Source organism: Triticum urartu, chromosome 6A (assembly GCF_056163025.1).
Source record: "Triticum urartu cultivar PI428250 chromosome 6A, HENAU_Tu73, whole genome shotgun sequence".
In the NCBI taxonomy this organism is placed as follows: domain Eukaryota; kingdom Viridiplantae; phylum Streptophyta; class Magnoliopsida; order Poales; family Poaceae; genus Triticum; species Triticum urartu.
The window spans coordinates 595,227,966-595,362,971 of record NC_141878.1 but is presented as its reverse complement, the minus strand read 5'-3'; the positions used below and the strand labels follow the sequence as shown (position 1 = coordinate 595,362,971).

The following is a 135,006-nucleotide window of genomic DNA, read 5'->3' as shown; positions in this document are numbered from 1 at the left end:
TTGAGTTTGGTTCACTTTTATTTTGAAGTTCCTAAAAATTTCAGATTATTTCAGAAAATGATGAGGAGATTATTGAGGGGCTCATCGAGCCAAAGCTCGAAGGAAAAGGCACTTAAGCCTAAGTACAATTTGCCACGCACCGCGGAGATTCGGGCATGTGAATGGCCTTCTGAAGATTTCTTGAGAGCAGCCGGTATCTATGAAGATTTTCATGAATTGGCTCACAATGCAGGCCTCACCGCTTTCCTCCATGACTAATGCGATCAGTATCTCTTGCTCACAAATACCTTTGTGCAAAACTTCTATTTTTATCCTAGGAACTCACCACCTATGGTGGAATTTCATTTATATGATGAGCCTAAGGAGATGTCACTTTTTGATTTCTGTTGGATTTGTTTAGTCCCTTTTGAGGGCAAGACAGAAGAACCACATCATGATGATGTGGCTGGGTTTATTGATAACATCACTGTATGAGAAACTAGGAAGGTTTCCGATGCACGAATCACTAGCATACATTTTCCTGTGTTGCGTTACTTTGCATTATTTGCTAGTCGTTGTTTAATTGGATGCGGAAATTCTGGAAACCTTAGTATCCCTGATTTAATTATTCTGCTCCAAGGTTTATATAGTGATAACACTTTTAGTTTGGGCGGTATTATTGCTAGACGGTTAAATATGACCCATACTAAGGGCCCCATCTTTGGAGGCATTTATGCTACACGCCTAGCCGCACATTTTAACATACCTATTAGGCATGCTGAGAAGGAAGAAAAAGTGCTACCCCGTGTTTACCTAGATCATAAAAGTATGGTGGCACATGATTTTATTGTTAAGAATAGGGCAGGGGAGCTTAAATATCAATTGTTCTTTAATAAACATCATCCAGAGACTATCACCTTGCCTGCTCCTTCTTTGTTTGATTTGACTGCAGGCACGTACCTTGTTTCGTTGGCGGCTATTCACGCCTACCGGAACCCTGCACCTACCGAGGAGCCAGAACAGGAACCACACGATGAGCCTCCACGACAATCTGTTTATTCTTGGGATCCAGAAATGAATGTCAGCCAGTGGCAGTCAGAGTCTTCTTCTTCATCACAATATGATCCCAACTATTCCTCCTCGTCACAGTACGACCCCAAAAACTATTATTATGGATATCCGCCAGGCCAGCCGTGGCCATAGACCAACTTAGGCCAAAAGCCTAAGCTTGGGGGAGTACGTGTTTCTCACCGACATTACATTTATGCTCACACACACTCATTGTTAGATGTCGGTGCTCATACTTTTTCATTGTAATATCCATGCTAGTTTATTTTCTTTTTCCTGCTTTCTTCTTGTGTGTTTGTTAAACCTTAAGAAAAACCAAAAAAAATTAGTAGTAGTTTATTTTTCTGCTGTAGTAGTAATAATTGAAAAGAAAACCCAAAAATATTTCCCGTTCTTCTTTTGCTTGTTGGGAGCTTTCCCGTGTAAATAGTTTTATTTCTTTTCTTTTCTTTGGGGGTCAGTAGGAGAAGACCATAATTAAATTGTTGAAGTGGCTCTTATATGCATTATTAATTGATTTAACCAAGAGCCCATATTGCCTTGTCTTCTCCTGTTTATTGAATGCTCGCAGATTCCAGCTTAGTACAATGCACGTGCACTCTTATTATTATTCACACCGTTCGGTCGTGCAAGTGAAAGGCAATTATGATGATATATGATGGACTGACTGAGATGAGAAAAGCTAGTATGAACTCGACCTCTTTTGTTTTTGTAAATATGATGAGTCCGTCGTTCTTGATTCAGCTTATTATGAATAAACATGTTTGCAATGACAATTAGAGATCAGAGTTGCTTGTGCCATGCTTGATTAGCTATGAGTTATAATGATTTACCTTGCGTGCCAACATGCTATTAAGATGGTTATGATGTGGTATGATGGGGTGGTATCCTCCTTTGAATGATTTAAGTGACTTGACTTGGCACATGTTCACGCATGTAGTTGAAACAAAATCAACATAGCCTTCACGATATTTATGTTCATGGTGGATTATATCCTACTCATGCTTGCATCCAATGTTTATTAATTTTAATGCATGTACATGGCTGTTGTCGCTCTCTAGTTGGTCGCTTCCCAGTCTTTTGCTAGCCTTCACCTGTACTAAGCGGGAATACTGCTTGTGCATCCAATCCCTTAAACCCCAAAGTTATTCCAGATGAGTCCACCATACCTTCCTATATGCGGTATCTACCTGCCGTTCCAAGTAAATTTGTATGTGCCAAACTCTAAACCTTCAAATAAACATTATGTTTTGTATGCTCGAATAGCTCATGTATCAACAAAGGTTGTCCTTATCTTCCGTGTTAGGCGGGTTATTCTCAAGAGGAGTGGACTCCGCTCCTCACTCACGAGAAAATGGCTGGTCACCGGGATACCCAGTCCCATGCTTTATTCAAACTAAATCAAAATTAATTGCAAACAAAACTCCCCCTAGGACCTGATGTATGTTGGAGGCGCTCGTTGTTTCGAGCAAGCCATGGATTGATGCTTGTTGGTGGAGGGGGAGTATAAACTTTACCATTCTGTTTGGGAACCGCCTATAATGTGTTTAGCATGGAAGATATCGCCATCTCTTAGTTGTTACGTTGACAATGAAAGTATACCGCTCAAAATACAATTTATCTCTATTGCAAAACCGAGCTCTGGCACCTCTACAAATCCCTGCTTCCCTCTGTGAAGGGCCTATCCATTTAGTGCTGAGTCATCACCCTCTTATTAAAAAGCACTAGCTGGAGAGCACAACTGTCATTTGCATTCATCACTATTAATTTATGTTGGGTATGACTATGATTGGATCTCTTTTACCATGAATTACAATGTCTAGTCAGTCCTTGATCTTTAAAGGTGCTCTGCATTTATGTTTTGCGGTCTCAGAAAGGGCTAGCGAGATACCATCTTGTTATATCATATTATGATTGTTTTGAGAAAGTGTTGTCATCCGAGATTTATTATTATCCCTTGCTAGTTGATTATGCTATTGATATGAGTAATGATGAGACATGAGAATTATTGCAAGTGTGGTTAGTTATGATCTATGCTAAAAACTTGAATGCTGCCTTGACATAGTTACAACAACAAGAGCAAACAGAGTTTGTAAAAGTTTTTTCTTTCTTTCTTTCAGTTTGTCAACTAAATTGCTTGAGGACAAGCAAGGGTTTAAGCTTGGGGGAGTTGATACGTCTTCGTCGTATCTACTTTTCCAAACACTTTTGCCCTTGTTTTGGACTCTAATTTGTATGATTTGAATGGAACTAACCCGGACTGACGTTGTTTTTAGCAGAATTACCATGATGTTGGTTTATGTGCAGAAAACAAATATTCTCGGAATGACCCGAAACTCCACGGGAGGTCTTAGAAAAAACAATAAAAAAATCCTCGCCAAATATGAAGACCATGGGGCCCACACCCTTTCCACGAGGGTGGGGGGCGCCCCCCCCTAGGGCATGCCCCCCTACCTCGTGGGCCCCCTGTTGACCCTCCGACGCAAACTCCAACTCTATATATTTGCTTTCGGAGAGAAAAAATCAGAGAGAAGAAATCATCGCGTTTTACGATACGGAGCCGCCGCCAAGCCCTAAAACCTCTCGGGAGGGCTGATCTGGAGTCCGTTCGGGGCTCCGGAGAGGGGGATTCGTCGCCGTCGTCATCATCAACCATCCTCCATCACCAATTTCATGATGCTCACCACCGTGCGTGAGTAATTCCATCGTAGGCTTGCTGGACAGTGATGAGTTGGATGAGATTTATCATGTAATCGAGTTAGTTTTGTTAGGGTTTGATCCCTAGTATCCACTATGTTCTGAGATTGATGTTGCTATGACTTTGCTATGCTTAATGCTTGTCACTAGGGCCCAAGTGCCATGATTTCAGATCTGAACCTATTATGTTTTCATGAATATATGTGAGTTCTTGATCCTATCTTGCAAGTCTATCGTCACCTACTATGTGTTATGATCCGGCAACCCCGAAGTGACAATAATCGAGACCACTCCCGGTGATGACCCTAGTTTGAGGAGTTCATGTATTCACTATGTGCTAATGCTTTGTTCCGGTTCTCTATTAAAAGGAGGCCTTAATATCCCTTAGTTTCCAATAGGACCCCGCTGCCACGGGAGGGTAGGACAAAATATGTCATGCAAGTTCTTTTCCATAAGCACGTATGACTATATACGGAATACATGCCTACATTACATTGACGAATTGGAGCTAGTTCTGTGTCACCCTATGTTATGACTGTTACATGATGAACCGCATCCGGCATAATTATCCATCGCTGATCCGGTGCCTACGAGTTTTCCATATACTGGTTTACGCTTATTTACTTTCCCGTTGCTACTGTTACAACCACTACGAAGTACCAAAAACATTACTTTTGCTGTCTTTACTTTTGTTGTCGCTATCACCACTATCATATTACTTTGCTACTAAACACTTTGCTGCAGATACTAAGTTTCCAGGTGTGGTTGAATTGACAACTCAGCTGCTAATACTTGAGAATATTCTTTGGCTCCCCTTGTGTCGAATCAATAAATTTGGGTTGAATACTCTACCCTCGAAAGCTGTTGCGATCCCCTATACTTGTGGCTTATCAGCATCCAGGTTTCGCTATTGGTTATTGACCAGAGAAATGTCTCGGTCATGTCTACATAGTTCTCGAACCCATAGGGTCCGCACGCTTAACGTTCGTTGACGATATAGTATTTATGAGTTATGTATGTTGGTAACCGAATGTTGTTCAGAGTTCTGGATAAGATCACGGACATGATGAGGAACTCTGGAATGGTCCGGAGATAAAGTTTGATATATGGGATAATAGTGTTTGGTCTTCGGAAGGGTTCCGGAATTCACCGGAAGGGGTTCCGGATGTTTCCCGAAATGTTTGGGTACAAGAACACTTTATTTGGGCCAAAGGGGAAAGCCCACAAGGTTTTTGGAAAGCGCAAAAGGAAGTTTTGCTGAGTCCAGGGGCTAGACACCAGGGTGCCTGGCGTCTGGGTCCAGACGCCGGGAACCCTGGCGTCTGGCCCTGGAGTCCGAGAAGGACTCTTGCCTTTCGGGTGAAACCGACTTTGTGGAGGCTTTTACTCCAAGTTTCGACCCCAAGTCTCAACATATAAATAGGGGGGTAGGGCTAGCACCCAAGACACACTACTAGGAAAAGGCCTACTAATGGCGCACCAGTTTTGCCTACTAATGGCGCACTACTGGTGCGCCATTAGTATCACACCACTAGTATTTCTTACTAATGGCGCATCACTAGTGCGCCATTAGTATCTGGTATACTAATGGTGCACCACGCAGTGCGCCATTAGTATAGAACACCATGCGCCATTAGTATGCCTCCCAGGGGGCCATATTTAACCATGTGCTTTGGCATACTAATGGCGCACTGTTGTGTGATGCGCCATTAGTATACTTTGGCATACTAATGGCGCACTCTGTAGTGATGCGCCATTAGTATTAATATTAGGTTTTATACTTTTTTACTTTTCTGATTTTTGCACAGGTTACAAAATATATTATTTGACAGAATATAGACAGCAGCACACAGCAACAGCAGATTCATCGAATACAATAGAAGATTAGTCTCCGAATACAATTCATCATATTAGTCTCCGAATTCAAAAGACCGAACAAAGATAAAACATTACAAGTCTCGAGACCGCGAGTATCGAGTTTGTCTTCACACTACAAGTCGATATCGATCATCTAAACTACCATCACATAGAAGAGAGCTGCGGTCATCACGATGAGCATCATCGCAATGAAACTGGTCTTCATCTGGTTCCTCCAACGCTCCCTCCTCTCTCCCGCTAGATAGCGGGCGTATCTAGATTCCGCCTCCGCCCTAGTGGTGTACCCTTTGTAACTGTTACCGCTGAAACGGTGAACCTGTCTCCGACACTCCTCCCAATCGTCGTAGACTCTGGGAACCTTACCCTTGTACATGACATACGACGGCATCTCTATGCACAAGCCAAACAACAGATAATACATACATAAGCAATATATAAGTATGCAACAAAAGGATCGGAAGAGAAAAGCAAGACATGACATTAATAGCACGATTCATGATCCTACTAATAAATAGCATCGATTACATCTAAGTTGAACGACTGTCCAAACCAAAGAGACATACAAGTTCATTAAAGTTTAATTACAACATGAGCCAATCAATGTTTCAAAACTACACATAGCATCACTACTGTCGACTCGACTCATGGGACCGGAGCGTGGATGAAGCCGCCGTCTGTCGTGATGGTCATGAAATCGCGGGCGTTGTCAGCCTACATTTGTAGCGTTCCGTCTATCTCCCTGTTGGACGGTTGATATCTGAGGTAGAACTGCCCCGAGGTATGAAGGACATCTTGATGGATGATGTCCACAAACTCCGACTGGATGCGAAAGAGTTCTTGTCTGATGTCCGCGTCTTGGATTGCCGACAAGCTCGCGGCCCAATCTTTGAGATTATCTGGTAGCAGAAGGTGATGATGATCCCTTACGATCGCCCGCATGTGATGGAGGGCATAGTAGGCATCCTTCTGACCGCCAGGCGGCTGCTTGACGCAGCAGAACTTAGTATTGTGGGCAAACATGTGGTTGTCGTACCTACGAACTGGCCTGGTGAAGGTGCCTCCAGATTTGGCGTAGCCGGGGAGAACATCATCAAGAACTTTCTTGATATTTGTGTAGTCCATCTTGGAGTCACGGTTCAGGTCAAAATACGTGGCCATGGAATATTTCGGGCTTAAGAGGATGAGTGTGCAATGTGTGTCACTGCACAGAACACGGAATTTTAGAAAAAAAGAACGATCGAAATCTAAGAAATCATATGTTACGGGGCGGTTAAGGGATGCCTTACTCGGGAAAGTAAGCCACGAGGAAGTTATCCTTATCTGGGTTTGCCAGAATGACGCCTTCGAGGTGTGAACTCGTGACTTGGCGGTCCCCAGCGCTGCCCAAGAGCTTGGCATGCATGTAGAAGGGGTCGACTATCACGATGTTCGGGGTCTTGTATCTAATGATCCGCATCTCCATACTCAGCGAAAACAGCCGAACGAAGGTGTAGTGCAGCAGATGAAGGTTAAACATAGCAAAGATGTCACCAAACCGCAGGACGATCGTACCCACGATGGCGCCATCCACAAAGCCCTTGCCCTCTGGCACCTTGGCCACGAAAACCGGGTATGCCACATCATTCTCTCTGAGACGCCGCTTCTCCAAAGAAAGAACACTATCATGCAGACTCCGCATAGCACCGGTTGCAGCATTGAGCATATTTGTCGGTAGCATCGCCCTACCCGCCACATGCACCCTCCTCGAGATATCCTTAGGTGAAGGTGGCCCGTCCTGAGCACGGATCGTACTCGGTGCCGGGTGGCTCGCACCCTTGTTACTCTTTCTTTTCCGTCCCTTCTTCTTCTGTTGTAATGGGACCGAGTTCTGCTCACAGACCGCCTTCTTGAGTGTGTTGGGGCTGATAATATTTGGCACCTTGGCTATCTGAGGCTCGATGAAGTCGGCAGCTGGAGGCGTCTCCTAAGAACTGAACGCCAGACGATGCCTGTTGCAACTGGGTTTCTCCGCCGTACCAGCTAGACCGCGGTCGTCTTGGTTGGGTTCTTGAGAAAGAGGCCCGCAGAATTCGTCATCGTACCCATGTTCGGCAAAGTACTTATCGACGTTGCTAAATGTACAGCCATCGTCATTGTCGTCGTCGTCCAGATCCTGTGCCATATGCATGTTCGGATCCTGTGCCATAGGGATGTCCGGCATGTCCGGTAGCGTTGCGGCGGTCTTGCCATGGCTTGGCATCGGCATGACTGGCGGTGTTGTCTTTGGGGTGGTGTCCCCCGCCCCAAACGAATCTGGCTCTTCGGCCAAAGCAGCGGCCAGCTTAGGCAGGTGCTGAGGGTCATCAGATCATCTTCGTCGGCCCCGGCGGGTTGAATCGGAGGTAACAACTCGTCGCAGCCTGGCAACACCCGAACCAGTTGAACCCTATACACGGTGGGTGGCATCGGTTTACCGTGGAACACGGGGTTGCCCGGTTGAACGATTTTGCCCTTGGCGACATTGACCAACTCGTCGTTGACGAAGTGCAGGAGAGTGCACGGAACATCGGCGGCGCCCTGCGAAAACATGTAGGGCGTCAGGGATGCCCAGTCAAAGGCAAGGAGATGAATTCCTCGGCCGAGAGACTTAATTAGTTACCATGATGATGGCGTCAAGCTCGGCTAATGTCGAGGCACCGCCAACGGCGGGCGTGCAACTGACGAAGGGGCCGCTTGATGGCGAGGTGCCGGCCGGCGTACACCCGGGTGCATTAAGCTCCAATGCCGGTGTCGGAGACACGAATACTGCCGCCGCCGGAGACACCAATGGCGCCACCGCCGGAGACACCAATACCGCCGACGCCAGAGACACCAATGGCGCCGCCTGCACGTTGTGCGAGTTGCTGGCCGTTAAGCCGGGAATTGGGGGGCGGCCCCTGTTGGCCACCCGCAATCCACGTCGTTATCCCATGAATCAAGGTAGGCATAATGCCGGTGAGCGTCGATCCCAGTTGTTGTTGCACTTGCTCTTGGACCATCTCCGGAATCCGCGCCACTTGCGCCTTGAGTGCTTCAACCTCACGCGACTGGCTTTCCGAGCTGGTCTTTTTCTCCTTTCGCCCACCAGCGGTATAGTATGACGACCATTTTGTGGACAAGCCTTTGCCGGCCACACAACCAGCTGACGTCGGCTTACTGAGCTTATCCTTGTTTTTCATTACGTTCAACGCCCTACTCAAAGGGGTGTCGAAAGGGGAGCTCTGAGACGACCCCGCGCTACTGCTTTCTTTGTCCTACAGAAGGAACGTGAACCATTTAGAAATATTGGTGATTAATTAGAATGCAACCATATGGAGCTAATGATGGGTTTCGTAGTAATTTCAAAAAAATTCCTACGCACACGCAAGATTATGTGATGCATAGCAACGAGAGGGGAGAGTGTTGTCTACGTACCCAACGCAGACCAACTGCGGAAGCGCTGACACGACGTAGAGGAAGTAGTCGTACGTCTTCACAATCCAACCGATCAAGCACCGAAACTACGGGACCTCCGAGTTCGAGCACACGTTCAGCTCGATGACGATCCTCGGACTCCGATCCAGCAAAGTGTCGGGGAAGAGTTCCGTCAGCACGACGGCGTGGTGACGATCTTGATGCACTACAGCAGCAGGGCTTCGCCTAAACTCCGCTACAGTATTATCGAGGAATATGGTGGCTGGGGGCACCGCACACGGCTAAGGAATAGATCATGTGGATCAACTTGTGTGTTTCTGGGGTGCCTCTGCCTCAGTATATAAAGGACCAAAGGGGGGAGGCTGGTCGGCCACCTTGGGCGCGCCAGGAGAGTCCTACTCCCTCTGGGAGTAGGATTCCCCCCCCCCCAATCCTAGTTGGAATAGGATTCCTTGAGGGGGGAAAGAGAGAGAGGGGGCCGGCCACCTCTCCTAGTCCTAATAGGACTAGGGGAAGGGGGGAGGCGCACAGCCACCTTGGGCTGCCCCTTTCTCCTTTCCACTAAAGCCCACTAAGGCCCATATAGCTCCCGGGGGGGTTCCGGTAACCTCCCGGTACTCCGGTAAAATCCCGATTTCATCCGGAACACTTCCGATATCCAAACATAGGCTTCCAATATATCAATCTTTACGTCTCGACCATTTCGAGACTCCTCGTCATGTCCGTGATCACATCCGGGACTCCGAACAACCTTCGGTACATCAAAATGCATAAACTCATAATATTACTGTCATCATAACCTTAAGCGTACGGACCCTACGGGTTCGAGAACAGTGTAGACATGACCGAGACACGTCTCCGGTCAATAACCAATAGCGGGACCTGGATGCCCATATTGGCTCCTACATATTCTACGAAGATCTTTATCGGTCAGACCGCATAACAACATACGTTGTTCCCTTTGTCATCGGTATGTTACTTGCCCGAGATTCGATCGTCGGTATCCAATACCTAGTTCAATCTCGTTACCGGCAAGTCTCTTTACTCGTTCCGTAATACATCATCTCACAACTAACATATTAGTTGTAATGCTTGCAAGGCTTATGTGATGTACATTACCGAGAGGGCCCAGAGATACCTCTCCGACAATCGGAGTGACAAATCCTAATCTCGAAATACGCCAACCCAACATCTACCATTGGAGACACCTGTAGAGCTCCTTTATAATCACCCATTTACGTTGTGACGTTTGGTAGCACACAAAGTGTTCCTCCGGTAAACGGGAGTTGCATAATCTCATAGTCATAGGAACATGTATAAGTCATGAAGAAAAGCAATAGCAACATACTAAACGATCGAGTGCTAAGCTAATGGAATGGGACATGTCAATCAGATCATTCAACTAATGATGTGACCTCATTAATCAAATAACAACTCTTTGTTCATGGTTTGGAAACGTAACCATCTTTGATTAACGAGCTAGTCAAGTAGAGGCATACTAGTGACACTCTGTTTGTCTACGTATTCACACATGTATTATGTTTCCGGTTAATACAATTCCAGCATGAATAATAAACATTTATCATGATTATAAGGAAATAAATAATAACATTATTATTGCCTCTAGGGCATATTTCCTTCAGTCTCCCACTTGCACTAGAGTCAATAATCTAGTTCACATCGCCATGTGCTTTAACAGCAATAGTTCACATCACCATGTGATTAACACCCATAGTCCACATCGATATGTGATCAACACCCAAAGGGTTTTACTAGAGTCAGTAATCTAGATCACATCGCTATGTGATTAAAACCCAAAGAGTACTAAGGTGTGATCATGTTTTGCTTGTGAGATAATTTTAGTCAACGGGTCTGTCACATTCAGATCCGTAAGTATTTTGCAAAATTTTATGTCAACAATGCTCTTCACGGAGCTACTCTAGCTGATTTCTCCCACTTTCAATATGTATCTAGATCGAGACTTAGAGTCATCCAGATCTGTGTCAAAACTTGCATCGACGTAACCTTTTACGACGAACCTTTTTGTTCACCTCCATAATTGAGAAATATCTCCTTATTCCACTAAGGATAATTTTGACCGCTGTCCAGTGATCTACTCTTAGATCACTATTGTACTCCCTTGCTTAAAACAGTGTAGGGTATACAATAGATCTGGTACACACCATGGCATACTTTATAGAACCTATGGTTGAGGCATAGGGAATGACTTTCATTCTATTTCTATCTTCTGCCGTGGTCGGGCTTTGAGTCTTACTCAACTTCACACCTTGTAATACAGGCAAGAACTCTTTCTCTGACTGCTCCATTTTTGAACTACTTCAAAATCTTGTCAAGTTATGTACTTATTGAAAAAACTTATCAAGCGTCTTGATCTATCTCTATAGATCTTGATGCTCAATATGTAAGCAGCTTCACCGAAGTCTTTCTTTGAAAAACTCTTTTCAAACACTCCTTTATGCTTTACAGAATAATTCTACTTTATTTCCGATCAACAATATGTCATACACATATACTTATCAGAAATGCTGTAGTGCTCCCACTCACTTTCTTGTAAATACAGGCTTCTCCGGAAGTCTGTATAAAACCAAATGCTTTGATCACACTATCAAAGCACCGTTACTCCGGCACCTCCGAGTTCTTAGCACACGTTCAGCTCGATGACGATCCCCAGGCTCCGATCCAGCAAAGCGTCGGGGAAGAGTTCCGTCAGCACGACGGCGTGGTGACGATCTTGATGTTCTACCGTCGCAGGGCTTCGCCTAAGCACCGCTACAATATGACCGAGGTGGAATATGGTGGAGGGGGGCACCGCACACGGCTAAGGAACGATCACGAAGATCAACTTGTGTGTCTATGGGGTGCCCCCTGCCTCAGTATATAAAGGATGGAGGAGGAGGAGGCCGGCCAAGGCTATTGGTGCGGCCAGGATGGGAGTCCTACTAGGACTCCAAGTCCTAGTAGGAGTCCATCAAGAGGGGAGGAAGGGAGAATGAAGTGGAGGAGAAGGAGAGGTGGTCGGCCCCCTTTTCCCTAGTCCAATTCGGACCAAAGGGGAGGGGGGCGCAGCAGCCCCTTGGCCTTTTTTCTTTTCCCACTAAAGCCCATCAAGGCCCATTGCTTCTCCCATAACTACCCGGTACTCCGAAAAATACCCGAATCACTCGGAACCTTTCCGATGTCCGAATATAGTCGTCCAATATATCGATTTTTACGTCTCGACCATTTCGAGACTCCTTGTCATGTCCCCGATCTCATCCGGGACTCCGAACTCCTTCGGTACATCAAAACTCATAAACTCATAATATAACTGTCATCGAAACCTTAAGCGTGCGGACCCTACGGTTCGAGAACAATGTAGACATGACCGAGACACGTCTCCGGTCAATAACCAATAGCGGGACCTGGATGTCCATATTGGCTCCTACATATTCTACGAAGATCTTTTATCGGTCAGACCGCATAACAACATACGTTGTTCCCTTTGTCATCGGTATGTTACTTACCCGAGATTTGATCGTCGGTATTCAATACCTAGTTCAATCTCGTTACCGGCAAGTCTCTTTACTCGTTCCATAATACATCATCTCACAACTAACATATTAGTTGTAATGCTTGCAAGGCTTATGTGATGTGCATTACCGAGAGGGCCCAGAGATACCTCTCCGACAATCGGAGTGACAAATCCTAATCTCGAAATACGCCAACCCAACATCTACCTTTGGAGACACCTGTAGTGCTCCTTTATAATCACCCAGTTATGTTGTGACGTTTGGTAGCACCCAAAGTGTTCCTCCGGCAAACGGGAGTTGCATAATCTCATAGTCATAGGAACATGTATAAGTCATGAAGAAAGAAATAGCAACATACTAAACGATCGGGTGCTAAGCTAATGGAATGGGTCATGTCAATCAGATCATTCAACTAATGATGTGATCTCGTTAATCAAATAACAACTCTTTTGTCCATGGTTAGAAAACATAACCATCTTTGATTAACGAGCTAGTCAAGTAGAGGCATACTAGTGACACTCTATTTGTCTATGTATTCACACATGTATTATGTTTCCGGTTAATACAATTCTAGCATGAATAATAAACATTTATCATGATATAAGGAAATAAATAATAACTTTATTATTGCCTCTAGGGCATATTTCCTTCAGTCTCCCACTTGCACTAGAGTCAATAATCTAGATCACATCACCATGTGATTAACATCGATAGTTCACATCATCATGTGATTAACACCCATAGTTCACATTGTCATGTGACCAACACCCAAAGGGTTTACTAGATTCGGTAATCTAGTTCACATTGCTATGTGATTAACACCCAAAGAGTACTAAGGTGTGATCATGTTTTGTTTGTGAGAGAATCTTAGTCAACGGTCTTTCACATTCAGATCCGTTATGTATTTTGCATTTTTCTATGTCTACAATGCTCTGCACGGAGCTACTCTAGCTAATTGCTCCCACTTTCAATATGTATCTAGATCAAGACTTAGAGTCATCCAGATCCGTGTCAAAACTTGCATCGGCGTAACTTTTTACGACGAACCTTTTGTCACCTCCATAATCGAGAAATATTTCCTTATTCTACTAAGGATAATTTTGACCGTTGTCCAGTGATCTACTCCTAGATCACTATTGTACTCCCTTGCCAAATCAGTGCAGGGTATACAATAGATCTGGTACACAGCATGACATACTTTATAGAACCTATGGCTGAGGCATAGGGAATGACTTTCATTCTCTTTCTATCTTCTGCCGTGGTCGGGCTTTGAGTCTTACTCAAGTTCACACCTTGTAATACAGGCAAGAACTCTTTCTTTGACTGCTCCATTTTGAACTATTTCAAAATCTTGTCAAGGTATGTACTCATTGAAAAAACTTATCAAGCGTCTTGATCTATCTCTATAGATCTTGAAGCTCAATATGTAAGCAGCTTCACCGAAGTCTTTCTTTGAAAAACTCCTTTCAAACACTCCTTTATGCTTTATAGAATAATTCTACATTATTTCCGATCAACAATATGTCATTCACATATACCTATCAGAAATGCTGTAGTGCTCCCACTCACTTTCTCGTAAATACAGGCTTCACCGCAAGTCTGTATAAAACTATATGCTTTGATCAACTCATCAAAGCGCATATTCCAACTCCGAGATGCTTGCACCAGTCCACAGATGGATCACTGGAGTTTGCACATTTTGTTAGCACCTTTCGGATTGACAAAACCTTCTGGTTGTATCATATACAACTCTTCTTTAATAAATCCATTAAGGAATGCAGTTTTGTTTATCCATTTGCCAGATTTCATAAAATGCGGCAATTACTAACATGATTCGGACAGACTCAGGCATATATACGAGTGAGAAACTCTCATCGTAGTCAACACCTTTGAACTTGTCGAAAACCTTTTGCGACAATTCTAGCTTTGTAGATAGTGACACTACTATCAGCGTCCGTCTTCCTCTTGAAGATCCATTTATTTTCTATGGCTTGCCGATCATCGGGCAAATCCATCAAAGTCCATACTTTGTTCTCATACATGGATCATATCTCAGATTTCATGGCCTCAAACCATTTCGCGGAATCTGGGCTCATCATCGCTTTCTCATAGTTCGCAAGTTCGTCATGGTCTAGTAACATGACTTCCAGAACAGGATTACCGTACCACTCTGGTGCGGATCTCACTCTGGTTTACCTACGAGATTCAGTAGTAACTTGATCTGAAGTTACATGATCATCATCATTAGCTTCCTCACTAATTGGTGTAGTAGTCACAAGAACAGATTTCTGTGATGAACTACTTTCCAATAAGGGAGAAGGTACAATTACCTAATCAAGTTTTCTACTTTCCTCCTACTCACTTCTTTCGAGAGAAACTACTTCTCCAGAAAGTTTCCTAATTTAGCAACAAAAGTCTTGCCTTCGGATCTGTGATAGAAGGTGTATCCAATAGTTTCCTTTGGATATCCTATGAAGACACATTTCTCCGATTTGGGTTCGAGCTTATCAGGTTGAAGCTTTTTCACATAAGCATCGCAGCCCCAAACTTTCAGAAATGACAACTTTGGTTTCTTGCCAAACCACAGTTCATAAGGCGTTGTCTCAACAGATTTTGATGGTGCCCTTTTAACGTGAATGTAGCTGTCTTTAATGCATAACCCCAAAACGATAGTGGTAGATCGGTAAGAGACATCATAGATCGCACCATATCTAATAAAGTACGGTTATGACGTTCGGACACACCATTACATTGTGGTGTTCCAGGTGGCATGAGTAGGAAACTATTTCACATTGTTTTTAACTGAAGGCCAAACTCGTAACTCAAATACTCTTCTCTACGATCAGATCGTAGAAACTTTATTTTCTTGTTACGATGATTTTTCACTTCACTCTGAAATTCTTTGAACTTTTCAAATGTTTCAGACTTATGTTTCATCAAGTAGATATACTCATATCTGCTCAAATCATCTGTGAAGATCAGAAAATAATGATACCTGTCGCGAGCCTCAATATTCATCGGACCACATACATCAGTATGTATGATTTCCAACAAATCTGTTGCTCGTTCCATTGTTCCGAAGAACAAAGTCTTAGTCATCTTGCCCATGAGGCATGGTTCGCAAGCATCAACTGATTCATAATCAAGTGATTCCAAAAGCCCATCAGCATGGAGTTTCTTCATGCGATTTACACCAATATGACCTAAACGGCAGTGCTACAAATAAGTTGCACTATCATTATTAACTTTGCATCTTTTGGTTTCAATATTATGATTATGTGTATCACTACGATCGAGATCCAACGAACTATTTTCACTGGGTGTGTAACCATATAAGGTTTTATTCATGTAAACAGAACAACAATTTATTCTCTTAATTAAATGAATAACCGTATTACAATAAACATGATCAAATCATATTCAAGCTCAACGCAAACACCAAATAACACTTATTTAGGTTCAACACTAATCCCGAAATTATAGGGAGTGTGTGATGATTATCATATCAATCTTGGAACCACTTCCAACACACATCGTCACTTCACCCTTAACTAGTCTCTGTTTATTCTGCAACTCCCGTTTCGAGTTACTAATCTTAGCAACTGAACTAGTATCAAATACTGAGGGTTTGCTATAAACACTAGTAAAGTACACATCAATAACATGTATATCAAATATACTTATGTTCACTTTGCCATCCTTCTTATCCGCCAATCACTTGGGGTAGTTCCGCTTCCAGTGACCAGTCCCTTTGCAGTAGAAGTACTTAGTCTCAGGCTTAGGACCAGACTTGGGCTTCTTCACTTGAGCAGCAACTTGCTTGCTGTTCTTCTTGAAGTTCCCCTTCTTCCCTCTGCCCTTTTCTTGAAACTAGTGATCTTGTCAACCATCAACACTTGATGTTTTTCTTGATTTCTACCTTCGTTGATTTCAGCATCATGAAGAGCTTGGGAGTTGTTTCCGCTATCCCTTGCATATTATAGTTCATCACGAAGTTCTACTAACTTGGTGATGGTGACTAGAGAATTCTGTTAATCACTATCTTATCTGGAAGATTAACTCCCACTTGATTCAAGCGATTGTAGTACCCAGACAATCTGAGCACATGCTTACTAGTTGAGCGATTCTCCTCCATCTTTTAGCTATAGAACTTGTTGGAGACTTCATATCTCTCAACTCGGGTATTTGCTTGAAATATTAACTTCAACTCCTGGAACATCTCATATGGTCCATGACGTTCAAAACGTCTTTGAAGTCCCGATTCTAAGCCGTTAAGCATGGTGCACTTAAACTATCAAGTAGTCATCATATTGAGCTAGCCAAACGTTCATAACGTCTGCATCTGCTCCTGCAATAGGTCTGTCACCTAGCGGTGCATCAAGGACATAATTCTTCTGTGTAGCAATGAGGATAAACCTCAGATCACGGATCCAATCCGCATCATTGCTACTAACATCTTTCAACACAATTTTCTCTAGGAACATATCAAAATAACCATATGAAAGCAACAACGCGAGCTATTGATCTACAACATAGATATGCTAATACTACCAGGACTAAGTTCATGATAAATTAAAGTTCAACTAATCATATTACTTAAGAACTCCCACTTAGATAGACATCCCTCTAATCTTCTAAGTGATCACGTGATCCAAATCAACTAAACCATGTCCGATCATCACGTGAGATGGAGTAGTTTCATCGGTGAACATTACTATGTTGATCATATCTACTATATGATTCACGCTCGACCTTCCGGTCTCCGTGTTCCGAGGCCATATCTGCATATGCTAGGCTCATCAAGTATAACCTGAGTATTCCGCTTGTGCAACTGTTTTGCACCCGTTGTATTTGAACGTAGAACCTATCACACCCGATCATCACGTGGTGTCTCAGCACGAAGAACTTTCGCAACGGTGCATACTCAGGGAGAACACTTCTTGATAATTTAGTGAGAGATCATCTTATAATGCTACCGTCAATCAAAGCAAGATAAGATGCATAAAAGGATAAACATCACATGCAATCAATATAAGTGATATGATATGGCCATCATCATCTTGTGCTTGTGATCTTCATCTCCGAAGCACCGTCGTGATCACCATCGTCACCGGCGTGACACCTTGATATCCATCGTAGCATCGTTGTCGACTCGCCAAGCTTATGCTTCTACGACTATCACTACCGCTTAGTAATAAAGTAAAGCATTACATCGCGATTGCATTGCATACAATAAAACGACAACCATAAGGCTCCTGCCAGTTGCCGATAACTCGGTTACAAAACATGATCATCTCATACAATAAAATTCAGCATCATGTCTTGACCATATCACATCACAACATGCCCTGCAAAAACAAGTTAGATGTCCTCTACTTTGTTGTTGCAAGTTTTACGTGGCTGCTACGGGCTTAAGCAAGAACCAATCTCACCTACGCATCAAAACCACAATGATATTTTGTCAATTTGACTCCGTTTTAACCTTCGCAAGGACCGGGCATAGCCACACTCGGTTCAACTAAAGTTGGAGAGACAGTCGCCCGCAAGCCACCTATGTGCAAAGCACGTCGGGGAAACCGGTCTCGCGTAAGCGTACGCGTAATGTTGGTCCAAGTCGTCTCGTCCAACAATACCGCCGAACCAAAGTATGACATGCTGGTAGGCAGTATGACTTATATCGCCCACAACTCACTTGTGTTCTACTCGTGCATATAACATCAAACCATAAAACCTAGGCTCGGATGCCACTGTTGGGTTTCGTAGTAATTTCAAAATTTTCCTACGCACACGCAAGATCATGGTGATGCATAGCAACGAGAGGGGAGAGTATGATCTACGTACCCTTGTAGATCGACAACGGAAGCGTTGACACAACGTAGAGGAAGTAGTCATACGTCTTCCCGATCCGACCAATCCAAGCACCGTTACTCCGGCACCTCCGAGTTCTTGGCACACGTTCAGCTCGATGACGATCCCCGGGCTCCGATCCAGCAAAGCGTCGGGGAAGAGTTCCGTCAGCACGACGGCGTGGTGACGATCTTGATGTTCTACCGTCGCAGGGCTTCGCCTAAGCACCGCTACAATATGATCGAGGTGGAATATGGTGGAGGGGGGCATCGCACACGGCTAAGGAACGATCACGAAGATCAACTTGTGTGTCTATGGGGTGCCCCCTGCCTCAGTATATAAAGGATGGAGGAGGAGGAGGCCGGCCAAGGCTATTGGTGCGGCCAGGATGGGAGTCCTACTAGGACTCCAAGTCCTAGTAGGAGTCCATCAAGAGGGGAGGAAGGGAGAAGGAAGTGGAGGAGAAGGAGAGGTGGCCGGCCCCCTTTTCCCTAGTCCAATTCGGACCAAAGGGGAGGGGGGCGTAGCAGCCCCTTGGCCTTTTTTCTCTTCCCACTAAAGCCCATCAAGGCCCATTGCTTCTCCCGTAACTACCCGGTACTCCGAAAAATACCCGAATCACTCGGAACCTTTCCGATGTCCGAATATAGTCGTCCAATATATCGATTTTTACGTCTCGACCATTTCGAGACTCCTCGTCATGTCCCCGATCTCATCCGGGACTCCGAACTCCTTCGGTACATCAAAACTCATAAACTCATAATATAACTGTCATCGAAACCTTAAGCGTGCGGACCCTACGGTTCGAGAACAATGTAGACATGACCGAGACACGTCTCCGGTCAATAACCAATAGCTGGACCTGGATGTCCATATTGGCTCCTACATATTCTACGAAGATCTTTTATCGATCAGACCGCATAACAACATACGTTGTTCCCTTTGTCATCGGTATGTTACTTACCGAGATTTGATCATCGGTATTCAATACCTAGTTCAATCTCGTTACCGGCAAGTCTCTTTACTCGTTCCGTAATACATCATCTCACAACTAACATATTAGTTGTAATGCTTGCAAGGCTTATGTGATGTGCATTACCGAGAGGGCCCAGAGATACCTCTCCGACAATCGGAGTGACAAATCCTAATCTCGAAATACGCCAACCCAACATCTACCTTTGGTGACACCTGTAGTGCTCCTTTATAATCACCCAGTTACGTTGTGACGTTTGGTAGCACCCAAAGTGTTCCTCCGGCAAACGGGAGTTGCATAATCTCATAGTCATAGGAACATGTATAAGTCATGAAGAAAGCAATAGCAACATACTAAACGATCGGGTGCTAAGCTAATGGAATGGGTCATGTCAATCAGATCATTCAACTAATGATGTGATCTCGTTAATCAAATAACAACTCTTTTGTCCATGGTTAGAAAACATAACCATCTTTGATTAACGAGCTAGTCAAGTAGAGGCATACTAGTGACACTCTGTTTGTCTATGTATTCACACATGTATTATGTTTCCGGTTAATACAATTCTAGCATGAATAATAAACATTTATCATGATATAAGGAAATAAATAATAACTTTATTATTGCCTCTAGGGAATATTTCCTTCAACTCTCGCACACGTTCTTCATGATATGCATGGCATCAAGGCTGTGAGGCACACGGTGAATCTTCCAGTACGGCAAGTCCCAGAAAACAAACCTCGTTTTCCATACCTTCAGCAGCGGCTCTGGCGCCTTTCGCTTCTTTCCCGGCTTTGGCGCCTTTTGCTTCTTTCCCGGCAGTGGGCAATCTTTCCAATTTTTCAACAGCCCGTCTATCTCCTTGCCGCTCCTCGTACGCGGGCGTCTTAGGGGTTCGGTTTCACCATCGAACAGATCTTTGCGTTTCCTCCACGGGTCATCGTCGCAAAGCCACCTTCGATGTCCCATGAACACGGTTTTCGAAGACCCGGGATCTCTATCTAGTTGGCGATACGTTGTGTCATCCATGCACCTGACGCATCCAGAAAATCCGTGGACCACCTGCCCCGCGAGATATCCGTAACCGAGATAGTCGTGCACCCTCATGAGCAGTGCGGCTCTCATAGGGAAATATTCTTTCTCTGCGGCGTCCCACGTATTGGCTGGCATTTTCCACAGCGTGTCTAGCTCCTCTTTCAGCAGCCCCAGATACAAATTGATGTCGTCCCCTGGTTGTTTCGGCCCTTCAATTAGCATACTCATGTGAATGTACTTCCTCTTCATGCACAACCAGGGGGAAGGTTGTACATCCACACAAACACAGGCCAGGTGCTATGTGTGCTTCTCTGGCTGCCAAACAGATTGACTCCATCGGTGCTCGTGCCCAGCACGATGTTCCTTGGATCCTTCCCAAATTCTGGGTGTTCGAGGTTCAACGCTTGCCACTGGCTCCCATCCTTAGGGTGACTCAACATCTTGTCTTTTTTATTTATCTCCGGGTCATTTGCGTCATCTTCTTGCTTCTTCTCCTCCCTATCCGCGTGCAAACGCAGGAGCTTTGCTACCTTAGGGTCCGTGAAATACCGCTGCAGACGAGGAGTGATCGGAAAGTACCACACCACTTTTTGAGGAGCTTTCTTCCTCTTCTTGTATCGAGTGACGCCACACACGGGACATATGGTAGACTCCGCGTGCTCGTCCCGATAAATGATGCAATTGTTCATGCACACATGGTATTTCACATGCGGTAAATCCAGAGGACACATGAATTTCTTCGCCTCCTCGAAACTGGTCGGGCACTTGTTCCCCTTGGGAAGACGTTCGTGCCAGAATGACATGTTCTCGTCGAAGCATGCGTCGGTCATTTTGTGTTTTACCTTCATCTCCAGAGCCATGAGCGTTACTTTCAGGCGGGTATCCTCGGGTCTGCATCCTTCATACAATGGAGTAACCGCATCTATCTCCAGTTGATCCAGCTTGGCTTTCTCTCGGGTGGCAGCTCTTGCGTTATCCGTCTGCTTGAGAAGCAGCTCTTGAATATGAGGGTCCTGCACCCAGCCCATCGATGGTCCATCGTCGTCTGCTCCGCCGGCATCTTCATCTTCATGATCATGCCCTTCGTCTGCTCCGGCATCTTCCTCATCATCATGTCCGGCATCTTCTACATGATGACTGTGTACAGCATCACCGTCGTGATCATGTCCTGGAGATTCTTCGTCTTCTCGCCCGCCCGAGCCGCGGTGGTTGTCTTGCTGCCCTTCCTCATTTCTTGCCTGACCCCCATGGATGACTTCATAGTCATCTTCATCACCTTGCCACCGATAGCCATCCATGAAACCACGCAAGAGCAGGTGGTCCCGCACCTGCCCGGAATCCGGGTCCGCAATAAGGCTCTTCAGCTTGCATCTTCGACACGGACATCTTATCTCCGTCTCGTTCTTTTGAAGCATCTCGGCCTTTGCGGAGCTCAAAAACCTATTCACGATTCCTTCGGTCATCGTGTGGACCATGGTCGCCTGCGGGGTAGAGCAAAACGATATTTTAGAACCAAGAAAAAATTTGGCATGACTTTCCCTAAAAATAGGACCAAAAAGAATGCATAGTGCCAAAATTCTCGCCGAAACGGAAATGAATCAACATTCCGGCAAAATATTGGCAACTATCGCATTTCAAATACCGGTACCTGCAAACACAAACATATATGCAACACCACAAACATACATAGATCTAGCTAGGCCACAAAAAGTGCATGTGCACGTTGTTGGAGCAAGCTAGGGAGAAAAAAAGTAGATCTACAACATGAAGATAGCTTTCCCTTTACTTACCTATCAAAAAAAGGTAATTTCACCACTTAATTTTGATGAATCTATGGTGCAAATGAGGTGAGGAGGAGGAGGCAGCCGACAAGCTTGGAGAAGGAGGTGGAGGGAATGAAGTGGGGAAAGTGAGTGTGTAGGTGTGGCTGTCCAAAATATCTAGCTGGTCCCAGGTTACTAATGGCGCACCACACAGCCATGCGCCATTAGTAACCCAACATACTAATGACGCACCTCCTGGCCGTGCGCCATTAGTAGTTTTGCAAAAAAAAGTAATATATATGTTGGGTAACGTAGTAATTTCAAAAAAATTCCTACGCACACGCAAGATCATGGTGATGCATAGCAACGAGAGGGGAGAGTATGATCTACGTACCCTTGTAGATCGACAACGGAAGCGTTGACACAACGTAGAGGAACTAGTTGTATGTCTTCCCGATCCGACCGATCCAAGCACCGTTACTCCGGCACCTCTGAGTTCTTAGCACACGTACAGCTCGATGACGTTCCCCGGGCTCCAATCCAGCAAAGCGTCAGGGAAGAGTTCCGTCAGCACGACGGCGTGGTGACGATGATGATGTTCTACCGGCGCAGGGCTTCACCTAAGCACTGCAACGATATGACCGAGGTGGAATATGGTGGAGGGGGGCACCACACACGGCTAAGGAACGATCTCGAAGATCAACTTGTGTGTCTATGGGGTGCCCCCTGCCTCAGTATATAAAAGATGGAGGAGGAGGAGGCCGGCCAAGGCTTGGTGCGGCCAGGATGTGGAGTCCTACTAGGACTCCAAGTCCTAGTAGGAGTCCACCAAGAGGGGAGGAAGGGAGAAGGAAAGGTGGCCGGCCCCCTTTTCCCTAGTCCAATTCGGACCAGAGGGGAGGGGGGCGCAGCAGCCCCTTGGCCCTTTCTCCTCTTCCAACTAAAGCCCATCAAGGCCCATTGCTTCTCCCGTAACTACCCGGTACTCCAAAAAATACCCGAATCACTCAGAACCTTTCCGATGTCCGAATATAGTCGTCTAATATATCGATTTTTACGTCTCGACCATTTCGAGACTCCTCGTCATGTCCCCGATCTCATCCGAGACTCCGAACTCCTTCGGTACATCAAAACTCATAAACTCATAATATAACTATCATCGAAACCTTAAGCGTGCGGACCCTACGGGTTCGAGAACAATGTAGACATGACCGAGACACGTCTCCGGTCAATAACCAATAGCGGGACCTGGATGCCCATATTGGCTCCTACATATTCTACGAAGATATTTATCGGTCAGACCGCATAACAACATACGTTGTTCCCTTTGTCATCGGTATGTTACTTGCCCGAGATTCGATCGTCGGTATCCAATACCTAGTTCAATCTCGTTACCGGCAAGTCTCTTTACTCGTTCCGTAATACATCATCTCACAACTAACATATTAGTTGTAATGCTTGCAAGGCTTATGTGATGTGCATTACCGAGAGGGCCCAGAGATACCTCTCCGACGATCGGAGTGACAAATCCTAATCTCGAAATACGCCAACCCAACATGTACCTTTGGAGACACCTGTAGAGCTCCTTTATAATCACCCAGTTACGTTGTGACGTTTGGTAGCACACAAAGTGTTCCTCCGGCAAACGGGAGCTGCATAATCTCATAGTCATAGGAACATGTATAAGTCATGAAGAAAGCAATAGCAACATACTAAACGATCGGGTGCTAAGCTAATGGAATGGGTCATGTCAATCAGATCATTCAACTAATGATGTGATCCCGTTAATCAAATAACAACTCTTTGTCCATGGTTAGAAAACATAACCATCTTTGATTAACGAGCTAGTCAAGTAGAGGCATACTAGTGACACTCTGTTTGTCTATGTATTCACACATGTATTATGTTTCCGGTTAATACAATTCTATCATGAATAATAAACATTTATCATGATATAAGGAAATAAATAATAACTTTATTATTGCCTCTAGGGCATATTTCCTTCAATATATATATATATACTAATGGCACACCGTGGCACAGTGCGCCATTACTAGTTTAAACTAGTAATGGCGCACTGTGCCATGGTGCGCCATTAGTAGTTTTGCAAAAAAAAGAGTAAAAAAATACAGTAGTGGCGCACTCTATGGCTGGTGCGCCATTACTAGTTAGAACTAGTAATGGCGCACTTTGCCCGGATGCGCCATTAGTATGTTTGGAAAAATGAAAAAAAATTGTTACTTGTGGCGCACCTTGTGCCTGGTGCGCCATTAGTGTCTTCCACACTAATGGCGCATCACCACATGGTGCGCCATTAGTATATAGTACTGGCGCACCACTTCTCTGGTGCGTCATTAGTGTCAATTTCATCTATAGCCCTTTTCCTAGTAGTGACACATCAAGAAACACCAAGCTGTGTGCCGACTACCCCGTCCCCTCTAGTTTATCCTCCGTCATAGTTTTCGTAGTGCTTAGGCGAAGCCCTGCGGAGATTGTTCTTCACCAACACTGACACCATGCCGTCATGTTGCCGGAACTCATCTACTACTTCGCCCCTCTTGCTGGATCGAGAAGGCGAGGACGTCATCGAGCTGAACGTGTGCTGAACACAAAGGTGCCGTATGTTCGGTACTTGATCGGGACGGATCGTGAAGGTGTACGACAACATCAACCGCGTTGATAAACGCTTCCGCTTACGGTCTACGAGGGTACGTAGACAACACTCTCCCCTCTCGTTGCTATGCATCACCATGATCCTGCGTGTGCATAGGAATTTTTTTGAAATTACTACATTCCCCAACAATGGTATCCGAGTCTAGTTTATGCGTAGATATTATATGCACGAGTAGAACACAAGTGAGTTGTGGGCGATACAAGTCATATTGCTTACCAACATGTCATACTTTGGTTCAGCGATATTGTTGGGTGAAGCAGCATGGACCGACATTACGCGTACGCTTACGCGAGACTGGTTCTACCGACGTGCTTTGCACATAGGTGGCTGGTGGGTGTCAGTTTCTCCAACTTTAATTGAACCGAGTGTGGCTACGCCCGGTCCTTGAGAAGGTTAAAACAGCACTAAGTTGATGAACTATTGTTGTGGTTTTGATGCGTAGGTAAGAACGGTTCTTGCTCAGCCCGTGGCAGCCATATAAAACTTGCAACAACAAAGTAGAGGATGTCTAACTTGTTTTTGTAGGGCATGTTGTGATGTGATATGGTCAAGACATGATGCTATATTTATTGTATGAGATGATCATGTTTTGTAACGGAGTTATCGGCAACTGGCAGGAGCCATATGGTTGTCGCTTTATTGTATGCAATGCAATCGCCCTGTAATTGCTTTACTTTATCACTAAGCGGTAGCGATATTCGTAAGCAATAGTTGCCGAGACGACAACGATGCTACGATGGAGATCAAGGTGTCGCGCCGGTGACGATGGTGATCATGACGGTGCTTCGGAGATGGAGACCACAAGCACGAGATGATGATGGCCATATCATATCACTTATATTGATTGCATGTGATGTTTATCCTTTATGTATCTTATTTTGCTTTGTTTGACGGTACCATTATAAGATGATATCTCACTAAATTTCAAGATAAAAGTGTTCTCCCTGAGTATGCACCGTTGCCAAAGTTCGACATGCCGAGACACCACGTGATGATCGGGTGTGATAAGCTCTACGTCAATCTACAACGGGTGCAAGCTAGTTTTGCACACGCAGAATACTCGGGTTAAACTTGACGAGCCTAGCATATGTAGATATGGCCTCGGAACACTGAGACCGAAAGGTCGAGCGTGAACCATATAGTAGATATGATCAACATAATGATGTTCACCATTGAAAACTACTCCATTTCACGTGATGATCGGTTATGGTTTAGTTGATATGGATCACGTGATCACTTAGATGATTAGAGGGATGTCTATCTAAGTGGGACTTCTTAAGTAATATGATTAATTTAACTTAAAGTTATCATGAACTTAGTACTTGATAGTATTTTGCTTATCTATGTTGTTGTAGATAGATGGCCCATGCTGTTGTTCCATTGAATTTTAATGCATTCCGTGAGAAAGCAAAGTTGAAAGATGATGGTAGCAATTACATGGATTGGGTCCGTAACTTGAGGATTATCCTTATTGTTGCACAGAAGAATTACGTCCTGGAAGCACCGCTAAGTGCCAAACCTGCTGCAGGAGCAACACCATATGTTATGAACGTCTGGCAGAGCAAAGATGGTGACTACTCGATAGTTTAGTGTGCCATGCTTTACGGCTTAGAATCGGGACTTCAACAACGTTTTGAACGTCATGGAGCATATGAGATGTTCCAGGAGTTGAAGTTAATATTTCAAGCAAATGCCCGGATTGAGAGATATGAAGTCTCCAATAAGTTCTATAGCTGCAAGATGGAGGAGAATAGTTATGTCAGTGAGCATATACTCAAATGTCTGGGTATCATAATCACTTGACTCAACTGGGAGTTAATCTTCCTGTTGATAGTGTCATTGACAGAGTTCTTCAATCACTACCACCAAGCTACAAAAGCTTCGTGATGAACTATAATATCCAAGGGATGAATAAGACAATTCCCGAGCTCTTCCCGATGCTAAAGGCTGCAGAGGTAGAAATCAAAAAGGAGCATCAAGTGTTGATGGTTAACAAAACCACTAGTTTTAAGAAAAAGGGTAAAGGGAAGAAGAAGGGGAACTTCAAGAAGAACGGCAAACAAGTTGCTGCTCAGGAGAAGAAACCCAAGTCTGGACCTAAGCCTGAGACTGAGTGCTTCTACTGCAAACAGACTGGTCACCGGAAGCGGAACTGCCCCAAGTATTTGGCGGATAAGAAGGATGGCAAGGTGAACAAAGGTATATGTGATATACATGTTATTGATGTGTACCTTACCAGAGCTCGCAGTAGCACCTGGGTATTTGATACTAGTTCTGTTGCTAATATTTCAACACGAAACAGGGACTACGGATTAAGCGAAGACTGGCTAAGGACGAGGTGACGATGCGCGCGGGAAATGGTTCCAAAGTCGATGTGATCGCCGTCGGCACGCTACCTCTACATCTACCTTCGGGATTAGTTTTAGACCTAAATAATTGTTATTGGGTGCCAGCGTTAAGCATGAACATTATATCTGGATCTTGTTTGATGCGAGACGGTTATTCATTTAAATCTGAGAATAATGCTTGTTCTATTTATATGAGTAATATCTTTTATGGTCATGCACCCTTGAAGAGTGGTCTATTTTTATTAAATCTCGATATTAGTGATACACATATTCATAATGTTGAAGCCAAAAGATGCAGAGTTGATAATGAAAGTGCAACTTATTTGTGGCACTGTCGTTTGGGTCATATTGGTATAAAGCACATGAAGAAACTCCATACTGATGGACTTTTGGAACCACTTGATTATGAATCACTTGGTACTTGCGAACCGTGCCTCATGGGCAAGATGACTAAAACACCGTTCTCTGGTACTATGGAGAGAGCAACAGATTTGTTGGAAATCATACATACTGATGTATGTGGTCCGATGAATATTGAGGCTCGCGACAGGTATCTTTATTTTCTGATCTTCACAGATGATTTGAGCAGATATGGGTATATCTACTTAATGAAACATAAGTCTGAAACATTTGAAAAGTTCAAAGAATTTCAGAGTGAAGTGGAAAATCATCGTAACAAGAAAATAAAGTTTCTACGATCTGATCGAGGAGGAGAATATTTGAGTTACGAGTTTGGTCTACATTTGAAACAATGTGGAATAGTTTTGCAACTCATGCCTCACAGAACACCACAGCGTAATGGTGTGTCCGAACGTTGTAATCGTACTTTACTAGATATGGTGCGATCTATGATGTCTCTTACTGATTTACCGCTATCGTTTTGGGGTTATGCTTTAGAGACGGTTGCATTCACGTTAAATAGGGCACCATCAAAATCCGTTGAGACGATGCCTTATGAACTATGGTTTGGCAAGAAACCAAAGTTGTCGTTTCTTAAAGTTTGGGGTTGTGATGCTTATGTGAAAAAGCTTCAACCTGATAAGCTCGAACCCAAATCGGAGAAATGTGTCTTCATAGGATACCCGAAGGAAACTGTTGGGTGCACCTTCTATCACAGATCCGAAGGCAAGACATTCGTTGCTAAGAATGGATCCTTTCTAGAGAAGGAGTTTCTCTCGAAAGAAGTGAGTGGGAGGAAAGTAGAACTTGATGAGGTAACTGTACCTGCTCCCTTATTGAAAAGTAGTTCATCACAGAAACCGGTTCCTCTGACATCTACACCAATTAGTGAGGAAGCTAATGATGATGATCATAAAGCTTCAGATCAAGTTACTACCGAACCTCGTAGGTCAACTAGAGTAAGATCCACACCAGAGTGGTACGGTAATCCTGTTCTGGAGGTCATGTTACTTGACCATGACGAACCTACGAACTATGAGGAAGCGATGATGAGCCCAGATTCCACAAAATGGCTTGAGGCCATGAAATATGAGATGGGATCCATGTATGAGAACAAAGTGTGGACTTTGGTTAACCTGCCCGATGATAGGCAAGCCATTGAGAATAAATGGATCTTCAAGAAGAAGACTGACGCTGACGGTAATGTTACTGTCTATAAAGCTCGACTTGTTGCGAAAGTTTTTCGACAAGTTCAAGGAGTGGACTACGATGAGACCTTCTCACCTGTAGCAATGCTTAAGTCCTTCTGAATCATGTTAGCTATTGCCGCATTTTATGATTATGAAATTTGGCAAATGGATGTAAAGACTGCATTCCTGAATGGATTTCTGGAAGAAGAGTTGTATATGATGCAACCTGAAGGTTTTATCGATCCAAAGGGTACTAACAAAGTGTGCAATCTCCAGCGATCCATTTATGGACTGGTGCAAGCATCTCGGAGTTGGAATAAAAGTTTTGATAGTGTGATCAAAGCATATGGTTTTATACGGACTTTTGGAGAAGTCTGTATTTACAAGAAAGTGAGTGGGAGCTCTGTAGCATTTCTAATATTATATGTGGACGACATATTATTGATTGGAAATGATATAGAATTTCTGCATAGCATAAAAGGATACTTGAATAAGAGTTTTTCAATGAAAGACCTCGGTAAAGCTACTTACATATTAGGCATCAAGATCTATAGAGATAGATCAAGACGCTTAATTGGACTTTCACAAAGCACATACCTTGACGAAGTTTTGAAGAAGTTCAAAATGGATCAGGCGAAGAAAGGGTTCTTGCCTGTGTTAATAGGTGTGCAGTTGAGTAAGACTCAATGCCCAGCCACTGCACAAGATAGAGAGAAAATGAAAGATGTTCCCTATGCTTCAGCCATAGGCTCTATCATGTATGCAATACTGTGTACCAGACCTGATGTGTGCCTTGCTATTAATTTAGCAGGGAGGTACCAAAGTAATCCAGGAGTGGATCACTGGACAGCGGTTAAGAACATCCTGAAATACGTGAAAAGTGAAGGAAATATGCCCTAGAGGCAATAATAAAGTTATTATTTATTTCCTCATATCATGATAAAAGTTTATTATTCATGCTAGAATTGTATTAACCGGAAACATAATACATGTGTGAATACATAGACAAACAGAGTGTCACTAGTATGCCTCTACTTGACTAGCTCGTTAATCAAAGATGGTTATGTTTCCTAACCATTGACAAAGAGTTGTCATTTGATTAACGGGATCACATCATTAGTTGAATGATCTGATTGACATGACCCATTCCATTAGCTTAGCACCTGATCGTTTAGTATGTTGCTATTGCTTTCTTCATGACTTATACATGTTCCTATGACTATGAGATTATGTAACTCCCATGTGCCGGAGGAACACTTTGTGTGCAACCAAACGTCACAACGTAACTGGGTGATTATAAAGGTGCTCTACAGGTGTCTCCAAAGGTACATGTTGGGTTGACGTATTTCGAGATTAGGATTTGTCACTCCGATCATCAGAGAGGTATCTCAGGGCCCTCTCGGTAATGCACATCACTAAAGCCTTGCAAGCATTGCAACTAATGATTTAGTTGCGGGATGATGTATTACGGAACGAGTAAAGAGACTTGCTGGTAACGAGATTGAACTAGGTATTGGATACCGACGATCGAATCTCGGGCAAGTAACATACCGATGACAAAGGGAACAACGTATGTTGTTGTGCGGTCTGACCGATAAAGATCTTTGTAGAATATGTAGGAGCCAATATGGGCATCCAGGTCCCGCTATTGGTTATTGACCGGAGACGTGTCTCGGTCATGTCTTCATTGTTCTCGAACCCGTAGGGTCCGCACGCTTAAGGTTTCGATGACAGTTATATTATGAGTTTATACGTTTTGATGTACCGAAGGTTGTTCGGAGTCCCGAATGAGATCACGGACATGACGAGGAGTCTCGAAATGGTCGAGACATAAAGATTGATATATTGGAAGCCTATGTTTGGATATCGGAAGTGTTCCGGGTGAAATCGGGATTTTACCGGAGTACCGGGAGGTTACCGGAACCCCCCGGGAGCTATATGGGCCTTAGTGGGCCTTAGTGGAAGAAGAGGAGAGGCGGCCAGGGCTGGGCCGCGCGCCCCTCCCCCCTAGTACGAATAGGACAAGGAGAGAGGGGGCCGGCGCCCCCCTCCTTCTCTCTCTCTCTTTTCCACCTCACGAATCCTATTCCAACTAGGATTGGGGGAGAAGTCCTACTCCCGGAGGGAGTAGGACTCCTCCTGGCGCGCCCTATGATGGACGGCCGGCCTCCCCCACTTGAACCTTTATATACGGAGGCAGGGGCACCCCAGAGACACACAAGTTGATCCACGAGATCATATTCTTAGCCGTGTGCGGCGCCCCCTTCCACCATAGTCCTCGATAATATTGTAGCGGTGCTTAGGCGAAGCCCTGCGACGGTAGTACATCAAGATCATCACCACGCCGTCGTGCTGACGGAACTCTTCCCCGACACTTTGCTGGATCGGAGTCCGGGGATCGTCATCGAGCTGAATGTGTGCTAGAACTCGGAGGTGCCGTAGTTTTGGTGCTTGATCGGTCGGGCCATGGAGACGTACGACTACATCAACCAAACGCTTTCGTTGTCGATCTACAAGGGTACGTAGATCACACTCTCCCCTCTCGTTGCTATGCATCACCATGATCTTGCATGTGCGTAGGAAATTTTTTGAAATTACTACGTTCCCCAACAAAAAGGACTAAGGATATGTTTCTCGTTTATGGAGGTGACAAAGAGATCATCGTAAATGGTTATGTTGATGCAAGCTTTGACACTGATCCGGACGATTCTAAATCGCAAACCAGATACATGTTTTTATTGAATGGTGGAGCTATCAGTTGGAGCAGTTCTAAACAGAGCGTCGTGGCGGGATCTACATGTGAAGCGGAGTACATTGTTGCTTCGGAAGCAGCCAATGAAGGAGTCTGGATCAAGGAGTTCATATCTGATTGATACATCTCCAACGTATCTATAATTTTTTATTGTTCCATGCTATTATATTATCAACCTTGGATGTTTTATATGCATTTATATGTTATTTTATATGATTTTTGGGACTAACCTATTAACCTAGAGCCCAGTGCCAGTTTTTGTTTTTTCCTTGTTTTAGAGTATCGCAGAAAAGGAAAATCAAGCGGAGTCCAATTGACCTGAAACTTCACGGAACTCATTTTTGGAAGGAAAGCAACCCGGGAGACTTGGAGTCCACGTCAAGGAAGCTTCGTGGAAGCCACGAGGTAGGGGGGCGCGCCCACCCCCTGGGCGCGCCCTCCACCCTCGTGGGCCCCTCGTGGCTCCCCTAACGTACTTCTTCCTCCTATATATCTCCATATACCCTAAAACGATCGGGGAGCAGAATAGATCGTGAGTCCCGCCGTCAGAAGCCTTCGTAGCCGCCCGAAAACCAATCTAGACCCGTTCCGGCACCCTGCTGGAGGGGGCAATCCTTCTCCGGTGGCCATCTTCATCATCCCGGTGCTCTCCATGACGAGGAGGGAGTAGTTCTCCTCGGGGCTGAGGGTATGTACCAGTAGATATGTGTTTGATCTCTCTCTCTCTCTCGTGTTCTTGATTTGGCACGATTTTGATGTATCGCAAGCTTTGCTATTATAGTTTGATCTTATGTATCTTCTCCCCCTGTACTCTCTTGTAATGGATTGAGTTTTCCCCTTGAATTTATCTTATCAGATTGAGTCTTTAATGATTTGAGAACACTTGATGTATGTCTTGTCGTGCGTATCTATGGTGACAATGGGATATCACGTGATTCACTTGATGTATGTTTTGGTGATCAACTTGCGGGTTCCGCCCATGAACCTATGCATAGGGGTTGGCACTCGTTTTCGTCGTGATTCTCCGGTAGAAACTTTGGGGCACTCTTTGAGGTTCTATGTGTTGGTTGAATAGATGAATCTGAGATTGTGTGATGCATATCGTATAATCATACCCACGGATACTTGAGGTGACATTGGAGTATCTAGGTGACATTAGGGTTTTGGTCGATTTGTGTCTTAAGGTGTTATTCTAGTACGAACTCTAGGGTTGTTTGTGACACTTATAGGAATAGCCCAACGAATTGATTGGAAAGAATAACTTTGAGGTGGTTTCGTACCCTACCATAATCTCTTCGGTTGTTCTCCGCTATTAGTGACTTTGGAGTGACTCTTTGTTGCATGTTGAGGGATATTTATATGATTCAATTATGTTATTATTGTTGAGAGAACTTGCACTAGTGAAAGTACGAACCCTAGGCCTTGTTTCCTAGCATTGCAATACCATTTTAGCTCACTTTTATCATTAGTTACCTTGCTGTTTTTATATTTTCAGATTACAAAAACCTTTATCTACCATCCATATACCACTTGTATCACCATCTCTTCGCCGAACTAGTGCACCTATACAATTTACCATTGTATTGGGTGTGTTGGGGACACAAGAGACTCTTTGTTATTTGGTTGTAGGGTTGCTGAGAGAGACCATCTTCATCCTACGTCTCCTACGGATTGATAAACCTTAGGTCATCCACTTGAGGGAAATTTCCTACTGTCTTACAAACCTTTGCACTTGGAGGCCCAACAACGTATACAAGAAGAAGGTTGTGTAGTAGACATCACTGATCTAGGTGTCATACCTAGTGCATCGGGTCCAATGAAAATCTTTTGTGACAATACTGGTGCAATTGCCTTGGCAAAGGATCCAGATTTCACAAGAGAACCAAGCACATCAAGAGACGCTTCAACTCCATCTGGGATCAAGTCCAGGTGGGAGACGTAGAAATTTGCAAGATACATATAGATCTAAATGTTGCAGACCCGTTGACTAAGCCTCTTCCACGAGCAAAACATGATCAGCACAAGGCTCCATGGGTGTTAGAATCATTACTGTGTAATCTAGATTATTGACTCTAGTGCAAGTGGGAGACTGAAGTAAATATGCCCTAGAGGCAATAATAAAGTTATTATTTATTTCCTTATTTCATGATAAATTTTTATTATTCATGCTAGAATTGTATTAACCTAAAACATGATACATGTGTGAATACATAGACAAACATGGTGTCACTAGTATGCCTCTACTTGACTAGCTCGTTGATCAAAGATGGTTATGTTTCCTAACCATAGACATGAGTTGTCATTTGATTAAACAGGGTCACATCATTAGGAGAATGATGTGATTGACTTGACCCATTCCGTTAGCTTAGCACTTGATCGTTTAGTTTGTTGCTATTGCTTTCTTCATGACTTATACATGTTCCTATGACTATGAGATTATGCAACTCCGGTTTACCGGAGGAACACTTTGTGTGCTACCAAACGTCACAACGTAAGTGGGTGATTATAAAGGTTCTCTATGGGTGTCTCCGAAGGTACTTGTTGAGTTGGCGTATTTCGAGATTAGGATTTGTCACTCCGATTGTCGGAGAGGTATCTCTGGGCCCACTCGGTAATGCACATCACTATAAGCCTTGCAAGCATTGTAACTAATGAGTTAGTTGCGGGATGATGTATTGCGGAACGAGTAAAGAGACTTGCCGGTAATGAGATTGAACTAGGTATTGAGATACCGATCGACGATCGAATCTCGGGCAAGTGACATACCGATGACAAAGGGAACAACGTATGTTGTTATGCGGTTCGACCGATAAAGATCTTCGTAGAATATGTAGGAGCCAATATGGGCATCCAGGTTTCGCTATTGGTTATTGACTAGAGAAATGTCTCGGTCATGTCTACATAGTTCTTGAACTCGTAGGGTCCACATGCTTAACGTTCTTTGACGATATAATATTTATGAGTTATGTATGTTGGCAACCGAATGTTGTTCGGAGTTCCGGATAAGATCACGGACATGAATAGGAACTCCGGAATGGTCCGAAGATAAAGTTTGATATATGGGATAATAGTGTTTGGTCTTCGGAAGGGTTCCGGATGTTTCCCGAGATGTTTGGGTACGAGAACACTTTATTTGGGCAAAAGGGGAAAGCCACGAGGTTTTTGGAAAGCGCAAAAGGAAGTTTTGCTGAGTCCAGGGGCCAGACGCCAGGGTCCCTGGCGTCTGGGTCCAGACGCCGGGAACCCTGGCGTCTGGCCCTGGAATCCGAGAAGGACTCTTGCCTTTCGGGTGAAACCGACTTTGTGGAGGCTTTTACTCCAAGTTTCGACCCCAAGGCTCAACATATGTATGCCAATATAAAAAGGCCCAAAGGGGCAGATCCAATTAATCTCGGCCATCAAATCATGTCAATCCAATGACCTAGACTGCTTCAATGTCGAGCTCTCAACATGTTTAGTGTGCAATTAATTTCATACCAAGAATAGTGCTAATCACATAATAACACGCAAATAATATCCTATTTAATATCTGTATGCACTTAATATACTTCCAAATTAACGTGCATTGCACGTACACATTGACTAGTAAATAGAGGGGTAGGGCTAGCACCCAAGACACATCAAGAAACACCAAGCCGTGTGCCGGCTACCCCGTCCCCTCTAGTTTATCCTCCGTCATAGTTTTCGTAGTGCTTAGGCGAAGCCCTACGGAGATTGTTCTTCACCAACACCATCACCACGCCGTCGTGTTGCCGGAACTCATCTACTACTTCGCCCCTCTTGCTGGATCGAGAAGGCGAGGACGTCATCGAGGTGAACGTGTGCTGAACGCGGAGGTGTCGTACGTTCGGTACTTGATCGGGACGAATCGTGAAGGTGTACGACTACATCAACCACGTTGATAAAGGCTTCCGCTTATGGTCTACGAGGGTACGTAGACAACACTCTCCCCTCTCGTTGCTATGCATCACCATGATCCTGCGTGTGCGTAGGAATTTTTTTGAAATTACTACGTTCCCCAACAGAGACCCCCTACTCGAGATCCGCTGGTTTTGACACCAACATTGGCGCTTTCATTGAGAGTTCCACTGTGCCGTCCTCAAAAGGTTTGATGGCTCCTTCAATCATCTACAACAATGCTGTCCAAGGAGAAGTCTTCCTCCCCGAACAGATCTTCGTGTTCGGCGGCTTCGCACTGCGGGCCAACTCGCTTGGCCATCTGGAGCAGATCGATAGCTACGCCCCTGGCCGTCAGGTCAGATTCAGGAGCTTGAACTACGTCGCGGATATCTGTGGAGACTTGATCTTTGACGGATTCGAGACCACGGCAGTCGCTCCTCGTCACCACGATGAACATGACTTAAATCTGTCATAGGACCATACTAAAGGAAATATGCCCTAGAGGCAATAATAAAGTTATTATTTATTTCCTTATAATCATGATAAATGTTTATTATTCATGCTAGAATTGTATTAACCGGAAACATAATACATGTGTGAATACATAGACAAACAAAGTGTCACTAGTATGCCTCTACTTGACTAGCTCGTTAATCAAAGATGGTTATGTTTCCTGACCATGAACAATGAGTTGTTATTTGATTAACGAGGTCACATCATTAGTTGAATGATCTGATTGACATGACCCATTTCATTAGCTTAGCACCCGATCGTTTAGTATGTTGCTATTGCTTTCTTCATGACTTATACATGTTCCTATGACTATGAGATTATGCAACTCCCGTTTACCGGAGGAACACTTTGGGTGCTACCAAACGTCACAACGTAACTGGGTGATTATAAAGGAGCATTACAGGTGTCTCCAAAGGTAGATGTTGGGTTGGCATATTTCGAGATTAGGATTTGTCACTCCGATTGTCGCAGAGGTAACTCTGGGCCCTCTCGGTAATACACATCACATAAGCCTTGCAAGCATTACAACTAATATGTTAGTTGTGAGATGATGTATTACGGAACGAGTAAAAAGACTTGCCGGTAACGAGATTGAACTAGGTATTGAATACCGACGATCGAATCTCGGGCAAGTAACATACCGATGACAAAGGGAACAACGTATGTTGTTATGCGGTCTGACCGATAAAGATCTTCGTAGAATATGTAAGAGCCAATATGGGCATCCAGGTCCCGCTATTGGTTATTGACCGGAGACGTGTCTCGGCCATGTCTACATTGTTCTCGAACCCGTAGGGTCCGCACGCTTAAGGTTACGATGACAGTTACATTATGAGTTTATGCATTTTGATGTACCGAAGGTTGTTCGGAGTCCCGGATGTGATCACAGACATGACGAGGAGTCTCGAAATGGTCGAGACGTAAAGATTGATATATTGGAAGCCTATGTTTGGACATCGGAAGTGTTCCGGGTGAAATCGGGATTTTACCGGAGTACCGGGAGGGTTACCGGAACCCCCCGGGAGCTATATGGGCCATAGTGGGCCTTAGTGGAAAAGAGAAGGGGCTGCCCTAGATGGGCTGCGCGCCTCCCCCCTTCCCCTAGTCCTATTAGGACTAGGAGAGGTGGCCGGCCCCCTCCTCCTCTTTTCCCCCTCCGCGAATCCTATTCCAACTAGGATTGGGGCGGGGGAATCCTACTCCCAGAGGGAGTAGGACTCTCCTGGCGCACCAAGCTTGGCCGGCCAGCCTCCCCCCTCTACTCCTTTATATACGGAGGCAGGGGGCACCTCTAGACACACAAGTTGATCCACGTGATCTATTCCTTAGCCGTGTGCGGTGCCCCCTGCCACCATATACCTCGATAATATTGTAGCGGAGTTTAGGCGAAGCCCTGCTGCTGTAGTACATCAAGATCGTCACCACGCCGTCGTGCTGACGGAACTCTTCCCCGACACTTTGCTGGATCGGAGTCCGGGGATCGTCATCGAGCTGAACGTGTGCTCGAACTCGGAGGTGCCGTAGTTTCGGTGCTTGATCGGTTGGATCGTGAAGACGTACGACTACTTCCTCTACGTCGTGTCATCGCTTCCGCAGTCGGTCTGCGTTGGGTACGTAGACAACACTCTCCCCCTCGTTGCTATGCATCACATGATCTTGCGTGTGCGTAGGAAATTTTTTGAAATTACTACAAAACCCAACAGTGGCATCCGAGCCTAGGTTATTTATGTTGATGTTATATGCACGAGTAGAACACAAATGAGTTGTGGACGATACAAGTCATACTGCCTACCAGCATGTCATACTTTGGTTCAGCGGTATTGTTGGACGAGACGACCCGGACCAACCTTACGCGTACGCTTACGCGAGACCGGTTCCCTCGACGTGCTTTGCACATAGATGGCTTGCGGGCGACTGTCTCTCCAGCTTCAGTTGAACCAAGTATGGCTACGCCCGGTCCTTGCGAAGGTTAAAACGGAGTCTATTTGACAAACTATCGTTGTGGTTTTGATGCGTAGGTGAGATTGGTTCTTGCTTAAGCCCGTAGCAGCCATGTAAAACATGCAACAACAAAGTAGAGGATGTCTAACTTGTTTTTGCAGGGCATGTTGTGATGTGATATGGTCAAGGCATGATGCTGAATTTTATTGTATGAGATGATCATGTTTTGTAACCGAGTTATCGGCAACTGGCAGGAGCCATATGGTTGTCGCTTTATTGTATGCAATGCAATCGCGATGTAATGCTTTACTTTATTACTAAACGGTAGTGATAGTCGTGGAAGCATAAGATTGGCGAGACGACAACGATGCTACGATGGAGATCAAGGTGTCGCGCCGGTGACGATGGTGATCATGACGGTGCTTCAGAGATGGAGATCACAAGCACAAGATGATGATGGCCATATCATATCACTTATATTGATTGCATGTGATGTTTATCTTTTTATGCATCTTATCTTGCTTTGATTGACGGTAGCTTTATAAGATGATCTCTCACTAAATTATCAAGAAGTGTTCTCCCTGAGTATGCACCGTTGCCAAAGTTCGTCGTGCCCAGACACCACGTGATGATCGGGTGTGATAAGCTCTACGTCCATCTACAACGGGTGCAAGCCAGTTTTGCACACGCAGAATACTCAGGTTAAACTTGACGAGCCTAGCATATGCAGATATGGCCTCGGAACACGGAGACCGAAAGGTCGAGCGTGAATCATATAGTAGATATGATCAACATAAACGATGTTCACCATTGAAAACTACTCCATCTCACGTGATGATCGGTTATGGTTTAGTTGATTTGGATCACGTAATCACTTAGAAGATTAGAGGGATGTCTATCTAAGTGGGAGTTCTTAAGTAATATGATTAATTGAACTTAAATTTATCATGAACTTAGTACCTGATAGTATCTTGCTTGTTTATGTTGATTGTAGATAGATGGCTCGTGCTGTTGTTCCGTTGAATTTTAATGCGTTCCTTGAGAAAGCAAAGTTGAAAGATGATGGTAGCAATTACACGGACTGGGTCCGTAACTTGAGGATTATCCTCATTGCTGCACAGAAGAATTACGTCCTGGAAGCACCGCTGGGTGCCAGGCCTGCTGCTGGAGCAACACCGGATGTTATGAACGTCTGGCAGAGCAAAGCTGATGACTACTCAATAGTTCAGTGTGCCATGCTTTACGGCTTAGAATCGGGACTTCAACGACGTTTTGAACGTCATGGAGCATATGAGATGTTCCAGGAGTTGAAGTTAATATTTCAAGCAAATGCCCGGATTGAGAGATACAAAGTCTCCAATAAGTTCTATAGCTGCAAAATGGAGGAGAACAGTTCTGTCAGTGAGCATATACTCAAAATGTCTGTGTATAATAATCACTTGATTCAGTTGGGAGTTAATCTTCCAGATGACTGCGTCATTGACAGAATTCTCCAATCACTGCCACCAAGCTACAAGAGCTTCGTGATGAACTATAATATGCAAGGGATGAATAAGACTATTCCCGAGCTCTTCGCGATGCTGAAAGCTGCGGAGGTAGAAATCAAGAAGGAGCATCAAGTGTTGATGGTCAAAAAGACCACTAGTTTCAAGAAAAAGGGCAAAGGGAAGAAGAAGGGGAACTTCAAGAAGAACGGCAAGCAAGTTGCTGCTCAGGAGAAGAAACCCAAGTATGGACCTAAGCCTGAAACTGAGTGCTTCTACTGCAAGCAGACTGGTCACTGGAAGCGGAACTGCCCCAAGTATTTGGCGGATAAGAAGGATGGCAAGGTGAACAAAGGTATATGTGATATACATGTTATTGATGTGTACCTTACTAGAGCTCGCAGTAGCACCTGGGTATTTGATACTGGTTCTGTTGCTAATATTTGCAACTCGAAACAGGGACTACGGAATAAGCGGGCACTGGCAAAGGACGAGGTGACGATGCGCGTGGGAAACGGTTCCAAAGTTGATGTGATCGCGGTCGGCACGCTACCTCTACATCTACCTTCGGGATTAATATTAGACCTAAATAATTGTTATTTGGTGCCAGCGTTGAGCATGAACATTATATCTGGATCTTGTTTAATGCGAGACGGTTATTCATTTAAATCAGAGAATAATGGTTGTTCTATTTATATGAGTAATATCTTTTATGGTCATGCACCCTTGAAGAGTGGTCTATTCTTACTGAATCTCGATAGTAGTAATACACATATTCATAATGTTGAAGCCAAAAGATGCAGAGTTGATAATGAAAGTGCAACTTATTTGTGGCACTGTCGTTTAGGTCATATCGGTATAAAGCGCATGAAGAAACTCCATACTGATGGACTTTTGGAACCACTTGATTATGAATCACTTGGTACTTGCGAACCGTGCCTCATGGGCAAGATGACTAAAACACCGTTCTCCGGTACTATGGAGAGAGCAACAGATTTGTTGGAAATCATACATACCGATGTATGTGGTCCGATGAATATTGAGGCTCGTGGCGGATATCGTTATTTTCTCACCTTCACGGATGATTTAAGCAGATATGGGTATATCTACTTAATGAAACATAAGTCTGAAACATTTGAAAAGTTCAAAGAATTTCAGAGTGAAGTTGAAAATCATCGTAACAAGAAAATAAAGTTTCTACGATCTGATCGTGGAGGAGAATATTTGAGTTACGAGTTTGGTGTACATTTGAAAAACTGTGGAATAGTTTCGCAACTCACGCCACCCGGAACACCACAGCGTAATGGTGTGTCCGATCGTCGTAATCGTACTTTACTGGATATGGTGCGATCTATGATGTCTCTTACTGATTTACCGCTATCGTTTTGGGGTTATGCTTTAGAGACGGCCGCATTCACGTTAAATAGGGCACCATCAAAATCCGTTGAGACGACGCCTTATGAACTGTGGTTTGGCAAGAAACCAAAGTTGTCGTTTCTTAAAGTTTGGGGCTGCGATGCTTATGTGAAAAAGCTTCAACCTGATAAGCTCAAACCCAAATCGGAGAAATGTGTCTTCATAGGATACCCAAAGGAGACTGTTGGGTACACCTTCTATCACAGATCTGAAGGCAAGACATTCGTTGCTAAGAATGGATCCTTTCTAGAGAAGGAGTTTCTCTCGGAAGAAGTGAGTGGGAGGAAAGTAGAACTTGATGAGGTAACTGTACCTGCTCCCTTACTGGAAAGTAGTACATCACAGAAAACTGTTTCAGTGACACCTACACCAGTTAGTGAGGAAGCCAATGATAATGATCATGAAACTTCAGATCAAGATACTACTGAACCTCGTAGATCAACCAGAGTAAGATCCGCACCAGAGTGGTACGGTAATCCTGTTCTGCAAGTCATGCTACTAGATCATGATGAACCTACGAACTATGAAGAAGCGATGGTGAGCCCAGATTCCGCAAAGTGGCTTGAACCATGAAATCTGAGATGGGATCCATGTATGAAAACAAAGTATGGACTTTGGTTGACTTGCCCGATGATCGGCAAGCAATTGAAAATAAATGGATCTTTAAGAAGAAGACAGACGCTGATGGTAATGTTACTGTCTACAAAGCTCGACTTGTCGCAAAAGGTTTTCGGCAAGTTCAAGGGATTGACTACGATGAGACCTTCTCACCCGTAGCGATGCTTAAGTCCGTCCGAATCATGTTAGCGATTGCCGCATTTTATGATTATGAAATTTGGCAGATGGATGTCAAAACTGCATTCCTGAATGGATTTCTGGAAGAAGAGTTGTATATGATGCAACCGGAAGGTTTTGTCGATCCAAAGGGAACTAAAAAAGTGTGCAAGCTCCAGCGATCCATTTATGGACTGGTGCAAGCCTCTCGGAGTTGGAATAAACGTTTTGATAATGTGATCAAAGCATTTGGTTTTATACAGACTTTCAGAGAAGCCTGTATTTACAAGAAAGTGAGTGGGAGCTCTATAGCATTTCTGATATTATATGTGGATGACATATTGCTAATTGGAAATGATATAGAATTTCTGGATAGCATAAAGGGATACTTGAATAAAAGTTTTTCAATGAAAGACCTCGGTGAAGCTGCTTACATATTAGGCATTAAGATCTATAGAGATAGATCAAGACGCTTAATTGGACTTTCACAAAGCACATACCTTGACAAAATTTTGAAGAATTTCAAAATGGATCAAGCAAAGAAAGGGTTCTTGCCTGTGTTGCAAGGTGTGAAGTTGAGTAAGACTCAATGCCCGACCACTGCAGAAGGTAGAGAGAATATGAAAGATGTTCCCTATGCATCAGCCATAGGATCTATCATGTATGCAATGCTGTGTACCAGACCTGATGTGTGCCTTGCTATAAGTTTAGCAGGGAGGTACCAAAGTAATCCAGGAGTGGATCACTGGACAGCGGTCAAGAACATCCTGAAATACCTGAAAAGGACTAAGGATATGTTTCTCGTATATGGAGGTGACAAAGAGCTCACCGTAAAAGGTTACGTTGATGCAAGCTTTGACACTGATCCGGACGATTCTAAATCGCAAACCAGATACGTGTTTACATTAAACGGTGGAGCTGTCAGTTGGTGCAGTTCTAAACAAAGCGTCGTAGCGGGATCTACATGTGAAGCGGAGTACATAGCTGCTTCGGAAGCAGCGAACGAAGGAGTCTGGATGAAGGAGTTCATATCTGATCTAGGTGTCATACCTAATGCATCGGGTCCAATGAAAATCTTTTGTGACAATACTGGTGCAATTGCCTTGGCAAAGGAATCCAGATTTCACAAAAGGACCAAACACATCAAGAGACGCTTCAACTCCATCCGGGATCTAGTCCAGGTGGGAGACATAGAGATTTGCAAGATACATACGGATCTGAATGTTGCAGACCCGTTGACTAAGCCTCTTCCACGAGCAAAACATGATCAGCACCAAGGCTCAATGGGTGTTAGAATCATTACAATGTAATCTAGATTATTGACTCTAGTGCAAGTGGGAGACTGAAGGAAATATGCCCTAGAGGCAATAATAAAGTTATTATTTATTTCCTTATAATCATGATAAATGTTTATTATTCATGCCAGAATTGTATTAACCGGAAACATAATACATGTGTGAATACATAGACAAACAAAGTGTCACTAGTATGCCCCTACTTGACTAGCTCGTTAATCAAAGATGGTTATGTTTCCTGACCATGAACAATGAGTTGTTATTTGATTAACGAGGTCACATCATTAGTTGAATGATCTGATTGACATGACCCATTTCATTAGCTTAGCACCCGATCGTTTAGTATGTTGCTATTGCTTTCTTCATGACTTATACATGTTCCTATGACTATGAGATTATGCAACTCCCGTTTACCGGAGGAACACTTTGGGTGCTACCAAACGTCACAACGTAACTGGGTGATTATAAAGGAGCATTACAGGTGTCTCCAAAGGTAGATGTTGGGTTGGCGTATTTCGAGATTAGGATTTGTCACTCCGATTGTCGGAGAGGTATCTCTGGGCCCTCTCGGTAATACACATCACATAAGCCTTGCAAGCATTACAACTAATATGTTAGTTGTGAGATGATGTATTACGGAACGATTAAAGAGACTTGCCGGTAACGAGATTGAACTAGGTATTGAATACCGACGATCGAATCTCGGGCAAGTAACATACCGATGACAAAGGGAACAACGTATGTTGTTATGCGGTCTGACCGATAAAGATCTTCGTAGAATATGTAAGAGCCAATATGGGCATCCAGGTCCCGCTATTGGTTATTGACCGGAGACGTGTCTCGGCCATGTCTACATTGTTCTCGAACCCGTAGGGTCCGCACGCTTAAGGTTACGATGACAGTTACATTATGAGTTTATGCATTTTGATGTACCGAAGGTTGTTCGGAGTCCCGGATGTGATCACGGACATGATGAGGAGTCTCGAAATGGTCGAGACGTAAAGATTGATATATTGGAAGCCTATGTTTGGACATCGGAAGTGTTCCGGGTGAAATCGGGATTTTACCGGAGTACCGGGAGGGTTACCGGAACCCCCCGGGAGCTATATGGGCCATAGTGGGCCTTAGTGGAAAAGAGAAGGGGCTGCCCTAGATGGGCTGCGCGCCTCCCCCCTTCCCCTAGTCCTATTAGGACTAGGAGAGGTGGCCGGCCCCCTCCTCCTCTTTTCCCCCTCCGCGAATCCTATTCCAACTAGGATTGGGGGGGGGGGGGGAATCCTACTCCCAGAGGGAGTAGGACTCTCCTGGCGCACCAAGCTTGGCCGGCCAGCCTCCCCCCTCTACTCCTTTATATACGGAGGCAGGGGCCACCTCTAGACACACAAGTTGATCCACGTGATCTATTCCTTAGCCGTGTGCGGTGCCCCCTGCCACCATATACCTCGATAATACTATAGCGGAGTTTAGGCGAAGCCCTGCTGCTGTAGTACATCAAGATCGTCACCACGCCGTCGTGCTGACGGAACTCTTCCCCGACACTTTGCTGGATCGGAGTCCGGGGATCGTCATCGAGCTGAACGTGTGCTCGAACTCGGAGGTGTCGTAGTTTCGGTGCTTGATCGGTTGGATCGTGAAGACGTACGACTACTTCCTCTACGCCGTGTCATCGCTTCCACAGTCGGTCTGCGTTGGGTACGTAGACAACACTCTCCCCCTCGTTGCTATGCATCACATGATCTTGCGTGTGCGTAGGAAAATTTTTGAAATTACTACGAAACCCAACACATACCCAGGAGATAGCACGTGTAACTGCTCTGGCCTTAGATCTGGAGCAGATCACGCCATCCGAAGATGGGAAGCTCAACCCCGCCATGGATGCCACAGTCTCAGCAGCGTCAGAGCCGCACACAGACCCAACCTCGAGTGGAATCTGTGTCACCGGAGCCTCGAACTTGGTTCCGGCTTCAGGTTCCAAACCATGTACGCCCACGTGCGTCAAGCTCGATCAGTCATCGATCGTTGAATTCAGCTCCGCGGACATTTTTCGGCACTCACCTCTGGGCGACGTGTTAAACTCGTTAAAAGCACTATCCTTAGCAGGGGGCTCATAGCCGAATTATATCCGGTTCGAACTGGAGGCTGATGACGGAGAACTTCGCTTCCCACCCACCGCCCACTGCATGTCCACTGTCGAAGATTTAACCGACATGCTCGATTACGGCTCCGAAGACATCGATGATATGGACGACGATGCCGATGAGGAGCAGGGCCAAAACCCGCCGTTTACCGGACGTTGGACGGTCACCTCTTCTTACGATGTGTACATGGTGGATACACCTAAAAGAACTAACAACGATGACAAAGAAGATCCAGTCGAGGACGAACCTCCTGTGATACGGCCAAAACGCTGGCCTCAACGGCGCCGCTCTAAGTCACGTCGTGGAAAAGATAGCGATACCGGCACGGAAGAAAACAATACCCCGGATGATGCCGAAGATAATGAAGACCCCGTTGAGATAACTTCCGATCAGGAGGAACGAGAAAACGGGCAAGTTAGCCCTCACGAACAGGCCATAAACTACGACTCGGAGGACATCAATTATCTTTCGCTCTCCGAGGATGAGGTGAGCCTCGGCAACGAGGATTTTATCGTGCCTGAGGAACCTCTCGAGCAGGAGCGCTTTAAGCGCCGGCTAATAGCCACTGCACGGAGCTTGAAAAAGAAGCAGCAGCAGCTTCAAGCTGATCAAGACATGCTCAACGATTGATGGACTAATGTACTAGCAGCCGAAGAATACGGCCTCAAGCGCCCAGCCAATAGCTACCTAAAGCGCAAATTGCTAACAAATGCCGACACCGACAGATCAACTAAGCGACGAAGACCGGCAACCGTTGCACCCTTCGAAGAAGTACCATCGCGTTCCTAGCATTCCGGAGCATCGCGTACCAAGCAACACCTTCAAGAAGAAATACGACGGCGCCGCTGCTGTTGCCTGAACGGGTCCTAGGGTTTCCCTCGGTATGCAGAGGGCAGTGGGGAAGGGGTATACCTGACACCCTTGAAGAAGGTCCGGCGGCGCCCGCAGGCGTCACCGCGTCGGAGCCGGACAAACCACCAGGGATTTCTCCTGACCCAAACAACCACCACCACCCGGACACTCCGTAATGCACCACCCAATCTGCCGCCCACCAGCTTGTGCCACCACGGTCACCGGACCAACATCGCCATCTCACTGGGGCCGCCAACATGAGACCTAGGGGGAGGGCAAGGAGACAACGGCCATGAGGGCAACCGTAACTCGAGCGGCGGGAGGGGACAACCTCCATCACTCTTGCGGAGCCGACCAGACGCGGCGACAAGGACTTGCCAGGCCACGACGGCCCGGCCGGACCCACATGGGTTCGGACAGTCCCTATCCCCACACTGCAGCACGCCGGCCAATGAAGCTAGCACCGCTTGTAGACCACTGACACATCACCACCACCAGGGAGCAACGCCGCCGCGCCGAGCCGCCGGCCCACGCCAGCCCAGATCGGGTCCTAAAGGGCTTAGATCTGGCCCGAGCGGGCAACACCAGCTGCCAGCACCACCGCGCCGCCCGTGACCAACGGCCGCGTCGCCGCGCCAAGGGCACCCGTGGCCCATGGGACGCCGGCCGAGCAGCACCGCCGCGGTCATGGGGCCCCCATGCCCCCAATGCGTGTGCGGGGAACGAATAGCCCGCCTCCGCCAGCGCCACGCGGCCAGGGCCCGGCGGACCAAGCCGGCGGGGAGGAGGACGGGGGGAGGGGCGGAGGAGAGGGGAGAAGTGGGGGGTCCGCCCGCCGCCCGCGGGGGGGAGAGAGCGAGCGAACGGGGCTGGTGGAGGGGGGCGGGACAGGCTGGGGCGAGCGCGCCGGTGACCGGCGGCGGCGGCGGCGGGGGGAACCCTAGCGGGAGCGGGAGCCACAAGAGCTACTTATAGCAGACGCAGGTACTAGTACTCCCTCCGTTCCTACATTATAAGTGTCCTTTTAGAGTTTTCAATATTGACTACTATGGAGCAAAATAAATGAATCTACGATCTAATCTAAATCTATATACATCTGTATGTAGTTTGTATTGAAATCTCTAAAAGACTTATGTTTAAGAACGGAGAGAGTATGAATGGGCTCTTTCCCCTACGCCAAGGCTAGGGTTTGTCTCCTCTCGGGCGATCCCATCGCCTGAGAGTCCTCCTACCGATCGACGATCTCCCCACGTTGGCTTGAGTGTTCTCGCTCGTCGCCCTTCTCCCTGGTGGGTCGGGTGTGACGTCCCCCAAGAGACGATGGATCCGGTGGACGATGCGTTGCCCGGGACCAGTAGTGGCGGCGGCGTCGCCGCCAAGGCCTCAGATCTTGGTGATTTCATGGAACAACTCCACCTGGAGGATGCAGACTTCGATGATTTGGTGATTGAAGAGGACGATCCGGCGGTTAACGAAGGCGTACGCTGGCTAGCCCTTGCTAGGGTTCATACGGCAAAAACCTTCAGCCCGACGGCGTTCTACAAGGATATGCGTGCTGCTTGGAACACGGTGAAGCCCGTAAGGTTCAGACCCGTCGGTCCAAACGTCTTTGTTGTGCAGGCAGAGTGCCTTGGCGATTGGGAACGCATGGTGGATCAAGGGCCATGGCTATTCAGGAACATGGTGGTGCTCATGGCACCGTATGATGGGTTCACGAAGATGGAAGAGGTGCCAGTGCTGTTTATGCCAATTTGGCTACAAATTCACAAGCTACCCGAGGGTTTTTGTAAGAAGAACATAGTGGAATCTTTGTTAAGGAACTCCGGTGAAATCCTGGAGATGAGGCTGAACGGGGACACACGTGGTGATTATGTGAGGGTTAGGGTTCGGCATGATATCCAAAAACCCCTCACAAAGTTTGTTAGCATTCTCAGAGGAAAGGAGAGGCAAGTGTTCTTAGTTCGTTATGAAAAATTAGCTCGGTTCTGCAGCGTATGTGGTCTTATTGGGCACGATTTTAAGGAGTGTGGCTCCGGGGTTCATGAGGAGAAAGATAAGAAATTTGGACCATGGCTTTATGCCGATGGGCCGAACAAAATCAGGCAGGATGAGGCCGGTCATAGTACTGATCAGAAGCAGTATCAGCGTTCGTCAGGAAAGGAAAAGGAAGTGGCCAAGATGGTGGATCCCGATTTAGCTGACACGATGTCTAGTCCGTCGAAGCATGGCACCAGTAGAATGCAGGTGGATCCAGCAGCTCGGAAAAGGTTGGCCTTGGAGCTGGAAGGTGGGGAGGAACGAAACAAGACCAACCCAGGTTCCTTGGCGCTGACGCAGGGCCTGGGGAAGATGGAGGAGAGCAGTCTTCTCCATCGAGCAGTTCAAACAGTAAGAGAGCTAAGGTTACTTCACCGGTTGTGTCTGACGAGAAATCGGCGGCCTCCTGCGAGGAGGACCGCCGGGTCCAATGAGTACCCTAGTGTGGAACTGCCGGGGGGGACCGCCGGACAGTTCGTGAGGTTTTGGCCCTCTCAAAAGCCAATTCCCCGGGGCTGATTTTTCTATCAGAAACTCGTCAAGCCTCAAGTAAGATGGAGAAATTGAAGTGGAGGTTGCAGATGAAAGGTTTTGCTGGTGTGTCAAGTGATGGTCTCAGTGGGGGGCTAGCATTGTACTGGGATGAAAATCTGCAAGTAACGGTGTTGGACTCTTGTGCACGTTATATAGATGTGAGGATTGTGGATGTAGCTAATGATAAGACATGGAGAACTACCTTTGTGTATGGAGAACCACGGGTGGACCACCGTCATCGCATGTGGAGTGCCCTCTCAAATCTTCGGGCGGTGTCGTCAGATCCGTGGCTGGTATGTGGGGACTTCAACGAGGCGATGTGGCAACATGAACATTTTTCTCGGTCACAACGTTCTGAAAATCAAATGCTTCTATTCCGTGATTGTTTGGAGTTATGCGAGCTCATGGACTTGGGTTTCTCAGGAACCCCGTTCACATATGATAATGGGCAGATGGGGGATCGGAATGTGCGGGTAAGGTTGGACAGGGCATGCGCAGACGAGGCGTTGCGGGACTTGTTTCCGTTTGCGCAAGTCACACACCTGGCTACCTCCTGCTCAGACCATGTTCCGCTGATGATACGGCTCGCACATGAGGAGCCATTGCATGCAAAAATCAGCCCGAGATATGAGATAATGTGGGAACGACATCCTGGGCTAGGAGAAGTGATTGCTGATACTTGGCGGAAGAGTAAACCGCACGGTCATCTCGGTGCGGTGCGGGATGCAATGAAAGAGATGATGCTTAAGCTCCGGGCTTGGAGCAAGGAGAAGTTTGGCCATGTGATTACAGAGATTGAAAAACTTTGGTATGAGTTAGCGGACATGCAACTTCATGCCGTGGCTAGAGACGCCATTCGTCAGAAAATGTACAAACTGGATGAGCTTTTGTATAGGGAGGAAATTCTCTGGCTGCAGCGTTCACGAATCACGTGGCTTAAGGAGGGGGAGAGAAATACCTCTTACCTTCATCGGCGGGCAGTATGGAGGGCACGCCGGAACCACATCCAGCGACTACGGCGAACCGACGGGACGTGGTGCTCGGCCCCCTCCGATATGGAGTTGATGGCTACGTCGTACTTCAAGGAAGTGTTTACTAAGGACCCGACCCTGTCTCCGGAGTCAGTCCTTGAGAATATATTGCCCAAAGTTTCCCAACAGATGAATGATATGTTATGTGCACCTTTTTCTGAGGAGGAGGTGGCCAATGCGCTTTTCCAGATTGGTCCACTGAAGGCGGCAGGTACAGATGGCTTCCCGGCTCGTTTCTATCAGCACAACTGGGCGGTATTGAAAGGTGAAATCACGGCGGCGGTGTTGGAGTTTTTCAAAACAGGAATCATGCCAGAGGGTGTGAATGATACTGCTATTGTGCTGATTCCAAAAGTGCCTTTTCCTAAAGAACTAAAGGATTTTTGGCCAATAAGCTTGTGCAATGTGATTTACAAAATGGTGTCCAAATGTTTGGCGAATCGCCTTCGACCTCTCTTGGCAGACCCCATCTCTGAAAACCAGAGTGCCTTCATTCCAGGGAGGCTGATTTCAGATACTTCTATCATAGCTTTTGAATGCATTCATCATATCCAGTCCATTAAGCACAATAGTCCTGCGGCATGTGCCTATAAGCTGGACCTGTCAAAGGATTATGATCGTGTGGATTGGGATTTTCTCGAGAAGGCCCTAGTTAAGTGGGGGTTTTTCTAGCATCTGGATAAGCTGGATTATGGCATGCGTTAAATCAGTAAAGTATTCGGTGAAGCTCAACGGAAAATTACTGGAGGTGTTCTCCCCTTCGCGGGGCCTGCGACAAGGTGATCCATTATCTCCGTTTCTCTTCCTTTTTGTCGCTGATGCTCTGTCTGCTCTTATCTCCAAGTCTGTCTCGGATGGTGACTTGCGGGGTGTGAGTATATGTCGGGGTGCACCAATCATATCCCACTTGCTTTTTGCGGATGACACAATGTTGCTCTTTGAGGCGTCTGGCCAGCAAGCTAGCATTGTCAAAGGTTTGTTGAACACTTATACGGCAGCAACGGGTCAACTTATCAACCCAGAGAAGTGTTCCATCCTGTTTTCGGACAATTGTGATGCGGCGGTGGTAGATGAAGTGAAGGGCCTTTTGGATATATCTCAGCAGGTGTTTGAACCAAAATACTTGGGGCTACCGGTTCCTGAGGGGAGAATGCATAAAGGAAGGTTTGAAACTTTACAGGAGCGCTTGCGGAAGCGACTAATAGATTGGAGCGAACAGTATATGTATGTGGGCAATAAGGAGATCCTCATCAAAGCGGTGGCGCAAGCCATCCCGACATATGTTATGAGCGTCTTCAAGTTGCCTGCTTCTGTTTGTGATGAGTTAACACGGATGATGCGCCAATATTGGTGGGGTGGAGAATGGAAAAAGGAAGATGGCATGGCTAAGCTGGGAAAAAATGATGCTTCCTAAGCTATGGGAGGCATGGGTTTTCGCGATATGAGAGCTTTTAACCAAGCCCTGCTCGCAAAACAGGCTTGGCGTTTGTTGGACTGCCCACAAAGCTTATGTGCGAGACTACTCAGAGCTAAGTATTTCCCCCACGGAAATCTTCTAGACACGGTGTTCCCGGCTACTTCTTCTGCGGTCTGGAAGGGAATTGTCCATGGTCTTGAGCTTCTGAAGAAAGGTATTATTTGGCGTGTGGGGGATGGCTCGTTAATCAAAACATGGCTAGATGCTTGGATTCCATGAGGTCACAATTTGCGTCCGGTTACGCCGAAAGGTAATTGCCGGCTCCATTGGGTTGCAGATTTTATTGATGAGCATGGTGCTTGGAAGGAGCAACTCTTGAGGGAACACTTTTGGGATCTGGATGTTCGTGAGATTTTGAAAATACGTACTTCGCCGAGGAACGGGCAAGACTTCCTAGCTTGGTTCCCAGAAAGGAACGGACAGTTCACGGTCCGGAGTGCTTACCGTTTGGCCACGCTAGGCAAGGCCCAGGAGATGGTGGGATCATCGAGTGCTCACCCATCGGGACAGCGGCCTGTTTGGAGATGTATTTGGAATGCCAGAGTGCCACTTAAAATGAAAATCTTAGCCTGGAAGGTAATCTCTGGGGCTCTGGCTACTAATGCATGCAAGAAATATCGTCATGTATCAAAGAGAGATTCTTGCCCCTTATGTGCGAAGGAAGAAGATACTAGTTTCCATGCGCTCGTTGCATGCGATTATGCGTGCGAGGTGTGGGCGCAGATGAGGGAGGTATGGAAGCTACCCGTCAGGAAGAGTTGCTAGACACGGGGAAAGATTGGTTGCTAAATGTCCTTGCAAATTGTGATGCTTTCATGAGGGACTGTGTGATCATGTTGCTTTGGCGTCTATGGTCGCTCCGGAATGACTTAACGCACGGGACAGATGTGCCACCGGTTCCGTCTACGGTGTTGTATCTACAGAGCTACATGCAATCGCTGGACCTTGCCAGGAGGTTCCCGACGGACGAGATCATAAAGGGCAAAATGCCAATGGTGCAGGAGGAACGGGTGGTCGCGAAGGCGGTGCCGCCGGCCCTTCCTTGGCCGCCGCCTCCGCCGGGCCAAGTTTCTTTGTCAGTCGACGGGTCTTTCTCTCAGGCGAATGGGTCAGCTGCAGCGGGTATGATACTACGGAGGCATGATGGGAGTGTTGTCTTTGCTGCTTATCGATACATCTTCAATTGCAACGAGGCACTCGAGGCGGAACTACACGCGCTAATGCAAGGCATGGCGCTCGCGATCCAGCATTGTGAGCAACCGATCATCATACAGTCGGACTCCTCGACGGCCCTGTCCGCCTTGTCTGGTACTAGTTTAACGAGATCAGCCTATGGGCATCTTGTTAATGAAATTCGTCATCTTATGGTAGATAGAGAGTTTATTCCTATGAAAATTAGTCGTATGCAAAATAAGGTAGCAGATCGTCTGGCTACGTATAGTCGTACAGAACGTGCCATTGCTGTATGGCTGGATCGAGGACCACCGTGCGTGGAGGAACTCTTGCCTCTCGATTGTAACCCTATGATTGTGGAATAAAACTCTATCACCTTCGCAAAAAAAAAAAGAACGGAGAGAGTATATCATTTCTATAGACATGATTTTTTTTTTCTTAGAGAGGAGGTTTACAACCATAGCTCACCCGAGCCTGCCTCAGCGCCGTTTGATGTAGCAGCGATTCCACGAGGTCCACGAGGTGACGAGGATATGGGCCATGTTAGCATTCAAATTCCATCTGGTCCTGACCACTTGCTTTTGGTTCCGCAGTTTACTGCTCGTGTTGCCCCAATTGGTCCTAATCTACCAATCGGTTGGTTTTAAAAAATAAATCTTCAAGTCATTTTTTATGGGACAAAATCTCCTACGGGCGGCGGTAATTATTAGTCTACAGTCAATAGGGTTGTCGTTTTATTTTTATGTTTCTTTGATCTTCGGATCCATCCCATGTTATTCTTCGTGAGTAAAATACGCTCGAGGTCCTAAAAGTATTCTAAGTGTGTCAAATAGGTCCTAAAAGTTTGAAATTGTTCACCGTTTGTTCTATATGTGTATTTTAACCGCGACTTTTAGGACCTACTTGACACACATGGAATAATTTTAGAACCTGTGGCGAATAACTTACACACATTTAGGACCTGTGGTGAACGATCTCAAACTTTTAGGACTTGCTTGACACATTTGAAATACTTTTAGGACCCTCCAGTGTATTTTACTCTTCTTCTGTTGCTTCCTGCCAAATCTGAATCAGGCCAGCAATTTGCTGGAGCTTTTAAAAGAAAACTCTTAGAAAAAACATTTATTTATTTACATGCAAAAGGAAAACATTTGGTACTGCAGCGTATTTTTATTTTCCAAGACTTGGTCTGGGCCACTCTTGGCATTCGGTTCGTGCGTTTTGGGCTTCACTGGGACCGATGCCGCCATTTTGGCCCACTCGTGTGACACGGGCCTCCGTCAGTTGCTCCCCGTCCCCAGGCTCACAGTCACCGGTAAGATGAGGCCAGATCTCAACGCTTTATGTAAGTATATGGTGATGAGAAAAACTTGACAAAATATGATTCCGAGGCCTACTGCTTTAGTTATCTTCATGAGACTAACCAGTCCTGTTGCGTTGAAGAGTGAACGGTGCCCAGATCACTCTTATAAAAACTATAATATTTCATTTCATTTCACGAGAATGACTGAACTGCCCATATAACTTGATGAGGGGATTCATATAGTCATAGTCTCTGTTGTCGGTAGCAACGACTTTTTTGTGGTGATTGGTCAAGAATGCTCAGTCCTAATCCTTGTGATGCTTGTGATTTGCCTTAATTTTGACGGTTAGCCAATTCAGTGTGCAAACTTTAGCTTGAAAGAACTTCTTCGACTTGCATGTCCTGATCTTGAACACAGGAAATCCAGTTTAGTTGAGATGTCTAGATCATTTTCATATGAGGCGTGTTGATGTGTCAAGGTGATGGTGAAAACTTCAAGTATCCCTGTTCTGTAAATTAAGATTTGACAGCTGAACTGCAGTAGGTAGAGGATTTTAGGTGGACACCAGAACAATAGTAAGACACTCCTTCCGCTGCGATTCACTAGCAGGTTGTGTTTCGTTGCAAGCTCTTTTCTTCAGAGGTTTAGGTCTTAGCAATAACCTTGCTTAAGAAATGGCAAGTCAGTTTTGGGTCTCGAAAGTACTGTGCTCGGTATTTTCAGGGCATTGGAACTAGATAGACACTTCCCAGCCACCGTTTTGTAAGTTTGGAGTGATTTGTATAGTTTGACAAACAGATATACTGATTGTTTGCTTTCTTCAGGTATTCTGATCATACTAGTTTTGGGGAATTTCTTTTACCAATGAGAAAATATCGATGTTGAAACAAGAGATACTTGTGATATTTTGTAACTAGATGATCACAGCTGAACGTTTTACAACCAAGGAAGGGGACACATGACGTAATGAAAATATGTCATTGATGAAATCTTAAATTTTGTTTTTGGTTTCTGTATGTATCCTTTGCTTTAAGACGTGGGAGCACCAAGTTCGAGTAAGCTATCCTTTGTCAACATTCGTGTTAACCTACCAGAATGATCTTTTCCTGCACTGAAAAATTGTTGGTCTACTCTACCTATAACTGAATTACATGAACAATCTATGCTTACTCTCGATCCGGTTTCCTGAGGCTGCTGAAAACTGTGGAATATTATGTGCGCTTCAACTTGTGTGCAAAAACAAGTAGAGCATGCCAGAGGGATATATAGAAGGATCAAATCATCAAATTTAGTGCCTTGTTGGAGGAGTCAGCTTATACCGCTGGTTTGAACAGGTAACTGCTGCTTGCTGCCCACAGTTTCATCCTATCGATCTTACCTTGGAGTAGCAGTTCTGGAGCCTTTACAAAAGCAGCACGAGTGAATCCTGGCATGGCGAACAGCCAGCCGTCTGAACCTCCGCTTGTGTTTATCTGCTGCAGGCGACTTGACGTGCATGCATGGATGCGCTCGCTCGCTCGGCGAGAAACCTCTGCACAAGGGGACAGACAAACCTCCGGGTCCAAGAGTCTGCTCGATATGCCCCTGAACCACTCCGGTTCCCGCTGTAGGCTCCCTGTCGCGAGAAGAGCTCCACGGATGTTGCTGCTGTATTTGAGTGGATCAGCTGCGCAGCGTACTCCAGCGTGATGTGTGCCTGGACCTGGAGGCAGAGGCGTGGCGAGCTGATCTTTGACATAAGTATCGTATGCTCCAGTTCCCCTAGTTGCACTATGATATACTCCACCATTCCGTTGGAGCTCTGTCCGTGTTTGCATCAACAACCACCATTCCGTTGATCAGGAATCCAATCCACTTTGTGCCTCTACTGTACACTATATAGTATACTTATTCGTCCATACATATGAGCTGACCTGAATATCATGATGGCAGAAAGACACAACTACTAGACTACTTATCTCTGGGACTGGTCGACACGTGGCAGACGAGCACTGGTTTTGCCGGTGCAGATGATGGGCACACCGCACACACTCCGTTGAACTTTTTTTTTCGAAAAGGGGGAATTGAAGCGTTGTTTTTTAGACCAGGGAAGAACTCTATCGCTCCCTTATGCCCCTGGATTTCTTTGGAATATACTGAAACCGACTCTTTTGTTCCTCTTCCACCTGACGCTGGCCATGCACGCTTGGAGCGCTGCACCTTTCTACTAGACGAAATATTGTTCTTTTTGTGCATGTGAGATTGGAGTTGGAGCGGAGGTCGGGGGTGGCGCTGGGGGCGGCTGTCCGTGTGGCCAGCGATGAAGCTGCGGCCGCCGTCCCCCGACGCGCCCGTCGCCGTCGCTCTCGCTCTCTTTTTCTTCTTCTTCTTCTATTTTCGTCGTGAGCTCGTGTTCTTGTGTTTGCCCCCGCGCGCGCATTTCCCGCATCGCCTCTCGCTGTCAATGCCACTCGTGAAGGGTATGTGTGTGTTTGGTCGTACCTGCCTGCTAGTGCCCCTGGATTCCATCATCATTCACAATCAACCGGTTCTCCCATTAGCATGCCACTTCTATCCATACTTTTTTCTAGACAAAATCAGAACCCGATTCATCACACACAAATCCTCTTTACATGATGTTACTAGTATAAAAGGAAGAGGGAGGTCGAATTCTTTGGACCAAATTATCTGGCTTGCGAGGGACTGACTCATCACTGTATAAAAGGAAGAGGGAGGACTCTTACTATTATAGAGCTGGGCTCATCGGTGCTTAACTAACAATCAGTAGTAGTTCAGTTCATGGCCGTGCTAAGCTGTGGAGGCGGCTGGCTCATGCCTATGATTGATTGGTCGATGAAGGAAGGGATGATCTGAAGATGCTGGAGACAGCCAGCAGGACGAGCTCCGAAACTGACCACTCTGTCTGTCTCTACCAACTAACAACAACAAGAACAGAAAGGGCACTACATTATTTCTGCCCTCATACTGCAATAGTTTTATGCACATAAATTAAGCCTACACATTATTAGCCCTATCTTATCATGTATCTAAACTACTAGTACCTGCTAATTAACAATCGCCGACTAAGCCATTCAATACCACAAGGTCCGCCACTCCATGACAGGTGAGGTCAATTAAGAGAAATAACACTAAGCACTGTCACCAGGCCACTAATCAAGAAACCAAACCTCTCTCAATCATCATCATCATCCACTAATCAACAATGGGCAGCAAAAAATAAACCAACGAAAAAAAAAACATTATCATCACACACACACACAACACACCATGCAGAGGAGAAAGCGGCCATGATTGGCCCTCTCTATAAGAGGCACTCCAAACCCACTCACATTCCTCATCTCTCTATCTCTCTCACGCACCCATCTTCTCCTCCGCCTAGCAACCAAGCCAAGCTCGAGCGGCAGCAATGGAGGGCAAGGAGGAGGACGTGCGCCTGGGCGCGAACCGCTACTCGGAGCGCCAGCCCATCGGCACGGCAGCGCAGGGCGGCGGCGCGGACGAGAAGGACTACAAGGAGCCTCCCCCAGCGCCGCTCTTCGAGGCGGAGGAGCTCACCTCCTGGTCCTTCTACCGGGCCGGCATCGCCGAGTTCCTGGCCACCTTCCTCTTCCTCTACATCTCGGTGCTCACCGTGATGGGCGTGGTGGGCAACCCGTCCGGGTCCAAGTGCGGCACCGTCGGCATCCAGGGCATCGCCTGGAGCTTCGGCGGCATGATCTTCGTGCTCGTCTACTGCACCGCCGGCATCTCCGGCGGACACATCAACCCCGCGGTCACCTTCGGGCTGTTCCTGGCAAGGAAGCTGTCGCTCACCAGGGCCGTCTTCTACATCGTGATGCAGTGCCTGGGGGCCATATGCGGCGCCGGCGTGGTGAAGGGGTTCCAGACCACGCTGTACCAGGGCAACGGCGGCGGCGCCAACTCCGTCGCGCCCGGGTACACCAAGGGGGACGGGCTTGGCGCGGAGATCGTCGGCACGTTCGTGCTGGTGTACACCGTCTTCTCCGCCACCGACGCCAAGCGCAGCGCCAGAGACTCCCACGTCCCCGTAAGTACATACGTGATACGTGCATACAGGTGCACCGGCCGCCGGCCGCCGGCCACCGTGTTTGGTTTTGTCAACGACTGACGAATTGAAATTGCAGATTTTGGCGCCGCTTCCGATCGGGTTCGCGGTGTTCCTGGTGCACCTGGCGACGATCCCCATCACGGGGACCGGCATCAACCCGGCGAGGTCCCTGGGCGCCGCCATCATCTACAACAAGAAGCAGGCGTGGGACGACCACGTAAGATTAGAATCAATTTGATATGAATCATTCATGAGTTAATTAAGCTTGAAGATGATCATGCATGGTTTGGAGCTGGCTAGAGACTAATCAGTGATCTGCTTGAAATTTGGCAGTGGATCTTCTGGGTTGGCCCGTTCATCGGCGCGGCGCTGGCGGCCATCTACCACGTGGTGGTGATCAGGGCCATCCCCTTCAAGAGCCGCGACTAGTGGACCAATCAGTCTGCCGACTGTGGATGGAGTCTTCTTGTTTCTGCTGCAATCTTCTCCTTGCTCTTGAAATGTATTTTTCATCATACACCTTATTTTCTAGTTTTGAAAGCTTTTCGGTCACGCTTTCCGGTGCAAATTTGCAAAGCACGGTAAAATAGATGTAAAATGTGTGTGGATTGCAGATGGCTCTATGCCCATACAAGGAATAATTCCTGAAAATCTTAAAGGTCTATGTGGGGTTTATAACATGGTGAGAAATTTAGTACCGACCTGATTTTGAAGGAGAGTTGAGATCATAATATAAGAGCAACTCTACCAGAGTCTCTAGCAGAGTCGTCACATTCGCAGTTGCTATATTGCATATGGAGAGTTGAGACCAAAATTGCTAATATATATACCCAACAATCCAAAAACATTATGTTTATAGGAAATTTCAGATTCAAGGCTTTGCTACTACAGTAAACCCGAACCCGTTTACCGATGTTCACTTTAAGTGTTGGCGAACTAAAACTGTCTTGTGGCTCACCACGATGAATATGTCTCGGTCGTTGGTGGCAGTCCCGACAGAACGATTACTCCTCGCCAGAAGACGGTGTTCAGGGAGACCACGACCATCTTTGTGGGAGCCGTTCTAAGTATGATTGGAGACAAGCCAGTTGACACATGCGTACATGTGCGGCTTGACAAGGACTTGTGGGATGCGCTCTAGGCTAAATTTTGCTCAACCGATGTTGGAAGCGAGTTGTATTCCATGGATCAGTTTTATGACTACAAAATGATTGATAACCATTTTGTTCTAGATTAGACTCGTGAAATAAAATGCATTGCTAAGGAGCTTGAAGTTCTTAAGTGTGAGTTACTGAAAAAGTTTGTCGCATGATGCATAATTGTGAAACTCTCTTTCTTGGAGGAGCTTTGCTACTTCTCTAAAGCACCAGAGACGTGAATACCCGATTGGGGTTGTCATCAATCATCTGAGTGTTGAAGAGAATTCAAGAGCAAAGTACTCACACTGCAAAGGTGCCGAGGGAACTTCTAGTACCAATGTGGTGCAGAAGAACTTACAACAGTTCAAGAAAAGAACGCGGTCAAGAATACCATCTTCAAAAAGAAGGGTAAGAAGAACAAGAGTCAAGACAACAACAAATATGGTTGTCTCACTTGCGCTGATATTGGACATTGGGTATCCAAGTGTCCATGACGCAAGGTGGAGGTGTAATACACCGGGGGTGGCTTATCGAATGGAGCTTGGCAGCAAGACTGCCAACAAGGGCCCAAAAGGCCCAGCAAGGAGCTGGTGACGGGAATGACCCCGGAGGATCGGATAAACATCTAGAGGCCATCTTTGTCCCCAAGTCTACATGACGGTGATCGGATCGGACCTACCACCATGTAAAACCCTAGCTCTAATTCTCATCTACTTTAGTATAACTAGACTCTCGGTAGCCAACACATCATCCCTATTGTACTCTCTTGCACGAGGTATCCCACCATGAATACAATCACAAAACAGGACGTAGGATATTACTCAATCCCGAAGACCCGAACCTGGGTAAACTCTCTGTGCGACCTCAGATTTGGCACTTTTAGACACGTTCGCTACCCTACCGAGGGTACTGACGAATTTATGCACCGTCACAAGGGCATGAAGCAAGGACAAAACTCCAAATCTTTCAGCGTGACTATGAGAAACAAGAATGATAATAGGGCATCTGGGTATGATAATTTACTCACTATAAAAAAATTGTCCGTCTATCGATTGGTAGATTGATACATGTGCAAATATTCATGTGTGCATTGATTTTCCTTGTTTTGTACTTCACATGCCAGAAAAGATTGTTCCACTTGATGGGAAACGGCGTGTATGCTTTTGTTCCTGATATTGGCATGGTAGATCTTTTGTTCTAGGAAAAAAGGGAATACTCCTAACCCGGGGGGAAAAGGGAATACTCCTAACCTGGGGATGCAGGAGTGACCTTTCCAAAGAATGATACTTAATTAATGATTTCGGGATTCCGTTGATTCCTATTTGAGAGCTCCTATATGGCGTGGTACATTCTGGGCCGGCCAATGTCCGCAGCGCACACCCCTCACTCCTCCCAGCGTGCCTGTTTGGGCCGGCCAATGTCTGTGCTCTGTTCTTAATTTTGTTTTTTTTTTGCTTTTTTCTTTTTTCTTTTCTATTTTCTGTTTTTTCCTTTTCTATTTAAATAATTCAGGATAACAAAAAGTTATAAAAATTCAAAAAATGTTCATTTAGTACAAAAAATCAAGAAATCATAAAAATTTTGCGGATTCAACAAAAATCTTGATTTCAAGAAATGTTCACGATTTCAAATAAAATCAGAAATTCAAAAAATGTTCACGGTTTAAGAGAATGTTCATGATTTTGTAAGAAAATTTCACGAATTTAGAAAATGTTCATGAAATTTGAAAAAAATCATGATTTCAAAAAAAATGTTCACGAATTCCAAAAATATTCAGGAGTTTTAGAAATATTCCCTATTTCAAAAAATGGTCATGAAGTTCAAAAATTGTTCACGACTTCAAAAAAAACTTCATGATTTAAAAGAATTTTCACCAATTTGTAAAAACAAATGTTCATGATTTCACAATATGTCCACAGTTTCAAAATAAAATCACGAATTTTAAGTATTTTCGCAAATTAAAAAAACAAATAGTAAAAATGAAAATGCAAAAACAGAAAAGAAAAGAAAAAGATAAAAGAAAAGGGAAGAAAAAACCGGAAGGAAAAATAAAGAAAAACAATAAAATGGTTGAAGGAAGGTTCTAGAACCTTCCCAAAACCGGTTTGCATGAAACCAGGAAGAATGGGCCGGCCCATGCAAAAAACCAGTGCCTGGGGGTACGCACGCTGTCGCTCCTATTTTGCGCTTAGGACGTCGGGTATAGGCATATCGGTACATGACGCACACCATGTAGGTTGCGTTTTCAGTTTAGGTAAACATCCACCATCAGTTTAGTGAAGCTTTTTGTCGGTTTTCTGGACCTTCAAGAAGCTTCCGGCCGGGTTTTTTCCTGGATTTTTCTATTATTTTTTGCTTTTCCTTTTTTTGCTTCTGATGACCTTTTTTCACATGCATGAAACGTTTTTCAATAGATAAAGATGTACATTATGAATTCATGAAAAAATTGTTTTTCATTTTCGAGAACTTATTAAAATCTACCAGCTTTTCTAAATTTCATGAAGTTTTTTTACAATTCACATGTTTTTTTCCAAATTCGTGAACTTTTTCCAAATTCATGAACATGTTTTAATCTTCACAAAAATAGTTAATTCATGCGCATTTTTTTTTCAAATTCGTGATATCTTTTTTTGTGTTCACAGACATTTTTTTCATATTTGTGGACTTTTTAAAACATACGCACATTTTTTGATTATACGATTATTTTATGTATAGAAAACCGGAAGTCCTTTTTTTCTGAACCAATAGCGGTTGGTCTTTATGACTGCCGTGTGCAACTTAACGAATAGAGCTGTTGTAAAGAAAAATGGTGATCAAACCAACCATCCACCCAGCTACCAAGTAGTAGAGCGTTATTTACGTCGTGGTCCGTGCGCCAGCTCGTTCGATGGCGCCTCACGGCATCTCGAGCCGTTCGCCCCCCCCCCCCCTCCCGGCGCCTAAATAGAGCGGCCTGGGAGCGTGCCGGCGCTAGTTCGGTCCCTGGGGGCGACCTAGCTCCCAGTCACGCTTCCAAGCACCGGCCCCGGGATGCGGGAAATTTAAATTTGGTCGTTCCCGCTCTTAAAAGACGCCACAAATTCGGCGATCGGACGTAGTCTGGCGTTATAAAAAACAGAGCGCCGCACGCCGCAAGTTCGCGTGCGTAATGATTCACTCAGCGGGGTCGGCTCCAGGCGTTGGCGGAGTCGGCGTGCGCGGGCTCGGCGGTGTCGGAGCTGCTTCGGTGTTGGGCTGTGTCGGCGCGGCTTCGGCACTGCTGGGCGGCGATGTAGAGGCGTCGTTCGGGCTTGGCGTCCGTGTGGTCGTGGGCGCGGGAGCTTGCGTCGTCGGCGTCGTCGGCGTTGCCGTCTGTATCTGGTTCAGGATGAGGCCGCGCTCCGTCATGTACCACGCCCTGAGCTGCTCGTCGTTGCTCTGGAGCATGTCCGCCCCGCCCATCAGAAAAGCCATGTCGGTGTTCCTCTTCTTCGCGGCGACGTTCGTCCGGAGCAGGTCGAGCTTGATGGCGCTGTTCTTCATCAGCGACGACCACAGCGCCTCGGTCTTCTCTTCACGTAGGACGGCCCGGGCCTGGGCGTCGGCGAGGCAATGCTCGATGGACTCCTGCACTCGCGCGGTTGCTGCGTCGGCGTTTTTCCCCTTCTTTGCCAATTTGTGGCCGTCCGGCCACCCCTCTGACGTGCCCGGAGTCGTCGCGTCCGGCTTGTATGTCTCCTTGGCCTTGTCGAGGGTACGTCGGACTTCCGCCCACTTCTCGCACTTGTCAATGCGTTTGTAGACGTGGAGGTGCTTGAAGTCGACGTCTTGGTTGTCGCGCCGATACATGGTGAACATACGCAGCAGCTGCGCGCAGGAACAAACAGTTGGCGGGCGGCGGGCGTTGACGACGAAGAGATGCGGGCGAACGGCGTGCGTACCTGATCCTCAACGTTGGCGTCGCTCTCCGGGCGAGCCGCGACCTCCTCGACGATTCTATGACATTTGTTGCACGCCAACTGGATACGCCCCCAATGGTTCGTCATCGCCTTGGAGCCGCGCTGCATGTAGACGCCTTTGAAGTACGGGTCGACGAGCTTCCGCTCGTCGAACTTGGCCTTGATGCGGTCCCAGTACGTCTCGAAGCTCTGGTTCGTGCCGGTGGTCGGGTCGAGGCAGACGACTTTTCATGCTTCGGCGAGGCATTCCTCCTTCTTGGATGTCCACTTGATGCGCGCTTCGCCTGTCCTAGCCGACCGCTTCTTCTTCTGGCGCCCCTTCGTCGGATCAGGAGCTGGCTCCTCCTCCTCGTCGTCCTCGTCCTCCTCTTCGGGTTCCTGCGCTTTGTGCGCGTCCTCGCCGTAGACGTAGCCGAGCTCGGCCTCCATGTCGCCGCTGAGATCCACTACCTCGTCCTGGGTGGCGAACCCGGGAGACGCGGCGGCCGCGGTCGATCCTGTCGCGATGATGTCGTCCATGTCGGCTCCTGTGTCGTCCGTGTTGCCGAGGTGCGAGAAGGGCAGCGGCCCACGACGGAGGTGGGGCGTCGGTGTGGACGCGTAGGCGGCGGGCGGCGAGTAGTTGTATGGAGGGTACTGCACGCCGACGAAGGCGGGAGAGGGTGTGCGTGTCGCGGGGTGGCCATGGGGGATTTCTCCTGACCCAAACAACCACCACCACCCGGACACTCCGTAATGCACCACCCAATCTGCCGCCCACCAGCTTGTGCCACCACGGTCACCGGACCAACATCGCCATCTCACTGGGGCCGCCAACATGAGACCTAGGGGGAGGGCAAGGAGACAACGGCCATGAGGGCAACCGTAACTCGAGCGGCGGGAGGGGACAACCTCCATCACTCTTGCGGAGCCGACCAGACGCGGCGACAAGGACTTGCCAGGCCACGACGGCCCGGCCGGACCCACATGGGTTCGGACAGTCCCTATCCCCACACTGCAGCACGCCGGCCAATGAAGCCAGCACCGCTTGTAGACCACTGACACATCACCACCACCAGGGAGCAACGCCGCCGCGCCGAGCCGCCGGCCCACGCCAGCCCAGATCGGGTCCTAAAGGGCTTAGATCTGGCCCGAGCGGGCAACACCAGCTGCCAGCACCACCGCGCCGCCCGTGACCAACGGCCGCGTCGCCGCGCCAAGGGCACCCGTGGCCCATGGGACGCCGGCCGAGCAGCACCGCCGCGGTCATGGGGCCCCCATGCCCCCAATGCGTGTGCGGGGAACGAATAGCCCGCCTCCGCCAGCGCCACGCGGCCAGGGCCCGGCGGACCAAGCCGGCGGGGAGGAGGACGGGGGGAGGGGCGGAGGAGAGGGGAGAAGTGGGGGGTCCGCCCGCCGCCCGCGGGGGGGAGAGAGCGAGCGAACGGGGCTGGTGGAGGGGGCGGGACAGGCTGGGGCGAGCGCGCCGGTGACCGGCGGCGGCGGCGGCGGGGGGAACCCTAGCGGGAGCGGGAGCCACAAGAGCTACTTATAGCAGACGCAGGTACTAGTACTCCCTCCGTTCCTACATTATAAGTGTCCTTTTAGAGTTTTCAATATTGACTACTATGGAGCAAAATAAATGAATCTACGATCTAATCTAAATCTATATACATCTGTATGTAGTTTGTATTGAAATCTCTAAAAGACTTATGTTTAAGAACGGAGAGAGTATGAATTGGCTCTTTCCCCTACGCCAAGGCTAGGGTTTGTCTCCTCTCGGGCGATCCCATCGCCTGAGAGTCCTCCTACCGATCGACGATCTTCCCACGTTGGCTTGAGTGTTCTCGCTCGTCGCCCTTCTCCCTGGTGGGTCGGGTGTGACGTCCCCCAAGAGACGATGGATCCGGTGGCCGATGCGTTGTCCGGGACCAGTAGTGGCGGCGGCGTCGCCGCCAAGGCCTCAGATCTTGGTGATTTCATGGAACAACTCCACCTGAAGGATGCAGACTTCGATGATTTGGTGATTGAAGAGGACGATCCGGCGGTGTTGCGTTGGCACTAAACCTAATCCGCATTAGCGAGACATCAAAGCGTTGTTGCGTTGTTTTGTTGTTGGTTGTAAGGGCGTCACTAATTTAAAGCCGGACGACGGTCTTTTTTTTAAAAAGACATCAAAGCGTTAAAATCAAAGTTTGATCTCCGGCGGCTTGAAGAACCACCACCCTCCAAACCATCCGATTTTTGATACTCATATAAAATCCAGATTTCGGTGGCCATAGCACCGGTGGATCACATGGCGCCGCTGCATAGCTTGGCTACAAACGGCTAAACACGCCATGATTGGCGCCGTTGGGTTGGCAGGTACACGTGTTGCATATTCTCCTTGTCGACCCGGCCATGCATATCACCCAAGACCAAACCCTGTCACTACTGCTCAATCGTTGTCACGCGGCCGCCTAACCCTACCTAGCCATACATTTATACATATTTCGTCGATGATCTAGAATATACTAGTACCATATGCAGCTGTCGAACCCGTGACACCTCTAGAGTAGCTTGCGTTGCATTCCGCGCCGTTAGGTACCTGTGCTACCACAGCAAAAGTCTATGCTGATTTGTTGAAACTAGACTTATAATATAGCTGAAACTGTTGATTGCTTGCGGCATTACGTAGGCACCCGGCGGAGTATTGTATTGTACCGTATGTGGTGGAGATATACCGTGGAATATGTGGCTGGATAACGTATTTCTCGGCCGTCAGTTAGCTAGTGACTGATGTCATGAGGGGTTTTATACTCCACACAACATACCCTATGTTATCCTCAGTGGTCAGCTCACTGGCCATGATGTACACGTCGCACTGGCTAGCAAGCTTGCTAGCTTTGGCAAAACAAAATCGCCGTACATATGTATGCACATTTGTCCCATTTTTGGGTACTTTGGAATTGCTAGAGTTGTGGAGTTAATTCGTACGTCATCATCACCAGTGGCAAATCTAAGGGGTGCATCGACAGGCTCGAGCCCCCCATCAACAATTGGGAGAAAAAAAACACTACTGTTTAGCCCAGTCTTCTGCCAAAATTTTGACCTTATTTGAACTATAAAGAACCAAGAGTTTGTGGCTTTTTCTTTACACTGTTAACATTGAGCCTCCTTCATTTTCTTTCAAGATTCGTCACTGATCATCACTGCAAGATGCAAACACGCAGGGGCTTATGGCCTTCCGATGCCGGCTGAAAATGGTTGCATTGCTCAATCAACTTCGTTGGCGTGTTCTCTTTTTTTTTTTGAACCGGGTATTATCCCTTTTCATTACTGCGACATATAACGGAAATACATCATTGTCTAAAGAATGAGACGGGAAAGAGGGAAGCGGGTTCAAGCTTGGTTGGCGTGTTAGTAACAGATTATGTGGATGAGCTGCGTAATCTTGATACCAACCGGTGTGGTTGCCCTTTTGGTACTCGGTGACTTTGAAATGACTGTGTATATCACATGATGGAGAGGCCAGGGTTTTCCTCTTTTGGAAAAAAAAAAGTGCACATGGTGTCGGTTAACTCATCACCAAAACCACCAAAGAGATGAACACCTAGCACGAAAAGTTAACTCCACCTAAACCACCAAGGAGATGGAACACCTAGGGTTCGTGAGTGCGTCTGCGAAGATAAGCACGACACACGTCCGATCGAAGAGGAAAATAGGACGATGGTCACATAATCATTATATTATTCTCATCTCCAGGCGAGAAGATCGTTAATTAACTCGATCGGCGTTCCTTCTTAATAGTAGTAATTTACATAGATATGCACGCTCCATTAAATCGCGTGCGTAGTACAATACAAAAGGGAGGGAAAGTACAACAGGTACTGAAGCTCGCAGACTTGAACAGGTGACGCTGCCGACAGGCACACACACCGAGGAGAGGAACAGCACGGCGGATGGAGGATTATTACAGCGTGCGCGGCCGAGAGATGATCCACGTACGCGCGCACCAGCAACCACCACCACCACCACCACATGATCGATCGACCGACGATGAACAGCGATAAGATTCCATTCGCAGCTGCTGGATTGACTAGTCGCGGCTCTTGAAGGGGATGGCCCTGATCACCACCACGTGGTAGATGGCCGCCAGCGCCGCGCCGATGAACGGGCCAACCCAGAAGATCCACTGCCAAATTTCAAGCAGATCACTGATTAGTCTCTAGCCAGCTCCAAACCATGCATGATCATCTTCAAGCTTAATTAACTCATGAATGATTCATATCAAATTGATTCTAATCTTACGTGGTCGTCCCACGCCTGCTTCTTGTTGTAGATGATGGCGGCGCCCAGGGACCTCGCCGGGTTGATGCCGGTCCCCGTGATGGGGATCGTCGCCAGGTGCACCAGGAACACCGCGAACCCGATCGGAAGCGGCGCCAAAATCTGCAATTTCAATTCGTCAGTCGTTGACAAAACCAAACACGGTGGCCGGCGGCCGGCGGCCGGTGCACCTGTATGCACGTATCACGTATGTACTTACGGGGACGTGGGAGTCTCTGGCGCTGCGCTTGGCGTCGGTGGCGGAGAAGACGGTGTACACCAGCACGAACGTGCCGACGATCTCCGCGCCAAGCCCGTCCCCCTTGGTGTACCCGGGCGCGACGGAGTTGGCGCCGCCGCCGTTGCCCTGGTACAGCGTGGTCTGGAACCCCTTCACCACGCCGGCGCCGCATATGGCCCCCAGGCACTGCATCACGATGTAGAAGACGGCCCTGGTGAGCGACAGCTTCCTTGCCAGGAACAGCCCGAAGGTGACCGCGGGGTTGATGTGTCCGCCGGAGATGCCGGCGGTGCAGTAGACGAGCACGAAGATCATGCCGCCGAAGCTCCAGGCGATGCCCTGGATGCCGACGGTGCCGCACTTGGACCCGGACGGGTTGCCCACCACGCCCATCACGGTGAGCACCGAGATGTAGAGGAAGAGGAAGGTGGCCAGGAACTCGGCGATGCCGGCCCGGTAGAAGGACCAGGAGGTGAGCTCCCCGGCCTCGAAGAAGGGGGCCGGGGGCGGCTCCTTGTAGTCCTTCTCGTCCGCGCCGCCGCCCTGCGCCGCCGTGCCGATGGGCTGGTGCTCCGAGTAGCGGTTCGCGCCCAGCCGCACGTCCTCCTCCTTGCCCTCCATGGCCGCTGCTTCACTGAGCTCTTGGCTTTGGGAGAGAGGTGGGGGAGATGATGTGTGTGTGAGAGAGAGAGATGAGGAGAGGGAGTGTCTTTGGAGAGCTTCTTATAGAGGGCCAACCAATTATGGCTGCTCTACTATGCATGGTGTGTGTGTGTGTGTGATGATAATGTTTTGTTTTCTTGGTTTATTTTTTGCTGCCACTTCTTGATTAGTGGGTGATGGTGATTAGTGCTAATTATTTGTGTTAATCAATTTATGTATGAAAAATGTTTGAGGCTTGTTTACTCTTGTGGTGTCACCTCACCTGTCATGTCATGTTATGGTATTGAATGGTTTAGTCGGCGGTTGTTAATTAGCGGATAGCAGAGTTTAGATACATGATAAGATTGGATTAATCAGTAGGCTTAATTTATCCGAATAGAGTTTTTGTATTATGAGGGCAGAAAGCAGTGCCCTTTTTGTTCGAATTGTTGTTAGTTGGTAGACACGAACAGAGTGGTCAGTTTCGGAGCTCGTCCTGCTAGCTGTCTCGAGCATCTTCTAATCTATCCCTTGATCATCCACTCAATCATAGCCACGCTCAAACCGGCCACAACTCTTTTCGGCAAGACGAAAATCAGAATAATGGAGGTTAACATGTATGGCCAGGAAATGAGGTACTCCCTTCATCCCATAATATAATTTTTTTGGCATTATATTAGTGTCAGAAAAACGTCTTACATTAGAGATAGTTTTCGTTTCGTTTGTTAATCTCTAGTTTAAATCAAGTACTCTCTCCATTCACAAAGATAGGATGTTCTAAACATGTTTTAATTGGTTTGTTCATTCACTCATTTCAGTTTGTCTGTGGTTCGTATTAAAATATCTATAACATTTTGTATTTGTCAACACAGGGAGTACTATAATCCCTTGTTCCAAGCTTAATTTCCAACTCCACATATATATACATCAAATTCATCAAAAGCAAGGTTTTTTTGGTCCAAAGAATTATATTTGCCAAAGCTAGATTTCCTCTCTATTTATATATGCATCGTAGTCATTGATAGAGCTAATCTAAAGAAGTAATTTGCGATGGATGTGTTAGTGATCGTCTTTGCCAAAGCAGATACAGAATTGACGATCTAGGCGACATGCGCGCTAATGGGGTAACAGCACGGCACATCGACGATCACAGGATGTGGATGAATGATGAGGGAATCCGGGGGCACTAGCTGGGCGACAAGGACGACCGAACGCACCCCCGAGAGCTACCACAAAGCCACAACCACAACCACTCACTACGACAAGAGGCGGCAATGCGTGGGAGTGAGCAGAAGAAACACGCGAATGGCAGAGGAAAAGAGAGGGACAGCGACGGCGACGGCGACGGGCGCCCGGGGACGGCGGCCGCACCGCAGCTTCATCGCTGGCCACACACACCCCACCGCCACCGTGACCTCCGCTCCAACTCCGGCCTCACCTGCTCAGAAAAGAACAGTATTTCATCTACTGTTGGAAATTAAGTTGCATCGCTCCAAGCATGCATGGCGTGGCTTCATGCAGAAAAGGCGGGAAAATGAAATAAAATGAAAAAACGTCGGCTTCGGTATCTTCCAGAGACGGGACCAGTAAAGTTCTTCGTCTGTTGCCTGCAAAAATGGTTCGGCAAATGCACAAGTGGGCTTCGAAATGAGGCTCGTGGAAGACACATTTCTTCTTCTTCTTTCTTGTTGTTGCCGTTGCTGTCCACGTATGAATGACGATGGAAAATCTCCATTGATGATCAATCATGCACGACGATGCATCACACTGAATGAATGAATGGATGAATGTTTGGCTGTGGTTCACGGAACGAACCCTTTTTCCTTGCTGTTTTCTCCATTGGGCCTGAAGTGGGACTACTGGCTAGCTTGGGAACGAACGATGGCTCGGCCGGCGACCACGATGCGTTCCCATCACCCCGTTGCGTCACATGCACCGGCAAAACCAGTAGTTGCTCGCCACGTGTCCACCGATAAATAATTGTGTGCATCTGCCATCGTGATGGTCGGAGGGCCATACACGTGGACAAATATAGTGTCGGAATGTCATGTCTTTTTTTGCTGCGAAACATCTATGAATACCATGTTGCAGGATCAGGTCTGAATGCGAACCAACGGTGGTTGGATGGTTAGAAGGACAGTGATATCCGCCAGCCTGTTAGGGTTCAGATGCTAGACTTGACACTGGTATTCATATTTTCATGCATTTATTTCAGGCTTCTGACTATGTATGTTCAGTGAGAGAAGACATTCACGTCGTCTACGAAAGGGGTCAACACTTTCGAAAATAATGGTACTCTGACGAGCATCGATATGCAACTGAGTAATCAGGACGCACAATTTAATATACGAGAATGCTATTTTCCTGCCGACTGGCAGTTAGCGACAGGCACGTACGACTCGCGAGGTGCTCGATCCGCTTCTCGCGCTCGATAAACCGCTCGTTCAGTTCTAGCGCGTGAAAAAAGCTACCGAAAAATAAAATAAAGCACCAACAAGAGTCGAACCCACGACCGATTGGATGAATACCACTACGCGCAACCAACTGGTATATTCTGTTTTCCTACCAGTTTAACAAGGTTTTATACCTTATTCAATGAGAATGAGAAAGAAAAACAACATTGCCTTTGACCTGGAGACAAAACCATCTAGTCCAGGTTGTAAGGACTGATGCATCATGCTGTACTTATCTCTCTTTTTTGTAGTGATGAACATTTTTCTAGTGAAATAAACATTCCGCTTACATTGAATAAAGTTTTTTTCTCATGTGTCATCAAGAAAAAAAAATGTTTGTTTTGAAATATCCCCTGATAAATTCTTTGTAATGAGTTTGATAATTTATGCACCACAAACCTGATAGATTACATACAAACATCGTTAACTTTTTGACCTAGAAAAAACCATTGAAAACATATTCTCGATAACTTCTGTGTAAATAGCATGGTAATACACGTGTCGCATACCCGATAACTGACATCTAAATATCATGGTAACTTTTAAGCCAATGAAAATTTTCTTTAAACATACCCCTGATAAAATTTGTGTAAGTAGCGTGGTAACTTACGTACTACATACCTGCTAAATTAGGTACAAACACCATGGTATTTTTGCACCATGAGAGGGGGGAGGGGGGGGGGGGCTAACATCGATCTATGTAAAAATAGCATGGTAAAATACACAGCGTAGAGTTGATAACTAATATATGAACACCGTGATAACTTTTTGACTGAGGAAAATTGTTCAAAACATAACCCCACTAAGTTATGTGTAAAGAGCACTGTAATACGCAACACATACCTGATAAGTTATGGACAAACACCGTGGTAACTTTCGACCTAGTGGATAAAAGTTGTTGAAACATACATATGTTAAGTTCTTTGTAAGTAGCGTGGTAAGTTACATATTGTAGACCTGCTAAATTAGGTACAAACACCATGATAACTTTGAACCGGAAGAAAAAAGTCGTTGAAAAGATACCCTTGGTAACATAAGTGTAAATAGCATGGTAAATTACACAGCGCGGAGCTGATAACTCATGTATGAATACCATGGTAACCTTTTTGACCCTCAGAAAAAAGTTGTTGAAACTATATCCCGGTAAGTTTTGCGTAAATAGCATAGTTTTTGCGTAAACAGACCTGATAACTTATGCGCAAGCCCCCTGATAATTCTGACTCGGAGATTTTTCTTATTAAAAATATACCCCTATAACATGATAATTTACACGCCACACACATGATAACTTACGTATGAACACCCCGGTAATTTTTGTTTCCGTTAAAATAAGTGTGGAAACACCCCCCCCCCCCCTCCCCCCTCATAAATTCTAGGTAACTAGTATAACATGAGGGGCATGGAGACACCATATATCCATCCGTGAAAATTGTGCAGTACATAAATCCAAGGAAAAAACTGAAAAAGCATGTTTCCTGTACTATATGTAGAAAACAAATGTCTCAATCTAATCACTAGCTCAATCTAGACCGAGTGCTTGTAATCTATCACGGGCTATCAAGAGTTAGCAGGTTCGAATCCTGCTTCTGCCAATTTTTTTTATTGCACTAGAAAAAAAGACACGGATGTAGCGCCAGGAGCTTCGAGGGAAGTGGATGATCTGTCTGGTCGTTAGTACAGTCCTTTAATATATGCAACATCCAAGTAGTTCTGGATTTATAAACATTAACTAGCCCATTACATCAAATGGCGCAAAAGCCCAATTCAACCAAAAAGTAAATGCAAATATTTTGCTTCACTTAGGAATGCGTGTGGATAGTTTTGATATAGTGGCCTTGTTATTTGAACCGATATGAATCTATCTACTATATATTAAAAGTGTTTGGTGGGATAACCATAAAAAGGAAAATGTTGAAACAAGAAGATCAAAACTGCTTAAGTTTATACTGACTTTTTGTCTCTCCTCTAAAAAAACGCGGCTAGGGTTTCTGCCTCCCGACGGCGGTGCCGCTGATCTACCACGTCTCATGTGGCCTTAGGGCCATGGGTGCATAATGGATCCCGACCCTTGCCGGTGGAGGGCTTTGTTTTCATGCTTCTTCAAATTCTGTTAGGATTTGTGTCCTGCTCAAGAAGACGAGACAGTGGCGGCTTCTTGAAAATGAAATAAGGTTCTTGACGAGATGGCGGCGGCTTCTTGAAGATGGAGTGAGGTTCTCCCTGCCTAGCCCCCGTCCCGATGGTGTGTCTAGTATCGTCAGAAGGCGTGTGGAGGTGTGTCTTCGACGGATCTCACGAGATTCGGTCGGTGGCTGTCTTTGGTGGATCCGCTCGGATCCGGTCTTTGTTTGTCCTTATTCATGTGTCTTCGGGTTGGATCCTTCCGATCTGAACTTCTCTTCATCGACGGTGATTGTTGTTCTGGCGCGTTGGTCTTATGGGGTCTTAGCACGACGACTTTCCGACTGTCTACTACAACAAGTTGTGCCTGGCTTTGGCAAGGGCGGGGCGATGACGGTGGCGCGCCATCGGCTCGCTTCGGTGCTTGTAGTCGTCGCTCTGGGTGGTCGATGAATCTGGATGTAATTTTTATTATTTCAGGTGTTCGTTGTACTACCATGATCGAAGATGAATAAATCTACAACTTCCCACAAAAAAAAGGAAAATTAGTCTAGAAATTCCCATGAAAAAACTGAAATATTTGATGGTTGATTTGATGGGCATGTAACACAAAACACATAATTAACGGGTTAGACCTAACTCATAGAACACCCTTTTTTTTTCTAGGGGAACTCATAGAACACGTTAATTGTACCTCACATGTTCCCTAGGTTTTCTACCCCTGGTACCTGGATAGAGTCACCTCCGGTTGAGGTGGTCTCATTAATTGTAGTATCAAATACATTGGTTCTCACAGATGAATAAATAAAGTATTGTTTGTCAAGAAAATGTTAGACCATACGTATGGCAAAGAGGGAAAGTATCTGGTGCTCCCAGCCTTGTGGTACTCCCGGTGCTCCAATATTTAAAAAAAACATTTTTAAATATTTCAAAAAAAATCCGAAAAAATATGTGAATGTTCAGGTCCTAAAATATGTAACTGCAACCCCTAAAATATTCAGATCCAAAATTGAAATGCACATTCAGAAACAAAAAAGACAAATCCACGTGTGAATAGTGTCAATGTTGCTTTTGTTTTTTTACATTATTAATGCTAGATTTCACATGTGAATAAATCGATTCATTCTAGGACTGAGCCGATCAGGGGGATCTTCATGCAGTTGGCATGGTAAGTGAATTCAGACTAAAATTGAGTCTATCAGGCGGATCTTTGTGCAGTCGGCATGGTAAATGAATTCGAACTGGAACTAAGTCGATGAGGTGGATGTCCGTGCAGGCAGCACGGTCAATGAATTTGGCCTGGAACTGAGTCGATCAGGCAGATCTTCGTGCAGGCGGCAAGGCAAATGAATAGTTTCTGCAAAAGAGTCGATCATGTTGATCAGGCAAATCTACGGCAATCGACACGGTAAATTTATTCGACCTAGAACTAAGTCGATCAAGCGAATCTTCGTGCAATCGACACTGTAAATCGGTCGGGTGAATCCTCGTCCAGCCGGCACGGTAAATGGATTCGGCCCAGAATTAAGTCGATTGGGTGAATCTTCGTGTAGTCGGGCACGTCAAATGAATTCGACATGGAACTGAGTCGATCAAGCTATTCTTCGTCGCAAAGTAGGGCTCCAAATATTGCACTTACCGTGCGCAAAGTACAATTTGATAGAAATGATAAAAGTTTAAGAACTCAAGGCAAGGTACACTTTAGGTGGATTTCTTTGTCTGGGTGGAATCGTACCCACGTACGTCTCGATGGATGACCGCTTGATTGTTGTTTCAACCCTGTTGATAAGCAGCACAGGACAAGTTTGGTGGGAGGTCTCTGTCCGATGTAGCTTAAGCATGCGCCTGCTCCACTCGAGCTACCTAAGTCCAGGTATTCTAAACTCACTGTAAAGCCAATGAAGAACATGCTCCTACTGCCGCACGTCAGATCCAGCCGACTAGCTCTTGAAAAACACAAAGGTACAACTTTTGAAAAGGAAATTCTGAAAGCCGCAGAAAAGATAACGATTTAGCTTCCTTTTTCCAAATGGATGGCGATGAAAATTTTGAATGAAAGAGGAGCACTTTTTTTTTGAAATAATGGGCAGCCTCATTCATACATTTCAGAACTGTTAGTACAAACAATAGTCCTGATAACTTCAGGAGATACATTAAACCAGCATGACCCTTCATCATGTTCAGCAGCCTTTGCTAGAACATGAGCTGCCTCATTACAACATTGACTAACACGAGTAAAACAACAGGATAAGAACCTTGGAGCCCTACTCTTAATGTCAAAAACTACAGCACCTGCTCTTAATTTTGCTCATCAAACTGGCACAATCGGCCTCCACAAAGATTTTCTAGAAACCGGAATCTCCAGAAAAAATCAGTGTGTGGCGCATTGCAATAGCTTCACCCAGCTCCGGATTATCAACATGATCAATAAACCCTCTGCTTGCTGCCAGCACCAGACCTAGATGATTTGGGATGACAACACCAATGCCCATGCGTTTAGTCTGGGCAAAAATCACAGCATCAACATTAACCTTGACCGACTCGGGATTGACACCTGGTGCTCGCGCCTATTGGAGCCAGTCGACCTGAAATTGTGCAATAAGATGAAATCAACATAAGCTTTGATCTTGCCCGCCACACATGAAGGATGAGACATTTTTTCACCATTTCTTATGTTGTCCCGGTTCTCCCATATATGCCAAATCGCCACAGCAAGGATCAGTGCATGTAAATTTGAGGCACTAGAAATCCAAACCAGTAGCCATTGGTGTATATGGACAAAGCTTTTCAATTTTAAAAACAAATTAAAAGACTTTTTAAGCTCTGCTCAGATTTCTTTAACATAGTGGCACAAAAGGAAGCAGTGTTCCACCGTCTCAAACTTGTTACAGTATATGCAATCATACCTTGTTGAAATTGACCGTTTGTGGAGTTGATCACCCGTAGGAAGGCAATTGTGAGCTATTCTCCATAGTACTATCTTCATTTTATCTGGACAATGAATTCTCCACAGATTCTTCCACAACTTCTGCATAACATCTTGATTCGAGGAAGATCCACTACCGACAAAACTTTGATTGATCTAGAACAAATTTGTTCTTGCAAGATTGTAGACTGACCTCACTGTATAAATTCCATTTTTGGTATATGTGGCCAGGAGGCGAAGTTATGATCAAAGAGTTCTCGAACAGTATCTTCTTTCCAAGTGGGGCCGTTACTAGAGATTAGAGAGCTCACCGTTTGGTTATCTTCCACTTGAATTAATGTTTGCATTGTCCCATGTATGGTGTCTAGTATCCAATTATCCCGGATGATAGAAATTTGTTTTCCGTTTCCAACTCTCCATAGCAATCCTCTCCGCAGGAGCTCCTTCCCATACATAATGCTTCGCCATGTGTAGGATGCTGCTCTTGGGCATTTTGAGCTCTAAAAGTCTCCATTAGGAAAATATCTCCCTTTCATTACACGCTGACACAGAGAGAGGGGCTCCAATAACAGTCGCCAACATTGCTTAGCAAGCATGGCTTGATTAAATAATTGCATGTCTCGGAAGCCCATCCCCCCAATATATTTCAGAGAGGACAACCACTCCCAAGATCTCCAGTATAATTTCTTCCTGCCATCCTCCATGCCCGGCCACAAGTTTGAGATTGGCCTTCTCAGTTTGTCACAAATATTAATGGGGATCTGAAAACAATTCATCACATAAGTCGGAATTGCCTGTGCAACTGATTTCAGAAATACTTCCTTTCCAGCCCTTGACAAAGGCCTATCGCTAGCTCCGTTTAGCCTTTTCCATAACCTGCCCGTGAGAAAACTGAAACTACTCGATGGAGAACGTCCCACACAGGTTGGCATGCCCAAGTAGGTGTCCTGAAGTGTTTGGTTTTGCACTCCTAATTTGGCCTCCACCCTTTCTTTAATTTGAATGTCACATCGAGGGCCAAAATAGATGGAAGATTTATGTAAATTGATTTTCTAACATGTACCCTCACAGTAAGTCTTCAAAACAGCTTTGAGGGTATTTGTGCTTTCGTCATCTCCCTTCACAAAGAAAACACTACCGTCAGCAAATAAGAGATGCGAGATAGGTGGTCCACTTCTGCCATTACGAACTCCTTTGAGATCCCCAGAGGATTCCTTCAGTTGCATTAAACATGATAAACCTTCAACACATAACAAAAACAAATATGGACTAATAGGATCGCCCTGGGGAATGCCTCTAGTTGGGATGAAGGATTCAGTTAATTCACCGTTAACTTTAACCGCATATTTCCCATAGGTGACACATCTCATAACAGTGTCAACCCAAGAGGACTCGAACCCCAATTTCAGAAGAACAAAACGAAAACAGTAAACAGGATAGCGTGAGCGAGCAGTTGTTTTTTTAGACAGTGTGAGCCAGCAGTTGATTGATGAATGGTCCCATTCTGCGTGTGAGCATTTTTCCCTAAAAAATGGCTGTTTTTTTAGGAGCTACATATTTAAAACCCTATTAAAATGTAAATAATACGGTTTAGAAAAAAAATCTACACATGTTTTAAAGAACATCAGTGAATATTAAAAAATCACCATATTTTAAAAATGTTCAGTCCATATTAAAAAATTGTTCATCGTATAAATTTAAAATGTTCAACATATATTGAAAATTATTCACTGTATATAAGAAAATGTTCAATGTGTGTTTAAAAAAACGCCACATATTAAAAGAGTTTCATGTGTATTTGAAAAATGTTCACTACTTATTGCAAAAACTATATAAAAATAAAGTATGCAAAAAAGGAAAAAGGGAAAAAACAAATCTGATAAGTGAAAAGGGAAAGAGAAAGGATATAAAAATGAAAAAGAAAACTGAATCAAAAACAACCAAAAAAGAGAAAACCAACTTCGAGTGAACCAACAAAAAGAAAGAAAGAAACAGAAAAAAAAACGAATGAAGCCCCACGTCCGCTGCTGCAAAATAGGCCGGCCCACCTGAGGAGGAGGCTGCGGGCATAGTCACCCCTATTTGCCGCGCGTGGGCCGCATATATGATACACGGTCATCGCGCGTGCGTCAAACAGAAGACGTGTTGTAGCTATCAATATGCGGGAGTCACTAGTTAACGAGCGCTCCTTCACAATGCTTAAAAAAACGAGCACTTCTTCGGAAGCCTCGCAACGATCAACGTCATTTGGTGTGTTCTTAGCCATTCGTCACGTGTCGCGCTCTGGACGCTCCTTTCGGATTTTTTTTTCGCATGCGTTTTCGGCTATTTAAACGGTTTTTTCTCAGTTTTTTTTTACGTTCTGGTTTTCCACCGGTCTTCCTTAGCTTTTCGACAAAAAAAACAAAAAAAAATTACGCGAAAAAACACATTTTTTTTCTTTCGCGAGAGTCAGATTTTGCTTTCACGAGAGTCACGGCCGTGCCTCTCGGAAACGGAAAAAACACGTTTTTTGGAAACACGAACATATTTTGAAAAAGAGAACATTTTTTTAAAACAAAGTTTTTTTGAAACACAAATTTTTTTTGTAATATGCAAACATTTTTATAAATTTGTGGACAAGTTTCAAAAAACACAAACATTTTTTGAAAATAAAACAGAAAAAAGAAAAGAAAAAAGACAGAAAAGAAACAGGGAAAAAGGAAAGAAATAATAAGAAGAAATTGAAAGGGAAAATATCCGGTTCAGGAACCTCCTAGAAGGTGTAGGTTCCCAAACCGAAAAAATCCAGCTAGGAAGATCCTGGAAGGTTCCAAAACCGGGATGACTGAAGCGCTGGCGAATCCCTTGTGCGAAAGCTCGACAAATGGACGCAACATGCGGCGTATAGGAATTTCCGCTGTAGCCAGTCGGTTCAGTGCAACGCCGCACAGCGTGTTTGGTTGGGGGTAATTAGAGTTAGGGAATAGGAATTGAAGAGGCACGAGACTTCAAATTTATTGTTTGGTTGGAGGTATTGGGAATTCACAAGGGAATAGGCATGAGACTTGAGACCCCAACTCTCACCGTTTTATTAACAGGGGAGGGGTGGGAGTTGGATGGGAATTGTTTTAGTGAGTCAATCTTAATCCTTCATCCTAACTTTCCTTGTCTAGTCCCATGTCAATTCCCATGAACCAAACAAGGGAGTACAATTTCTCCTCATATTCACACACATAATTCCTATCACGCACCAAACAGAGGATTGGAAATAAAACGGCTCATCCCATGTCTAATCTCAACACAACTCCCTCCTCTAAACTTCCATTCCCCTTACCAAATATTGCCAAACACGTTGTCAGGTGTAGCGCCAGCGGACCAGCACATTAAAGTAGGACTCGTTGTAGGTTCGCTCTGCTATGATTTTCTTCCCTTTTTAAGTTTTTTGTTTCTTTCATTGTTTATTAATCTTTGGTTCTTTTGATTATTCGTTGGTTTTCCTGGTGTCTTTTCTTTATAACTTTAGTTTTCTATGTGTTTACTAGATTTCTTTGTTGAAAGAACATGCGGTGTCCCATGTTTGGTTTTGGTAATTGATGACAATCTCTATGGACTAATGGTTGCCTTGAGTTATATTTGAAGGTTTTGTCCATAGGCTTTTCTTGGAATACATGTGTTGGTTTCAAGGAGAGTTTGTGTCGACCAAGGTGCTATTTAAGGAATTATCCAAAGATTGGTCATGTGAGTGTTGAGCTTATTGCAAGCATGTCTTGAAGAAGAAGATTGTTGAATCATTCATGTCTACCTTCAAGACATCATCCAAATGAAGAGAATTGGAAAGATTCAAGGTTGATCAAGATTAAGTCAAGAATGAATCAAGTTGATCAACACACAAAGCATACAAGATGTACTGAGGGATCAAGTGATCCCATGGTATGGTAAGCATTGTCCATTACGCTTTGTTTGCTAACCTATAGTTTTCGTGAGAGTTCTTTGTGGGGTTAGATTGCGATGTGCAAATTCAAGTGGAGCATCATGAAGAGATCAAATGCTTGAAGCTTGCCGTCCATTATGGTAACAATGGATTTATGAAGATGTGCTGAAGAGTGGCTCACCCATAGTGGAGTATGGGGGAGCAATCAACTAGTCTTCATCGAGCCAACACAATCAAGAAAGGTTGTCCAACTTGAGGAAGTCAAGATCGTCATCATATAGCTCAAGTGGACTATGTGCAAGACAAAGGTTTGCCCTTGATAGGTTTTCTATTTTACCGGTCTCATAGTGGTAGTTGGGAGACCAGGTTATAGGATCGATTGTCGTACTATCAAGGGGGGCTCTCGATGAGTAGCTTGATCGTATCGTTCGTAGAGAGCTCAAACCATTGCATCCTTACATCATCTCTATTGGTTCTTGTTTGGTTCTTCTCTTTGTGAGATTTGGAGCTTATGGTCATCTTGATGACAAACTCGAGTTCATCGAAAACGGAGTTCACTCGCATCTTCTATGATGTTTTCGACGTTGGAGGTTATGTTGGTTCTTCGCTGTTTTGATGCTACTCGTCGTCTTGTTTCCAACAAGCTTGAGCTTGCTCGATTCAGAGCTCATTTGCAGAAGTTATGGCAGTTCTGGTTTTCCTTGGAGTATACTTGTTTTCTTGGAAGTGGCATACGTTTGGTGCTAGCGATAGTACCGCGGGGCCAGAGTGGCAGTACCGCGTATCGCCACGAGCGGTAGTACCGCTGTCTCACAACGGTAGTACCGCCCATGGCCATAAGCGGTAGTACGGCTCTGGTTCCGCGCTGGTACCACCTCGACTCAAGACGTGGTTTTCTCGTGTCGGGTTCAGCGGCAGTAGGAGCGGTAGTGCCGCTCGTGTGCGGTAGTACCGCGGCTACCGCCACCCCTAGTGCCGCTCAATGGCCCTCCTCTCTGTGCGCGGTCCCAATGGTAGTACCGTTGGGCCAAGCGGCAGTACCGCCGCCGCCAACGGTAGTACCCCTGGCCCCAGCGGTAGTGCCGCTCATACGGCTCTGCCTCGCCCTCTGTTTTGCTCCGCTCTTTGTGTTCTACCACTCGGGTGGTAGTACCGCTCGTGCGCAGGCTGAGCACATAACGGTTGGATTCGGGAGCTCCTATAAAAGGGGGTCTTCTTCCCCATTGAGCCTTATCCTTTGAGCTCGTGTTCTTTCCCCATTGTTGTGTTGGGGATCGTAGCAGAAATTTAAAATTTTCTACGCATCACCAAGATCAATCTATGGAGTAATCTAGCAACGAGGGGAAGGAGAGTGCATCTACATACCCTTGTAGATCACTAAGCGGAAGCGTTCAAGTGAACGGGGTTGATGGAGTCGTACTCGTCGTGATCCAAATCACCGATGATCCTAGTGCCGAACGGACGGCACCTCCGCGTTCAACACACGTACAGCCCGGTGACGTCTCCTACGCCTTGATCCAGCAAGGGGAGAAGGAGAGGTTGGGGAAGACTCCATCCAGCAGCAGCATGACGGCGTGGTGGTGGTGGAGGAGCGCGAGACTCCAGCAGGGCTTCGCCAAGCACTACGAGAGACGAGGAGGAAGAGGGGTAGGGCTGCGCCAACATGGGAAGGACTTCATGTGTTGGGCTGCCCCTTTGCCTCCACTATATATAGGGGGAGAGGGAGGGCTGCGCCCCCACCTAGGGTTTCCACCCTAGGGGTGGCGGCAGCCCCAATCCCCATCTGGGGTGGCGGCCAAGTGGGGGGGGAGAGGGAGGCGCACCAGGCATGGGCCTTAGGGCCCATCTGCCCTTAGGGTTTGCCCCCTCTTCTTTCTAGGCGCACGGGCCTTGGTGGGGAGGCGCCCTAGCCCACCTAGGGGCTGGTCCCTTCTCACACTTGGCCCATGTATGCCTTCGGGGCCCGTGGCCCCTCCAGGTGGACCCCCGGACCCCTCCGGTGGTCCGGTACACTACCGGTGATGCCCGGAACACTTCCGGTGGCCAAAACCATACTTCCTATATATCAATCTTTACCTCCGGACCATTCCGGAACTCCTCGTGACGTCCGGGATCTCATCCGGGACTCCGAACAACATTCGGTAACCGTGTACATATTTTCCCTATAACCCTAGCGTCATCGAACCTTAAGTGTGTAGACCCTACGGGCTCGGGAGTCATGCAGACATGGCCGAGACAACTCTCCGGTCAATAACCAACAGCGGGATCTGGATACCCATGTTGGCTCCCACATGCTCCACGATGATCTCATCGGATGAACCACGATGTCGAGGATTCAATCAATCCCGTAGTCAATTCCCTTTGTCCAGCGGTACGATACTTGCCCGAGATTCGATCGTCGGTATCCCGATACCTTGTTCAATCTCGTTACCGGCAAGTCTCTTTACTCATTCCGTAACACATCATCCCGTGATCAACTCCTTGATCACATTGTGCACATTATGATGATGTCCTACCGAGTGGGCCCAGAGATACCTCTATGTTTACACGGAGTGACAAATCCCAGTCTCGATTCGTGCCAACCCAACAGACACTTTCGGAGATACCTGTAGTGAACCTTTATAGCCACCCAGTTACGTTGTGACGTTTGGTACACCCAAAGCATTCCTACGGTATCCGGGAGTTGCACAATCTCATGGTCTAAGGAAATGATACTTGACATTAGAAAAGTTTTAGCATACGAACTACACGATCTTTGTGCTAGGCTTAGGATTGGGTCTTGTCCATCACATCATTCTCCTAATGATGTGATCTCGTTATCAACGACATCCAATGTCCATGGTCAGGAAACCGTAACCATCTATTGATCAACGAGCTAGTCAACTAGAGGCTTACTAGGGACATGGTGTTGTCTATGTATCCACACATGTATCTGAGTTTCCTATCAATACAATTCTAGCATGGATAATAAACGATTATCATGAACAAGGAAATATAATAATAACCAATTTATTATTGCCTCTAGGGCATATTTCCAACATGTTGACCTTCTTCGAGCTTGCTAACTCTCAATCCCTTCATGGATCCTTACTAGTTTTTGAGGGAAAAGAGAGAGGATCTAGATCCACATTTCCACCAATCACTTTCTCCTCTACGTGAGGGGAACCCCTTGGATCTAGATCTTGGAGTTCTTGGTGCTCTCCTTCTTGTTCTTCCTCTCATTTTCCTCCCTAGCATTAGTTGCTTCAGTGGGATTTGAGAGAGAAGGACTTGGGCACTCCGTGTGCCCTTGCCATTGCATTTGGTGCATCGGTTTGAGTTCTCTACGGTGATACGTGGAAGTTACAAGTTGAGAAGCTTATTACTCTTGGGTGCTTGGTACCCTTGAGCTTGTTCCTCTTGGGTGCTTGGGCGCCCTAGACGGTTGGTGGTGTTCGGAGCTCAATCATTGTGCTGTAAAGCTCCTGGCAAGCGTCGGGGTCTCCAATTAGGTTGTGGAGATCCCCCCGAGCAATTTGACGGGTTCCGGTGACCGCCCCCAAGGGTTGCCAAAGTGTACGGGTTCGGTGACCGCCCCCAAGGGTTGCCATTTGTACGGGTTCGGTGACCGCCCTCAAGGGTCCATTAGTGGAATCACGACATCTTGCATTGTGCGAGGGCGTGAGGAGATTACGGTGGCCCTAGTGGCTTCTTGGGAAGCATTGTGCCTTCACACCGCTCCAAACGGAGATTAGCATCCGCAAGGGTGTGAACTTCGGGATACATCGTCGTCTCCGCGTGCCTCGGTTATCTCTTACCCGAGCCCTTTACTTATGCACTTTACTTTGTGTTAGCCATTTTGTTCTTGGTCATATATCTTGCTATCTCATAGTTGCTTATCTTGCTTAGCATAAGTTGTTGGTGCACATAGGTGAGCCTAGTAGTTTTAGGTTTTGTGCTTGACAAATTAACCGCTAAGTTTATTCCGCATTTGTTCAAGCCTAAACCGTAATTATTTTGAAACACCTATTCACCCCCCCCCCCTTCTAGGCGACATCCACGATCTTTCATTTGTCATTACGTGTTTTACTTTTAGTTTCATTCTTTTTTCCCGTTCTTAATGATTTTTTCTTTTCCTTCTTTTTCTGAACATTTTATTTGTTTCTTTCTTAAGTTTTTATTCTTTTTCATCGATATTCTTAATTTCTCTTTGTTTTTCACCATTTTTCTCTTTTTCTTTGGGTTTTCCTTACTTTCTTTTTATGTATTTTTATTTATGATTTTTGCCAGGTTTTCTTTGCTTTTAAAACCTTTTTGATAGACCTTTTTTATGTATTGTTTGTACCATTTTTCCTCGGTTTCCTATGTACTTTTTTCATGTACATGTGAACATTATTTCTGTTGGTGTTGCACATTTTAATAATATAAAACTAGTTTTTTGTAAGTTAATGGTTCTGATCTCTACATTTTTAATATACATCAAGAAACTGTTTTTATACATGTTTAATAGTTTGAAAGTACACAATTAACATTTTCTAGATATATGTTATTGATTCAAAAATGTATAGGCATTGTATTTACTTTTGTACACATCAGAAACATTTTTCATGTACATGTTTAACATTTTTTTTGCCATGAAAACGTTTGACATTTTCTAAGTGTATGGTTAGCATTTTTTGTTTTATGTTTAATGAAAATAAAACTCATGCACATCGTACATTTTCCATATATATTACAAACATTTTTGTTCAAGTTTAGTATTATTGGAATATATGATTTGCATTTTCTGATACATGATGACCCTTTTATTAAATTTATGTTTTGATGTCCAATTTTCTAATACACGTTCTACATTATCCATATACATCAGGAACTTTTTTATACATGATTAATATGTTTGAAATAGATGACTAACATATTTTTAAAACATTTTCTGCTTGATGCTAAAAATGCTAAAAAATTATCAAAAGATGTTTTCACGTACACTATAGTTTTTTTGTATATATTAGGAATATTTTTGAAACATTTTTAGCATTTCTAAAATGTAGTATTCACATTTCTTGATGCATGATCAATATTTTTTGTAAAACTACTCCATCGGATCTGAACTAATTAACGCAAAGTGAGTACTAAATTTTACGTTTTAATGTTAATTTTTTTATACATGATCTTTATTTTCCGTATACATCATGAACAATTTTTTATACCGGTCTAACATTTTGTAAATAGATGGTTGACATTTTTCCTCATACATTTTGTGTTTGATGACTACTTTTTTTCATACACATTGTACATTTTTGTATATATCAGGAATATTTTTAATACATTTTAACATTTTATAAATATATGATTTATAACTTATTTTACTTGATTAATATTTTTATAGAAGTACCAAAACAATAATAGATTTAACTAAATATATGTATTAAAAATTAAAACCATAAAAACCAAGAAAGAAAAGGGGCTTGTACCAGCAGGTTTCAATCATTCACCTTTGCGGTGAAGAGCATCAAATCTAGCCACTGAGACGAGTGTGCTTTTGTTGAAAAAATTGAGTTGTGCAACTTTTATAAACTCATTGTGGCACGTCTGGCCCATGGACACGCGTGCTGCACGGGTGAGATTTCATTCCGCCTCTCGTGAATTGATATATAGTCGCGCCCTATTTGCCACCCATGGGCAGCATATAAGAACCACGGTGATGTGTGTGTGTGTGTCAAACAAATGATACGTCACACAAGCACACTTCCTACTGGGCCAGCCCATTGTAGCCAGTGGTATGCTGTATCGAGCAGAATACTGTAGCAACACTGCATTGTCGCAAGTCATTTCTGAAAAACAATAACAATTATGAAAACAAAAATACATTTTTATAAATAAGCTAATACATTTTTGAAACAACTAGCAAGGTGGCCCTCGCAAAATCAAGGGCATGGTCTTATTAGTGTTTTTAAAATGCATAAGAGGTTAAATCATGGTTCTTCTCTAGATGCTCTCATCAATTTTTTGAAATCATATGGGTTTGTGACTTAATGGTAACAGCAAGAAATGTTCGTTCTCACACTTTCATTTTGGGTCCCTAGTAGGAATAATATGAGGGATGTATTATTGTAGAGTAAGAACATGTAAAGCAAACCAAAATTATCCTTGAGAACATGTAGACTGAGAAATTGGTGAGGAATTCGTTTTAACATTTCCAGGTGTTTAGTCCTCAACCTAATTTTAATCCGCTTGTTTTGAAATGCATGGCATTCTTTGTCAAATTTGAAACACATGACATTTAAGACAATAGATAGGATATCTAAGATGAAACTCTAACCATTAGTTGGTATATGGATATGCTAAAAATGTTGAAGTATTTCTTGACCAGATCAAATTATATTATTTTCTTTACAAGAATTTCACAGATTTTTTATTTCTTGTTGAATTGCAGGCCATAAATTTTAAATCTATTTTCACTCACTCAGTCCTTGTTGTTCACTCCTTTTAAAATCCAGTCCTCTCAACTCACGCTAGGATGAATTTTTTAGTGTAACGTGGCTATATTGGCTTTGGATGGTATAGTTCTCAAATCTTATAAATTGTTGCCAGGTTTACTGTGTATTACCGCTTGCATAATCTTATCGAATCTAATGGCACCACAAATATATGCTCTGTAGTGGGTTGTCAACACTGCTCTAGCTTCATCGTGTGCAAAGTTGGAGAAAAGGGAAAACAACTTATGATTGCAATGGCATGCCTTTTAAATTTTCTGCAATCTGAAACAGTTCACCTTGGCAAAGAAATTATGCAGTTCATTATATTATAGAAGGTATGGCTCATTCACCGTTGCGGTGAAGAGCATCAAATCTAGCCACTAAGACAAGTGTGCTTTTGTTGAAAAAACTGAGTTGTGCAACTTTTATAAACTCATTGTGGCTCGTCTGGCCCATGGACACCGCGCTGCACGGGTGAGATTTCATTCCACCTCTCGTGAATTGATATATTGTCGCGCTCTATTTGCCACCCATGGGCAGTATATAGTATGCGTGGGTGGATGAGACCACTTGACTGTTGTTTCTATGCTGTTGATAAGTAGTGGATCGCAGCGCAAATTTGGTGGGAGGTCTCTCTCAGATGGAGCTAGAGTGCTTATCAACACGTACTGTAAAGCCAATCAGGCACATGCTCCTGCTCCTGCACATCAAATCCAGACTTCAGCCTTTTTTCCCGCAAAAAAAAAAGACTTCAGTTTTTTTTGCGGGTAAATCCAGACTTCAGTTCAGCCCTTGAAAAGACAAATATACAGTCTAAAAAGGAAATTCTGAAAGCAGAAAAAGGACGGTTTTATTTTATTTTTCTAGATGGATGGCGATCAAAATTAAAATATGTGGAGTGGACGTTTAGGTAACAATAAATAATAAACATGAGAGTCTGAGCATAATTTTGTTTTCGAAGGAGATTGCGAGCGAGTAGTTTTTTTAGAGAGAAGTGTGAGTTTTTCCTTTTCTTTTTGGATGGAAGAGTGTGTGTGAGTGAGCAGCTGATTGATGATAATTTCGGTGATTTTTTTTAGACATGATAATATCGTTGATACAGTAGAATAGACCAATAGCCTGCTGAGATTTCAGCCCGGTTCAAAAACAGGCCGAGCCAAGCCAGTGTCATCGCACGATGAGGCCAACTCCTATTTGACGCCCTCGCCCGTCACGCTGGGCCGGTTCATTTACCTTTTTTCTTTTTTCTTCTGTTCGCAGATCACTGGTTGGTTTTCTGGGCAGTTCTTATTCTGTTTTTTTCTTTTCTTTTTCTTTTTCTTCTTTATTTTGCTTTTTTAAAATGCATGAACTTTTTGCAAATTCAAATCTTTCTTCAAATTCTTGAACTTTTTCTTTAAAATCTGCAAATTTTATTCAAATGGATGTTTTTTCAAAATAAATGATTTTTAAAAAAAATTGTGAACCTTTTTTTTTCAAAATTGGCGATTTTTTAAAAATTGATGACCATTTTTAAAGTAATTGAATTTTTTCAAAATCAATTAACTTTTTTACAAACTGGTGAACTTACTTCAAAATCAATATTTTTTATCAAAATCCATGAAATTCTTCTCAAATTCATAAACTTTTATTCGTGAAAATTGGAAAAAGTTCATAGATTTTAAGAACTGTTGGCCATGTAGTACGGTAGGTTTTTTTTCTTTGAGGCAGGTAGTACGCTAGGTCAGCCTCACGTACCTAGAGTCAGGGCTCCACCTCCTCCTTCAAGAAAGAAAGTTAGGGTTCGTGCCTCTCGCCGGCGCCGGCGCAGGTCCGCCTCGTCTCCGGTGGCCCTAGGGCCATGGAGGCGCGGTGGATCCTGGCAAGGGCCGGCGGGGGGGGGGGCTCCGTTTTTAGTCATTTTTTCAATTTTGTTAGGGTCTGTGTCCTACTCAGGAAGGCGAGACGGCGGTGGCTCCCTGAAGATGGAATAAAGGTCTCCCCGCCTAGCCCCTGTTCCGGCGGTGCGTCTAGCATCGTTGGTGGGCGTGGAGGTGTGTCTCCGGCAGATCTATCTTCGGTGGATTTGCTCGGATCTCGTCGTTGTTTGTTTACGTTCGTGTGTCTTCGATTTGGATCCTTCCGATCTATGTTATTTTTCATCAGCGGCGGTTGATGTTCTGGGGTGCTGGTCCTATGGGGCCTTAGCTCTCCATGATGAGCCCATGAGTTGCCACCAGTCGCACGCAACTAGGCTATTCGTGAGCCCGTTCTTACTAGTCATATCGAATAAATCGGTCGGCCCGGAAAGCGAGCTATAAATTAATATTTCGGTTTCAATTTCCCACCGAGTTATAAATTTTCTCCTAAAAAGTCTTAATAACATTTATGAATTGCTAAAGAAATAAATCGGATATTTTCTCAAAAAGAAGAAGAAAAATGGACTCAAACATAAAAGCACAAATATGTTCCGCTAAACCGTCTAATTCATCGTACACATATAATTCAACGCCTTATGTTATTAGTCGGGCTCTTATGAATTCAAATTTAATCAGTCATTTACCTGTTTGATCAATGTCCCCTCGTGCTTTCCGCTCTTTTTTGTTATGCCTGTTAGAAAAAACTAGCCTAGCGATCTTTGTTTATCTATACAGTACATATGTGGGTTCTACACAATTTGAAATCAACGTGGTAGAGTAGTTTTGTCTTCGTCTCTTTGGATCGTGGTAGTTAGGTTTTGCAAATGCAATGTACTTTCAATAGTTGCACCTTTTTTACTGCAATCTTGTGTTCTGACGGGATAGGCCGAAGGTAAGCAAAGCTTTGACAAGCCACACATCATGGGCACTTCTCAATTCAGAAACTTTAAAGGCCATGATGTTTATTTTCTTGACTTTATTTCATCACAGTGAATATAGTGGTGTGGTTTGGAAAGTTTCGGTAAGTCACACCATTATCACTTCTCAATCTGGAGCATTCAAACGCCATGATATTCTTTGGTTGGCATTTATCGCGTTGCAATGAATATGGTGTTGCGGGTCACAAAGCTTTGATAAGCCGTAGATCATGAACATCTCTCAATCTAGAGCATTCAAAGGCTATGCTGTTTCTTTTGTTGGCTCATCACATTGAAGTGAATGTGGTAGTGTTGCAAATATTCAATGAGCCGCACATTATGGCCACTTCTCAACCAATAACCCTCAAGCCATGACCCTCCTTTATTGGCTTTATTTTCATCGAAATGAATATGGTGTTGTTGTTGACTCATGAGGAAAACTTCCCAAAATACACGATGAAGACAAAAACATCCGTTTGTGTGTGTACCGATACATCACTTGGCCAACCATTGTGGGTAGAATGCTAGATGCCCGGGACCACGTTACTATTGTTTCTTTCTCCTCCTTCATATTGACCTTTTCTATCTTTGCCAATAAATGATGATCACTTGTTTACTGATGCATAATTCCAACACCAAAGTGTTAAAAAAAGTAAAGCCCCATGACAAGAGTCTCCTCCGTGCTTTGCCTTGCGCGGCTGGTAGCCAAGAAAATCACAGGACGGATCACAAGTCACTAAATCTCTTGAAATGAGTGTGAATCTCAAATCTTTATATTGAAGAACAATAAAGGGTATGACGGAACACAAATGAGACATGGAGACTTCTAGATTTCTCTGTGGTAGTAGTGCGAATTGTTCATACATGTATGCAGAAAGCTTTGACATCCGCCCGCGCCATGAAGAAAGCAAGCATGCCGATGTAGCGCTGGGCCCATATGAAATCTTGGCGTGTTTCTAGGGTCTGTCAGGTAGGGCCCATATGAGAACTTGGGTGTTAATAGGATTTGTCGGGTACCGTCTTAAATCGAGGATGTCCGCTCGTGGTTGTAACCTTCGGCCTACCTTTTCGTTACCGCCTAGTCACATATAATCCCTATTTATTAATGGGCTTTTACGGTATCTTTACGACACAACAAACCGACTAGTTTGTAGTTTTGGCGCGAAACACCCTACGCAGACCCTAGTCGTCCGACGGTTACCCAGCAAATCGTCTCTCCCGCCTCTGACGCGAGAGAGGAGGCACTACGGCAGCGAAACACGTCCCTCTCCGCCACGAGAGGCCGGACCGGGCATCAACCACACGTCTAATCCGGGCCGTCGGCGGGGGTCTCGACGGCCCGGATTCGCAGATCAGGGAAGGGTTCCACCCTGCGCCGTTGGTATTTCAGCAAACCCATTTTCTAGACCCCTAAAATATTCCCCCCCTTTACTGCTGCCAACATAGTACTGCGGCGACCGACCAAACGTGCCACAAAACCCACACCGCCAGCCAGCCCATCTCCGCCGGCGGCCTCCGGCGCGGCGACCGGCCTCCGCTCCGCTCCGCTCCCACCCCACCCCACCGCCGCCCGCCGCCCCTTCCCCGGTCGCCGTGCCCCGTCGGCACAGGCGCGCCTCGCGAGCCCGTCCCCTGCCCCGTGCCCTGGAGGCCCAAACCCTAGCCGGCGCGGCGGGCGGGCGTGGCGTCAGGGCCGATGGACGACACCCTGGCCAATATACGGAAGAAGCTGAAACGGCTGAAGAAGGGCAAGGACGAGGATGACGCCGTCGACGCCCCTGCGGATCCCGACGGCGGCGAGGCCGTCGCCGTCGCCGCCGGGCCGGAAGATCTGCCGGGCGGCGGCGATGTCGAGGACATGGGCGAGGGCGTCGCCGACGAGGGCGGCGACCTGGAGGCCGTCGCGAATGTGGTTCCTGGGGAGGACGGCTTGAAAGCCCCCGGTGGTGATCTAGGGTTGGGGGATGGCTTGAAAGGTCCCGGCGGTGATTTAGGGTTGGGGGACTCCCTGTCGGTGCTCTTCAGGAAGCCTGGCCGCAAGACTCGGCAGCAGGCCTCGAAGGATGAGGAGGCAGAGGGCGTGGAGGCTGCCGATTCGCAGGCAGAGGAGGCTCTCAATGGCGGATCTGGTGGCCTGGCTTCGGATGAGACTGCCAAGGGCACCAAGAAGAGGCGGAGGCGGCGCACCAAGGCGGAGATGGAGGAGATGAGAGCTGCCCTCGCCGCTGAGAATTACGACAACGCAATGGCAGGCGATGGGTCTCCCAGGAGGAGGTCAAGGGCGAAGCCAAAGGCTGCTTATTCTGATAGGCGTTCTAGGGCTGCCGCCCGTCGAGCCGTTGAAGAAGTGCCCGTTGGAGAATTGGCGGCCCCTGAGCCTCCCCCTGATTTGGAAAGGAAGCCCAATGAGAAAGAAGAGGCTGTGGATAAAGAAGAGGCTGCAGATGATGGTTTATCACTGGGAGAGACGCTTCTGCAAGACGTGGAAACCAGCAGAGTTGTGGAGGGTGGATCTAGAAACTCTTCTGATGGGGCAAGTCATTGTGTCGAAGTTCCAGCAAGGGCTGATAACTGCATTGCCTTAAATCCTTGTTCAGGAGGAGAACCTGCTGAAAAAGCATCTCACAGTGCAGCAAATGCATCCGCTGATGGTGTTTCTGATGCACAGACATGCTCCGAAACCTTGGCAGAGGATATAAATGCCGATGCAGGTTTTTCTCAAGATAAGCCACCTGCACCAACCATCAAAAGGAAACCTGGTCGAAAACCAAAAGAAGCGCCCAAGAAACCTGTTAGAAGGAAGGAGTTGCCTTCGGTTAGTGCTGATGCTAAACCAGTTGAGATAGCAGAAAGTGATGCGTCGTCGAAGCAGCGGCGGCGCAAAAATAAATTTCTCTTGGCAAGGTCTACCGCTGTGCAGTCTAATTCCTCGCTGGACAATAAAGCAGGTAGTACAGGCGACGTTAAATATGGCAATATCAAACCAAATGCAGCTGTGCCAACAGAAGAAAGCTTAGATCAGCCAGCTGCTTATGGGGTTCATGGGTCCCGTGCCGCCAAGGATTCACGTGCCTCTCATAACATGGCAGCATCTGCAAAAGAAATCAATATCATTGACGTGGCAGCGCCATCCAATTTTGAGGACATGGAGAATGCATCAAAGGTGAAACGCCTAACACGGAATACTAGGAAACGTAAACATGGTGACATGGCATACGAGGGAGATGATGATTGGGAAACTCTGATGCATGAGCAGGGGCTGTTCTCAAACCCCTCAGCAGGTTTTGCAGATCAATCTGTCAAACCAAAAGATAAAATTAAAGCGCTGGAAGTTCTTGAGAATCAAGGTGTTGCTGCTGTAAGTGCTGGCCTAATGGCGGAGGCTGTTTCTCCAATGGAAAAGATAAAATTCAAGGATGTCCTGAAGCGGAAGGGTGGCCTTAAGGACTACCTGGAGTGCAGGTACTTTTGATTTTTTTTGTCCTCTAATGTTTGCTACATGCCCTAGTTTCTTTTCGTGACAATAAATTGACTTCACCATGCTTTATGCGATTTACCCTGCATCATGTTACTGACGATTTCTGTATTCACTTCAGGAACATGATCCTAAGTTGCTGGAACAAGGATGTTAAACATCTATTGGATCTTGCCGATTGTGGTCTTTCTAATGCTCCCATGGAAGATGATTCACCACGTCAAACACTTATACGTGACGTGTACTGTTTCTTAGATCAGAATGTAAGTTGCATTGCCTGCTTCGTGACATCTGTGTTATTACTTACATAGATATGCTTAATTTTGATTCACTACAGTAGTGAGCTATTGCTGGGCATTAGCTGCATTTATGATACCTTCTTGAAGACTTGCTGGATAAGCTGTCGAAATATGTGAACCTTTTATTCTTTCCTTTTACCAGTTTCTAGATCTCGGTTTACTACTAATCTTTTTTCCTTGTTCCAGATTGTTGTTTTTAGCTATTATATGTGGTATATGGTAGATTCCAAAATCATCTAAATGCTAACACTTGATTTCATTAATTCATAGGGTTACATAAATGCTGGAATCGCATCAGCCAAGGCGACAAAGGGTCATGGAATTCCTTGTTCCGAGGTTGTGGAAGTAGCCAAGTTAAATGAATTACCTAAAATGGAGCAAGTCAGGGTTGAAGGTGACGTTGTTGCTGTATCTCTCCAGAATAAAGATGATGATTATGGTGCTTTGGGACCTTTGACAGAAGAATCGAAGGAAAATAATGTCCCTGACGCTCATTGCGATGCCCAAGAGTTGATACCTCACTTACAGTCCAAAGAACAGGCATCTGAAGAAAAGAATCTAGATGTATCAACTGAAGGTGGAGATGCATTTCTACCACCGATCAATATTACTTCAGTTGGAAACACTGAAGGCCCCAGTCTCGATAAACCAGAAGCAGCTGTTATCGAACATCCTGGAAACAACTGTGAGGTAAATCATAAAGTTGAATCTGGAGGGCGCTGCAAAAAGATAATCATTGTGGGAGCTGGTCCAGCCGGTTTAACTGCAGCACGCCATTTGCAGCGTCAAGGTTTTGCTGTCACTGTTCTTGAAGCACGTGATAGGATTGGTGGTCGTGTTTATACAGACCGTACATCGCTTTCAGTTCCTGTGGATTTGGGTGCTAGCATTATTACAGGTGTGGAGGCTGATATAGCAACTGAACGAAGGGCTGATCCATCCTCTTTGATTTGTTCTCAGCTTGGTCTTGAACTGACTGTACTGAAAAGTGCTTGCCCTCTCTATGATGTAGTAACTGGCAACAAGGTTCCCGATGAATTGGATGATGAGTTGGAATCTGAATACAACGGCCTTCTTGATGAAATGGAACAACTTTTTGAACAAAATGGTGAAAGTGCACTGGGTTTATCCCTTGAGGATGGGTTGGAATATACTCTTAGGAAGAAACGTGCATCCCATGTTGTTTCTTCTGTGGGACATGATGGTCAGTTAATAAGTATGTCCAATAGAGGAGGTGTAGACATTTCCAAAAGTGCTTCAACAGAAAAGGAGATAGCTCATTGTGGGGAGGATGGTGAGATAGATGTTCTCAGCCCTCTTGAAAGAAGAGTTATGAACTGGCACTTTGCACATTTAGAGTACGGTTGTGCTGCAATGCTCAAATCTGTCTCTCTTCCGTACTGGAACCAAGATGATGTGTATGGAGGGTTCGGAGGACCTCATTGCATGATTAAAGGTGGTTATGGTGCTGTTCTTGAGAGCCTTGCAGAAGGACTTGATGTTCAGTTAAATCATGTTGTAACCGAAGTAATGTACAGGCCTGAGGAGTCAGATGCTAGTGGCATCAATGGGAAAACTGTTAAAGTTTCCACTTCGAATGGAGCTGAATTTGTGGGAGATGCTGTGTTGATCACTGTTCCTCTTGGGTGCTTGAAAGCACATGCAATCAAATTTTCTCCTTCCTTGCCGGACTGGAAAACATCTTCCATTGACAGGCTTGGATTTGGTGTTCTAAATAAAATAGTATTGGAGTTTCCTGAGGTCTTTTGGGATGAAAATGTGGATTATTTTGGTGCAACTGCGGAACAAACAGATTTAAGGGGACAATGCTTTATGTTTTGGAATCTCAAAAAGACAGTCGGCGCACCAGTTATAATAGCTCTACTTGTTGGGAAGGCTGCTATAGATGGACAGAGTATCAGTTCTGATGCTCATGTTAGCCATGCTATGGTGGTTCTCCGTAAGCTCTTTACGGATGCTGCTGTACCAGATCCAGTGGCATCAGTTGTCACAAATTGGGGCCTTGATCCTTTTAGTAGAGGTGCTTACTCTTATGTTGCAGTAGGAGCATCAGGTCAAGATTATGACATCATAGGACGGCCAGTTGCAAACTGTTTATTTTTTGCTGGGGAAGCAACATGCAAAGAGCATCCAGATACTGTTGGTGGTGCAATTTTAAGTGGTCTTCGAGAAGCAGTTCGGATTATTGACTTGGTACACAGTGGTAAGGATTATGTGGCTGAGGTGGAAGCTCTACAAACATACCAAGTGCAGTCAGATAGTGAAAGAAATGAAGTCAGAGACATGTCAAATAGACTTGAAGCACGTGAACTGTCAACTGCTCTATGCAAAAACTCATCTGATGCATCATATGCAGTAGCTAGCAAGGAATCTGTACTGCAAGAAATGTTTTTCAGTGCGAACACTACACCAGGGCGCCTACATTTGGCCAAGGAGCTACTGAAACTCCCTCCAGATGCTCTTAAATCATTCGCTGGGTCTAAAGAAGGGCTAACTAAACTGAACTCTTGGATACTTGTAAGTTGATTCTCTAGTAAACTTATTATTTACAGCAGGATAAACATAGCTTCTCTTACATTCAACTCTTTGGCTCGTGCATTTAATTTCTGGCAGGATTCACTGGGAAAAAATGCAACTCAACTGTTGCGGCATTGTGTACGCTTGCTTTTGCTTGTTTCGACCGATCTGGTAGCTGTTCGCTTGTCTGGTATGCATCACTCCAATCCCTTTACTATTTGTTAGATAATTCCTGTTCCTCTGTGTGGTCCCTTTCTCGTTGCTCCGATGCTAGGCTGTTTTGATGAGGGGGATTTGTTACTTTACTCAATAGCTTCTGTTTAGGCAATGAGAATAGAGCTTATTAAAAAGAAAAATAGGAAGCAAATGTTGGCACCAATGAGAATAGAGCTTATTTATGCAATGTCAGTATAGAGCACATGCCTCATTCTCTTCAATCTGAACTTTGTACAGGAATTGGGAGGACTGTAAAGGAAAAGGTCTGTGTGCATACTAGTCGAGATATTCGTGCCATAGCTCGCCAGTTGGTCAGTATGTGGATAGAAGTTTTCCGTAAAGAAAAGGCTAGCAACGGTGCTCTCAAAATGCTGCGCCGATTGCCATCAGTTGAATCGAGCAAGACTAGGAGTAAGGATCTACATTCAGGAATGCGCACTTCGCATGTGCCAAATGAAGCAGGTGCACAGCGTGTAAGATCTGCTGGGAGCCATTCACCTCACAGAACTGGCAAGAAGCCTGACAAGATTGTGAAATTATCTAGTATAATGGCTACAAAATCTGATGGCTGCTCACTTCGTTCCCAGAAGCAACACCATGATCCGGAACCCAAGGCTGATCAAGGCATGGTTATGTCTGAGGAAGAAGCTGCTGTATTTGCTGCTGCGGAGGCTGCTCGAGTTGCTGCCATAGCAGCTGCACAGGTTCGTCAGTAACACTTTCTTATTCAGTTTCTGAATGTTGAACTTATAAATAAAATCAGACAAGTGTAATTGATGGAGATACGTATGTTGGTCATTATAAAAATATGAGGTATTCAGCAGTTGTAGTTTGAAACAGAATTCAGAGTGCCATATACAGAACTTCTACTTTCTGATGGTGGATCCAGGATAAGGAAACCTTTTTCTGTCCAATATAATGAAATGTACATTTAAAACTGCATGAATACAAATATAAATGGAATACCGTCGTATATCTTATTGGCTTGTTGGTTGCTGCTGTACATATTTTTTAGACTTTTCATTTCTTTGCAGGCATATGCATCCGCAGAGGCAGTGATAAGTAAGCCTCGGGAGCTCCCAAAGATACCATCATTTGGAGATTTTGCAAGGCGTGATCATCATTTGGACGAATCTGATACAAGAAAGAAAATGACAAGTGACAAGCATGGGAGACTTGAATGCATATCGGAGATTGATTCCAGGAATGGCAAAACTAAGAACTCATCAGCTGAGCACGCCAATTGTCCTGATGTTGACAGCTCGAAAATGACTGTTGATAACTGTACCCAGAGGAGCTATTCAAACGAGAAAGCCTGCCTAATTAATATTAAGGACAATTCTGCAGAGAGTGGAGCTGTAGACAGTCGTTTTACTAGGGCATGGGTTGATACTGATGCAGTCTCCATTGATGGTGTCAAACATCCCATAGCCATTGAGAGGTGGCAAGCACAAGCAATGGAAGCAGATAAAGAATTCTACAGTCGGATACGCATACCCATGGAGGAAGGTTCAGGTAGCCAAAAGCAGACATGCAAAAGTTCTGCCTCGCAGGTTGCGGAAAGCAAACCTGCATCAGAAGGACAATCCCGAGGTGTAGAACATATAAAACAGGGGCTGATAGCTTTCATTAGCACACTACTGATGCCACTGTACAAAAGTAAAAAGATCGACAGGGAGGCATACAAGACAATGATGCGGAAAGCTGTCACAAAGGTATCTTACACACCCTTTCTGAACTGGTATAGTATTAGAAATATCAACTTGAATAATTACCTCATGTTTTTGGTTATAATAATGTCAGGGGTGTTGAACTGTAGATATATACATTAGAATGTTTGTTTTCCTTGTAATACCATCTGTGTTGCTCTATTTTGTTAGCCTTATTTCCATTAGCCTTTTTCTGCTTGTTCCGATTTACTGCATAGTGCATTAGGTCATGTAGTGTAAGTAATAGTACTGACTGCTGTATGCTTGCTCTGGTCTCAACAGATAATTGATGCATGCACCGAGGGAGAGAAGCTGATGACTGCCAATGAATTTCTTGATTTTAGAAGGAAAACTAAGGTGCGTGCAAGATTAATCCGTAGCAAGTTTTTTCAGACTCTACCTTACTGATTTTTCAGGGTTTTCTATCAATCAAATTAAATGCCAGATAAGGATTCTGTTCCTTCATCGTAGTATTTTCTGTATAATATATTTGTTTATTTTAAATGCAGAAAACTTGCTGTTGCTTCTTTATAAGTTTTAACCCTTGGTGTGTTGCAAATAATGCAGATTCAAACATTTGTGGATAAGTTGGTCGAGAGGCATTGGCATGTGGCTCCAGCCCCCAAATCATAGCATTTACATATATAGGAAGCTGTTACATCTGGAGAAGCAAATTTCACCTTGCAGACTGCTGTCGCTCATCAGGCATTGGCTCCATGGGACCTAAAAGAAGCAGACATGGTTTCACAAGCCTTGGGGGCAAAACCGAACCATGAACCAGATTGACACATTCATCCTTGTATTGAAGTTGATATCACCTCCATCATCATCATCATCGTTGCAATGGCTTCCTAGACCTCTGTGCACTCAGACAAACATGGCTGCGCATGCAGTGAACTTGTGTGATGAGTTGAACTCTATGGCTTGTACCGAAGTGGCATATGAAGATCTGGGATGAATTCAAGCATTCCGCATGGTCTCAACATGCAAGGGTGGCTCGAATGTATCCCTGGACAGTAGTTTTAGGTCAGCGTAGCAGAACCCATGTTGTTGTTTGTTCAGAGAAAACTGACACCAGACTAGACCCCATCTTTTCTCCGTTTGTTGTACAGACCATAGCTCCGTATCCTGTTCCTAGCAATCACCTAACTCATAGTCGGTCGTGTTAAAAGTCGTCGCGGTTTGGCGGAGATGGTTGGCATCTGCAGGTTGCTGCAGCCCTCTGTATATCCCCCAGCTGCTTATACTGGTCACCATTTATGACTGCTAAGTGCCAGAAGGTGCCAAAAGAAGTTATGATTTTCCTCCAAAAGGATTTTGTTTTTTCCTCCCTAATGTTGTGTTGTTTCCCATCTGGTTCTTGCTGAGTTTTGTCTTTATTTTTACTGTCATATATGTTTTTGTTTTGCCATTATTATGCTTTTGCCTTTTTTCCATTGCGCTTTTTCCGGGAGGATTTTGTTTCTTTCTGCCCTATGTATGTATGTTGTGTTTCCCAGCTGGTACTTGTAAGTTGTGCCTGTGTTTCTACGCCATGTGAGAGTGGCATCATGTTCGAATATGGTTGCCTTTCCCATTGTTGTCATTTCTTTCCTAGAGAGAGTGCAGCAGCATGTTTCTTACTTTGTGCTATTGTCTTATTTTCTCCTCCAGATGTTTGTTGTGGTAATCAGCATGTCTTTGTTTTCCATGTTATCAATCATTTTCTTTCCTGCATGACTTGTTCATGTTTTTGTCTATGTAATGCTTACTCATGGATCATTCTTTCGTGCAATAGCCTCATTGACAATACCCCTGCAGGATAATACTTTGGAACCGGCGACCTCTGGTCTCGGTGTTATCGGACGAAACCTGTGCCGCTCCCTGGCTGTAGCAGGGGTATCGAGTTAAGAGATGGCTTCACCTTGTTGGTCTATCCTTTTAGTGTTGTTTCGCAGCTTCGAGTTTTCTCTGTATTCTCACGCCATGGCAGAGTTGGTATCATGCTCAGATATGTCTTTTTCCGTCCCATTATTATGTTTTTGCCTATTTCCATGCTTCAGTTACTTCCATGTCATACCTGCCTTTTGTATATTTACACGTGTCACTTATTTCAATGTCATACTTGCCTTTTTGTACATGCAATTAATGCTTTTAATTATCTCTGGTCTCGGTGTCATTGCATGAAACCTGTGCTGCTTGCTCCCTGGCCGTAGCTGGGGTGTCGAGTTGAGATAGATGGCTTTACCTCGTTGGCCTATCTTTTTGTGTTGTCGCAGCTTTGATTTTTCTCTGTATTTTCACGTCATGGCAGAGTGGGTATCATGTTCAGATATGTTTTTTCTTTTCTTTTCTTTCTATTGTTATGTTTTTGTGTATTTCCATGCTTCAGTTACTGCCATGTCATACCTGTCTTTTTTGTCCATATCCATGCGATATCTATTTTTCCATGTGCCTTTTGTGTGTGTGTATATATATATATCTATCTAATTAATGCTTTTAATTATCTACCATTCTTTCCTGCATAACTTGACTCCTACTCTGGCAATGCCTCTGCAGGACAATATATTTTGCTGGTTCCAGCGCCATCACATCAAACTTGTGCCGCTGCTTCCTGGCTGCCTGTAGCACGGGCATGGAGCAACAAGAGTTGGCTTCACTTTGCCGGCCTATTTTTCTGCCCCCTCCGATGGAGATGCCGAATCATCAAGGTACACACATGACACATCCCTGTTACGTAATATTGAGTACAAAACCCACCTTCCGATTTCGAATTACTCTGCAAGTGCTGTCACCTTCCTTCCATGAGTTTATCCAAGCATGTGTTGCTGCCTACTTGTATTTCCTTGATCGCTGATATCGATATCTGGATGTCGCTGTTGTCTTTCAGGAATTCAGACGCTGTCTTCTGCTGTGATGATCCATATCCATATCCATATCAGGAGGATTCCAGACAGAGGTAATGTCGAATACTCTGCCGGCCTCTTAACCTGAGCCCTTCTATCATTAGCGCAGCTGACATTTGTGGACCTAGAACAGAGTAGTATTCTCACAGAGCATGTGTGCCATGGCAGAAAACCCAGCCCCAAGACCTTGAATGAATTACCTTGGATGAGCCGCTGGGCGCTGGGACGGAGGCGATGGAGCTGTGCATAGCATTGTCCATGGCAGGATGAGCCTACCTGGGCACACGCCCTGCCTTGGTGGAAAAGTAAATGAGGCCTCGGATGGAGTACAAAGTATGTATATGTTGGTGCCTTTCAGTTTTACTCTCCTGTAAACCGAACTTTTATGGGAAAAATTACCGAGTTCCGTGGATATGTTTGAAAAAAAAGGGTGCTTGTTTAGCTGAAGAGATTGCTCTGTTGTGGTAAAAGAACTGCAAAAACAGAAAAGGACATGATTATTATACGTCTAACCAGTTTTGTGCTGCTGTAGCCACAAACACACAATATTGTTTTTTGAGGAGCACAAATACACAACTATGTATTTATTTTTGGGTACGCAAATATGTAACTGGAAATGTGGCAGATTTTTATTTTAGACAAAGAAGGTACGATAGAAATAATGTTCTACAAATGTCGGTTGCCTCCGGCGGAAACAAGCCCACCCCACGTGGGTCTAGCCTAAGTACATGACCTGTATAAGGCCTGCCTTTTCTCACATATTCCTTTTCCTTTGATGGTTTATATATCTCACATAGAGTTGCCCCTCAAAAAGATGAAATAAATCTCACATAGAGTTAAGCTAGCGCAAACCACTTCTGGCTTCTTGTCTATGGACTGATATCGATTCTACCCACTTTGACCCTCCTTTTGGGAGTAGCAATAGAGGTACTCGTAATTGTGTGGTTAGAAAGAGAAATATCTGTGTCTTTTGGGAGTAGCAATAGAGGTACTCGTAATTGTGTGGTTAGAAAGAGAAATATCTGTGTCGATACAACAACGTATTGGTCCTGAATATGCTGGTGCTGGCCCCCCCGGGCTTGCTTCAAGCTATAGCAGGTGGGACTAAGCTATTTTTCAAAGAAGATATTCTGCCATCCCGAGAAGATATTTCTTTATTTAGCATTGGACCCTCTATAACAGTCATATCAGTTTTATTAAGTTTTTTAGTTATCCCTTTGGGATATCATTTTGTTTTAGCCGATCTTAGTATTGGTGTTTTTTTATGGATTGCCATTTCAAGTATAGCTCCTATTGGTCTTCTTATGGCAGGATATAGTCATTTGGAAGCTAAATATGGATTACACAAGACAAACTAATTGCGATATTTGGCTTCTTGTTGTCGATGTTCCTGATTTTTGGCTTGTTTACCCACAAGACATATACTGATGCAAACAACAGAAGCCCCGGTTATGCATGTCCAACACCGCCATGCAGTAGCAGCATCTCTTGAGCCCATCCAACAAGAGAGTGTGGCTGTGTGTCCCAACGTCTGCTAGCGAAGCATCTGCGACGCACTCACAGTCACAGAGCTCACGAAGCGATCTTCGAGACTTGTGTTGGCCACTGAATCTTGTGTAAATGTTCATGCATTCGTTGTACTAGTGTCTCCTCTGTTTTCAGTTTCTTCTCTCAAAACTCTGAAGCGGCCATCACTGTGTGTGTGTGTGTGTCCACAGAAACACGGAGAGCGAGAGAAACTCCAAGGGTCTGAGCCTACACAGCTGTTCCTTAGCTTTCTCGCAATGGCAGTGCTTGTCCTAGTAGAAACAAGCAGAAACTCAAAACACATCCATTACAGCCTGCTACCCAAGCAGAAACTAAAGAGTAGCCAGCATGCTCATTTGCTACTGCAACTTAATTGATGATTGTTAACATCAAACTTTAACAGCAATATATATATATATATAGCAGTCGTATATTGAACCCTGAACAACTGCGATCAGATATAACAGCATCCAAATCGTTGATAAAAATAAGAGGAACTCATCAAGTGTTCAGTTCAGGAACCTATAACAGGTGCACACATATGACTTCAGAAATCACTAACCAATAATGCAACTGTCAGCACCTCACATGTGTACTAATCTCTAACCGAAGGCAGTTTTTACCCATTCAGAATGACTGCAGGAATTAATCTGGTCTCGATCTGGTTGCCAACAGCATTGATCAGCCAGAACACTCAAGTGCCCAATTGGCCAGTACTGATCTGGTATGTTGCCACTGCAAATGATTAACAGATGAAGTGTAAAGTCAAGAGTTTAATTGCCAGTAATACATACCAGGTGGCAGGCGTATACTAAGATGTAAACAACCATAATCAGGCGATATATAACAGCGTCCAAATTATCGAGAGAACTAATGAGAAGAAGCAGAGCTTATCAAGTGTTTAGTCCAACAAAGAGCATGGGGACTTGGCAAAGAGCATCACAACAAGAGAATGATGGCTAGAAATGGTCACCCGATAATATCAAACCATCGACACGGATGACTGATTATTACAGACAAATGCAGTACAGTAGCAGTCTTAACCAATTCTACAATTTTGTATCATTATCCATGGTACATTATGCGACGGAGAGAATACAGTGAACCGGTGTATCATAAAAGAGAAATGAATCGTGCTAGACACTATATTAAACTTCAGAATCAGCCATCCGGACGACGAGCAGAAGCAACCCACCCTTCTAGTAATACCTTATCCAACGGAGAGAATACATTGTTCTAGTGTATCATAAAATGGAGATGAATCGAGCTAACACTGTTAAACTTCAGAAACATGCAGCAACTCCCCGGTTATTGCCTTGTTTACTCAACATATCTCAAAGAGTAGACCAGGGCGGTTGGGATGTGTGCTGTCTCCTCTCTCCATGGCAGTCTTCACGGCTTCAACAATGCCATCATCACCCTCAATACCAATGCATTTGACACTATTGAGGCAAGGGAGGTTTTCAATTCCAAAGCCCAAAGAGTTGGCTTCAACTATGCGAATATAATTAAGCTCTAGTTTTTCTAGCTTCGGCATGGACCCTGTCCCAAACATCAGATCTACTGGCTGAAAACATCGGGAATAAATAAAAATCTTCAAGAATCGCAACCCAACTTCACCACTGAATTTGAGCTTTCCGTTTGCCTCTGTCTTCCACCAGATGCAGAACGAGCAGACTGGGTAAAGCCCCAAGGATACATGAAGCTAAATATGGAATCATAACGTGGAGCCAAATATGGCAATTAGTTTGGATTGCTTACCAGATGTGTCACGTGGTGCTAAATATGGATTACACAAGACAGACAAAACAAGTTTAGCATGGGTATCTCGGCAATTCGGGCCCTGATGCAGAATCAAAGTTTAGTCTCATGGGTAGAAAAGAAAAGTATTTTTGTTTTCAAACCAGCGAGTATGCGGATACACCATCAATCTATTTTCTGCTCTAACGTATCCTCATAACTTGAGTGATTTTATCTTGTTATTCTGAGTAAAGAGAGTTTTCGAATACTACCTACCAAAAAAGAGTTTCCAAATATGGGTCCACTACATAAAAAATCTGATCTTCCTGAAACGTGCAACAACTCTGAAGCTCGATTGGTTTGTAGGCGGGAGACTATGAGGCCCTGTTTCATAGTTTTTCTTTCCGGTACCATTACACAGGTTGCACCTCACTCTGTTCATTTGAAAACCGAATCGAAAAACCATACCAAAAATCAACCGAACCGAACCAATTTTATGATTTTTATGGTTTATGGTTTCCATATGGTATGAACTTTTCATACCGATTTGAACTTTGATTTTTATGGTATATATCGAAAAACCGAACGGTTAACCGAATAAACCAAATAAAAAATAAAATTATATTTCTTGAGATGAACAACCATACAAGTTGTCATTTTCTTGTACATGAGTCAAATTCACTACTAAGCACGTAAATTTCTCTTGTAACATAGTCATTTTTGTCTTTTTAAAATGCTAAGCACGTCCATTAACCATCAACACATGAATCAATGCATGCATCTATACTTATATATTTAGTTATATACTATTTGTGTAAAATAGTATGTGTTTTGAGTAATAAATTTGTAAATTATTATTACGTCATTTTTAAATTCGCGTCAACTTTGGTTTTTATGGTATATACTGAAACCATACCGAAATAATTTGATATATACCAAAACCAAATCGTATTTTAATTTCATACCATATTTTCCGAAGTATTAATACCATACAAACCGAAAAATCGTATAAACCAAACCATACGGAATAAACCGAACGCATAGGGTGATTGCACCTGCCCATATACGGACCTTTCTTACGATATTTCAAATTCATATTTGTAGTAATAAAGGGGCCTTCCCTACAAAAAATGTAGTAAAGGGGGCACATGCCCTCCCTCTAAATATTTAAATCTAAGATTTTAACTGTACCGTCGGGACAGCGTATGGTTTTCCGTCACAGCATCATCATCGTATCAAACAGCGGAGTCACCGTATATAACTGTTCCATGCTACATACCCGGCCCCTCCCCTCAAAGATCGCATTCAAGACAGGGTGCAACACGTCCTAGTTCTATTGGTAAGCTTAGCGGGAGCAGGCGAGCTCGTCCGCTACTTCGTTGCTTTCCCCTTGGGCTTTCAATAAAGATAAATTGCTTTCCTAACATGGTATTAGAGTCTAGGTTATTTTTTTTCTCGCACACCGCAACTCGTGCTCGTATCGATCGGTTTCGTATCGATCTCGTATTTTTCCTCGCTCCTATCTCCTCGCCGACGTGATCTGCTCATGTCTGGCTGCTGCTAGCTTTTATGCTAGCTCATCTCCTTCTGGTCGCACCGATCTGTTGTCCTCCAGTCGGATCCCGCCGTCGGCCGCCGTCTGTCGTGATCTCCAGTCGGATTCCGCCGCCGGCCGCCGTTGTTCCGCCGCTAGCAGATCGCGGTGCCTCGTCTTCTACAGGATTAGGCAGTGGACGAGGATCTCCCATTGGTTGACTGCCTCCATTAACTTTGTTGGGTGGCTAGTACGGGTGCTACGAGCCACGTTCACGCGAGGGCCCTGATCTCGTGTGCGTGTTTGTCTCTTCCGCCTGCAGCTAGCTTTCCTACTGATGCTGTTAGGTTGCTCCTACAAACCACGTGAGGGTATGTTCTGCTTGTTTGTTTGCGTATTCCGTCGCTGGCCGCGGTGTTGCTTCCATCTAAGGCTGATTTACTGATACGTTCATTTTGCATCATGCTTTTATATCGATATTTACTGCATTATGGGCTGTTATTATACATTATGTCACAATACTTATGTCTATTTTCTCTTATTTTACAAGGTTTGCATGAAGAGGGAGAATGCCGGCAGCTGGAATTCTGGGCTGAAAAAGAAGCAAATATTAGAGACCTATTCTGCACATCTCCAAAAGTCCTGAAACTTCACGGGAACACGTTTCAGAATATATAAAAAATATTGGGCGAAAGAAGTACCAGAGGGGGGCCACCCACCGTCCACGAGGGTGGGGGCGCGCCCAGGCCCTACCCCCTGGGCAAGCCCCCTGCCTCGTGGGCCCCCTGGTGGCCCTCCGATGCCCATCTTCTTCTATATGAGGCCTTTTGTCCGAGGAAAAATGATAAGCAAGCTTTGGTGAAGAAACTCCGCCGCCACGAGGCGGAACCTTGGCGGAACCAATCTAGGGCTCCGGTGGAGCTGTTCTGCCTGGGAAACTTCCCTTCGGGAGGGGGAAATCATCACCATCGTCATCACCAACGATCCTCTCATCGGGAGGGGGTCAATCTCCAGCAACATCTTCACCAGCACCATCTCATGTCAAACCCTAGTTCATCTCTTGTATCCAATCTTTGTATCTAAATCTCAGATTGGTACATGTGGGTTGCTAGTTGATGCTAGTTGGTTTACTTGGTGGAAGATCATATGTTCAGATCCATTATGCATATTAATACCCCTCTGATTATGAACATGAATATGCTTTGTGAGTAGTTACGTTTGTTTCTGAGGACATGGGAGAAGTCTTGCTATAAGTAGTCATGTGAATTTGGTATTCGTTCGATATTTTGATGAGATGTATGCTGTCATCCCTCTAGTGATGTCATGTGAACGTCGACTACATGACACCCATTGTTTGGGCCTAGAGGGAGGCATTGGGAAGTAATAAGTAGATGATGGGTTGCTATAGTGACAGAAGCTTAAACCCTAGTTTATGCGTTGCTTCGTAAGGGGATGATTTGGATCCATATGTTTCATGCTATGGTTAGGTTTACCTTAATACTTCTGTTGTAGTTGCGGATGCTTGCAATAGGGTTAATCATAAGTGGGATGCTTGTCCAAGTAAGGGCAGTATCCAAGCACTGGTCCACCCACATATCAAATTATCAAAGTACCGAACGTGAATCATATGAACGTGATGAAAACTAGCTTGATGATAATTCCCATGTGTCCTCGGGAGCGCTTTCCTTCATATAAGAGTTTGTCCAGGCTTGTCCTTTGCTACAGAAAGGATTGGGCCATCTTGTTGCACCTTATTTACTTTTATTGCTTGCTACTCGTTACAAATTACCTTATCACAAAACTATTTCTTACCGACAATTTCAGTGCTTGCAGAGAATACCTTACTGAAAACTGCTTATCATTTCCTTCTGCTCCTCGTTGGGTTCGACACTCTTACTTATCAAAAAGGCTATGATAGACCCCCTACACTTGTGGGTCATCAAGACTCTTTTCTGGCGCCGTTGCCAGGGAGTGAAGTGCCTTTGGTAGGTGGAATTTGGTAAGGAAAAATTTATATAGTGTGCTGAAATTTACTGTCACTTGTTACTATGGAACATAATCCTTTGAGGGGCTTGTTCGGGGTATCTTAACCCCGACCAGTAGAGCAAAGAGTTGCTCCTCAACCTACTGAACCTACTGAACCTACTGAACCTACTGAAAATGTTTACTTTGAAATTCCTTCGGGTATGATAGAGAAACTGCTAGCTAATCCTTTTGCAGGAGATGGAACATTGCAGATTTACACTTAATCTATGTGGATGAAGTTTGTGAATTATTTAAGCATGCAGGTATGCCCGAGGATGTTATCAAGAAGAAGGTCTTCCCTTTATCTTTGAAGGAAGAGGCATTGACATGGTATAGGCTATGTGATGATATGGGATCATGGGACTATAAGCGATTGAAATTGGAATTTCATCATAAGTTTTATCCTATGCATCTTGTTCATCGTGATCATAATTATATATATAATTTTTGGCCTCGCGAAGGAGAAAGAATCTCTCAAGCTTGGGGGAGGCTTAAGTCAATGTTATATTCAGGCCCCAATTATGAGCTCACAAGAGAAATGATTATTCAAAATTTTTATACTTGGCTTTCTCTCGGTAATCGCTCCATGCTCGATACTTCTTGTACTGGATCTTTTATGATGAAGACTATTGAATTCAAATGAGATTTATTGGAAAGAATTAAACGCAACTCTGAAGACCGGGGCCTCGACGAAGGTAAGGAGTCAGGTATAACACCTAAATTTGATTGTGTTAAATCTTTTATGAATACCGATGCTTTCTGTGAATTTAGCACTAAATATGGACTTGACTCTGAGATAGTGGCTTCTTTTTGTGAATCATTTGCTACTCATGTTGATCTCCCTAAGGAGAAGTGGTTTAAATATAATCCTCCCATTGAAGTAAAAGCAGTTGCACCTATTAAAGTTGAAGAAAAGACTATCACTTATGATGATCCTGTTGTTCCTGCTGCTTATGTTGACAAACCACCTTTCCCTGTTAGAATAAAGAATCATGCCAAAGCTTCAACTGTGGTTAACAAAAGTAATATTAAGACACCTAAACCCCCTGAGCAAATTAAAGTTGAACCTAAAATTGCTATGGTTAAAGATCTCTTGGCCAATAATATTGATGAGCATGTTATTTACTTCTGCAACGAAGCTGCTAGAATTGCTAGACCTGATGCTAAAAATAAACATAGACCTATTGTAGGCATGCCTGTTATTTCTGTTAAAATAGGAGATCATTGTTATCATGGCTTATGTGATATGGGTGCTAGTGCAAGTGCAATACCTCATTCCTTATACAAAGAAATTATGCATGATATTGCACCTGCTGAGATAGAAGAGATTGATGTTACTATTAAACTTGCCAATAGAGATACTATTTCACCGATTGGGATTGTTAGAGATGTTGAAGTCTTGTGCGGGAAAGTTAAATATCCTGCTGATTTTCTTGTTCTCGGTTCCCCACAAGATGACTTCTGTCCCATTATATTTGGTAGACCCTTCTTGAATACTGTTAATGCTAAGATAGACTGCAATAAGGATATTGTTTCTGTTGGTTTAGGGGATATGTCTCATGAGTTTAATTTTGCTAAATTTCGTAGACAACCCCATGATAAAGAATTGCCTAGTAAAGATGAAATTATTGGTCTTGCTTCTATTGCCGTGCCTCCCACTGATCCTTTAGAACAATATTTGCTAGACCATGAAAACGATATGTTTATGAATGAAAGAAGGGAAATAGATGAAGTATTCTTTAAACAAGGACCTATTTTAAAACACAACTTGCCTGTCGAGATTTTAGGGGATCCTCCTCCACCCAAGGGTGATCCCGTGTTTGAGCTTAAACCATTGCCTGATACTCTTAAATATGCTTACCTTGATGAAAAAAAGATATATCCTGTTATTATTAGTGCTAAACTTTCAGAGCATGAAGAAGAGAGATTATTGAAAACTCTGAAGAAGCACAGTGCTGCTATTGGATATACTCTTGATGATCTTAAAGGCATTAGTCCCACTCTATGTCAACACAAAATAAATTTGGAGAAAGACGCCAAACCAGTTATTGATCACCAATGACGGCTAAATCCTAAGATGAAAGAAGTGGTAAGAAAGGAAATATTAAAGCTCCTTGAAGCAGGTATAATTTATCCCGTTGCTGATAGTCAGTGGGCAAGCCCTGTCCATTGTGTCCCTAAGAAGGGAGGTATTATTGTCGTTCCTAATGATAAAGATGAATTGATTCCGCAAAGAATTATTACAGGTTATAGGATGGTAATTGATTTCCGCAATTTAAATAAAGCTACTAAAAAGATCATTATCCCTTGCCTTTTATTGATCAAATGCAAGAAAGATTATCCAAACATACACATTTTTGATTTCTAGATGGTTACTCTGGTTTCTCTCAAATACCTGTGTCAGCTAATGATCAAGAAAAGACTACTTTTACTTGCCCTTTCGGTATCTTTGCTTATAAACGTATGCCTTTTGGTTTATGTAATGCACCTGCTACCTTTCAAAGATGCATGATGGCTATATTCTCTGACTTTTGTGAAAAGATATGTGAAGTTTTCATGGATGATTTCTCTGTTTATGGATCCTCTTTTCATGATTGCTTGAGCAACCTTGATCGAGTTTTGCAGAGATGTGAAGAAACTAACCTTGTCTTGAATTGGGAGAAGTGCCACTTTATGGTTAATGAAGGTATTGTCTTGGGGCATAAAATTTCTGAAAGAGGTATTGAAGTTGACAAAGCTAAAGTTGATGCTATTGAAAAGATGCCGTGTCCCAAGGACATCAAAGGTATAAGAAGTTTCCTTGGTCATGCCGGTTTTTATAGGAGGTTCATTAAGGACTTCTCAAAAATTTCCCGGCCTCTGACTAACCTATTACAAAAAGATATTCCTTTTGTCTTTGATGATGATTGTGTAGAAGCATTTGAAATACTTAAGAAAGCCTTGATTCTGCTACTATTGTTCAGCCACCTGATTGGAATTTACCCTTTGAAATCATGTGTGATGCTAGTGACTATGCTGTAGGTGCTATTCTAGGACAAAAGTTGATAAAAAATTAAATGTTATTCAATATGCTAGTAAAACTCTAGACAATGCCCAGAGAAATTATGCTACTACTGAAAAAGAATTCTTAGTAGTTGTATTTGCTTGTGATAAGTTTAGACCTTATATTGTTGATTCTAAAGTAACTATTCATACTGATCATGCTGCTATTAAATACCTCATGGAAAAGAAAGATGCTAAACCTAGACTTATTAGCTGGGTTCTCTCGCTACAAGAATTTGATTAGCATATTATTGATAGAAAGGGAGCTGAGAATCCCGTTGCAGACAACTTGTCTAAGTTAGAGAATGTTCTTGATGACCCACTACCTATTCATGATAGCTTTCCTGATGAACAATTAAATGTCATAAATGCTTCTCGTACTGATCCATGGTATGCTGATTATGCTAATTACATTGTTGCTAAATTTATACCACCTAGTTTCACATACCATGTAACACCCTCGATGCGACTATATCTCCCACGTGTCGAGGCATGAGTTAGAGGCATAATCGCATTGAAGGCATATGTCGCAAGTTAGGCAATCTTCACAACATCCCATGTAATATAGATAATAAAAGGGGAGATAACATAGTTGGCTTACACTCGCCATGTCAATCAAGTACATAAATAGCATTACATCATTCAAACACTCATGGCCCGACTACGACGCCAAAATAAAAGACAACCCAACATGCGACACGGTCCCGATCACCCCAACTGGGCACCACTACTGATCATCAGGAAAAGAAACATAGTATCGCTGAGAGTCCTCGTCGAACTCCCACTTGAGCTCAAGCGCGCCATCTGGAGCTGTATCATCAGGCCCTGCATCTGGTGTAATAGTAATCTGTGAGTCACAGGGACTCAGCAATCTCGCACCCTCGCGATCAAGACTATTTAAGCTTAATAGGGAAGGCAAAGTCAATATATGTGGAGCTGCAGCAAGCGACTAGCATATAAGGTGGCTAACCTATTCGCAAAAGAGAGCGAGAAGAGAAGGCAAAGCGCGAACGCATAACTAAAGAGGGCAATCCTGCGGCAAACATTACTCCAACACCGTGTCCACTTCCCGGACTCCGCCGAGAAGAGGCCATCACGGTAACTCACACAGTTGATTCATTTTAATTAAGTTAATGTTTAAGTTATCTACAACTGGACATTAACAAATTCCCATCTGCCCATAACCGCGGGCACGGCTTTCAAAAGTTCAAATCCCTGCAGGGGAGTCCCAACTTAGCCCATGACAAGCTCTCACGGTCAACGAAGGAATAGACCTCCTCCCGAGATGTTCCGATCAGACTCGGTATCTCGGTTCTTCAAGACATTTCGACAGGTTAAAACAAGACCAGCAACACCGCCCGAATGTGCTGACAAATCCCGATAGGAGCTGCACATATCTCTTTCTCAGGGCACACTCAGATTGTCCAAACTTCCGGTAGGCCAGCCCAGAGTTGCCCTTGGTAGCCACCGATGGCTGACGGGTTGGACCAACACTCAGAGGAGCACTGGCCCGGGGGGTTTAAAATAAGATGACCCTTGGGCTCCGGAAACCCAAGGGAAAAGAGGCTAGGTGGCAAATGGTAAAACCAAGGTTGGGCATTGCTGGAAAAGCTTTAATCAAGGCGAACTATCAAGGGGGTTCCCATTATAACCCAACCGCGTAAGGAACGCAAAAATCCGGGAACATAACACCGATATGACGGAAACTAGGGCGGCAAGAGTGGAACAAAACACTAGGCGAGAGGCCGAGCCTTCCACCCTTTACCAAGTATATAGATGCATTAAGATAACATGGCAATATAATGATATTCCAACAAGTAAATAATGTCCCAACAAGGAACGGTCTCCAATCTTCACCTGCAACTAGCAACGCTATAAGAGGGGCTGAGCAAAGCGGTAACATAGCCAATCAACGGTTTGCTAGGACAATGGTGGGTTAGAGGCTGAACATGGCAATTTGGGAGGCTTGAAAGCAAGTGGTAGGCATCGTAGCATTGGCATAGCAAAAGAGCGAGAATCTAGCAAAGCAAAGATAGTAGTGATTTCGAGGGTATGATCATCTTGCCTGCAAAGTTGTCAGAGTTGACTGGATCCTCGAAAGCAAACTCAATGGGCTCCTCGTTAGCAAACTCGTCTCCTGGCTCTACCCAAACAAGACAAACAAGCAAACGGAACACAATCAACCACGTGCGAGGATCAAACAATATGATGCGAACATGGTATGCTATGCGGGATGCAATGCGGGATGCATAAGCAAGATATGATAGGAAATGCACGAACCTGGCCTCAACTTGGAAAACCAAGTGTGCCACTGGAAAGATGAGATGAAATTGCTTGAAAACGATATAAAGATCACCGGAAACGGAGTTACGGTTTGGAAATGGCAAGCGATTCAAATATGACCACGATCTGCGATTTACAGCAAGTAGCCATCTAAATGCAATGAGATGAACATGCTACAGCACCCAAACATGGCAACAAAATACATGGCAGGGATGCATTCAAGATGCTTAACAAAAGTCTAGCACTGAGCTACGGCCAATTCATCCATTAGCAGGTTCAAACAAGCATGGCAAAAATGCATATGGTAAACAGATTTCAGACTTAGTGAAATTAACACTTGTCTGGAATTTCAGATCAGATAGCACTCTTCGGAGCAACAAAAATATATGCTACAGGACCTGAACATGACAAAGTAAAACATGAAATGGAGCTACTCAAAGAGCCTAACAAAAGTCCCTTAGTGACCTTGAGCCAAAAGGGATCACAAAATACATTTGCAAGCATGTGAACATGGCAAAAACATAATCAGTTTTCAGACTTAGTGAAAACTGGGACATGCTGAAAACATATCTCAAGTAGGCATGTTTACGAGCTCGATGCACTCACTACGATGCAAGTCATGAAAAGCTAAGCATACATCTATCAAGAACACAGAATACAAGCTATACATGGCAAGAACAATAACATAGCATGCACGGATCAACTATAACATCATCGGCAAAATTGCAAACAAGTTGACAATCTGCCCAGATTCACAAAGTAGCAAAAGTAGAGCTCGATTGACTCAAGCTAGGGTGATCCATAAATGCAAACATAGACATGGATGGACAGAGCACTACAAGATTAACAAAACATCCTTACCGATCATCCTCAAAAGAGGCACGGATCACTAGGAAACAACATGAACATATGGCATCATGAACTAAACAGCTCAAGGACTTAGTGGAAATGCTAAGTCCCTGAAAACAGAATTACCAAGTGCCTCACTTTGCAAGCTTGTGCTAGTCACCACACACATCACAAAAATACATGGGTTGCACCTCTGGAAAGATGGCAAAACCCTTAACAAAACATATGTAGAGCATCAGGGCATATCATGCACACAATAATCATGGCAAAAATGACAAATGTCTAAATGGAGTAGCAGATCTGACAAATATCTCAAGTAGCCTCCTTCTAACAGCATTTTGGGCATCAAGATGAACTCAAATGAAAATGATGCAATGGAATGAAATGATGTACTCTCTGAGACGAACATTTTGATATGCTATATGCCAAAAACGGAGCTACGGATGTGGAGATATAGCATGATGAACATGGGCACATGAACTAGGGTTTCGGGCAAAAGTCAACCCTCAGATCCAGATCCAGATCGGGCGTGATTTACGATGTTCGCCGGAAGTTACTATAGCAGGAGGCACGTCTCCCGAGGATGACCGGCCGGAGCTCGCCGAAGTTGAGGGAGAGGCCGGAGGGGTCGCCGGGGTGGCCCGCGGGGCTCGCCGGAGAGGAGAGGAGGCCGGACGGTGGGGCGGCGCAGCCCGAGCGGCGGGAGGTCGCCGGCCGGCGATGATGGCGGGCGGCGGCGCCGATGGCCTCAGGTGGCCAGAAGCGAGGAGGGTGGCGGCGGCTTCGGGCGAGAGGAGGCGGGGCGATGGCGGGCCAAGGAGGGCCCCTCGCGGGCTCGGCGGCGGCGAAGTGGGCGCGGCTGCCCACGTGGCAGCGCGGGATTGGGCGGCGGTGGCGGCGCGGACGTGTCCGGCCCGGACGGACAATGTCCGGCACGGCGAGAGGGGCGGATCTAGGGTTTTTTCGGGAGGAAGGAGAAGGAGATTTCGGGGGTTCTTTAAATAGGCATAGAGGGAGCTAGGAGAGTCCAAATGAGGTGCGGTTTTCGGCCACGCGATCGTGATCGAACGCTCTAGATGATGGAGCAAGTTTAGGTGGGTTTTGGGCCAAATTGGAGGGGTGTTGGGCTGCAACACACACGAGGCCTTTTCGGTCCCTCGGTTAACCGTTGGAGTATCAAACGAAGTCCAAATGATACGAAACTTGACAGGCGGTCTACCGGTAGTAAACCAAGGCCGCTTGGCAAGTCTCGGTCCAATCCGGAAATGTTTAATCCACACACACGAAAAAAAGGTAGAAATGACCACCGGAGGAGAACGAAGCGCCGGAATGCAAAACGGACAACGGGGAAAATGCTCGAATGCATGAGATGAACACGTATGCAAATGCAATGCACATGATGACATGATATGAGATGCATGACAACGATAACAACACACGGAGACAATGACCCGAACCCGAGGAAATAAAATAACTTAACGCCGGAAACAACAAGAGTTGGAGTACAAATTGGGTAAGTTACATCCGGGGTGTTACAACACTCTACCACTACGAAAGGATCTCGTCCCGAGATCTAGGAGTGAAAGAACTCCGGGTACTCAGAACGGAGGTGATCCTCGCGTTCCCAGGTAGCTTCACGGTCGGAATGGTGAGACCACTTGACTTTGAGGAATTTGATTGACTTGTTGCGAGTCTTGCGTTCAGTCTCTTCAAGAATAGCAACTGGGTGCTCACGATAAGAGAGATCTTCTTGGAGCTCAATGTCCTCGAAGTTGACGGTGCGGTCAGGAGTCTTGAAGCACTTTCGAAGCTGAGAGACATGGAACACGTCATGAACATTTGCAAAGTTTGAAGGAAGCTCAAGTTGATAGGCGAGGTCGCCTCTCTTGCTGACAATCTTGAAAGGTCCCACGTATCTAGGGGCAAGCTTCCCTTTGATACCGAAGCGATGAGTACCTTTCATAGGAGAGACACGGAGGTAAACATGATCTCCGATCTCGAAAGCCAAATCACGGTGCTTACTATCATAGTAGCTCTTCTGGCGGGATTGGGCTGCTTTGAGGTTATCACGAATGACTTTGCACATTTCTTCTGCTTCTGTGATTAAGTCATTACCCAGCAGCTGACGTTCACCGGTTTCCGACCAGTTGAGAGGGGTACGGCACTTCCTGCCATACAGAATTTCAAAAGGGGCCTTGCCCGAACTTGCTTGAAAACTGTTGTTATAGGAGAATTCAGCATAAGGAAGACAATCCTCCCACTTCATGCCGAAGGAGATCACACAAGCCCTGAGCATATCTTCAAGAATCTGGTTGACACGCTCGACTTGACCGCTTGTTTGAGGATGGAAAGCAGTGCTGAAGCGGATGTTGGTGCCCATGGCCTTCTGAAAAGAATCCCAAAACTTCGAGGTAAAGATGCTGCCACGGTCTGAAGATATCACTTGAGGAATACCGTGCAGAGAGACAATTCGAGAGGTATAGAGTTCCGCCAATTGAGCTGCAGTGATCGACTCCTTGATAGGCAGAAAATGAGCCACTTTGGTGAGCTTGTCGATGACAACAAATATAGCATCATTGCCACGCTTGGACTTTGGAAACCCAGTCACGAAGTCCATTTCAATGTGGTCAAACTTCCATTCTGGAATGGCAAGAGGTTGGAGGAGACCAGCTGGCCTTTGGTGTTCTGCCTTCACTCTTCTGCAGACATCACATTCATTCACGAATTGAGCGATCTCGCGCTTCATTCGAGTCCACCAATAAGCTTGCTTAAGGTCCTGATACATCATCGTGCTCCCAGGGTGGATGGGGAGGAGAGAATTGTGAGCCTCGTTCATGATCACTTTACGAAGTTCACCTTTGGGCACAACAATACGATCCTCGAAGAAGAGAGTGTCCTTGTCATCAAGGCGGTAGCACTTGTACTTGGACTGACTCTTGGCAATCCCAATCTTCACCTTCTTCACCATAGCATCAAGAAGCTGGGCTTGGTGAATCTGGTCTTCTAAGGTAGGAGAGACTTGAAGGTTGGCGAGGAAACCTTGAGGAACAACTTGCAGATTAAGTTTGCGGAAAGCTTCACAAAGCTCGGGTTGATAAGGCTTAAGAATCAGACTGTTGCAGTAAGCCTTTCTGCTCAAAGCGTCAGCAATCACATTGGCCTTGCCTGGAGTATACTCAATACTCAGATTATACTCTTGAATCATTTCGACCCATCGAGTTTGCCTGAGATTGAGATTAGGCTGAGTGAAGATGTACTTGAGACTCTTGTGATCAGTGAAAATGTCCACTTTTCTTCCCAATAGAAGATGTCTCCAAGTCAAAAGAGCATGCACAACTGCCGCCAACTCTAGATCATGAATGGGGTATTTCTTCTCATTAGGCTTCAACTGGCGAGATGTATAAGCAACAACTTTCTTCTCTTGCATCAATACTGCGCCAAGACCTTGGAGAGAGGCATCACAAAAGACCTCGTACGGCTTGGATTCATCAGGAGGAGTCAGAACTGGAGCAGTGATCAATTTCTCTTTCAAAGTGTTGAAAGCAATATCACACTCCGGAGACCAAATGTACTTGACATGCTTCCGGAGAAGATTAGAGAGAGGCTTCGCAATCTTGGAAAAGTTTTCAACGAATCTTCGGCAATAGCTTGCGAGACCGAGAAAACTGCGGAGTTGCTTCACGTTCTGAGGAGGTTCCCAATTCACAATTGCGGATACCTTCTCGGGATTCACGGAAATGCCCTTGGCAGAGATGATATGACCAAGATAAAGAACCTCATCGAGCCAAAATTCACACTTGGAGAACTTGGCGTAGAACTGATGTTCCCTGAGCTTATCAAGAACCAAACGCAAATGCTTGGCATGATCTTCCTTATTCTTGGAGAAAACCAGAATGTCGTCGAGATAGACCAAAACGAAGTCATTGGTGTAGGCGTTGAAGATGAAGTTCATCATGCGAGAGAACGTCGGAGGGGCGTTTGCGAGGCCAAAAGACATGACAGTGTATTCATATGAACCAAAGCTTGTCCTGAAAGCCGTCTTGGGAATATCTTCTTCACGAATGCGAATTTGGTGATAACCCATACGGAGATCAAGCTTGGAGAATACTTGAGCACCTTTGAGTTGTTCGAACAGCTCATTGATGTTGGGAAGTGGGTATTTGTTCTTGATGGTCTTCTTGTTCACTGGACGGTAATCAACACAAAGTCGGTCCGTTCCATCCTTCTTCTTCACAAAAAGAACACCACAACCCCACGGAGAAGTACTAGGCTGGATAAGACCCATTCTTTCTTGCTCATCGAGTTGCTTCTTCAGCTCCTTCAACTCTTCAGGTCCGAGCTTGTAAGGACGTTTGCACACAGGTTTCGTGCCAGGCTCAAGTTCAATAACGAATTCAACTGGCCGGTGCGGAGGCATTCCTGGGAGCTCTTCTGGAAAGATGTCTTGATATTCGCAAACGACTGGAATTTGAGAGATGGCATCCAATTCACCCTTCTCATTGAGAGAAAATAGACGGATGGTATTATCCCGAGCGGCAAAGACAATTACATCCTCAGACGAATGAGTCAATTGAATCTGCCTAGCTGCACAATCAAGCTGAGCCTTGTGCTTAGAAGGCCAATCCATTCCGAGAATAAGATCAATATCCGAGTTACCAAGAACCATTGGAGAAGCCAGAAACTTGAAATCACCCATCATGATAGAAATATCCGGAATCTCGTGATTAGCAAGCAAACATTTACCCGGAGAGACGACTGCTAATGGTTTATGCATAACTTGGGAAGTCAACTCATGCTTAGATGCAAAAGGTTTCGAGATGAAGCAATGCGATGCACCAGTGTCAAAAAGAACTTTTGCAGGAACATCGTTAACAGGAAGGTTACCCATGATCACATCTGACGAGTCCTCTGCCTGAGCTGCATTCATCAAATTGACCTTGGCATGCTTGGGGTTATGCTTGACCACAGCTGTACTTGCCGATCTGACAGGAGGAGGAGGAGGATGACGCCTCTGATTGAAGCATTTGTTGGCATAGTGACCCTTCTGTTGGCACTTGTTGCACGTGACCTCTGAAAGCGGACAGTGGTACGGAGCACTCGATCTTGGAGCTTGAGACGAAGTCTTGTTCTGAAAGCCAGGGTTGGGTGGGTGGGAAGAACCACTGCCACTTTTGCTCTTCTGATACGGCTGACGGAACGGAGGAGGAGGAAGCCAATACTTCTGCTGCTTGGCCACTTGAGTAGAGGAAGAAGGAGTAGTGTCTCTGACTCGCTTCTTGGAAGCATCACACCTCAGTTGAGCGGCCTCTTACTTCAGTGCCATATTGTAGAACTCATCGTACCTCAAGGGCTCAAAGAGAATAAGAGCTAGCTGGATTTCTTCTCTGAGACCACCCCTGAACTGGTATATCATGCTCTTCTCATCAGGAACGTCCTGCTTGGCAAAGCGGGCGAGCTTCTGGAACAACTTGTTATAGTCATAGACAGACAAAGAGCCTTGCTTCAGGTTGCAGAATTCCTCACGCTTGCTTTCAGTCACACTCTGAGGGATGTGATGAGCTCGGAAATCTTGATGAAATTCATCCCAAGTGATCACACGTCCACCTCTGGAATCCTTGTACTGCTGGAACCATTCTGCAGCTTGATCTTTGAGTTGGAAGGAAGCGAACTTGACAAAGTCCTCAGGCCTGACGTTACTGCACTCGAAATTTGCACAGACCCACAAGCCAATCGTCAGCATCAATTGCCTCAACACAATTGCTGAAAGTCTTTGGCCCATTAGCAAGGAACTGGTTGAGTGTAGCAAAGTGATTCTGATTGTTGCCTTGGTTCCCTTGGTTGCCTTGATTGCGCTCTTGAAGAATTTGCATGATCAACTGCGTGTTTGCATTGGTTGCGGCCATCATAGCTTGCCATGCCTCCGGAGGAGGTGGAGGTGGTGGCGGATCTTGATTCTGATTGGTGCTCTTAGCGGGAGCCATCCTGAAGAGGTTGACCACCGTTAGCACATAGACAGATACAATGAAGCTGAATCCAACGGAATGAAAATTGCAACATATAGTCTTCACATCCGAACAAAATGAACGAATGCATTCCTCTTGAAATGGTCACATATCCATAAATTGAGAAGCCACTTAGAATTTAGGTAGAAGAAATAAATCAACAAGGTACGGATTAAGAACGAATAATCGGTAAGAAATCCCAATCTCAAACCAATATCCGTGGAAGAAGTACTAGAGCTACAAGAATTCCCACCTATGAAACTCCCGAACCTTTCCGGTTATGCAATCAGGTGTTGGGGATACAGGGGAAGCATAATATCTCACCCAAACTAGCAAATCCTACATCCAGCTGTATCCATCCTTCAACACATAACCAAGAAAAACTTCGGAAACCATCTACCTCAACCTTCGAAAAGCATCCGTTATACAAGTTATGGTGATACTCCCGAACTCCCGCCTCAGTACTGGGTGGCGTCGAGGTTATCTCACCAACGAACTGCATAAAAGAGATTTTCGATGTCGGCGTACTAAACTCAGCTATTTCAGAACTGCAACGATAAAATTATGACGACAACACCTCAGAGCTCAACTCCCCGGGACACTTCCACAAAACCCCTGACAGGAGGCACCAAGACAATGTTCTCATCATAAAACCATCGGAATGATTCCAAGATACCCGCGTGATCCTAAATTTTTTTTAGTGAAATTTGAGAAGAGAAGAGTCAAAACTCTACGTCAGGATGCCTTACCAGAGCGATGAGGAGACTGGGAAGTAAAAAGAATTCCTAAACTCTCCGATATATAATTCCTAAATGACTCAAAACATTTTTCTAGACACAACTCGGCCGCTAAAAACGATCAAATAGTGGGGGCTCCTAAGGTCGGGGAAGGCTCTGATTACCAACTTGTAACACCCTCGATGCGACTATATCTCCCACGTGTCGAGGCACGACTTAGAGGGATAATTGCATTGAAGGCATATGTCGCAAGTTAGGCAATCTTCACAACATCCCATGTAATATAGATAATAAAAGGGGAGATAACATAGTTGGCTTACACTCGCCACGTCAATCAAGTACATAAATAGCATTACATCATTCAAACACTCATGGCCCGACTACGGTGCCAAAATAAAAGACAACCCAACATGCGACACGGTCCCGATCACCTCAACTGGGCACCACTACTGATCATCAGGAAAAGAAACATAGTATCGCTGAGAGTCCTCGTCGAACTCCCACTTGAGCTCAAGCGCGCCATCTGGAGCTGTATCATCAGGCCCTGCATCTGGTGTAATAGTAATCTGTGAGCCACAGGGACTCAGCAATCTCGCACCCTCGCAATCAAGACTATTTAAGCTTAATAGGTAAGGCAAGGTCAATATATGTGGAGCTGCAGCAAGCGACTAGCATATAAGGTGGCTAACCTATTCGCAAAAGAGAGCGAGAAGAGAAGGCAAAGCGCGAACGCATAACTAAAGAGGGCAATCCTGCGGCAAACATTACTCCAACACCGTGTCCACTTCCCGGACTCCGCCGAGAAGAGGCCATCACGGTAACTCACACAGTTGATTCATTTTAATTAAGTTAATGTTTAAGTTATCTACAACTGGACATTAACAAATTCCCATCTGCCCATAACCGCGGGCACGGCTTTCAAAAGTTCAAATCCCTGCAGGGGAGTCCCAACTTAGCCCATGACAAGCTCTCACGGTCAACGAAGGAATAGACCTCCTCCCGAGATGTTCCGATCAGACTCGGTATCTCGGTTCTTCAAGACATTTCGACAGGTTAAAACAAGACCAGCAACACCGCCCGAATGTGCTGACAAATCCCGATAGGAGCTGCACATATCTCTTTCTCAGGGCACACTCAGATTGTCCAAACTTCCGGTAGGCCAGCCCAGAGTTGCCCTTGGTAGCCACCGATGGCTGACGGGTTGGACCAACACTCAGAGGAGCACTGGCCCGGGGGGTTTAAAATAAGATGACCCTTGGGCTCCGGAAACCCAAGGGAAAAGAGGCTAGGTGGCAAATGGTAAAACCAAGGTTGGGCATTGCTGGAAAAGCTTTAATCAAGGCGAACTATCAAGGGGGTTCCCATTATAACCCAACCGCGTAAGGAACGCAAAAATCCGGGAACATAACACCGATATGACGGAAACTAGGGCGGCAAGAGTGGAACAAAACACTAGGCGAGAGGCCGAGCCTTCCACCCTTTACCAAGTATATAGATGCATTAAGATAACATGGCAATATAATGATATTCCAACAAGTAAATAATGTCCCAACAAGGAACGGTCTCCAATCTTCACCTGCAACTAGCAACGCTATAAGAGGGGCTGAGCAAAGCGGTAACATAGCCAATCAACGGTTTGCTAGGACAATGGTGGGTTAGAGGCTGAACATGGCAATTTGGGAGGCTTGAAAGCAAGTGGTAGGCATCGTAGCATTGGCATAGCAAAAGAGCGAGCATCTAGCAAAGCAAAGATAGTAGTGATTTCGAGGGTATGATCATCTTGCCTGCAAAGTTGTCAGAGTTGACTGGATCCTCGAAAGCAAACTCAATGGGCTCCTCGTTAGCAAACTCGTCTCCTGGCTCTACCCAAACAAGACAAACAAGCAAACGGAACACAATCAACCACGTGCGAGGATCAAACAATATGATGCGAACATGGTATGCTATGCGGGATGCAATGCGGGATGCATAAGCAAGATATGATAGGAAATGCATGAACCTGGCCTCAACTTGGAAAACCAAGTGTGCCACTGGAAAGATGAGATGAAATTGCTTGAAAACGATATAAAGATCACCGGAAACGGAGTTACGGTTTGGAAATGGCAAGCGATTCAAATATGACCACGATCTGCGATTTACAGCAAGTAGCCATCTAAATGCAATGAGATGAACATGCTACAGCACCCAAACATGGCAACAAAATACATGGCAGGGATGCATTCAAGATGCTTAACAAAAGTCTAGCACTGAGCTACGGCCAATTCATCCATTAGCAGGTTCAAACAAGCATGGCAAAAATGCATATGGTAAACAGATTTCAGACTTAGTGAAATTAACACTTGTCTGGAATTTCAGATCAGATAGCACTCTTCGGAGCAACAAAAATATATGCTACAGGACCTGAACATGACAAAGTAAAACATGAAATGGAGCTACTCAAAGAGCCTAACAAAAGTCCCTTAGTGACCTTGAGCCAAAAGGGATCACAAAATACATTTGCAAGCATGTGAACATGGCAAAAACATAATCAGTTTTCAGACTTAGTGAAAACTGGGACATGCTGAAAACATATCTCAAGTAGGCATGTTTACGAGCTCGATGCACTCACTACGATGCAAGTCATGAAAAGCTAAGCATACATCTATCAAGAACACAGAATACAAGCTATACATGGCAAGAACAATAACATAGCATGCACGGATCAACTATAACATCATCGGCAAAATTGCAAACAAGTTGACAATCTGCCCAGATTCACAAAGTAGCAAAAGTAGAGCTCGATTGACTCAAGCTAGGGTGATCCATAAATGCAAACATAGACATGGATGGACAGAGCACTACAAGATTAACAAAACATCCTTACCGATCATCCTCAAAAGAGGCACGGATCACTAGGAAACAACATGAACATATGGCATCATGAACTAAACAGCTCAAGGACTTAGTGGAAATGCTAAGTCCCTGAAAACAGAATTACCAAGTGCCTCACTTTGCAAGCTTGTGCTAGTCACCACACACATCACAAAAATACATGGGTTGCACCTCTGGAAAGATGGCAAAACCCTTAACAAAACATATGTAGAGCATCAGGGCATATCATGCACACAATAATCATGGCAAAAATGACAAATGTCTAAATGGAGTAGCAGATCTGACAAATATCTCAAGTAGCCTCCTTCTAACAGCATTTTGGGCATCAAGATGAACTCAAATGAAAATGATGCAATGGAATGAAATGATGTACTCTCTGAGACGAACATTTTGATATGCTATATGCCAAAAACGGAGCTACGGATGCGGAGATATAGCATGATGAACATGGGCACATGAACTAGGGTTTCGGGCAAAAGTCAACCCTCAGATCCAGATCCAGATCGGGCGTGATTTACGATGTTCGCCGGAAGTTACTGTAGCAGGAGGCACGTCTCCCGAGGATGACCGGCCGGAGCTCGCCGAAGTTGAGGGAGAGGCCGGAGGGGTCGCCGGGGTGGCCTGCGGGGCTCGCCGGAGAGGAGAGGAGGCCGGACGGTGGGGCGGCGCAGCCCGAGCGGCGGGAGGTCGCCGGCCGGCGATGATGGCGGGCGGCGGCGCCGATGGCCTCGGGTGGCCAGAAGTGAGGAGGGTGGCGGCGGCTTCGGGCGAGAGGAGGCGGGGCGATGGCGGGCCGAGGAGGGCCCCTCGCGGGCTCGGCGGCGGCGAAGTGGGCGCGGCTGCCCACGTGGCAGCGCGGGATTGGGCGGCGGTGGCGGCGCGGACGCGTCCGGCCCGGACGGACAATGTCCGGCACGGCGAGAGGGGCGGATCTAGGGTTTTTTCGGGAGGAAGGAGAAGGAGATTTCGGGGGTTCTTTAAATAGGCATAGAGGGAGCTAGGAGAGTCCAAATGAGGTGCGGTTTTCGGCCACGCGATCGTGATCGAACGCTCTAGATGATGGAGCAGGTTTAGGTGGGTTTTGGGCCAAATTGGAGGGGTGTTGGGCTGCAACACACACGAGGCCTTTTTGGTCCCTCGGTTAACCGTTGGAGTATCAAACGAAGTCCAAATGATACGAAACTTGACAGGCGGTCTACCGGTAGTAAACCAAGGCCGCTTGGCAAGTCTCAGTCCAATCCGGAAATGTTTAATCCCCACACATGAAAGAAAGGTAGAAATGACCATCGGAGGAGAACGAAGTGCCGGAATGCAAAACGGACAACGGGGAAAATGCTCGAATGCATGAGATGAACACGTATGCAAATGCAATGCACATGATGACATGATATGAGATGCAAGAAAACGATAACAACACATGGAGACAACGACCCGAACCCGAGGAAATAAAATAACTTAACGCCGGAAACGGCAAGAGTTGGAGTACAAATTGGGTAAGTTACATCCGGGGTGTTACATACCAGCAAAAGAAAAAGTTTTTCTATGATTTAAGACATTACTTCTGGGATGACCCACACCTTTATAAAGAAGGAGTAGATGGTGTTATTAGGCATTGTGTACCTGAGCATGAACAGGAACAGATCCTACGCAAGTGTCACTCCGAGGCTTATGGAGGACACCATGCTGGAGATAGAACTGCACACAAGGTATTGCAATCCGGTTTTTATTGGCCTACTCTCTTCAAGGATGCCCGTAAGTTTGTCTTGTCTTGTGATGAATGTCAAAGAATTGGTAATATTAGTAGACGTCAAGAAATGCCTATGAATTATTCACTTGTTATTGAACCATTTGATGTTTGGGGCTTTGTTTATATGGGATCTTTTCCTTCCTCTAATGGGTATACACATATTTTAGTTGCTGTTGATTACGTTACTAAGTGGGTAGAAGCTATTCCAACTAGTAGTGCTGATCATAACACCTCTATTAAGATGCTTAAAGAAGTTATTTTTCTGAGGTTCGGAGTCCCTAGATATTTAATGAATGATGGTGGTTCACATTTTATTCATGGTGCCTTTCGTAAAATGCTTGCTAAGTATGATGTTAATCATAGAATTGCATCTCCATATCATCCACAATCTAGTGGTCAAGTAGAACTTAGCAATAGAGAGCTCAAATTAATTTTGAAAAAGACTGTTAATAGATCTAGAAAGAATTGGTCCAAGAAACTTGATGATGCATTATGGGCTTATAGAACTGCATATAAAAATCCTATGGGTATGTCTCCATATAAAATGGTTTATGGTAAAGCATGTCACTTACCTCTTGAATTAGAACATAAGGCATATTGGGCCATTAAAGAGCTCAACTATGACTTCAAACTTGCCGGTGAGAAGAGGTTATTTGACATTAGCTCACTTGATGAATGGAGAACCCAGGCTTATGAAAATGCCAAGATGTTTAAAGAAAAAGTTAAAAGATGGCATGACAAAAGGATACAAAAGCGTAAGTTTAATGTAGGTGATTATGTATTGATATACAACTCTCATTTAAGAATTTTTTGCAGGCAAACTTCTCTCTAAACGGGAAGGTCCTTATGTTATCGAGGAGGTCTATCGTTCCGGTGCCATAAAAATCAACAACTTCGAAGGCACAAATCCGAAGGTGATGAATGGTCAAAGAATCAAACATTATATCTTAGGTAATCCCATAAATGTTGAAACTAATATTATTGAAACCGTAAACCCGAAGGAATACATAAGGGACACTTTCCGGAATGTTTCAGACTCCGAAAAGGAATAGGTATGTGGTATGGTAAGTAAACCGACTCCAAAACATTTCTAATGGCAATTTTCTCAGTTTTGGAATATTTAAGAAAATAGGAAAATAAGAAGCAGACCGGAAAGGACACGGGGCTTCCACGAGGGTGGAGGGCGCGCCCCGTGCCTCGTGGGCACCTCATGTGCTCTCCGGACTCCGTTTTCTTGCACGAGACTTCTTTTGGTCGGTAAAAATTCATTATATAATCTCCCGAAGGTTTTGACCTCCGTATCACGCAAATATCTCTTGTCTATGTTTCGAGCTGTTTTCTGCCAGGGTTGTCAAGGCCAAGCATCATGTCGTCTCCCTCCTCCTCCAACAACGAGGGCAACGATTCTTGGCTAATGAAGATAGAGCTGAAGAGAGAAGAACCCGGAGATATCAACAAGGATGATGGGATCAAGAAGGCCATGCGGGATCAAGTTCCCGTAGTAGCAGAAGAAGACATCCTTCCACCTCACCACAATCTCTTTACCCCAACGGAGATTGAGGCTTTCAAGATGATTGAGTTAGCTCGTATTCAAAACAAGTATCTCACAAATGAAAATATTTTGTTGAAGGAGCATATCATCGCACTCAAGGGCATTATCCGCAAACTGGAGGATCTCCTACGCTCGATGTGCGACTACCCATCATCACCGACACCTTCTTCACCAACAAAGAAGAACTGAGCATCGGGTATGGGCACTCCCCTTGGCAACTACCAATCTTGGGGGAGTGCCCCGGTATCATATAACCATCACACCTTTTATCTTTACCATTTTCCTTAGTTCGATCCTTTTGATAATATCTTGATCTAGTAGAATAAAGTTTTAGTATGATCTAGTTGTGAGTTTTGCTATATGATCCTCTTATGTAATCGAGTCCGTGAGCTATATATAATAAAGATTAGTGTTGAGTCAAGGGCTTGATTATTTTGCTATGATCTTGAGGGAATAAAATAAAAGATAAGAAATAAAAAGAAATAAAGATATCATATGGATCTTATGGAGAGTAATGAGCTCACATATAAAGAGTATGATGAATAAAAGTTGTTGAGAGTTGACAAACAGAGTTTTGGTCATCGTTGCAATTAATAGGAAGTAATAAAGAAAGAGATGTTCACATATAAATATACTATCTTGGACATATTTTATAATTGTGAGCACTCATTAAAGTATGATATGCTAAAAAGTTGACGTTGGACAAGGAAGACAACGTAATGGGTTATGTTTTCTTACATCTGAGATAAATTATATTGTCATGGATCATCCAACATGTTGAGCTTGCCTTTCCCTCTCATGCTAGCCAACTTCTTTGCACCAAGTAGAGATACTACTTGTGCTTCAAAATATCCCTAAACCCGTTTTTGCCATGAGAGTCCACCATATCTACCTATGGATTGAGTAAGATCCATCAAGTAAGTTGTCATCGGTGCAAGCAATAAAAATTGCTCTCTAAATATGTATGACTTATTAATGTGGAGAAAATAAGCTTTATACGATCTTGTGATATGGAAGAAATAAAAGCGACAGACTGCATAATAAAGGTCCATATCACAAGTGGCAATATAAAGTGACGTTCTTTTGCATTAAGATTTCGTGCATCCAACCATAAAAGTGCATGATAACCTCTGCTTCCCTCTACGAAGGGCCTATCTTTTATTCTTGTCTTATACTTCATGCAAAGAGTCGGAGATATTCACCTTTCCTTTTTACATTTTATCCTTTGGCAAGCACAATGTGTTGGAAAGATCCTGATATATATAGTTAATTGGATGTGCTTTCATGAACTATTATTGTTGACCTTACCCTTGAGGTAAAACATTGGAAGGCAAAACTATAAGCCCCTATCTTTCTCCGTGTCCGATTAAAACTTCATACCCATAAATATTGCATGAGTGTTAGCAATTGTGAAAGACTAAAAGATGGTTGAGTATGTGGACTTGCTGAAAAGCTTTTATATTGACTCTTTCATATGTTATGATAAATTGTGATTGCCTCAATGACTGAGATTAGAGTTTGTTGGTTCTCAATGAAGTTTATGATTCATACTTGAAATTGTGATTGAATTGTTACTTTAGCATAAGAGATCATATGACAATATATATATATATATATATATATATATATATATATATTGCTACTCTAAGAATGATCATGATGCCCTCATGTCCGCATTTTATTTTTATCGACACCTCTATCTCCAAACATGCGGACATATTTTTCGATTTCGGCTTTCGCTTGAGGACAAGCGAGGTCTAAGCTTGGGGGAGTTGATATGTCCATTTTGCATCATACTTTTATATCGATATTTACTGCATTATGGGCTGTTATTACACATTATGTCACAATACTTATGCATATTCTCTCTTATTTTACAAGGTTTGCATGAAGAGGGGGAATGTCGGCAGCTGGAATTCTGGGCTGGAAAAGGAGCAAATATTAGAGACCTATTCTGCACATCTCCAAAAGTCCTGAAACTTCACGGGAGCACGTTTCAGAATATATAAAAAATATTGGGCGAAAGAAGTATGAGAGGGGGGCCACCCATCATCCACGAGGGTGGGCGGCGCGCCCTACCCCCCTGGGCGCGCCCCCTGCCTCGTGGGCCCCCTAGTGGCCCTCCGATGCCCATCTTCTGCTATATGAGGTCTTTTGTCTGAGGAAAAATGATAAGCAAGCTTTGGGGAAGAAACTCCGCTGCCACGAGGCGGAACCTTGGCGGAACCAATCTAGGGCTCCGGTGGAGCTGTTCTGCCGGCGAAACTTCCCTCCGGGAGGGATAAATCATCACCATCGTCATCACCAACAATCATCTCATCGGGAGGGGGTCAATCTCCATCAAAATCTTCACCAACACCATCTCATCTCAAACCCTAGTTCATCTCATGTATCCAATCTTTGTATCCAAACCTCAGATTGGTACCTGTGGGTTGCTAGTAGTGTTGCTCCTTGTAGTTGATGCTAGTTGGTTTACTTGGTGGAAGATCATATGTTCAGATCCATTATGCATATTAATACCCCTCTGATTATGAACATGAATATGCTTTGTGAGTAGTTACGTTTGTTCCTGAGGACATGAGAGAAGTCTTGCTATAAGTAGTCATGTGAATTTGGTATCCGTTCGATATTTTGATGAGATGTATGCTGTCATTGTAACGCCTTCGATGCGGCTATAGCTCCCACGTGTCGAGGCACGACTTAGAGACATAACCGCATTGAAAGCAATGTCGCAAGTCAGGCAATCATTACAACATCCCATGTATAATATAGTAAAAGGGGAAGATACATAGTTGCCTTACACTCACCACGTCACATCAAAGTACATAAATAACATCCATCATACAAACACTCATGGCCCGACTACGGCGCCAAAATAGAAGGAAACCCAACATGCGACAAGGCCCTGAATCGAACCCCAACTAGGCACCACTACTGATCATCGGGAAAGGAAACATAATAACGCTGAGAGTCCTCGTCGAACTCCCACTTGAGCTCGTACTCGTCACCTGGAGCGGAATCACCTGGACCTGCATCTGGAATTGTAGTATCTGTGAGCCACATGGACTCAGCAATCTCGCACCCTCGCGATCAAGACTATTTAAGCTTATAGGAATGGATAAGGCAAATATATGTGGAGCTGCAGCAAGCGACTAGCATATATGGTGGGTAACTTATCCGCAAAGGAGAGCGAGAAGAGGAGGCAAAGCACGAGCGAGAATCTAGAAGAACAACCTGCTCAAGCATTACTCCAACACCGTGTCCACTTCCCGGACTCCACCGAGAAGAGGCCATCACGGTAACACACTCGGTTGATTCATTTTAATTAATTAAGGTTCAAGTTATCTACAACCGGACATTAACAAATTCCCATCTGCCCATAACCGCGGGCACGGCTTTCGAAAGTTCAATCCCTGCAGGGGGGTCCCAACTTAGCCCATGACAAGCTCTCACGGTCAACGAAGGAATAGACCTCCACCCGAGACACACCGATCAGACTCGGCAACCCGGTACAACAAGACAATTCGACAGGTTAAAACAAGACCAGCAACACCGCCCGAATGTGCCGACAAATCCCGATAGGAGCTGCACATATCTCTTTCTCAGGGCACACTCAGATTGTCCAAACTTCCGGTAGGCCAGCCCAGAGTTGCCCCTGGTAGCCACCGGCGGCTGACGGTTTGGACCAACACTCAGAGGAGCACTGGCCCGGGGGGGTTAAAATAAGATGACCCTTGAGTCTGCAGAACCCAAGGGAAAGAAAAGGGCTAGGTGGAAAATGGTAAAACCAAGGTTGGGCATTGCTGGACAAGCTTTAATCAAGGCGAAATATCAAGGGGTTCCCATTATAGCCCAACCGCGTAAGGAACGCAAAATCCGGAAACATAACACCGATATGACGGAAACTAGGACGGCAAGAGTGGAACAAAACACTAGGCGAGAGGCCGAGCCTTCCACCCTTTACCAAGTATATAGATGCATTAAGATAACATAGCAATATAATGATATCCCAACAAGTAAATAAAAGATGTTCCAACAAGGAACGGCCTCCAAACTTCACCTGCAACTAGCAACGCTATAAGAGGGGTTGAGCAAAGCGGTAACATAGCCAATCAACGGTTTGCTAGGACATGGTGGGTTAGAGGTTGACATGGCAATTTGGCAGGCTGACAAGCAAAAGGTAGGCATCGTAGCATTGGCATAGCAAGAGCGAGCAAACTAGCATAGCAAAGATAGTAGTGATTTCGAGGGTATGATCATCTTGCCTGCACAGTTGTTAGAGTTGACTGGATCCTCACAAGCAAACTCAACGGGCTCCTCGGTAGCGAACTCGTCTCCCGGCTCTACCCAACAAGACAAACAAGCAACAAGGATACAATCAACCACGTGCAAGACCAAGCAATATGATGAAATGATGATATGCCATGCGGGATGCGATGCGGGATGCAAAATGCAAGATATGACAGAAAATGCATGAACCTGGCCTCAACTTGGAATTCCAAGGGTGCCACTGGAAAGATGCGATGAAATCGCTTGAAAACGATATAAAGATCATAGGAATCGGAGTTACGGTTTGGAAATGGCAAGCGTTTCAATATTTGCACCGGTCTGCGATTTACAGCAAGTAGGCATCTAAATGCAACGAAATGAACATGCTACAGCCACCAAACATGACAACAAAATACATGGCAGGGATGCACACGAGATGCTTAACAAAAGACTAGCACTGAGCCACGGCCAATTCATCCATTATGAGGTTCAAACAAGCATGACAAAAACGCAAATGCAAAACAGATTCCAGACTTAGTGAAATTAACACTTGTCTGAAATTTTCAGAGCACGAAGCCCTCTTCGGAGCAGCAAAACAACATGATACATGACCTGATTAAGACAAGTAAGAACATGGCATGGATCTACTCAACAAGATTAACAAAAGACCCAAAGTGACCTGGGGCCAAAAGGGTTCACAAAATATAACTCATGAAGGCATGTAAACGAGCTCGATGCACTCACTACGGTGCAAGTCATGGCAAGGAAGGCATACATCCATTAATAAGGCACAAAATACAAGCTAGACATGGCAAGAGCAACGACATAGCATGCACGGATCAACTACAACAACGCCGGCAAAATCGCAAATGAGTTGACGATCTGCCCAGATTCACCACGAAGCAAAAGTAGAGCTCGATTGACTCAAGCTAGGGTGCTCCATAATTGCAAACAAAGACATGGATGGATATAGCATAACATTATTAACAAAACTCCTTTACTGATCATCCTCAAAAGAGGCACGGATCACTCGGAAACAAGCTGCACATATGGCATCAGGAACTAAATAATCCCAGACTTAGTGAAAACAACTAAGTCCCTGAAAACAGATTTACCGGATGCCTCACTTTGCAAGCCTGCACAAGTCACCACACACATCCTAAAAATGCATGGGTTGCACCTCTGGAAAGAAGACAAAATGCTTAACAAAACATATGAAGGACTCACAGGCATATCATGCACACAATAATCATGGCAAAAATGACAAAAGTCTAAGATGAACTAGCAGATCTGACAATTAAATCACGAAGCCTCCTTCTAACAGCATTTTGGGCATCAAGATGATCTCAAATAAAAATGATGAAATGGAATGAAATGATTTACTCGTCGAGACGAACATTTTGATATATTATATGTCCAAATCGGAGCTACGAATGCAAAGTTACGGGCGGTCAAAGTATGCATAAAAACTAGGGTTAGGCGGGAAAGTTAACCGAGATCCGGATCTGGATCTGAGGAGGTACTGTAGCAGCACTGTTCACGGCGCGACTCCCGAGGTTCGTCGGCGTCGAGGTTGGTCACCGGAGATGGAGAAGAGGCCGGGGTGGGCCGCGGCCACCGGAGTCGGCAAGGGGCGGTGGCGGCTGGGCGGCGCCGGCCCGGGGCGGCGCGGAGGTGGCGTAGGGCGGCCGGGCCCTGAGGCGAGGTGGCGGCCGGCGATGGCGAAGTCCGGCGTGGCGGCGGGGGCGCGCGGCGGCGGTCGGCGTCGGGGAAGGAGAAGCGAAGCGGCGGCGGGGTTCTGGCCCGGGGCGCGGCGCGCGGGGGCCGACGATGGGCTTCGGGCCCGCGGCGGCGGCGGTCGGCGGCGCCACGTGGCGGGCGCGGAGTGGACGAGAGGCGGCGGCGGACGTGTCCGGCTAGGCCCCGGACATGTCCGTCGGCGCGGATCTGCTTTTTTTTAGAACTAGGGTTTCGAGGGGGAGGAGAGATCCGAAAATGGAGGGGTGTATATATAGGCATAAGTGGAGCTAGGAGAGTCCAAATTAGGTGCGGTTTTCGGCCACGCGATCGTGATCGAACGCTCTAGATGATGGAGCAGCTTTAGGTGGGTTTTGGGCCAAATTGGAGGGGTGTTGGGCTGCAGCACACACGAGGCCTTTTCGGTCCCTCGGTTAACCGTTGGAGTATCAAACGAAGTCCAAATGATACGAAACTTGACAGGCGGTCTACGGTAGTAAACCAAGGCCGCATGGCAAGTCTCGGTCCAATCCGGAAATGTTTAATCCCCACACACGAAAGAAAGCTAGAATTGACCACTGGAGGAGAACGAAGCGCCGGAATGCAAAACGGACAACGGGGAAAATGCTCGAATGCATGAGATGAACACGTATGCAAATGCAATGCACATGATGACATGATATGAGATACATGAAAACGAAAACAACACACGGAGACGAAGACCCGAACCCGAGAAATAAATATAACTTAACGCCGGAAACAGCAAGAGTTGGAGTACAAATAGGGAAAGTTACATCCGGGGTGTTACAGTCATCCCTCTAGTGGTGTCATGTGAACGTCGACTACATGCCACTTCACCATTGTTTGGGCCTAGAGGGAGGCATTGGGAAGTAATAAGTAGATGATGGGTTGCTAGAGTGACAGAAGCTTAAACCCTAGTTTATGCGTTGCTTCGTAATATCTATATGTTTCATGCTATGGTTAGGTTTGCCTTAATACTTCTGTTGTAGTTGTGGATGCTTGCAATAGGGGTTACTCATAAGTGGGATGCTTGTCCAAGTAAGGACAATACCCAAGAACCGGTCCACCCACATATCAAATTATCAAAGTACCGAACGCGCGCGAATCATATGAACGTGATGAAAACTAGCTTGATGATAATTCCCATGTGTCCTCGGGAGCGCTTTCCTTCATATAAGAGTTTGTCCAGGCTTGACTTTGCTACAAAATGGATTGTGCCATCTTGTTGCACCTTATTTACTTTTATTGCTTGCTACTCGTTACAAATTACCTTATCACAAAACTATCTGTTACCGACAATTTCAGTGCTTGCAGAGAATACCTTACTGAAAATTGCTTATCATTTCCTTCTGCTCCTTGTTGGGTTCGACACTATTAGTTATCGAAAAGACTACGATAGATCCCCTACACTTGTGGGTCATCATTTGCTTTGAGTGTACGATGTCATCAGGCTATGTCGTCGTTCCCTGTTGCCCGGTGGTTTTTGATGGTACAAACTACAGTGAGTTTGTTGGCTTCTTCCGCATTCATATGCGTGGTATTCGTCTCTGGGGTGTTCTATCTGGCGAGGTCTCTTATCCGCCGCGCCCGGTTCCTCCCGTGGCTCCTACTCCACCGACGCCATCGTCCCTTGCTGCGGATGCTCCTCAGAGTGCTAAGGATGCCGCTAAGCTTGCTGATGAGTCTGCAACTCGTGCGTATGAGCAACAAGTTTTGACCTATGAGGAGGCCCTTCACTTTTACCATGATGCTCTAGCTGGTTACACTCAGTGGTCTGATGATGATGCTCGTGCTGCAGCTGTTCTCACTTCCAGTGTTTTGCCTCAGTTTGCCTCTGACTTTATGGGCCTCGCTACCGCCTTTGCAACGTGGACATGTTTTTGCCAGCGCTATCAACCCTCCGGTGATGCCTTGTATCTATATGTGGTTCACCAGGAGCATGCTCTTCAACATGGTGACTCCACTGTTGATGATTTCTACGCACAGAGTTCTGCCATTTGGTGCCAGCTTGACTCCCTTTTCACTGCTGGTTGTCGTACTTGTCAGTGTTGCCAAGCTGTGCGGGCCGACTTGGAGTTTCATCGCGTCTATGAGTTCTTGTCTTGACTTCGTCCAGAATTTGAGCCACGGCGCGCTCAGTTGTTTGCCCGTGGTCGTATTACTCTTATGGAGGCACTTTCTGAGATTCGGGCTGAAGAGACTCGCCTACGTGGTGCCGGTTTACTTGAGGTTCCCTCTGTGCTTGCTGCTCGAGCTTCTACTACACCGCCTCTTTCACGCTCTAGAGCTCTGCCACTCCTGCCCACTTCTCCTAGTGGTGAGGGCCGCTCTCGTTCTCACTGCGGCTACTGCAACAAGGATGGTCATCCCGAGTCTAAGTGCTTTCTGAAGAAGCGGCACATGCACCAGGGGCGCATATCTTCTTCAGGGACTTGTGCTTCTATTCTGACCCCTTCAGCAGTGTCCCTGACTGAGCAGGATATTGTGCGACTTAAGCGTCTACTTACAGCTTCGTGTTCTTCTTCACCAGGTTCTGCCGGTCTTGTTGTTGACTCTTCTAGCTCAGAGAGACCACCCTCTTTACAGTCAGGAGCACAACACGGGAGCTCTGCTTGGCCCTCTTCATAGTCAGGAGCACAACACGGGAGCTTTGCTTGGCCCTCTTCATAGGCAGGAACGCAACACGGGAGCTTTGCTTGGTCTTGGCCCTCGGCACCTTGATTTTTTTTCTTTCTATTCGTTCGCTGTCATCGTATCTAGTTCATGTGTTTTTTTAGCTTCCTAGTTTTCTATAGTTTCCGCTGCATCCACCAAATTCGTTGATATTTTGTGTTTTCTCATGTCATGTGAGTCCACCATATATATGTCCGCCAACCTTTTTCTGGTCATTGTTCTCTGTATAGGATTTCTGTGGCCTCTCTTTGCATTGTGGATCTAAGCCCATTCTCTTGCCGTTGAGCTTCTTTTGCCGTCGGTTTTCATGGGCCATGATTCTTTAAGCAATGCTTCTTCTCTTGATGTGCCATCTTCTTTTGACAACCCATCTTCTCTTGTATCTTCTATCGATGCGGTGTATTCCTCTGATGTGCCATCTCTTCATTATCCCCTTTGGTGACTCGACAGGTTTTCAAGACTCTTCATGCTACGACGACACTCTCAAGACGCGGATTTGGATTATGATTTTTTTAGTATTACACTTCTTCAAATGCAATGCTATTGCATACGCTTTGCATTTGAGGGGGGGTGTTAAGGAGTATTAGTATTGGTCTAGGAGTCCTTATTAGTCTATGTTTAGTTTCCTTACACCTCAAGTCATGTGTAATATATATATGGCCATTGGGCCTTCAATAAAGATAAGTTGCTTTCCTAACATGAACATAGGTTTTCATCAACTATGTAATGTAACACTGTCCTCGGCTTCTCCCGCAGATGTGTGGGGTCCGTGGCCTTGCTCCGCAAGGTGTGTGTCGTGTCGGGTCTCCCTGTGGCATACAGCCGCGAGCGGCTTGAGATCC

The 135,006-nt window shown here is 45.1% G+C and overlaps 4 protein-coding genes and 1 long non-coding RNA gene across 6 annotated transcripts; 4 read left to right on the top strand and 1 right to left on the bottom strand.

The window, feature by feature from the left end:
• The first annotated feature begins 56,768 nt into the window (after positions 1-56,768).
• Positions 56,769-58,200, top strand: LOC125515557 (aquaporin PIP1-5-like). The gene is made up of 3 exons (XM_048681050.2): positions 56,769-57,482; positions 57,580-57,720; positions 57,837-58,200. Exons 1-3 carry the CDS (start codon positions 56,841-56,843, stop codon positions 57,930-57,932), a joined length of 879 nt encoding a protein of 292 aa, XP_048537007.1. The 5' UTR covers positions 56,769-56,840; the 3' UTR covers positions 57,933-58,200.
• A 3,590-nt stretch (positions 58,201-61,790) lies between these two features.
• Positions 61,791-62,423, top strand: LOC147966939 (uncharacterized). Its single transcript, XM_087527912.1, has one exon. It carries the CDS (start codon positions 61,791-61,793, stop codon positions 62,421-62,423), a length of 633 nt encoding a protein of 210 aa, XP_087384038.1.
• A 3,892-nt stretch (positions 62,424-66,315) lies between these two features.
• Positions 66,316-67,817, bottom strand: LOC125515556 (aquaporin PIP1-5-like). The gene is made up of 3 exons (XM_048681049.2): positions 67,088-67,817; positions 66,850-66,990; positions 66,316-66,733 (listed from the first exon to the last, which is right to left on the bottom strand). Exons 1-3 carry the CDS (start codon positions 67,727-67,729, stop codon positions 66,638-66,640), a joined length of 879 nt encoding a protein of 292 aa, XP_048537006.1. The 5' UTR covers positions 67,730-67,817; the 3' UTR covers positions 66,316-66,637.
• A 22,048-nt stretch (positions 67,818-89,865) lies between these two features.
• LDL3 (LSD1-like 3) lies at positions 89,866-98,005 on the top strand. Its single transcript, XM_048681048.2, has 8 exons — positions 89,866-91,895; positions 92,030-92,171; positions 92,478-94,745; positions 94,842-94,935; positions 95,199-95,665; positions 95,996-96,676; positions 96,953-97,027; positions 97,238-98,005. Exons 1-8 carry the CDS (start codon positions 90,130-90,132, stop codon positions 97,301-97,303), a joined length of 5,559 nt encoding a protein of 1,852 aa, XP_048537005.1. The 5' UTR covers positions 89,866-90,129; the 3' UTR covers positions 97,304-98,005.
• LOC147966938 (uncharacterized) lies at positions 97,571-101,399 on the top strand. Of its 2 annotated transcripts, XR_015609118.1 has the most exons (5): positions 97,571-97,696; positions 99,209-99,360; positions 99,540-99,608; positions 99,724-99,888; positions 100,867-101,399. It is a non-coding gene; the product is annotated as an uncharacterized LOC147966938 (long non-coding RNA). The 2 variants fall into 2 exon arrangements; XR_015609117.1 differs by lacking the exon at positions 100,867-101,399 and having other exon boundaries at positions 99,724-100,152.
• The last annotated feature ends 33,607 nt before the right edge of the window (positions 101,400-135,006 follow it).

What these genes read in the sequence shown, in the direction of transcription:
- LOC125515557 (XM_048681050.2), top strand. Translation starts at nt 56,841, where the DNA reads ATGGAGGGCAAGGAGGAGGACGTGCGCCTGGGCGCGAACCGCTACTCG. An exon ending in CCAGAGACTCCCACGTCCCC is followed by an intron (nt 57,483 to 57,579) that starts GTAAGTACATAC and finishes TTGAAATTGCAG; the next exon opens with ATTTTGGCGCCGCTTCCGAT. An exon ending in AGCAGGCGTGGGACGACCAC is followed by an intron (nt 57,721 to 57,836) that starts GTAAGATTAGAA and finishes GAAATTTGGCAG; the next exon opens with TGGATCTTCTGGGTTGGCCC.
- LOC147966939 (XM_087527912.1), top strand. Translation starts at nt 61,791, where the DNA reads ATGATTCACTCAGCGGGGTCGGCTCCAGGCGTTGGCGGAGTCGGCGTG.
- LOC125515556 (XM_048681049.2), bottom strand. Translation starts at nt 67,729, where the DNA reads ATGGAGGGCAAGGAGGAGGACGTGCGGCTGGGCGCGAACCGCTACTCG. An exon ending in CCAGAGACTCCCACGTCCCC is followed by an intron (nt 66,991 to 67,087) that starts GTAAGTACATAC and finishes TTGAAATTGCAG; the next exon opens with ATTTTGGCGCCGCTTCCGAT. An exon ending in AGCAGGCGTGGGACGACCAC is followed by an intron (nt 66,734 to 66,849) that starts GTAAGATTAGAA and finishes GAAATTTGGCAG; the next exon opens with TGGATCTTCTGGGTTGGCCC.
- LDL3 (XM_048681048.2), top strand. Translation starts at nt 90,130, where the DNA reads ATGGACGACACCCTGGCCAATATACGGAAGAAGCTGAAACGGCTGAAG. An exon ending in ACTGTTTCTTAGATCAGAAT is followed by an intron (nt 92,172 to 92,477) that starts GTAAGTTGCATT and finishes ATTAATTCATAG; the next exon opens with GGTTACATAAATGCTGGAAT. An exon ending in AACTGAACTCTTGGATACTT is followed by an intron (nt 94,746 to 94,841) that starts GTAAGTTGATTC and finishes AATTTCTGGCAG; the next exon opens with GATTCACTGGGAAAAAATGC.